The 116,012-nt window shown below is 34.4% G+C and overlaps 8 protein-coding genes, 2 long non-coding RNA genes and 1 other non-coding gene across 15 annotated transcripts; 6 read left to right on the forward strand and 5 right to left on the reverse strand.

Moving 5' to 3' along the window:
- Positions 1-10,506: 10,506 nt before the first annotated feature.
- On the forward strand, positions 10,507-15,425 carry LOC147402260 (type I inositol polyphosphate 5-phosphatase 4-like). Its single transcript, XM_086443868.1, has 13 exons — positions 10,507-11,321; positions 11,597-11,665; positions 11,808-11,895; positions 11,977-12,081; positions 12,179-12,797; positions 12,915-13,108; positions 13,221-13,329; positions 13,504-13,652; positions 13,730-13,995; positions 14,092-14,163; positions 14,276-14,343; positions 14,733-15,035; positions 15,117-15,425. The coding sequence occupies exons 1-9, from the start codon at positions 11,201-11,203 to the stop codon at positions 13,956-13,958; spliced, it is 1,683 nt and encodes a 560-aa protein (XP_086299994.1). The 5' UTR covers positions 10,507-11,200; the 3' UTR covers positions 13,959-13,995; positions 14,092-14,163; positions 14,276-14,343; positions 14,733-15,035; positions 15,117-15,425.
- A 15,589-nt stretch (positions 15,426-31,014) lies between these two features.
- On the reverse strand, positions 31,015-34,574 carry LOC147402261 (FCS-Like Zinc finger 16-like). 3 transcript variants are annotated; one of them, XR_015178859.1, is made up of 3 exons: positions 34,134-34,574; positions 31,697-32,587; positions 31,015-31,457 (listed from the first exon to the last, which is right to left on the reverse strand). XR_015178859.1 is itself a non-coding variant. In XM_086443869.1 (2 exons), exons 1-2 carry the CDS (start codon positions 34,442-34,444, stop codon positions 32,410-32,412), a joined length of 489 nt encoding a protein of 162 aa, XP_086299995.1. In that variant the 5' UTR covers positions 34,445-34,574; the 3' UTR covers positions 31,015-32,409. The 3 variants fall into 3 exon arrangements, 1 of the variants encoding a protein (XP_086299995.1); XR_015178858.1 differs by having other exon boundaries at positions 31,547-32,587; XM_086443869.1 differs by having other exon boundaries at positions 31,015-32,587.
- Positions 34,575-37,535: 2,961 nt separating this feature from the next.
- LOC147402262 (ARM repeat superfamily protein) lies at positions 37,536-56,799 on the forward strand. Its single transcript, XM_086443870.1, has 31 exons — positions 37,536-37,767; positions 37,858-37,980; positions 38,083-38,240; positions 39,183-39,227; positions 40,081-40,159; positions 40,268-40,341; positions 41,353-41,459; positions 42,451-42,633; positions 43,263-43,466; positions 43,927-44,155; positions 44,251-44,325; positions 44,417-44,763; positions 46,026-46,218; positions 46,528-46,771; positions 46,855-47,194; positions 47,842-48,022; positions 48,144-48,284; positions 48,567-48,828; positions 48,913-49,362; positions 49,707-50,173; positions 50,754-50,890; positions 50,978-51,159; positions 51,273-51,641; positions 51,728-51,853; positions 51,939-52,004; positions 52,090-53,918; positions 53,999-54,278; positions 54,486-54,716; positions 55,002-55,529; positions 55,636-55,768; positions 55,892-56,799. The coding sequence occupies exons 1-31, from the start codon at positions 37,699-37,701 to the stop codon at positions 56,176-56,178; spliced, it is 8,139 nt and encodes a 2,712-aa protein (XP_086299996.1). The 5' UTR covers positions 37,536-37,698; the 3' UTR covers positions 56,179-56,799.
- Positions 56,800-57,528: 729 nt separating this feature from the next.
- On the reverse strand, positions 57,529-60,920 carry PAP85 (cupin family protein). Its single transcript, XM_086443872.1, has 6 exons — positions 60,314-60,920; positions 60,043-60,215; positions 59,844-59,924; positions 59,469-59,744; positions 58,287-58,587; positions 57,529-57,884 (listed from the first exon to the last, which is right to left on the reverse strand). Exons 1-6 carry the CDS (start codon positions 60,870-60,872, stop codon positions 57,697-57,699), a joined length of 1,578 nt encoding a protein of 525 aa, XP_086299998.1. The 5' UTR covers positions 60,873-60,920; the 3' UTR covers positions 57,529-57,696.
- A 9,582-nt stretch (positions 60,921-70,502) lies between these two features.
- Positions 70,503-71,231, reverse strand: LOC147402264 (uncharacterized). Its single transcript, XR_015178247.1, has 2 exons — positions 70,994-71,231; positions 70,503-70,710 (listed from the first exon to the last, which is right to left on the reverse strand). It is a non-coding gene; the product is annotated as an uncharacterized LOC147402264 (long non-coding RNA).
- A 5,224-nt stretch (positions 71,232-76,455) lies between these two features.
- On the forward strand, positions 76,456-82,139 carry LOC147402265 (putative RNA helicase SDE3). The gene is made up of 5 exons (XM_086443873.1): positions 76,456-76,573; positions 77,156-77,983; positions 78,064-78,234; positions 78,641-80,101; positions 81,669-82,139. Exons 2-5 carry the CDS (start codon positions 77,195-77,197, stop codon positions 81,906-81,908), a joined length of 2,661 nt encoding a protein of 886 aa, XP_086299999.1. The 5' UTR covers positions 76,456-76,573; positions 77,156-77,194; the 3' UTR covers positions 81,909-82,139.
- A 3,866-nt stretch (positions 82,140-86,005) lies between these two features.
- Positions 86,006-86,087, reverse strand: TRNAS-GCU (transfer RNA serine (anticodon GCU)). Its single transcript has one exon. It is a non-coding gene; the product is annotated as a tRNA-Ser (tRNA).
- A 62-nt stretch (positions 86,088-86,149) lies between these two features.
- On the reverse strand, positions 86,150-87,561 carry LOC147402267 (non-specific lipid transfer protein GPI-anchored 16-like). 2 transcript variants are annotated; one of them, XM_086441622.1, is made up of 4 exons: positions 87,154-87,561; positions 87,002-87,028; positions 86,755-86,802; positions 86,150-86,450 (listed from the first exon to the last, which is right to left on the reverse strand). In XM_086441622.1, the coding sequence occupies exons 1-4, from the start codon at positions 87,494-87,496 to the stop codon at positions 86,227-86,229; spliced, it is 642 nt and encodes a 213-aa protein (XP_086297748.1). In that variant the 5' UTR covers positions 87,497-87,561; the 3' UTR covers positions 86,150-86,226. The 2 variants fall into 2 exon arrangements, with proteins under 2 accessions (XP_086297748.1, XP_086297747.1); XM_086441621.1 differs by having other exon boundaries at positions 86,150-86,453.
- Positions 87,562-95,455: 7,894 nt separating this feature from the next.
- On the forward strand, positions 95,456-95,913 carry LOC147402268 (uncharacterized). The gene is made up of 2 exons (XR_015178860.1): positions 95,456-95,596; positions 95,677-95,913. It is a non-coding gene; the product is annotated as an uncharacterized LOC147402268 (long non-coding RNA).
- A 1,834-nt stretch (positions 95,914-97,747) lies between these two features.
- Positions 97,748-103,353, forward strand: TRM82 (Transducin/WD40 repeat-like superfamily protein). Of its 2 annotated transcripts, XM_086443874.1 has the most exons (10): positions 97,754-98,011; positions 98,525-98,689; positions 99,607-99,775; positions 100,098-100,154; positions 100,274-100,344; positions 101,225-101,303; positions 101,411-101,470; positions 101,660-101,763; positions 101,872-101,932; positions 102,819-103,353. In XM_086443874.1, exons 1-10 carry the CDS (start codon positions 97,878-97,880, stop codon positions 103,209-103,211), a joined length of 1,293 nt encoding a protein of 430 aa, XP_086300000.1. In that variant the 5' UTR covers positions 97,754-97,877; the 3' UTR covers positions 103,212-103,353. The 2 variants fall into 2 exon arrangements, with proteins under 2 accessions (XP_086300001.1, XP_086300000.1); XM_086443875.1 differs by lacking the exon at positions 99,607-99,775 and having other exon boundaries at positions 97,748-98,011; positions 100,091-100,154.
- A 9,341-nt stretch (positions 103,354-112,694) lies between these two features.
- Positions 112,695-115,726, forward strand: LOC147402270 (NAD(P)H-quinone oxidoreductase subunit, putative (DUF581)). Its single transcript, XM_086443878.1, is given in 4 exon segments — positions 112,695-113,464; positions 113,553-114,405; positions 115,267-115,336; positions 115,338-115,726. Coding segments are annotated over 3 exon segments (942 nt in total). The 5' UTR covers positions 112,695-113,464; positions 113,553-113,569; the 3' UTR covers positions 115,374-115,726.
- The last annotated feature ends 286 nt before the right edge of the window (positions 115,727-116,012 follow it).

The raw sequence follows: 116,012 nt of genomic DNA on the forward strand, positions 1-116,012 counted from the left end.
TATTATATCGATTAAAGGATGTAGGACCTTTTTCATTATATTGGTGTCTTTTCCACTTATTCATATATCAACATTTCCAGTTAAATGTCCAAGCTGAATTGACTTGATCACTTGACTCGTCTTACGAAATTCAATTGACTCAAATCGATATTTTCATAACATTAGACCACGTTAACCTTGAATTGGTTCATTGGCAGTTTCAATTCAATAAGCGGTGAAAATCCATAGGTCATAAGTTTGATATCCCATATGAATATTAATTCCTCAGAGTCACTCGCAAGCACACACCCTCACTTACACGATACATGTGATGTGCAGGCATTACAGGTGCCAGGAGAAGTGAGCCACATGCCTTAGCCCAACTTATAGCTCTTTCGATCTCACTAGTCAGGTGTAATTTCAGTTACCTCCATCATCCAAACATGTATATTGGAACACGTTTTGATTAAAAACAACATGGAATACGATAATTCATGAATTTTTATTTTTATATGGTCAAAAATCAACCCAAACCCGATCTGAGCTCGTTTGGACGGACTTGGGCTTAATTGATTAGAATCCAATGGGGATCTGGGCTGCTCTAAGGTACAGCTGGCCTTTGCAGGCCTGCCAATTGGGTGACTTAATCCTAGCAGATACCCTAAGTGAAGTAGCCCATCTTTAGAAATTCAACCCTATCAGATCTCCGAGATTAGATTAGGTAGCCAATTAAAGTCGCACGTGTCTTGACATGATACGTAAAGTCTGCATGGCTACGTCAAGCTTATGTTATCAAGTACATTTTAGCTATTCCGTAGTCTTGTATCGGGCAGAGCCCAACAGAGGTTGATATTCTCTTCTATTTACTTAATCCTCACTGAAGTTAATACAACTCTCTTAAAACCTTACTTTTTCAACTTTCTTACAATTTCTCTCTTCCCAACACTGGTAACTTTTAAATGACAGGAATTCCCCTCACTTTCAATTAATTAAATTTAAACCACAATTCACAAAAGGGATGATAATATATTATAGTCTCCAATGGTTGAATTACAGTAAAATGTCATTTGGCTTTCAGAGAGAAAAATACCCTTCATTTTTCATTCGTTCATAGATAAAAATATATAAATCCCTTACAATACAATTTTTGAAAAAAAAAAAAAAGAATAATGATTTTTGGATGTACAATTGTGTGTCCCGATGAAAAAGTTCTATGGTTACATGTTCGTACCACGTCAACCGAATATTGATCGAGTGAAGACTTTCTAGTTAGAAAATCGACACTCAAAAAAAGAAAAAAAATCAAAACAGGATAAATGTAAAGAGAATTATCCCATAAACTCCTAAAAATTATTTTAAAATGCAAAATTAGTAACTTCAAGAACTACACTTGGAATGTGGCTAGAAAAATATTCTTGAGCTGTACCAAAGAAAAGAGAGAACTTGTTTTCTTTTTATAAATTTTGTATCAATTGGAGGTACTAGGTGGACCTTAACCTTCCCACAAATGTATGGACCTTAGGATGAACATGAAAACTTCTTCAAATGGACTCTTTATTATTGGCACGTATTTTGTTAACTTACAAGAGAAGTTTAAAATACTATTTATTTTATATTTTATAAAATAAATAATTTTAGATGCATTAATAAATCAAATGGTTTCTTTTGTAATCCAAGAAAGTATATCTTATGTGAATTACAATATTAATCAACTGTACCCAATGACCCTTTTCCCCTTATAATAGTATAGGATGATTAATGGGTGTTCCTATTGTTGGATGTCAGGTTAAACACTGAGCTCACATAGCAATGCATAGAGAACTGTCGATTTTCTAACTTATAACTCAAGGAAATAAATCTATGGTTATTTATGCATTGCCAGATCAGCTCGTTGTTGAACCCAATGTCAACGCAGGCAATGTAACATGACTCTTACTTTAAGGAAAATGTTTGATTGTTTACGTTGGACATTAACTTAACAGTGCATAGAAAACCATTGATATCCTAACTCGTATCCCAAGGATGGTTATCTATGCATTGACAGGTCAACTTAGTGTTGAACCCAGTGTCCAACATAGGCAATGTAGCACGACTCTTATTTTAAGAAAAATGCTTGACTACCTACGTTGGATATTGGATTTAACACTAAACTGGCCTGACAATGCATAGAGAATGATTAATTTTCTAACTTGTATCTCAAGAAAATAAATCTATAATTATTTGCGCAATCATCCTAGTGTTGAAACCAAATGTAGGCAACTCCTCCTTTAAAGGGGGAAATGTAAATAGCAATCCGGGCTCGGGATCTGCCCTTTAAAACTTTTAAAACTATAATTCCTTACGTGAGCCAAGAGAGTGAAAGAAAAAAAGCCCAACTGAACCCAAAACAAAGAAGACCCGAAATATGAGAGAGAGAGAGAGTAAAGCTAAGCAAGATAGCTTAAGAAATGTTTCAATCAAAGCTGAAAAGCAAAAGAAAGAAAACCTCCTCAAGAGAGACACGAGAGAGATACTTTGCCCAACATACAAATCAAGGTTCGTCCTTGACTGTTCCTCGTGACCTATGATTTTGAGTTTGATTGAAAGAAGGGCAGTATTGGAAAACCACTACAAAAGTAAAAGATACTCTTCTCCTTTGGAATATTTTTTATTTTTTAGTTTTTCTGTTAATCAGACCCAGAATTCAATGAGTCCCATCAACTAGAAATTCTCTTCAGTCAAAAGTCAACATGATCATTTGATCACGACCGTTAGATCCATATCTATCATTCAAGATTTCAGATACGCTTTTTGACCCATAGTGTATCTTTCTAGTGGGACCACTGTATATTGGGCTCCTTGGTCTTTCATGAGTATAATGTGTGGTTTAAGTATTTCTTACTATCAATCATGGCTGTCTACAATACTTGTGGTGGACTAAAGAATAGTTTCAAAACTCAAAACTTGAGTCAAGTGGTTCGACTCGATTGAATTTTATGGTGACTCGGCATCAAAACTAAGTGGAATCAACTCGCCAACTAGTCAGATCGAGAATGCATCGAGTCAAGTCAGAAACCAAATAGAGTTATTCAGTTTTGTATAATTGTTTTTTGGATAACAATGAATAATATTTTCATTATTTTTAAAATATTAAAAATTAATTTTAAAATATTTATAATTGTTGTTTTGATGATGGAGTGTTAGGACTCGAGACTCATAAATCTGACTAGCAGGGGCAAAGCAACTGGTCTCTTAAAAATCATATCTCACCCAAATCCCTTGCGTACACGCAATACTCCAAAGTTTTGAATTTTAAAACTATGGATTAAATCTATCCTAAGCATGTTTAGCAATTTGAGTATATAATTTTAAGAGTGATTTTTTAAAAAAATCGTGAAAAAAATAAATGTATTATTTGAAAGTGGAGTTAGCTTAGTTGATACCATATACCAGAGTTGAATTTCCATCACCAATGAGTTATTGATCTCATTAAAATGAAGTTTACCAATCAAAATTTTTCTGAATATTCATTATTTCTAAAATACAAAAACCTCCATTGAAAACTTGAAAAAAAAAAAAAAAGAAGGGGGGGGGGGGGGCAACTTACCAGAAACAAGAAATAAAGGCAATTAATATGTAGGAAATGATTCCAACTTAATTAGATTATATAAGTTATGAATCAAATCTTGAAGTCATGGGTTCAAGTCCAGTTTACCCATCAAAAATAAATAAATTATGACTTGAACTCTTGAGCTGATTTTTTCATGATAAATCTTATCTAAGTGCATGATAAGAAAGAATTCATGTAGATTCGTCAACGACAACAATGCAAGGAATATAGTTGGAAAGAGAAGGAGATTATTTACCAAAACAAGCAAATGAGCTAAAAAAATTATTAAAATTTATTTGTGTGCTAATTAGAATGAAATAAGGAGAGGGAAGTACCAGAATTTCTGATTAAAAACTAGGCGCAGTGGCTTCCTAGCAAATGTATAAATAAAGGGCAATCTCTATAAAGATTCGTGATAACCAAAAATTCACAGATGATTTGATCTTCGGTGAGATTCTTAATTAAATAGAGAAAGTGATTATATGTAGTTACATAACTACTCTAACTATAATATTAATATGATTCAGTACATCTTTATACACTCTAATACAATACAACATAATATAATAATTTAATAATCTTAATGCACGGTAAAGGGTGTAAAACAACTCCATTGAATTTATGAGACTTAATTCAATTGCAATTATTGTTTTTTGGCACGATGAATCTACTTTCTTCAAGCACATAGCATTGGAGACAAACCCCCATAGTTTGAAATATAGTTATCAAGTCGTACAAAAATCCCCTTTCCCACTTGTCATATTGCCTATTCTAAACCCGAATAAAAGAGGAGAATTACGTCAAGTTGGTAATTGGTGTAAAAACTTTTTTATTTCACGACATAAATCCTGATCATTGATTCTAAGGAGAATTGAATTGATGAACAAGATTCATTAAACCGATTCAACTTTGATGATTGATGGGGACTATTTGTTGATGATTTAATAGTGTAGGAGTGGAGAGAGAATTATTGGAAAACGATGGATTGCTTTGGAGGGTTGAAATAATTTTATTTTTTATTTTTTTATTTTTTAAATAATCTGATGGCCAAAACACTATATCCAAGGTGGTGTGTAAATAAGAGATAAGGGTAGACGTGGAATGAGAGAGATTAGAATCATAAATTCATGATGTGTTCATTGAAACCAAATTAATGGTGTCCCCTTAGATCCCATTTATTGAGAATGGTGGATCGATACTCTACCTCAAACAGAAATACATTACAAGTGGAGGACCTCTCTCCCTCTTTTGACACCCATTTAATTCTTATGGCCCATGTCTCTGTAGTTGACACTGACATTTTAAAATACCAAAAAATTGAGTCGGTATCGACCGAAGGAACACCCATCCATATGGACCGCATGTCCACATGGATGTAGTGTACAAAATTTTAGGAATCCAAATATAAATAATTAGAAACAGTCATTTTTTTTTTTCACTACTATTGAGTATTGACCATCCCATTTTTTAATTCGAAAATTGAGTGGTTGTCCATTTTCAAACCTTTCAACCAGGAAAAGGAAATCTCATTTTAAATGTAAAAAATACGAACCCTAATGACCTGAATGAGGATCTTGATTTGAGTTTTATATGATCCTTCAATAAATATAATTAATATATATATATACAACCAAACACACTTGAGAAAATGGAGTAATTTCAATAAGTGAAAAAATTAGAAAGAATAAATAATAATTGAGATGATTTTAGTACATTTAAGAAAAGAGTCGTACTAGAGTGATCTCAAGATTGGACTTCATGTCGCACATCTTGATGTGAAAGTGGAATATGAACCATAGATGTTTTTTCACTCGTATCTCAACGAAAAGCATTTATAATTCTCAAACAATTTCACATCAGGGTGTACGATGTGAGGTCTAATCTCAAGGTCAATTCAGCATTATTCTTAAGAAAAACTGATTATAACCCTAGTTAGAAGATTGAGATAAAAAGGAAAACCCAAAATTTCAAGAGATCAATTGTGATTTTCTAGGGATACATTTTCTTAGGAGTCCTTGGTATCTCAACCGTTTGTTTGAAAAAGAGCCTCAACCATGGATGGGTTGAGACTAGCTAGTATTTTCCTATATGCAATAAAGGTTCTAAAACATCGAGAGGAAGATCTAAGAAAACGTGAATTTAGATACTAAAAGCAGTTATGGAGACATATTTTATAACAAAAGATGTAATTCTAGATAGAATTAAAATATGGAATAGGATTTATTCAGCCGACCCCAAATCTATGGGATAAGACTTCAATGAATACGAGTTCTTATAAGCCTCCATTACATGCCTCTTGTGACTTGAAAACTAGACAATCTCTAATTTCATATAATAAAATTAATTGAGGTGACTCAATTGGTACATTAATTCCTTTTCTTTTTTTTTTTACATGCTTGTGTTCCCACGTTAGGGAAGCTATGGAGATTTATCATCGAAAACTCATACAAAAAGCTCATTATCAACCACTTTTTTTTGTTTTTTGTTTTGCTAGGCTCATCATCAACCACTTAATGATGCTTATGGTTTCATATCGATTTGATAAAGTTGATGGACATAACTCATGGAAGTCCAAGAGACTTGACATGAAAGGCATTTGTTCAAGAATAATAAAAGATAGTCGACTCCATGTCATCTGACACCTCAGCTTTTGATTAGACAACCAAGATAAATTATCAAGTATTTAAACTATGCTTTAAAAACTACAGTTGAGCCAACTCAAAGACTTGCATGTTGAGTTGGCCAACTCAAATGAATATATATTAAAAATGATTGAATATGTGTTCATTAAGAGTATTATTTATATTTGTGTTTTCTGAAGAAAAAAAAAAAGCCCATTAAATATGACCACATTACTCGTCCGAATTTCTAGTCAGATTCGATGCATATTTTGTTGATTTGGAGAGTTGATTCAAATAATTTTTAACACTAAATCAACTAAAAATTCAATTGGGTCACGTTAACGTGACAGAGTTAGAGTCAATTCGACTCGATGAGTTGTTAACTATAGGTCTTATGTCACTAAGCTAGTTGGGTTTAAGGGTATTTTAAACGTGTGGTTGTTGCATAAATGCGCTTTAATAGTAGTTGTCTGGTGGATGTATTTTTTGTGGAAGAATGGTTGCAAAATTATCAGTTGTCGGGAGGTAGATTTTTGGAAAAACAACTTCTTTGGATGTATTAGAAACCATATATTAAAGGTTCAAGTTCAAGGGCCATATACAAAACCAAACATTGTGCCAAACATGAAATTTCTAACCTCAATTTACAAGTTGAAGTATCTTGGACCATTCAATTTTTATAAATCACTTTTGATGAGATTGAAAATTTCAGAATGGGCTAATTTTTTGTCCAAAACATTTAACCCAAATAATCATAAATGTTTGGCACAATGTTTGCTTTTGTATATGACCCTTAAATGTCCTCTTTTATTTTTAATAATTATTTAATATTTAATAAAATAAGTATCATTTTTTGAGAGTAATGTAAGTTTTAAACTAAAAGCGGGTCTAAGCCACTTCTCGCTTTTGGGAAGTGCTTCTCAAGTTTTTACCAAATTATAATTTGAATCTACAAAGCATTTTTAAAAGCTAAAAGCATTCTTCAAACTCTATACCAAATAAATATTCATGGATTTTTATTTAGGAGATAATAATAGGGTGGGACTCATGGGGACCGACTCTTCCATTATTCCGCTCTTGGCCCCGTAGAGATTTTGACCCAATAAACAATAGGCACGCAAAGAATAAATTGAAAATAAATAAATAAATGGTCTTCCTTAATTAATAAAAACAAATTTAATAGTTCGACGTATAAACTAATACACTACTTGATTGCTAATGACCTTAGAAATATGAAAAATAAGATTAAAACCAAGGGAATAACAATGTACACAGTCTTCCATACAAAGCATGTGTTTTAAAGGTTGGTCAAGCAAGATTTGAAACCCCTAGAGAACTTAAACCAAGAACTCACTTTCCTCTAAATCACAATCCCCCATGTGGAAGCGTGGCCGCAGGAGCCGGTCCACAACTCGGGCTAACCCTACAAGATCCTACACATATGCTATGAGAATATGAGAATCTTTCCTTATTAGACCAACCCCTGAGTACAAAATCTACATTAACCAAACCTTTTAATACACATAAAGAACTAAAGAAATACTAGCTAGTGACCAAAGGTGTATTTTAAAATATGCCGAGTCGACTCGAGATACGATAAAGTTGACTTGAGTGAACTTTGAATTGACTAAACCTTAAAACTCATTTTGAACAACTTAATAAACTCAAATGAGTCACTCGGAAATGCATCGTGATATATAAAAGAGTCATGATAATCTGACTCCCCCATGGGGTGTACTCTAAAATACACTCCTGGCAGGCATGTGCTAGAATCATAGACTTTATGCCTCGAGATACACAACTACACATTCCCAGTGCAGTTGTAGATCTTAATGAAAGAAAAATCTATGGTTCTAGCACATCACACGTCAGGAGGGCATTTTGAGTGTGCCATGTGGAGGTGTTAGATTATCATTACTCTAGATAAAATGGTGAATGTATTACCACTGGTAGACTTCACCAACTTACCAAGTTTTGACACATGTTAAACAACAAATTTGACCCAATTTGATGATTATATGTAATAGTTTTTTTCGTGGACAAATATGGAAAAGTATAATTCATAATTATAATTTTTAAGTATTTAATAAATTTAATACACTTATTTGCATTGACTCGCAAGTAATCGAGTTCATTCGACTCGATTGATATTTGGATTAAGTCAAAACCCTAAATTGGGACAACTACCCTAGTTGCCCTAGACATTAGTCTAGGTTGAGCCAAAAGAACCTCAAAATTGCCTTGACAGTCCCTTAAATCCAAGCAATCCCAATTCCCAACTACAATCCAAGGAAACAAACTAACACATTGTCCCACAATAAAGTGACATTAGTATTTTGAGGAGATACATTACTAAAGTTAAGTCCAAGAAGCCCTAGAAATTCTCTATTCTTCCAAGCCCTAGAAACCCACATTGAAGAACCCTAAACTACTCCTTTCCCCATACCAAAATTCAGGTGATTTTGACATAACCCCCTACCTCTTGATGAATATTAGAGATATCCCCTCATATTTTCAAATTGATGACTTAGATCCTTTGACTATTGTCCTTAATGAGGGACCAACAACAAATCACGCTTTGAGATAATAACCACTTGTCAGAAGGCTGAAATACCCTTCCACTTAAGCCGTGCCCATGTTTGGGAAGATAAAGAAATGTCAAAAGACAAAAATACCCTAAAATTAAAATCGAATAAAACAGTCAAGATCTCTAATATCAAAATTAGTATTTAGGGTGTAAGACTGAAAGTCTTGAGTTTTCTATTTTAGAAAGCTTTTTATCATCTTCGACCTCTTATTTTGATAAATACTAAAATCCTAGAGAAAATCGATTATCATCCATTCATTATTTGCTAGAACCACATAATATAAAAGAGGTGGCAAAGGTGATATCAAAATCATGATCATGGTTGTAAATCTCAAGTTTTTGTATCTTTCTTGAAAAGAAAAAAAGAAGTTATTTTTCACCTGGGATTTTAATTTAAATTTTAAAAGTTCATTACCCATTCTTTTTAGGAATTTTTAAAATTATTTATTAAATATGATGCAAGCATAAAATTACAGTTTGCAAAGGACATTAACTAAAAAAAAGGTTGGAGAAGATGAAAGTGTTATGAAAACACTTTCCTTGCTAAGTTAGTAAGGAAATTTCCTAACCCATCATCTTGTGGTATATAAAAACATGATTCGATGCCACATGACTGCACATAAGAAAATTCTAAGAACTTTGAAAAGAAATTTTTCAACAAAAAAATTAAAAAATTCACCATAAATTTTAATTTTAAATTTGTAAGGTTGGTAGCAATCTATTTTCAACACCATTGATCAGCCCAAAAAGATCAATTTTTTAATTATATTTTTTTTTAATTAAAGTTTTCCCATGAACTCTAGAGTGTTGTGGTGTTGGAATGCCAATATGGTGATTCATGTGGGCCCAACAACCATTGGTAAGATTTGAAATCTTACTAGGTAGTCACATTAACTTACACTACCGTTTTTGTGTGTTTAATTGTATTTTTGTTCAAACATAAACTTAGTTTATGTTATAAAAAAAGTGTTAGTGAGGTTGTTTGGCATATGATGGTTGTATGCCAACTAGTTTAATTGAAAGAGAAATTATAAAAACACCCCACAAATCAATAAGGGCAACCTACACCATAGCCGAATTGTTTTGTCTTATATGGGTTAAAAGTTTCAGAATAAACTGATTTTTGATGAGGATGATCTTTAGGTGATTATGATGTGGGTTGCCATTATTAATTCGTAAGGTACTTTTATAATTGCCCTAATTGAAAAGGATCATTATTTCATTTTATGTTTTAGATTCTTTTAGATACACTAGGTGATATTTCAATTATTCAATTTCTTTTAGATGTTTTATTTACTATAATTGACATTTTCTCAATGAGGGTATTTCAATAAATTTAAAAGACATCATTCATGTGAGGTATTTCAAAGTATGAGGGTATTTAAGTCTTTTGACGAGTACTTATTCACCTAAAAGTCATCTTTTGTTGATCTCTCGTTAATGACAACGGTCAAGGGATCTATATCATCAATTTGAAAATGTGAGGGGAGGGGTATCTCTAGTATTCATCAACATGTAGTGGGGTATGTCAAAATCACCCAAAAAATTCCTATAATTCCCTACAAAGTACAAACGATTATCAAAATTAATAGACCCTAATCCTTAGAATACACGTAAGTTAGTCTCCCTAACCTAGAAGATCAAAGAAGGGAGAATAGTAGTTGGCTTGGGTCTAAGATGAGTAGTGGACCCTGACTTTGCTGACTGTCTGCAGGTGTGGTGCAGAGAGGGAAGTATGGATGGGCAGGTGTTTGGGCAGTTTTTTATGTAGAGACATAGAGGGAGAAGCGGGTGTTTGTGTGTGAGAGAGACCAATATATACATTGTCACATGTTGGAATGGTCTTGGATTTGGGTAAAAAGCCTTGAGAGGGAGCTCCCCTGCACTTTATTCTCTTCAAATTATACGCTTTGAAGTACTGTGAACGAGGTTTTTAGGAGAGAAACCTCTCTCTCTCTTTCTCTCTCTCTGCTACATTGTCTTGTTCTACCTTCAGAATCTCACCTTCTCTCTTCCACGTTATAGTCTCTCTCTCTCCCTCTGCTGTTTCTGTTTCTAATTTCTGACCATTTCTTCTCTTTAGTACTCTGGAGACTGGAGAGGAAGAGAAGAAAATTACTTCTCTGCTAAAGATTCTAACTGGGTTTCTTTGGTTTTTTGGATCTTAATATGAGGAACCCAGAAACAAGAAGATAGAGCAGTTAAAATTTCTCACTTTCTTTGTTGTTCTCTGGTGAAAAACAGAAAATAGCAGGATACCCATTTCTGACTTTCCTCTCTTTGATCCTCTACTCCTACCCTGAAAAAATTGGGTTTTTTCTTCTTTTTAATTGAAGTTAAATTCAGAAATCCATAGCAACAAAAACAGGGGGGGAAATCATTTTTTTTTTTATGTGGAAAGCTGTATGAAGAAGTACTGAAACAATGAGAGATGGGAACTCAAAGAAAAACAAGTTCTCATGGCCTAAAAGCCTTGTTAGAAAATGGTTCAATCTCAAGAGCAAAGCTGAAGACTTTCATGCAGATGATGTTGTTGTTTATGGAGGTGGGTATCCTTTTCTATTTTTTTATTTTCTAATTTTTGGGTTCTCTTCTTTGTTTCTATATGATTGTCTTTTGTGTCCCTATATCAGAATAGGGTTCTTAGGATGAAATCTCAGACTTAATAGAGAAAACCTGAATTTTGGTTTCCAACAAAGTTCCTAAATTTTTCATTTGATGAGTTCTGCAATTTCTCCTTTTTTCTGCTTTGATGACATCAACAACGGTGATTTCAAGCACAGCTTTAATAACAACTTTAATGGTTCCATTTTTTTTCAGGTTGTGATGGAGAATGGAGGACCAATTTCTCAGACATGGAGGCGTGCACAATAAAGAAAAGCAAAACAGGTTCAGTATCAGATGTTGGTTGCTTTGGACCACACCTCCTCTCATCCTCACCCAAAAAAAAAAAATGCTTCAAAAACTCATGATTATTGTTCCCTTTCTATATTTTAATTTTCTAATCTGTTTTCCCCACTTGGGTGTTCAGAGAGATTAAACAAGAAGAACTCTGATCGGGTTCGACGAGGAAAGATCGATCTTGACCCTCCTATAGTTACAGACGTGCAGAATTATAGGTATCTTACCATGTTATGTTCACATATCTGATTTGATTAAATTTGGGGAGATTTTATTAACCTTTTTCTTTGATGGGGCAGTATCTTTGTGGCTACATGGAATGTGGGTGGAAAATCTCCACCAAGTTATTTGAATCTTGAAGATTGGCTCCATACTTCACCTCCTGCAGATATTTACGTTCTTGGGTATGTTCACTTGTTAGTCAATTTTTATTTTATTTTTTAAAATTTTCTTACTCTTGCCAAGATTGAAAGAAGACCCATTGATCCATTTTTCATTCAGGTTTCAAGAAATAGTTCCTTTAAACGCCGGAAATGTATTGGGGGCAGAAGACAACGGTCCTGCCCGAAAATGGCTAGCTTTAATCCGAAAGACTCTAAACAACCTCCCCGGCACGAGTGGAGCCACAGGCTACTACACGCCTTCCCCCACTCCTGATCCAATTGTTGAATTAGATGCCGATTTCGAGGGATCAACGAGGCAGAAAGCCTCATCTTTGTTCCATCGTCGATCATTCCAATCCTTGAGTCGAAGCTTGAGAATGGACAACGACATGTCTATCCCAAACTCCAGACTTGATCGGCGATTCAGTGTTTGTGATCGGGTTATGTTTGGTCACAGACCGAGTGATTATGACTCCAATTATAGATGGGGTTCATCCGATGATGAGATTGGGCCCGGGGATTCTCCGAGTACTGTAGTCTTCTCACCAATGTCTTCGGGTCGGTGCACGTCCATGGAGGATAGGGAGAGAGGACACTCTAGGTACTGTTTGGTTGCAAGTAAGCAGATGGTGGGGATATTTCTCACAGTGTGGGTTAGGAACGATTTAACTGATTCTGTTCGGAATATGAAAGTATCTTGTGTTGGCCGAGGACTAATGGGATATCTCGGAAATAAGGTACACTATTTAGATGAATTTGGGTAATTTTAATTTTAATACATGGGTTGTCGCAAAAAAATTGGATTATCTTGAATCTCAACAAATAATTGTGGTGATTTTACGTTTGCTTTCTAGGGATCGATCTCAATCAGCATGTCTTTGCATCAAACAAGCTTTTGCTTCATTTGTAGTCATTTAACATCGGGGCAGAAAGAGGGCGACGAGCTAAGAAGGAACTCTGATGTCATGGAGATCTTGAGAAAGACAAGGTTTCCTCGGGTCCATGGGTTAGGGGATGAGAAATCCCCCGAAACAATCCTTGAGCATGAGTAAGGCCATTGTTGACTTCGATTTTCTTTTAATTCTAGTGTACAAAATAATTTATTTTTGTTTAAAATTGAAATTGTTCTCATAAGAAATTAAATGTTTTTCTTGGTCTAGTCGAGTAATATGGCTCGGAGATTTGAATTATCGGATTGCTCTCACTTATCGATCTGCAAAGGCACTTGTCGAGATGCACAACTGGAGGGCATTACTTGAAAATGACCAGGCAAGATATCTATGCTCATTTACATCACCCCTAGTTTTATGTGTCTAAGTGCATTGGTGTGCTTATGTTTTTCATAAGGTTTAGAGAATTCGACATTCCATATGTATTATTGTTCTTCGGCTCTTCCAATTGAGAAAACTTGTAAATCTGAATATTCGGTTTATTTTGTAGCAGCTTAGGATAGAACAAAAGCGTGGTCGTGTCTTTCAAGGATGGAATGAAGGGAAGATATATTTTCCACCGACATATAAATATTCAAATAATTCAGATAGATATGCAGGGGACGCGATGCACCCTAAGGAGAAACGAAGGACCCCTGCATGGTAAAAATTTCTCCACTCATCAAAAATGAATTTTTTTTTGAAAATTTGGTAAAAATGATATTTGTTTGTGCATGAAGGTGTGATCGTATATTGTGGCACGGAAGAGGCCTCCATCAATTATCTTATGTTCGTGGTGAGTCTAGATTCTCGGATCATAGACCTGTCTATAGCCTTCTCTCAGTAGAAGTTGAGTCAATCCGTCGCAACCGAAATAAGAAAAACACAAGTTGCTGCTCTAGTTCTCGGATTGAGGTCGAAGAACTTTTGCCGCACTCCCATGGATACACCGATCTTAATTTCTTTTAAATGGTGTCAAAATAGCTGTTAATACACACTAATTCAAGTACGTTTCTCGTCTACCTCTCTTCCTCCCATTTCTATCTCTGATTCCTTAATTCTTGATTTTTAATATATTTTTCCTTACTGCTGTTGGGTTCAGGAGAACTTTGGTTTTCAACTTCAGATGATACTCTGTGAATTAAAGTTATTAATTCTTTTAGTACCCCAAAAGGTATTGTTGTAAAACTTAAACAGATTCAAATGGTTTATCTTTTTCTTGTTATTGTTGCATTTTCTTGGGCTTTTTCTCTCTAATTAAAGTTGTTTTTATTGATTATAACCAGGAATTCCTCCAACTCTCAAATCCCTTATCGGTTTTTAAATTCCAAGGACGGGTTATCTCCTTAACCAGGTAAATATCATACCAATCTTCCATAATTTCTCCATATATCTCCAATGGGTTTGATTATGTAGGTTGGTATGGCTAACAAGCTACCAAATGAAGGTAGCTTTCTAGCTCAAACATCACAGTTCCCGCAACCCCCGATGTTTAAATCCATAACTAGCTACAAAATTGGGTCGTTAAGCGATTTAGGAATGCTGGTCTTCTGAATCTATCCTTCCAACATTTCTGTTCTTGAAAAGAATTTATATGAAAGTGATATTTTAAATGGCATTTTCTTTCTATATATTTTGTCGTGAAGCACATTCCTTGTTTATCTCTATTGTATCTGTTAATGGTCCCTGGTTTTTCGCTTGTCTCTATATTCTTATCTGTTAATGGTCCCATGGTCGTTGCAGGTGAGATTGACATGAAGAAGACCTCTGCCTCAAAGTATGATGGAGACATCCCAATCCCCCAAACCAACAAAAAAAAAAACTGTTCTTTTTCCCCCTTTTTTTCTGGTTTTTACTCCAATTTCTGCAATTGTACTTCTCGAATGCCATCTCTCTTATAATCTCTGATCACAACAAACTGAGTTTTGTAGATAGCCCAACCAAACCCAAATCTCCAATTTCGTTCCTAGTTAACAAATAATTAGCGAGTTCGATTATCCACTTAACAAACCTCACATTCTTGGAGCCTCGGAGCCTTTCGATAAGGTAGGAGAAGTTGGTGTATTATTTGTTGCTATTTTATATGACCTCTTCTTGAACTAAAACATCTCATTTTTGCCCATGCAGGACTGAATCTCTCAACCCAAAATTGCCAAGAGGGTCTCGACGGATTATTGTATTTAATTTAATTTTTTTAAACTTGAGATCATTCTTTTTTTTTGGTAAGAAAATGTTTGTTTCAGATTGAGAGGAAATTAAAGATGGTCGAAAATAAATTTTGTTGTAATTATCAAAAAGAGAAGGTGGAGATGTAATAGACACTAATTACTAAAGTGATCAAAAAAAGAAATGGAAGTTATCATAAATCTGTTCTGATACATCTTATGATTCTACTGAAAAAAAGGTAGTTTTGATTGATTAGCTACCCACCTCTCTCTCTCTCTCTCTCTCTCTCTCTCTCTCTCTCATGTAAGAAGCACAAAAGCTAAGGGAAAGAAAAGCATAAAACATGTTACAGGTATGACAGGTATATTGAGAAGTAATTTTGAAAAGTTAGAATTTCCTTCATTAATTAGTTTTTCCTCCCTATGTTCTTTTGCTAACGCCACCCCAATTCATATGTAAATCATCAAAGAATTAGCACACATCTTAGGGTGGGGTTGGCAAAAATTGGTGTGGCAATAGAAGTTATTTTTTAATCTTTTCTTAGAACTGCTATTGACACCCCAACTTTTACTTATTATATCCCAAGTAAGAGATTAAAACATACTTTTTAAACATTACAATGGTTTGGTTCGGATTATGATCTCAACATTACAAAATATTATAATACTAGTTTAAATAATTTCATTAATTATTTATAATTATGATTAGGCTCATGAAATTGTTTGAAGGAGTGTGTTATAACGTTGGCACCCCAACTTTTACCTGTTCCCAAGCCACTCACTTATTTTCTTTATTTTTAATTCGGGGTGTGATAAGTAAAAGTTGATGAGCTGATAGCAGTTCTTCTTTTTTTTCAATATCTACGATTCTAACTTTAGTTCTTAATTTACCATAAAAATAAAAATAAAACAAACGGTAGACAATTTTAATATTGCTTAGTGTAGGGAGGTATTTATAATATACTATATAACAAGAGTGGCTATTTAAATTAAAAAGAAACAATTAGGAAACACAAGAGAAGCTGAGAAGTGAAGTACAAAAGTGTGAGATTCAATATTTTCTTTTACTTTTTTTTTTCTCAGCTGTTATTTGCAGTGAAGCTTGTTTCGATCAAAATCACGTGCCACGTGTCAATAGTTGCATGGTTGTTATTTATATGATTAGTCGCTTTCTTCTCTGTTAAATGACCAAATTACCCATGTTAGTTTTTCGTTTTTTGTTTTTCTCTCAAAGCATATATGACCAGTGGAATTTACAAAAGTTAGGAAAGTGACGTATAATGGTTCTTATTTTTTTCAAAATCATTCCCTCTTGACCAAAACCTAACTGGAAGTAAGTTTTCTTATTTCCCATAATACCCCTCCCCAACACTTCTGAAGTCTAAAAATTAGAAATCAGACTTTCAATGTTTCATCTATCATCCTTTATCGTTGGTTCAAAATTATGAATTTTGATTCTAAAATTTAAAATTTGAAACGTAATAAATGAAAATAAAATTTTTGAAATCTGAATTTTAATGGTGAACCACCTCCATTCAGACTTCGAAGTGTTGCCAAACACACACAAAGACCATTAAATAAAGAGATATTTATAGATAATTTCAATGATATATATTTTAAATTATATTTAATTAATGATTACAATTTATTTATTTTAATTCAAAATTCATATTTAAACAATTATTTGAGCATCACTTGCATTTCAAGTTATCTCGATGGTGTCAATCAATCACAACCATCCAATCAATGACCCATCTCTTGGATTGGCTATATTATAATTATATAAATTTTGATGAAAGATGTACAAAAAGGCACCCCCCCTAGATAAGAGCTCAAAAAAGTGGACCCCATGACCTTGTGCATCCAAATGACAAAAGTGCACTTTCTAATGGGAAAATTAGTTAAAGATCCTTGGCGGAGGAACTTTTTTTCTAAATAGTCCCTTACTTTTAAGATTTCTCTTAATAATTCATTTAGTAAAAAAAAAAAATTTATAATCCATCCCAGAACCTCATTCCTCAGATTTCTTGCAATTGAAACGTCAATGTGCCCTAATAATTTGAACTCACTATTTTTGTCCAAAAAAATTATATTTTAGGCATCTCAATTAAGTTTAAGAGACTTTATTCTGACGTTGAGGATTTAAAAAAGAAGAAGAAATCATTTTTAAAGATTTTTTCAAGTATTTTGAAGACATATGTAAAAAATAAAAATAAAAAAAATTCAATTTTTAATAAAAATTAATCAAAGTTGATTCTTTTGATTTGAAATCATCTGGATAAATCGTTATATCAAGTTTTTAGTCGTTTTATGTATTTAGTCAGAAAATCTCAAAAAAAATTTGAAAATAGGTGGATTTTACAATATTGAGTTAGATAACTCTAAAATTTGCCGAACTTAATAATAAAAAAGCAGTGAGCTAAACAATAAAAATGCTGATCTCGACAATAAATAAAAAATGGACAATAATGAACTATCATTAAGAAGAAGAAAAAATTACTAAATGAACTATCAAACTACCGTTAAGGATTTAAGGTATATTAAGAAAGAAAACCCTTCACCAGGGATTTTAAAGTAATTTTCCTATTTATTTTAATCGAGTGTTGTAAACCCACAAACTGTATTGGAAACACACGATTGCGTAAAAATCTAGATTGACTGCAAAAAAGGAAAAAAAAAACTGTGAAAGTAAGAACAGAGAGAGTTCGTACCAAAGACATGTCTCCATCTCTATTTTTTCCGTGCCCTTACTATCCGTTTTCCGCAATCGAGAAATTAACCCCAGTAAAAGACATAATTAGTTTTACCTACCCCTTAGAGATTAAATGGTGACACGTGGGAAGAGATTAAGCAACAAATTATTGATCCCTTTTTGTTTTGAGAACTTTTCATAATTTCTCTCTTGAAACATTCTTCAAGGAAGTAGAAGAAGAGAGATGCCATGTAGATGAAATTTTTGGAAAAAAAACAAGAATTTAGAGAGGGGAGAGAGAATAATAAAGAGACAGAAGGGAGCTCAAAAGAATATGACTATGACTTGGACTTTCTAAATTTGAATCTATTGGGTTGAACCTGACCTTCGATTAGATTTGAGCACAATCTACTTAAGTTTGAGCAAAAATATGATCAAATCAAATATAGACATTAAGCTGTTCAATTTGCCTGTACCCGAACTTAATATGATTTTTACCTGAGGATGACTTATTTTAATTTGTAACATTCTCTTTTCATTTTTTATTCTTCTACTTTGTTCCTTTTAAGTTTCTACCCAAGTACAACAAAGATCTTCGGGCCTAAAAGAATTGGTTATGAGATTAAGAATATGGTGAGGAAGATATTGGAAGTTGACTACTATGGGTTGCCAAGACACCTACTTAATCTTTTTTTTTTTTTTTAAATCTATTGCGACACCTACATTTTTTTTTTTAATTACAACACCCCAATCATAAAATTAAATATATTTAAAAATAAGGGAATAGCTATTTAATTTTTTTTTTGTCACAATTATCCCATTCTTTCTCTCTTCAATTGAAATCAAATGAATCTAAATTTTAGAGTCACGATAAACTAATGTGCTAAAATTGACACGGTTGACATGCCAATGCAGAGAACCATAGATCTTTTTATTCGAGAGACAATTGAAATCCAAATCCTATAAATTAGAATAATTCTTCCAGTCTTTATCCTAAGCATCTCATTCAACAGCCTTTAATTCCCAAACCACCAACTTATAATCAATAGCAACCAACCCCAAAATTAATTAGGAGAAGTACTTGATTTAAGGACGTGGATATTTGAGAGAAATTTGAATAAAAATGGTCTTTAATGAATTTGGAAAATATGCTAGGGAAGGAAAGATTAGGATTTCCTTAATTTAATATTTTGGAAAAGATGGTGAAGAGAATTTTTTTTATTTGAGAGATAAGAAATGGGCATGACAACATAAAGTATAATCTCTCTCAAATAGTAGAAATTTGGTTTTAAACTATCTCAAAGTGTAGGCTTTCATGTATATCTTTGAAAGTAGAGGGAGAATTTTGATATTTATCCTTTTCTTCACTTTAGGGGGTTTCTGAAAGATTCTTCTTTAACTTTCTAAATTTTATTTTTCTTTTTCATAGGTTATGGTCACAGTAGTAAACATAGGCAGACAAAGAATCTAATGGGGAGGATGGCGGCACCTTGGTTTCCGTTTGTTCAAGCAAGCAATCCTCTTTTAAGTAGCACAGACAGGCTCGTATTTCAAAACAAGAAAGAAACTGTTTTATGAGTCATCTCCAAACTCGGTTGACTCAAATCAATTTTGTGGAAATCGAAAAGTCACTTAGTAAATAAATTCGAAACATGATTTTGTAGAACGCAAGGGTCTATGAGATGGCCAAGATCACGTCTCAAGAAGTGGAGGTTTTGAGTTTGAATTCCCCCTTAAGAGCCACCCTCAGGGATTTTTCCTAGAAACCATCAGGAATATGCGGGTAAGACGATTGCTCGTGTCCTGAAGATTAATTAGGTGCTTGAAGAGGCTCGGATAGTTTGATTTAAAAAAAAATGACTTAGCAAAGTTGAATGTTATTTGAGTCGACTAGAAAACTTTTCAAGTTATGTAACATTCGATCAAGATTTCAATATTATATTTAGGTGGATATTTGAGATATCTTACACATTTTCACATTACCCCTTGACCTGAGTCTTGAATCTAAAAGAAAATAACCTAAATATTCTCATTTTCAAATTTAGTTGAAACCCCTTAATATTCTCCCTCAAATCTGTCATCTTCTATTAATGGCAATGATAATGACATCGACATCAACAACAACAAAGCTTTATATTCAACTGAATAAATCTCTATCCTCTTTTCCCCTTTGTCCAAACTCAACTCGTATGTGTGAAAAAAATCAAAATAATAAAGAAAACACAAAACACAAGGATTTACATAGTTTGATAATGTGCTTACGTCAATAAAACTGAATAAAAACAATCACTATTTTCTCATAAATTTTACAATCTCAGAGATCTCTATTTATATATTTGAGAGTAATCAAAATATGTAAAATTCTCCAAAATAGAAAATATTACACGATTGTCTTTTCTATACCCCTTAAAAAATCTAGGTCGGGAGTTCCGCCCCTGCACTACCACAATTCTGCATAGCACAACAAAATACAAGACATTTAGGCAACAACATTATGTTATTGAAAAGTGAGGTTGTTTTAGTCAAATGTGTTAGTCTCTAACTTTATATTTTTTAAGTCTCTTCACACATCAATATCTACTTCTTAATCTCTACAATATTCAATTTAGTAGATGTCCAACATTATTATAGAACATAACTAGTCTCACTATCAATTAACAAGAATTTCCTTTTAATATGATTAGGATGAGTCTCTCACAAGGTCCTCCAGAAAGTAGACCCTACTACAGCCAATTGGCTTTGATTTTATTAGCCACATCTTTCTCAGTCCATCCTCATGCATGATACATAGATTAGAGGTCACCAATTTTATCTTCATCTTCAACATTTGAATTCTACCTCATTCAACCTTGAAACCTTAAAGAACAATGTTTGGGATGACTGATGGAATCACTCCTTGTTGTACACATAGTCCAAAATTCGTCATTTTTTCAATTAAATACGGATACATCCATAAATTTAAGGGTTTGTCGATAAATCGATGATCAATTGTATATAAGATTGAATCGCCAATTAAACCTTTAATTTGTCGATTGATAGATAAAAATTTGTCAATTTGACTTCACATTCGCTTGTATGCACTACCGTGTGTAGGGCTGCAACTTGGGTGAGCTAACCCGAATTCAACCCGGGCTCAACCTGATTGATGGACGAACTTGGGTTGGGTTATATGGAAAATGAGTTGAGTTTGGATTAGGAAATCTCAACCTGAATTGAATTTGGGTTAAGGCTCCGGGCAACCTGACTAAACCCGAACCCGATGCTATATATTTACAAATAAATATTTTTATTTATTTAAAATATATATATTAGATATCTCTTCCTAAATATATTTTTAAAATTAAGGAAAAATAAATTAAAATATAAAAATTAATAGATTTGGACGTTGTGTGTAAATTAATATACAAGTTATTTTATTTTATTTTTTTATATTGTATTTATTTGTCAAGACATAAAATAAAAATAAAAAAATTGTGTTGATCAAAATGAAATTTGACTTGCTCAATGAGTCCGACCCATCCAACCAGCCCAAAATTACCTAACTTGGGCTAACGCAAGCTCAACCCAATTTTAAAAGCTCAATCTCAGGCTAGAACTCATTGAGCTTGGGTTAATGAGCTCTAACCCGATGGTCGGATTGAGTTGAGCTCAGATTGAGGATTCTAACACTTGGGTTGACCCTCCAACCTGTCCAAGTTGCTACCTTAACCGTGTGTAAGTAACTAAGGTAAAATACTTAATACACCATATAGTAGGACTTTTTAATTATTTTAAAGACCCTGCACTAGGGACTTTCTTCTAAATTCACCTTGACTTGTCAATGGTACGTGTGTTAACAACTTACAAAAATTTCTTTCCTAAAGCTCCTCACCTATAAAAAAATCTTTAATTTTCTTTAATAGCCCTTCCCCTATAGAAACTCAAATCATCTTAATGTCGCTTAGCCCCATAAATTTTTTCTTGATATTTAAATCGTTGAGACAGATCACTCAAATCCCTTTTTATTTATATCATGGGTATCCCCACCCTTCGGGTGGGACTAATCTCGTGGTCACACATACTGTTCTCTCGAAAAGTCCTATGTGCAACAAATTGAGTTGAGGGTCAATTAGACCCTAGAGGGTGGTCCCAGGAAATTCATAGCTTCGTGAGGTTTCAAACACTTGACCTACTCTTTCTGAGGAGTTTATCAAGACTTGGATTGCCCTTGGGGTTACTCAAATCCATATTTAAACTTCTAACTCTTAATACCTTACATTTTATCAAGAGAAAAAAATAATTGTACTAATAGGATGAATAAAATTAGTTTTAGTATTATGATAATTTCTTTAACCTACATTTAATTATATATATACTTGATTTTTTTTCTCAAATTTATCTGAATTAACAGAATTGATCTTAGTCGACTTTGAATTTTGTTGCTATGATTTATACAAGTCATTATGCGAATATAACCGTACTAACAAGTCGACAAGAGATAAGGCAAAAATATAATAATAATAATCATAATAATAATAATTATTATTATTATTATTTTATTTTAATAATAGGGCTTGTCGGACTTTGGACTTACATCCGACCAGGAGGACCAGATGAGTCAGGATCAGAACCAAGGCATATGGGACCCTCCCTAGGGCACTTGCATCGCCCGCAAATTACACGCATCAGGAAAGTGAGGGGATGCTCTCGATGGTACTCCCTAGGAAATATTGCTCATGCTGGATAACAAACGCAATAATAATTAATCTTACATCATCACAGTGAAAGGTTTCCACAAAATTAAAGTAAGCTTTTCAACCTTAAAAGGGGATTTTATCACCATTCCACTCTAGTCAACTTTTTAAAAGTAGCAATTTCCATCCACTTATGAAACCGAAATCCAAATCTTATACCAACATACAAGACTAATTTCTAGTATTAATTCATTTTAGAACCACTTTTTGTCACTAAAGGAGGTAGGGGGTCTCATTAGTGCTACAAACTTTCAAATCATTCAATCTTAAATCTCAAATGAAGTAATGATACATATCACATCAACTTAGAGATAATGACACGTGGAAAGATAAATATCGGTTACCTTGGCCACTGGTTTCCCCTTTCTTAATTTTCATTATTCTTTTTAAAAAAAGAAATGGATTCCTTATGTAGAATGTTTGTCTTTTTTGCCTCGAACAATATTTTTATTTATCTCGAAAATTCGGGTCTCTTAGAGCACTCAACTTAATCAATGGGATACACTTGTCACACTTTCGACATGTATCGAAATAAATCCCAAGCGGTGACCACCAAAAGAGAGAATCAAACTCTGGACCTTCACTTTCCTGAGGTGTAATTGTGGCCATCTCACCAAATCTTTGTTGGTTATACGTACTATCTCATATGCGATTTAGAAAAAATTAGATCAATCAAGTCTAGAAGAAAAAATATTTATAATTTATTTCAAACAAATTGATGGGTGAAGGTATTTTGAACCCAAGATGTTTATGCCAAAGATTTAGGATCACCTAAACAAATTATCATATTCTATTACTCTAGTGAATCTTATCCCTAGTACTCTTATCTTTTGTAATTAAAAGTGATATTGATTTTTGCCTTCAGCATCTCATTCTATGTTCTTTTGAACGCTCTTTAAATTTTTTTTATTTTTTCATTTATAATTTTCTTCTTACTTTTAATCTATTCATATTAAATTTTCTTTATAATATATTATTGATCCTAAATCTTATTGAGGAAGGGTTAGATCAAGTTGGTAGTTTGTGTAAAATTCGATGATCTCTTAACATGTGATTAGAAAAACATCTTTATTATATTTTCGTATCATCTTTTTTCTCTTAAAAAAAAAAATCTTTCTTAATTTAAGAGAGAGAGAGAGAGAGAGAAAGATATTCTACTACCACACTAACTTTTGCTAACAGCACTCCAATTGATATCTAAATCACTAAAGATTTAACACACATCTTGGAGTGTTGTTTGTAAAAGTTAATGAGGCAAAAGAAGCTTTCTAAAAAATAAAAATAAAAAAGGACATAATATTATAGAGTTGTTATTATCATACCAACTTTTACTAATGCCACACCAACTATATGCAATTCCTTGGGAATTTACATAGGAATTGGTGTGTCATTAGTAACAGTTGGTGTGCCAATAATAATTTTCTAATATTAATTTTAAAAGTACATTGGATGGCAAAAGACCATGCGTTTGGACAAATTATATATATATATATATATATTATAATTTAAAAGCCAGCTTTAAGCAATAATGTTTAGAAACATCTTAAAATTGGATGTACATGGGAAATCTGTTTGCATATGAGAAGCTGACACCCACGTGGTCCCACGTGTCATCATCATCTGATTGCGTGCACCCCGATGCCAACACACCGCCTGCATTTACGGTACGGTCCGCTTACGCATCCATGCGGTGGATGTTACTGTATTGGCACGTGACAGGCCATATGATCATGCGACGAATATCTCCTCCTCCTCCTCCTCCTCTTTATGACTTGTATGAGCTGAGCTTTGGTTCTGTGGCTTCGTACGTGTAAGGGATTTTTTTTGTTTTTAAATCTGAATTTTGCTATTTTTAGCAAAAATCTAGAGACCTTTTATGGTTGGTTGTTTCAGCCTTCAGATGGTGTGGGATTTTGGAAGATTTATGACGAAAAGAAATCAATCTAGCCATTATTATTCCATGAGAACAAGGCTTAGTTAAGACTTAAGAGTATGATTAGGTCACCCTCCAAAATGCCACGTGTTACATTTATGGGTCCTACTCATGTGTGGCTGTGGCCCTCATAAAATAGTCTGATTGGTCATTAGATTTGAGTTTCTCTCACAATAGGCTTCAAAAGGATGCCTATGTCTACAGATTCAAAGCCCAATATCAAGATTAGGGTTGTCCATGGATGGGTTCAAGCCAGGCTTGGACACACAAATCCAACCTTAAAGATGTGGGTTGGACCTTAGATCAATATTAAAAGACTATTGATAATTGACGCCCCCTAACATGGTAGTTATAGAATCATAAATCTTTTTTCGTGTGTATCTCAAAGTAAAGGATTTACGATTCTATGATGGGAACGTATGTGGAACGTCGGGAAAAAAAAAAAGAACTTGACCCCTTAATTATTTTGCCAAGTGGAAATTTTGGAGGACTTCACATCAAATTCTTAATGAGGTCCATCCTCGTCAAAGTTCCTTAATAATTTTTTTTTACTTTTGAAAATCAGAAAGGTAACAAATTTGTTTAGATTCATTTTAGAAAACTATTTTTAAAAGTAAAAATCATAATTAAATAAAAAATTTATTTTCTAAAAATTACTTTATCTCAAAAGTACTTTCTACTTTCAATCCAAACAAACTCTCAATACCCATGGAACTTTGTAGGGTGTATAAAGAAAATAGATAATTCATATTAGGGTATTATTGTAATTAATATTGAAATTAGTCCAAGTATCTAAAATTTTTGTACGTAATTGTCCTAAAAAAAATCTTTGACACAGAGAAAAACACCAACTGTGTCATCGAATTAAAGGATCCATTGGTCTTGATCGTAATTATGAAGTAAACAAAGGCTCTTTCACTATCAGTGACTGAGGAAACTTATTTTCCCAATGGACGATTATATCATACATCACCAATCACCTCCAAGTTGGAGAACTGTGCGTAAGCTTCCGTTCCTTTTTCTGGAAAAAAAAACTGCTGACGTGTTACGAATATGTCAGCAATCAAGCCATCAGTTCAAACACGTGTCAGTAGTTCTAGACATTGATCTGCTACTGCTCTCGCTGACACGCTTGAAGATAACGGAACAGCAGTGTCGTTGGGGTGCGTCAAAGATCTGACACACAAACCAAGTGATGCTTTTTTTTATAAAGAAAAATAAAGCTTTGGAGGAAGAAACTGAGACTGCTCAGTAGTCAGGTGTCATCATGATGTTAGAGATTATGACGTCTGATTGGAGTGTAAATAACATTAATTTCCAAAAGTATTCTCACAAAATAAATCTTGGAATATGGATGGCCCCCATTTGATTCGTTATCTCGGCCCAGCCCGATCCCTATTTTTAAAAAAATTGATCACGACCTCATAGCCCCATATTTGAGCCCATTACATATGATTAAAACTATGGTTGCAATGACAACTAAGAGATATATATGGGTAGCGTTATTTGGCCAACAGTTTGGCAAACATTTTTTTCAAAACATGGGTTAGAGGTCTTGGAATGGGCTGATTTTTGGTGAGGATGATCTCTACGGTGAGGAGATCATCATCACCAAAAATCAGCTCATTCCAAAACTTATAACCCCATAAAAAATGGTTTACAAAAAATGGACGGTTCACGATTTTTCAACTTGTAAATTGGGGCTAGAAGTTTTGGAATGAGCTGATTTTTGGTGAGGATGATCTCCTCACCGTAGAGATCATCCTCACCAAAAATCAGCCCATTCCAAGACCTCTAACCCATGTTTTGAAAAAGTGTTTGCCAAAATGTTTGCCAAACTGTTGGCAAAATAACGGGACCCGATATATATATATATATATATATATATATAAGGGACGGTTCAGCAACCGTAAAGTTTGCCAAGTTTGATGCCAAACATTTTTCAAAATATGGGTTAGAAGCTTTGGAATGAGCTGATTTTTTATGAGGATGATCTCTATGATGAGGAGACCATCCTCACCAAAAATCAGCCTATCCCAAAACTTTTAACCCCATCAAAAGTGATTTACAAAAATTGGACGGTCCATGATTCTTCAACTTATAAACTAGGGTTATAAATTTCAAAATGAGCTGATTTTTTGCGATGATGATCTCTTCACCGTAATATATATATAGGGAGTGGTTCGGCAGCCCTAAAGTTTGCCAAGTTTGGTGCCAAACATTTTTTGTAAATCACTTTTGATGGGGTTAGAAGTTTTGAAATAGGCTGATTTTTTTGTGAGGATGATCTCTACGGTGAATAGATCATCCTCACAAAAAATCAGCCTATTTCAAAACTTTTAACCCCATCAAAAGTGATTTACAAAAAATGTTTGGCACCAAACTTGGCAAACTTTAGGGCTGCTGAACCGCTTCCATATATATATATATATATATATATATATATATATATATATATACAATTAAGATAGGGATTGGAGCTTATAAACGTTCGATAAATAGATTAACCTAGATACATTGATCTTTGGTGAAGATTCTATTTAATAGAATCTCCATTGGAGATTTGTGCAAGAACGAAATAGCAAAGAAAATATACATTTTACAAATACAAGGATTTATGTGGTCTGACAGTGTGTATATGTCCATGGATCATAATAAGAACAATTATTATCTTTTCTCAAGTTTTATGGGCTTAGAGATCTTTATTTATAAAGTCGGGAGTTGTTAAAACGCGTTTATCTTCCAAAAATTAAAAAAAAAAAAATCGTTAAGAAAATATTAAACGATTATCATTTTCATGGTGCAACATAATATAAGACATCTCACACACAACAAGGTCAATGCATCTGGGTTAATCCATTTATCTTATTTTCAAACTGATAGTGCTCTTTTAGCCCATGATGTCTAACGAGTATTTGATCGATAAAATGCATCAATGTACACTATAATACAATACATCATGTCCTAATGCTCTAATAAAGTCCTCTTTTATGAAAAAATAAGGAATAGTTCTAAATGAATTTGACAAATGTAATATTTAATAAAGTCAAGAAATCTAATTGGAGTTTAATCTAAACCTATCGTTTGGGTCTGCATTAGACTTAATCACGTGGAATCCAATAGGGATTGGATCGGGTTTTTAATTGGAACTCAATGTTAAGATCCAGATCCGATCCATTAATAATTGGATCAAACAAAACCTGATTTTATATACAAAATCTAAATAAACTTCTTACATCTCAACAAAAAGACAATACAATTTATATATTTTTTAACATATAATTGGATTTGGTCCTTATCGAATAGGGACATGATTGATCCAAATCCAATCTGATAAAATATCAGATTAGATCGTTATTGAAATCTAAGCCATTGATCCAGACTCGAAAGTTATTGGATCAGAACATATTAGATTTCAGATCTGATCCGATGCGTTGACAATCCTAATTGCACATAACCAAGGACTAGTTCTTGGACAAGACCATAGTCTATGGACTGAGCAAAGCCTAGATACGGGTCCAATCCCCGTTTACAGGCATTCCTAGTTATCTAAAAAATATAATAAGATTGAAAGATATAAATAAATTAAATTATCGATTTTTTTTATTTATTTAAGAAAAATACAGACTGCATGGAAGAACAATGAAATGGAGTAATAAGTAAGGACGACTGTCGACCCGGGATGACACCAATACTGCACTTTCATCTAGGATATTTAAGGGTCTGGTCACTGGTGACGACATTCTTTAGAAACAAAAGAGTTGACTTATAGAAACTTAAATGCGGGTCAGAATTTGAGATCCGATTTCATAGTAACTTCGACTCATTTTACACGTCAACCGTAAAATCACAGGTTTAATTGCATGCATGTAGGACACAAATGGGTCGGATTCTTTATAAACTTACCGTGTTGACTCGTTTACCACCTCGTATTGCTTGCTTAACAAGCAATACCACCCCCACTGAACCAAGCACAGAAGCACTCCACCCCATCTATCCATTAATCGAGCATGCTCAAATTACTATAATACCCTCGGGATCCATTATTAATCAACGTTTACCCTTTTAAATGCCAAACTTTTATGGAAAAGAAAATAAGAGAAAGCCTTTGACTAGATGTTGAAGAGTGAAGACGGGGGCATTGGGATCATTATCAATTAATCTACATCTCGATCCATTGACAGCCCTACATACAACACCCACACATCACACGTACCAAATAAGTAAGGGTGGACTTTGGTGGGTGGGAGGAATTAATGCTCATACTGAGTATCGAACTCAGTACCGAAGGGCATTAACCACTTATCCATCCGAGATTGCCATGGAGCCAACCCCTCCGGTTATTTATATCTTTCATTTGCACAACGATACTTTTATTTATAATACACCACCATTGTGTAAATCAACAACTAGAGGTACCAACTCGGCCAATTGGCACGTTAATTGGGCTTAACTTGCCCGGTCCAATCCATTATTATATCACTTCATATATAGTCGGATTTATAATTTCATAATGAAAAATTATTTAAAACATATCATAAAACAGCAAATTTATTTTTATCCCCAACTATTTTTTAATTAGGATAAAGGTTGGATTCATATTTTGATAAAAAGTAACATTATATAACTCTAAAAATAACTAGAAAAGATGTATGAATTTAATATATATATATATTATAAAACCCCAAAATCAGCCCAAACACAAGCCAAGCCCATTAAGGTCAAGCTTGGGCTTAGCTAATCGAGGGCTGATCTAGGGTACAGTATGCTTCCAGCCAACTTAAGGGCTCATCCTAGACTAGCCTGAACCCACCCCTTGATGGCCTTACCAAACAACCCATGGTTAGTTTTCTATGTGAGAGTGGATTTCTTCTTAGCTGAAGTAAATAAATGTCGAGTACGAATGGGTACAGAGGTAAAAGTATGAGAATTATCTTTGTATGAAAATTTAATTTTTTAACTGCTGGGTTAAACAAATGTGGTGTGGCAATTAAGTTTTAGAAAAGCTCGGTTACAGTTAACGCCAGCTAACTTCAGACTTACCATCTGCCATTTTTTTTATGGAAAATAACATGATTGATAATTGGTAGCCATTGGATTTGAGGATGTGTTACTCTTTGTGGATTGCCGATCCATGGATTTTTGGTCCAGCTATTGCAGATTCCATACACCACGAATTAACCTGATTGATGATTTTTCTCTGTTGGATTCAATTGATGACATGAAATCTAACTAGTCCGTGTCAAACATTCAGGGGTCAGTGGTTCCGAAAAGTAAACCAGTTGGCATTTTTTCATTTAACATTTATAGTCTAATAATAGAAATCTAAACTTGACCTCTGAAACTTCTTTTATTCTCCAAACAACAAATTGAGAAATCACACTAGTGACTCGTGGATAAACAGAATTCATAGAGAATGAGAGATAAGGCTTCTCCCATGAGCCCTGAAAGAGAAACATGGGCCTTGGGCTATGGTACATAACCAGCCACTTATGGGCCCGGACCCATAAACCCATTTAACATAACAACCATAGCCTTAGTATAGAGTAGAGACTAATTCTTACAAGATAAATTATATTTATATAATAACTTCAATACTTTTGTTAACAAACATAGCCTTAGTATAGAGTATAGACTAATTCTTACAAGACAAATTATATTTATGTAAGACCTTCAATACTTTTGTTCCCACCGTAACTACTAGGTTTATTTGCTAAGTATTTTACCCATCCAGTCTAACCCGACCAAACCAATTAGGCTTGGGAATTGTGATTGGCAGCTTGGACAATGCCGATTGGGACCAAAAACCTCACCCCAGCCCAACCTGCCCGCCTGCCTTGCAAGTTCTTCATTGTCGTCTGTAAAATCAATAGTGTTGGAATAGACTTCTATCCTATACAAGAAGAGATCATAAGCATAGATTTCTGGATCATTGAATCTCATTTTAGCCAATGATCCACTATTGTTGATGGCTTGAATTTGCTTGGGGCTTAAACCAATTTGTATGCCATCCTTGCAGATTAGAGCTTAGCAACAAGAGTAGGGTTTGAACTTTAAAGAATTGTAAGTAGGGCAAATAAAGCATTCATCTCATGTTAAACAACCAGACAAAAGGCTAAAAACCTTAAACAATCTGAATACTTGGTTGTCAATAAATTTTGAAAACTTCTATTGCCACCAAGATTTGTTTATGTACCACACCTATCTTTCAAATCAAATATACACAGAATGCAAGGTAATATTCAATCTTTTTTTTAGATGATCTCAAACCTATTTCCTCTTTCAAAAGATAAATATTGAATCATCATTCCTTCTTCTCAAAAGTTCTTTCTTTCCCAAAGAGCTTGTCAGAAGGGAAATCCCCATCATTATTTAATATTAATTAGGTTATTTGGGATTAATTGGTTAATTTTTATTTTTGTAGGTGTGGGAGGCTTGAAGTGTAAGAAACTGTTGCAAACCAATTTAACATTATTAGGAAACAAAAGCAGCGAGAAGCACCTAAAGTAAAAGGTTCTTGCAACTAAATTAAGGAGCTTATACAGGATTATAGCTAGTGATTCTATGTGATAATAATGTAACATAGAAATAGTGCTTCCAAAGAAAACATGAACCTTTTAAAAAATTTGTGTGCCAATACTGACCTGGAAAGCATCAAGAAATGAATTTCTGATTTAGGAGATGAAGTTACATTCTTTAATTCCAGACCAAGAAGCCATTCATTCTACTTTTTAAAGCGACATCAATATATGTATGCCCACTGAATGTAATGAAGCAAGTGGTCTGAACGTTGAAGATCAACTCCATTATGTTCATGAGAGAGATGGGGACTTCGACATATATAAATCGGCTTTTTGATGCACTGTTGAGAAGGAACTGCTTTCTGACCTCTTCCAAGTTTATATCCAGTTCTCTGAGGGTTCATATCTGCCATTTGCAACAAATCTGTAGATAATATAGCAAAGTTCCTTAAGTTTCAGTAGTTTATTACAACTAGACTAAGTTTCAAAGCTAATATGAAGTTTTATAATTACAGGTTAGTGTCGTCTCCGTCGTGCCAAGTTGTCAATAATCTGGGGTGATGGGAGGGGACACTTTGACATGAAGGAAAACTTCCCCCTCTATTGGCTGGGCGTTGTCAATCGGTAATAAAATGAAGGAAACAATTAGGACGGTTGGATTACCTCCATTTGATATTTTCGAAAGCCATGTCTTCTATTATTGGAAGTGTATACCTATCTGCTTTCACGATCTCAACCCATGTTCTTTTGGGTCTCCCTTTCATTCTAACTATGGCTGTAATCGGCTTCATTTTGAGGGTAAACAGTATGAATCAAGAACGGTTAGCAAATGTTTTATAAAATATCCTCAAGAGGACAAAGCATCAATGTCTTGGGCATGCCTACACCCATCTTCCATGCTTAAATTAAGCTACAAATAAATCTATCCAACCAGGGTGACAGTCAGGAAAGTAAAGTAGTCCCACAAGTGTTCTGTAAACGTAGCCACAAATGCAAAAGGTTTTAATAGTTTCAGAACAAAGAGACGGCAAGTGTATACCAGTAACTGTGACAAAACATAATAATAATAATCAACAGGATTGAGACTATTTAAGAACTTCTATGAGCATGCTACGTAATTCTAAAATCTTAATATTTTGGCATCCACTTGTATAGTTTTGTTGAAAGCTGAATAAAAACATAGAATCAAATCCAACCATTCAAAAACATCCTTGGTACTTCAGATCCTAAAACAAGAAGTGGAACTGTACAAGACCTATCATCTCGACAGCAGTAAGAAACTAATGGTTCTATTGTAACTCTACGTATACCAAAGTGCAAGCTAACCGCAAAAACCCACAGCTATGCACCTCTACATTTACTAAACTGTCTTGCCATTAAATATGAAATTTTGAAGTTGCAACATTTCTAGGCTGAGCACCAATCTGGCCATTCGTGTTATTGTGATTCCGCTCGCTCTTAGTTGCATTCGATTTTTTATAAGTTGCCTCGACTTCCGCGTCCAAAGCAATCTGCTTATCTCGGCATTTAGGGGTGCAAAATGCACACAAGTAACTGTAACATCAAGTCTAAGTTTCAGCAGCGTCTCTAGAAAAAAGCCAACATGACAAACTTGAGTACCAATAAAAAAACAAAAAGGAAAAACTGAAAAAATGCGATATAAAAAAGGAAGTTACTTTATCAGAAAGTACCAACAAATATATCAACCCATCAAAATTTGACATTGAGTTACTTCTTTTCCATCAAAAAATAACATGAAAAAGAAATACTGGAAACACTTTCTTCAAATTTATACCACGAAAATTCAAGACAGAGATGATGAATCACAGTGAAGGAAGGAAGTATAATGGGGTTTACTTTGAATGTGCAAACTGGACCAGCTGTAATCAGCTGAGATTCTATGGTATTACTCTCTCTCGAGCGCACACGGCTGAGTGTTCACAATTTTGCCGGATTGATTTCGGATCACTAAAGTTGGATGAGCTTCTTTTGTCATTTTGATTTTGAGTTGTTGCCGTTGGTCCAGATTTTCATAATCCACAAAAATTATCTCATCTTGTCAATGAAGAGTTTCTATTTTTATTTGTTAAGTCGATGTTTAATAGGGATAAGGTGTATGCATTATAATAATGTGCACGAGATACACTATATCAATGCTATGGTGTATCTCATCACATATCTTGAAGATATTAGATTTGCATCAATTAAGTTCAGTTAGTATCAATTAGGTATATTAGAATATCGGATTGATTGATTTTCTTTCTATATTGGTGGATGCTTCAATCTATATAAACCCAATGACCAAATGTAATCATCGTCCAAGAATTCTCAAGAAAATCAGTTCTTCTAAAATGTTACCATCAACAACTTGTTATTTTTATTATTGGGAGTATTCTATATAAATCATTGTGCTCTATTGCTTTTGGTTTCTTGGTAGCTAATCTCTACTATAACTGACTTTGAACTGATGTTTCATTAAACAAACTAAATTTAATTGTTTCTCATACATTAAACTTGGTGACATTTAGATCTCAATAATTAAATTGTTGCAGTGAGTGTTATTGTTCCCTATCACATTGAGGAAAAATAAATTAGGAATTAAATAGCTAATTTTAGATCATGCTTCAACCATGGTATTAACTATTGTCATTGCAGGGCATATTGGTAACCCTAGAAATGATAATTAAATGATTTAATTGCATATAAAGAGTAGACAGCAATCCTAATTGGAAATAAACCCTAATTAATCCTAATCTAATACAATATAATATTTGTATTGATTTTTTGTGAAGATGATCTTGCATATCGTTGTAGACCTTATTACATTGCATCATATCCAATAATTTATTATTCTACAATAAATCATATTAAGTATAAAATTTAACCTTTTAGTTAAAGAACCCATAATTGAGATTCTTCGGCAGATAGGCAATAAAGTCTACAATGAAAATATAATTCAAGAACAGATATTTGAAAATTAAACATAAATTAAATAAAAAATTGAAAAAACAAGAAATTGAATCCAGAACATCGAATAATTGTCAGAAAAAAAAAAAAAAAAACAAGAGCTCGCACATTATTTATTTAAGCTAACAGTCACCTGTACATAAAGATATCATCTTTCTCGCCGATTTTCTTCTTGCAATAATAACAAGCCTTAAGAAACCCACCGATTTGCTCATCAAATCGAATCTCTGATCTCTCGTTGCTCGTATCTCGAAGCGGTGATCCAAGCTTCAATAAACCTCGGATAGATTGATCTGGTTTCATAAATGATGGCTTCGCAGTATGCTGAAGTGCTTTGCGTTTCTCGCTCTTAACTGTTGGAGAATCGATTGGTTTCGCCTGATCGAGCACACATATCTCTCCGATGCTAGGAGATCTAGCGGTCCAATTGCGTTTCACCGACATTGTTGTTAGGGTTTCGAGAACAATGGATGAAGTTGAAGTTCGAGTTAGGGTTAGGGTTTTGCGCTGAATGTGAGTTTTTGCAGAGAAGAGACCTTTCGAGACTGAGAAGCTTCCGCACGATGCGAGTGTGAAGGAGAGAAAACGGTTGGGATTTAATTTTCCCTCCTATGAAGTCATAAAAATAGGTGATTTAGAGATAGGTCCCCACATTTTGATAAATATTTTAAATACATCCCCCTTCGTTTTCAAAACATGGATTCCTTGATCTTAGTCTTTTCATATTGACTAAAAAAAAATTATCTCAATACCACCAACTTCGACCTGTAACTAAAAACCTGATTTTTCTTTTGAAAAATAATCATCTTCAACCTCCTCCATAAATTACTTTTTATCTATTCATCCTCAGTTTCAATCCAACATTTTCTATATAACCTTGATCCATAATCTCTGTTTACATGGATTGCAGAAGCCCATGGGCCTAACTCATCCTCACAAAACAGCTTTGTAAGGAGAGGATTGCCCCAGGTTTATATACAGCTAAAGGTCTTGATACCTAAGCGATGTGGGACTATAGCTCATACTCCCCCTCATGTGTAACGTGTCTCTTACATCCATGTGGTTAACCGCTTTGATACCATGTAGAAGCCCATGGGCCTAACCTATCCTCACAAAACCGACTTGTAAAGTGAGGATTGCCCTAGGTTTATATATAGCCCAAGGTTTTGCTAACTAGGTGATGTGGGACTATCGCTCACATGGATAAGGTCCCCTTCCCAAGAAGAGAAACTCTCCATTTATGGCCTTTTCTACTAGGGTACTTGCCAAGTGGCGTCCTTTAGTTGGTGCATTGGTTCCATCTATGCTAGATGATAGATTCTCAGTAGTGGTGTCACGCCACCTCCTTTATCGTGGATGTGGGGGTGCCATGTTACACTCTTCAATTGGCGTGATCACCATGTTATGCCCCTCCACGCACAACATAGTGGAATCAATGAGATCCATTAAAGTACTTCAATCTTGAGGAAAGCATGTAAGATCTATGTGTTTTCTGTGCAATTTGTGTTAGCTTTGTTTCAATTCATTTATTGGTTTTATTACCCCTGTTTTTTTAACAATAGAACCTCGAGACCGAGGAAGAAAGTAAAAAAAATATTTCCATCTTCAAAATGTTGAATAGAGCAACCATATCTTACCAACTCAATTCCTTCTTCAATGTCATTACAAACCCAAGATTTTTCAACCCAAATTTTAATCTGTCTTAACAATATCATATCCTATTCTTATAGCTTGAAATTTGAGAAACATGAGGGTAAAAAAACTTTACTTATTGAAGATGATATGTTTTGGAGAGAAAATATAGATGGTAGATGACTAGTTTTTTTTAGAGAAAATCATATATCATCATAAGCAAAAAATACTAAATCTGAAACTTCATAACCAATGAATTGGATTACCCATTGAAGCATGTTTTGCACCTTATATTTCAACATCGTAGACCACGTACGTACTTAAGTTCTTCTTCTAATAGTTAAAACGAGAATGTTTAGGTCATTGTTGGTTACTCTTTCATTCAAGACCTAGGGCAAAGGGCCTGTCATCAGTTTCAGAGTGCATGGGTATCTCTAATATTGACCAAAATGTGGGGTCATGTCTAAATCACCATTTTTAGAGAGTTATTATTGGCACTCCTAACTTTTACTTTCTACACCCCAACTTTATTAAATAATTATCACTTCCTAATTAGAGACTAAGACACACTATTCCAACCTTACGAAAAATTGGTTTAAGTTATTACCTTAACATTACAAATCCTAAATCTAGTAAATGCAAATCAAAACTAGAAAAGGAGAAATAATTTTCGTTGGCAGTGCAACATTTACTTGTTCTCAACCATTTGATTATTTTTTGGGGAAATTACTTAAAGGATCATGGTCGATGGATTTTTTTTTTCTTTTTAATTAGTCTCTAAGTTTTAGGCATTCTTTTGATAGTCCATTTAGTAAATTTTTTATTTATAATCAGTCTTTGAACCCCACTTCACAACATCTTTTATTGCTAAAATGTTAAAATTGCCTTTATCATTCAAAACTCGCAATTTTTGTCCAAAATTTTGGATTTCTGGCATCCTAATTGAGTTTTGGAGATTCCATTTTGATGGAAAGGAATTGAGAAGGATGAATAAATCATTTTTAAGCATTTTGAATATGTATGTAGAAAGTTAGTTTTTATTTTTTGTTACTTCATTTTTTGATGAAAATAGACCAAGGGTGGTTCTTTTGATTTGAAATCATCTACACAAGGTGTTATGTTAAGTTTTCAGTTGATCGTTCCATGTATTTTAGTTCGAAAAATGAGTGGATTTTACCAACGTCAAGATCACCACATTTTTTATTTTTGCGCTCGACATTTTTATTGTTGAGTTTAATATTTTTATTTAAAAATTGTCAAACTTAACAATAAATAAAATTGGTGAGTTCGGCAATAAAAAAGTGGTGAGCTTGACAATAAATAAAAACCGATGAACTTGACAATAAAAAGCGATGAGCTCGACATTGTATTTTTATTTTATTTTTGAATATAGACTTCATTCTTTATTTTTTGTTTAAATTGTTGAAATAGATAAAAAAAAATACATTTAAATATTCAAAATTAAAAGTACATCATTTTCATTCGTCATTCACAATTAAAAATTATTGAAAATGATTGGAATCACGATTGAAAAAATCTAAGTATGTGAAGAAGAAGATGAAAAAATTGTAGTTTAAACATTTCAAAAACATTTTAACCTAGATGAGGTTGGGGGACTATTAAGAAAAGAAAGTTTTACTAAATAGACTATCAAGCAACCCCCAAAACTCAGGGACTAATTAGAAAGAAATCCCTCCGTCAGGTCCTTTAAGTAATTTTCTCTTATTTATTTTTTCTAATTAGGGTGTAACAAGTAAAAGTTGGAGTGTCTGCAGTAGCACTCTTTCTTTAGGGGGTGGGGAAATTACCGAAATATCCCAGCCCCAGCCCCAGCCCCAGCCTGACCTAAACTAAACTCTAGTTCGCTTCGTTCTCTATTTCTCTCTCTATTATAATACGCCAAAACGCGGCAAAACCAAAAAACCAGCAGAAGAGTCTCTCTGTCTCTCTTATACTCGCAAAGCCAAAAACAAGCAGAAGTGGACTTTCCACTCCAACGATCTCTCTCACCATCTCTGCAGAATTTCCCTTGAAGTTTCATCTTTGAAGTTCGAAGTCGTTCTTCAATGGTGAAGCCTTCCAAGTCTAAGGCACTCAAGCCTCTTAACAAAGCTCCCCGCATTAAACGCTTTGCTGTAAGTTCTAAAACCCTAACTTTCTGTTTTGTTCATCTCAGGGTTTTATTATATTTGCTGATGTGTTATTTTTATGATTTATTGTTCCAGTTCAAGAATTTCTCTCAGAGAATAGAAGAAATCGATATCGATGTCTTTCGAAGTCTAGACCAGATTAAAGCTGAGCCGTCCAATGACTCTTCTTTTCTTCGAGATTGTCTCGTAGAATGGCGGGTACGAGTTAGATAAACACATTAAATTGTTTTTTTATTTTTTCAATGAAAATTTGGTTAGGTCAATTTGTTAAAGGTTTTGTTTTTATGTGTTATAATATAGGAATTAAATACTTCAGAGGATTTTATTTCTTTCTACCAAGAAATGATGCCGTGGGTACAAACATTACCACAAGTTTTGCTGCACAAGGAAACAATTATGTCTAAGCTTCTATCTAGATTGGACATGAAAGCAAAATTGTCGCTCGAACCGATACTTAGGTATGTTGTCCATGTTTTTTTTTTTTTTTTTTGATGTTTATGATGATGGGTTTATCAAAGTTATAGTTTTTTTTCATGGTTCAAATTATCGGAATGCATAGGCCCAATTTATATAGGTATCGGTCGAAACATCGACCCAGAAATATTGAATTATTGGCTGATATGCTATCATTTTTTTCCTTGACCATAAAATTCGTCTGAAACAACATTTTAAACTTTGGTTCTAACTGTCCTTATATTATGGTTTTATGGATTCTTGAATTTGCATGGACTACTGATGTTGGGAATCACACAGGCAACAAACTTGGCACTTCTATTATTTAAAATTTGAATTAAAACAGTTCAAATTGTTGTCATACTTGGGACACAATACCCTCTTTGTTGGTCCCCAGTTTGTAATTGTATACTTATTAACCAACCTACCCATGAATAGTGAAAAAAAATCTGTGATTTTAATTTTTTGAAAAGATCACTTATTATTCATATTCTTAGTATTTTTAAGCGTTATTTTATTATTTAATATTGAAATGCATTTTTTATATTTTTTACTTTTCCGACTTTTTCCCGACTTTATCAACTTTTGCTGACTTTTTCCGAAGTTTTCCCTTGACAAATTATTCCCGAGCCCCGACTTTGTCATCATGGCCATGACCATCTATCAACGGAGTGAAACACACCCCTGCCAAACTTGATTAGTGTTTAATCTTTTTTTTTTGATAGGTAAATGCTATTTATATTCAGATTGGTTGAGGTGACCAACAATAATATACAAGGACCACCAAACTAGAAACCCGGTCCATACTCACGAGTCACGACAATCTACAAACCCATTTCCACCTCCCCATGAAGTTCTCAACCTAATTAATCTATTTCCCAACTAATAATCAAGAAGGTTTTCAATAGCTCATGTTTTCAACTGAAATTAAGTTTTTGTTTCTACAGGTTGATTGCAGCTCTTTCCAGAGATCTCTTAGAAGATTTTTTGCCGTAAGTTCCTTTTCTTCCTCTGTATTCTATCTAACATTAGGTAAATCAGAGGCCTGCATCTGATACATCGTCATTTATTCATCCCTAACCCTGCTCTTGAAAAGTGTTATTTGTTTCTTTTCTTGGGCATGTGAAGTTTATGTATAACTAGAGTTTGCTTGTGCCTATGGCACCGACATCCTCTCTGGGGTAGGCATAGACATCCTCTCTGGGGTTTAGGGGGTAAAAGAGGAAAAATAATAAAGTTGGAGGGGGATTATTAAAAAAATATTTGGGGTTAAGGGGTACAAAGGAAAAAACAATGAAGTTGGAGAGGTATTATGAAGAGGAAAGACAATAAAGTTGTAGGGTAATATTGAAAAGAGTTGTGATAAAAGTACGAGCTAAAACTTATCAAAAAAAAAAAAAAAAGTATGAGCTAAAGCGTACGTGGTCTGTACGCGGCTGACGTGGCAAAGGCATAGAACTGTAGATCTTTTTCTTCGGGATACACAAGGAAAAAGATCTATGGTTATGTGCCCTTGCCATGCCAGGCACGTGCATACTGCCTATGTGTTAGCGCATCGTTTTATCATTAGTCTATTGAAAAAAAAGTTAGAGGTATTTTGGAAAGAGGAAGAAGAGAGAAGGTAAATCCTGTCATCGAGATACATTATTTATGGGGTATAAATCTCAAGACAAAGAGAGTGGGATCCACAGTTGTGTTTTATTATATAGACTAGCTACTATATACTTTGACAAATATCACTCTTGCAGTTTGTTTATTCTCCCTGTATTCTTGTACTTGTATAAATGTTCATCCCGATTCTATATCTTTTTTAGATCCAATACTCGTGACATATATCTCTTGCAGCTATCTACAGAGGATTATTAATTCATTAGTCGGTCTCCTTAAAAAAGGTGCTGACAGGGAACCTGAAGTCATCGAACAGGTTTGAGCAATGTCAATGTTCTATATTTGTATTATTATTTTTAGCTGCTTAATACAAGTACTCGGCTAGAAATCGATGCTGATTGTGATCTGGTTACCTGATTTACAGATATTTACGTCATGGTCGTCTATTATGATGTACCTGCAGAAGTATCTTATACGAGACATTGTTCATGTTCTAAAGTAAGGATATGTCAATTTACTTACCGAACTACGTCTAGCATCTCTGAAACAAATATTGTATTGTATTGTATTGTTGTAGATGTGCATGTGGTTGCATATAATAAGTATTTTTTCCACAATAACAATTTCTCCGCTTGGATTTAGTTAAATGGTAGAAAGTTGTTATTGGGATATAATTATTTTCCCCTTCTAGGACCCTTCTCTGTTGTAGATAGGATGGTTCAAAGTCTAGTTTCAGTCTGGGATATCTCAACAAGACATCTTGGTCTCATTGGCTGCCAGAATGGGATATTGGGGATTTGTCTCATATAATCTTGGTGGAGACATTACTGTTTTTTCAACTGACTTGGGAGTTCCTTGAGGCCAAGGTTTTAAACCAGGGATAAGTCTCTCCATGGCCTTTAAAAAAAAAAATCCTTGAAAGAGTGTTCTTTGAGGATTTTCTCTCTCTCTCTCTCTCTCTCTCTCTTGTAAGGGGGCCTTATCATCCTCCTTTATATATATATATATATATATATATATATATATATAATTGTCTCTTCATGGCCCTTTTTTTTTCTGGTTATTTCTGGCTCTTTAGGAGGTTTTAAGGTGAGTCTTTGTAGGAGAAGAATAAGCTGCTTTAGTGTAGTTCAAAGTCCTCGAACAGTGTTGGGACTTTTATACAGGTCCTCGACCTCGTCCTGCTTCACCAGCGTTATTTTCATACGCCCATCAAAATTTAATTTCATTCGGCCCCAAAGGAGGCACCCATAATATATTGTAATTGATTCAAATTGATGGGGGCCAATGATTGATGTGATGGTGAATGTTGGCTTCAATACTCTGGTGTGAGTTTTAGTTCTCTGAGATTACCACAAAGAATCAGCATATATTTTATCTACATGTGAACGTACACATGTAAATGCTCCTGTATATACATACATGCATATAAAATAATGTTTTGAATTTGTTATAGACTAGTTATCCACTAATATTTCTAACCTCTCTCTCTCTCTCTCTCTCTCTCAGGATTACAGTTCGTTTAAGATATTACCCGAAGGACTATGTCCAGGAATTCATGGCCGAGTCTATTTCATTTTTGCTAAGGAATGCACATGTTGAGCAACTTATAAAAGGTATTACTGCACTGGTTATTTTTATATTCAGTATCAGTGTATCACTGATTTATCAGGCTTGGCAAAAAAAAAATATAAAAAAAAATCATCATCTTGAAAGTGCTAGAACCTTAGTTTCGTTAATCTTTGACATCCATGAGACCCAAGGACACCCATTTAGCTCCCCAATTTACAATCAACACTTTTTCCCTGGAAGGATGCCACTTCACACCAATTAAAGTCTACATGTGTAGATCATTGAAATGTGTTCAAGGTAGATGGTTCACTATACACTTCATAAAAACTTGGTTCCATTGAAGATCTCTGTTGGAATGCCATACTTCTCTAGGAAAATATGATTGTTTTGTACTTTTCGAGTACTCAAAGGAAGGTTGAAGGACTGGAAGGGGGTTGTTCTTCCAAAGGACCACACACACCTACGAACCAAGTGCTTCCTCTGCACAGCCAACCAAGTTGATCATAATTTCCAATTGTTTATGCTGATGTGAGCACGGTTTAAATTTTTGTACCGTCTCAAAATGTTTCGGCTGTGAATGAAATATTGAATGTTTCGTTGCATCTCTGTCGAGATGTTGCAGATTTTCTCTTGACCTAGACATTAACTCAACATGTGATTTTAAACCTTGGATGTGAGAACTTGGTACTAAATGCTTTGGGAACCTAACACACTGAAAAAAATGTGTTCAACCAGTTCTCTTGGCCTCTTTTCACTGCTCATTCAGTACTTAGTTCTATCTCTTGTGCATGTATGCCATGGTTTCAATTCTCAAGTGATCTCATCTGGGCCAGGATATAACACTCGTGTGACCCAATGCCTTTGCTTACATTGTCTCGGGCCTGGATTATCCATGCCAACAGCTGGATGATCTGAATCCCAAGTCTTAGTCTTAAAACCGTGGTATATGACACATAATGAGTCTGTTATATTTTACTATTTCCCTATGTTTTTGAGCTGCTATTTGGGATTTGTTGGAACGTTAAAATGTTACAGGTGTTAAGAAGACCATATTTGAAGTTGCAAAGAAACCGTCAGACGTGAGAAAATATGGGGCCAGTGCTTTGCTATGGCATGTTATGAGAGGAACTTCATCAAGGTTTCACTCAAGAGCTGAGCAAGTGCTGCGGTTATTGATGGACAATTCCATTTTGGGCATTGGTGATAGATTCACTAAAGGCAAGCTCTCATTCTTCTTTAAGGCTTCAATTAGTTGTCAGGTCTATTTCTGAAAATGGATATGTTCATATTGATTATTAAGATTTCATTTAATTTATGAACCCACTTTCCATGTCTGGAAAGATTTTAAACCTATAAAATGTAGGAGTAACACCAATTAATTGATAAATTTAGGCAAAACAATTGAAATGGTTTGGTCATGTGCAATGGAGACTGATAATAGCTCTGTTAGAATGAACGTGCAAGTTTAAGGATCTAAAAGAAAGGGAGGATACCAGAAAGGACGTGGATTGTGGTAATGAGAATGGATATGACATATTTGGACTAATTAAAGACGTTGCTTTGAGGAGAATTTTATGAACATTACTCGTTCAGCAGAACCAGGTTTTTGTGACGGGGCTTTATTGATATACATATTTTTAACCTCATCTAGTATGTAAATAACACATGACATTGTTTTTACAAGTCTAGCATGGGTGAATTCTTAGAAACCTAGAGCCTATTTTTCGAGAAAAAAAATGGTTGATCTCCAAGTATCACATGGTCAATTGACTCTTGCAATCCACGAATTCTGTTGTATCAGTAACCTCTTTTTCTATTATGGCTCTGAGTGCTTAGCTCTTTTGCAGGTTCAGACACCGTTGTTGAAGTTGTAACCGTAACCTTTCAAATATTATGCAAGGAACGCGAGCCCAAGGAGTTGAATTTGATGTGGGATAGCTTATTCGGTGAAATATTTGGCTGTTTAGATAATGGGAGCTTGTTACACTTGAATCATCTCTTGTCTATTCTTATTTCTACCATTCAGTTCAGTAATGGGAGCAAACTTTCTGGTGAGCTATAAACCTTCTTTCACTACTTGATTCCATTTTTTCAATGTTATCCTAGGATTTGTATATTTCTTCTTCATCCAAACTTCATTTTATCGTACTCCTTTAAATGAGCCTGATCATAATTGTAAACAACTACCGAAATTGTTTGAATGATTGTTATAATGTTTTGTAACGTTGAGATTATAGTTTGAGCCAAACCTTGTTAATGTTTAAAGAGTTTGTTTTAATCTTTAATTGGGGGGTGAGGAATAATTTAAGAAATTGAGGTATCATAAGTAAAAGTTGGGGTGCCAATAGCTGATCGCTTTATTTTTTTAAACCTTCTTTTACTAGTTTGACTCCGTTTTTTCAGTGTTATCCTAGGATCAGTATATTTCTTCTTCATCCAAACTGATCATTTTATTCGTTCTCCTTTCTCCATTGGTTCTTGTATTGATTATTTATTTATTTATTTGAACAGATTACCAACCAATGCTTGGCCTGGCGAGGTCACTCATTCAGAAATTCATCACACCTGGTAGCATGAAGCCAGATGATCATACTTATGAACTTGTTGACAAAGTTTTACAGTTAATGCTCTGCCTTATTGATGTTCTCCTCTGTTCTGGTGATGCATTGGCCATTGAAAGCATTTCTTCGCAATGGGGTCCTGTATTTGAGGCTACTATATTTGAGCTGAGAAACACGAGGTAAGGCTTTTGAAGAACTCTCTCGGCATCATTACATATTCAATTTCGGTAGTTTTTTTCCTGACATTTTTTATTTCAATGGCTGGGATTTTCAGTTTGCTGACTTTTATTAAAGAGCTTCTTCTAAAGGATCCTTGTGTAACATATGCCTTTCGAAGCCATATGTTAAGGTACCATTTACATCCCTGTTACTGATAGCTTTGTGTTGTCCCTTGTCTGTTTTTATTTTATTTTAATGTTTCTTTTTTAATTGGATTTCAGTGCGTTAAATTATTTGCTTGACACTTCACCATCATCCGAGGAAGTCATTTATTTGATGCTGACTTTCTATGAGAAACTGCAAGGGAAAATGCCATCTTCTTACTGCCTTGATGGAATGTCTGAAGAGAAGGTTTCAAAGATACGTAGTTTCTTTCAGGAATCTATTGCTGCAGCAATAAATGATATTGCATATGACGATCCATCAAGTATGTGCTTCAGTGAATCCAAGTTGGCTGTACTTTGGGGGGTTATCTGCTGTTACCCTCATGTTTTGGATGTCCAGGCAAATCCATCTTCAATTATGGATTTAGTAGATGCACTTGATCTGCTTCCGATCATTGAAGCTGGTAAGATATATATCTTTTCTCTTTTCTGATTATTCTATTATGGTTTATCACAAAATATGCTTTGGAGGAAATCAGAAGTACCTGGTGTAGAGTGTGAGTTGAGAAACTATATAATATAGACAAAGGAACCTTGTGTCTATCTGTCAGATAGATTGACCTGTGTTTTTGTAACGACCATTCGACATAAGAAAATCAAAGATCAATAACATGCAAATGCAGGTGGACATGTATCTAGAGTTAGATATTGTACATAAAAGCAAGAAAACCAGTATAAAAGCAAGAAATCAGCTGTCTATGACATGACGTGGTTGTGAGTTGTGACTACATGGATGTATTACGTAAAATGTTTTTTACTTCATTATTATTATTATTTTAAATCTTGTCTCTTTAGCTAAAATAATTATTTAAGTTTTTAAATTTATGAAAATTTGATATACATGTAATTAAGCCAGGGAGATTTATTAATATTAATCATTTATTAATATTAATCTTTACAGATAATGCCGTAATGGATTCCTCACTACACTTTGTATCTAATGCTACATTTTATTTTTCATGCATTGTTTATAAGAGCTTCTATTAACACACCGACTCTTACTTATAACGCACCAATGTATATGTAGACAACTGTTTAATTTTTGAAAAGGATTGGTGTGTTATTAGTAAAAGTTGTCGTGCCAATAGAATCTCTCTTAGTTATTATATCAAATTTGAATAAATTAATATATGTATAATATATATTTATATATATGTATGTAGATTTATTCTTTTGTAAAAGTAATATTTTGTTTTGGTCCCCATGGGAATGGAAATATTTCAGTTTATTATGTGAAAAACATGAGACTCAGTACTGTGTAAACAGGGGACAAAATATTTGAAATTGAGAGCTACTTGGAAAAGTGTGCAAGCATTTATCCGGGCTTTGCAACATAGTTGAACATAATCTATACCATTTTATACATGCTTGTTGGTGGGACCCATCTATCGGATGGTTCCCAGGTTAGGAGGTCTTTTGCACAAAAAATCTAAATGTGGATGATAATAATGTCTGTCAGAGTGGCTTTTTCTTAAAAAGTATCTTCTGGATTTTACCAAATATTTTGACTGTTCAATGAATGAGATTGATTAAATTGGATTTTCTGATTGAGTTGACTTTGCTCAAGATCTCCTGTGTGAGGTCCATTAGATTGTAGGTTCTACCCCTTCCTGTAGACCAGACTTTCTTCGCATTATGGCTGGTAACTTATATCACATTCTTTCAGAGAAAGTTGCAGGTGTTCATAAAGGCATATGGCAAAGTCTAGTTGGTGCAACACTTGATTCCTATACTAAATTACATTCAGATGAAAAGTCTGGACTCGCTATGACAAAAAGATTCTTGGATCTTGCACAAAAGTACAAATCATCTTCACAAGTTTTGTTTGCTGTGGCTGAATTTTTGGATTCTGTGCACGGGTAGGTTGATACCACAAAAGCTGATATATTTTAGACAATGCATTTCTTATTTTATTCACACATCTATTATTTGTTTTATGTATAAAGTGGCAAATATTGATTCATGCTGACTGCATGGTTCAAAGTTTTGTACCATTTCTAAATTTTCCCATTGAGACATCTTGGTTAAGACTCTATTGACCCTGAAATATTGAATGTCTTGGCTATCTTGATCGAATCAGTCTCTAATTTTCTCTTGTTTGAGACATTGTCTTGAGACGAGTTTTCAAATTAATGACTCGTACCATCTTACCATGATGCAAATGATAGGTCTACATGCGAAGCAGATACTAGAAATAAAACATTTCATCCAGAGCTGGAGGCAGAGAAAGCTATCAAGGCAATACATGTCTTTGCTGACAATTTGCACCTTCCTGATAAAATGATTCGTGTTTCAACGCTGAGGATATTGTGCCACTATGAACCTCTAGATCAACTTTTGTCTGCAAGTGATCAACCCAGTGAAAAGACAGAAGCTTGTCAGCCCTCCAAAATGGATACCGATTGCAATAATGTATGCATTTTAAATCTCTGCTTTTTTTGTTTGTTTGTTTCTTGCTGTTGATAGTTCTTTGGGCTGAGCATCTCTGAAACCAGGTTATTCAGCTGCTCCTTTCAATTGAGGTGACTCCACTGTCAGTTTCTACAAGCAGGACAGTTAATTTGTTAATCTCTAGAATAAAGATGGGCCTTTCTGCTTCAAGGATCTCTGAAGTTTATGTGCCCCTTCTGTTGAATGGGATCATTGGCATCTTTCATAGGCGGTTTAGCGACATATGGGAGCCTGCATTAGAGTGCCTTGCAATTCTTATTGACAAATATGTTGACCTTGTGTGGGACAGATTTGTTCAATATTTTGAACATTTTCAATCGGAATTTCTCACCTCTGGCAAGCAACTTGAGAGAGTGGAAGCTGAATCCTCAAGCATTTCAAGTGGTATCATGTCAACTCATCTCCTAGTATATCTAGTTTCGTAGCATGCTTTTTTCCTTTGTTTTATGGATTTCAGTGTATTGTTGAATGCTGGTCTCGGGAGATTTTCAAGTTGGGAAACAGTAATTTTTTTATTTTTTGTTTTTATAGTTATGGGTTTCTTCATCTTATTTGTTCATATAGAGAAGTAATTATATGATTGACACACAGCTAGAGTTGTACATACTTTTTTTACTTCGTGGCCTCTTTACCACCCTAATTGTTTCTCACGTTCTTTTCCTTTGATGTCTATGTCAGAACCTGAAAATAAGGTGGGAGTCAGCTATGTTTAGTATCCAAACAACCAAATCAAAATTCATTAGGAATTTCCTTCAAATTTCACATATAGCCAGACATGAAAATTTCCAATTTCAGGAATTAGAATTTTCTCAAGTCAAAGTTCTAGAATATTTATTTGATTAAGTAATTTATGTTCTAGAATTCAATATTCAATTCCAATTCCAATTCCATGCCTGCTTTCAAGAGGACCCTTATTGGCATCTTATTTTGTAAGGGAAGAAAATACATAATTTGATTTATAGTTAGTAGCTATCCAATCATTTGATTTATACAATAGAAGGTTCCAACTTTTCCCATGAATTTGGTTTCAGATTTGGTTGAGTGCTTCAATGCATTTGTAAGTCCCGACTCTGATTGCACACCATCCACAATTGCATTGTCTTTGCTGCTGCAATGTCTACAAAAAGTTCTAACCATTTCAGAGTCTCGGAATCGGCAACTTATACGTTTGTTCTTAAATTTTTTGGGCTACGCTAATGACGATTTTGTAAGGTACAAGTTACTGGTTCTATGGCTTGGATTGTTCCTTTCTTTTTTATCGTGCATGAATCTTATTTAATTTCTTGAGATCTCACTCTCGTTTGTTGATCTTCCTTTAATCTCGAGAATGCAGTGTGGGATCATTTAATTCACATTCTTGTAATGGCAAAAAATGGAGAGTGGTTCTTAAGGAGTGGTTAAACTTGTTGAAACTGATGCGAAATCCCAAGTCTTTATATCGAAGCCAAATTTTACATGAGGTTCTAACAATTAGGTTGGTGTTATTTTGGTATTACTGCTATAATGATTCTTGTAAAGCTTCTCCATGACGTTCATTATTTTCAGTTTAAAGCTGGAAAAAGAATAATGCTGAAGTGACCTCAGGCTGGAAGCTCATATCACACTTCTTATGTGAAAGTTGATTCCTATCCATTTTCATGTCAAGAAGTGCAATATGAGGTTCCAGCTTGAGGTCACTCCAGCACGACTCCTGGAAAAATCAGCTGACTCGTGCTTCTAGAATTAATTGGTAAATTCCATCTGATGGTTTTGCCAGGCTTCTTGATGAAAATGATGCCGACATACAGCTTAAGGTTCTCGATTGCCTATTGAATTGGAAAGATGATTTCTTGCTCCCATATGGCCAGCAACTGAAAAATTTGATCACTTCAAAGAAATTAAGAGAAGAGCTTGCGACGTGGACGTTGTCCAAGGAATCTCATCATATTCAAGAGCAACACAGAGAGCAGCTAATTCCCATAGTTGTCCGATTGTTAATACCAAAAGTCAGAAAATTGAAGACACTTGCTTCACGGAAAGTAAGTTTTGTTTGTTGAACTTGCTCTATTTCTTTTAGGTCATTGGACTTTTAAATTTCAATGTCATTTATTTTTCTTTGTCAGCATGCGAGTGTACAACATCGAAGGGCAATACTTTGTTTTTTGGCTCAACTTGATGTCAATGAGCTTCCTCTCTTTTTCTCATTATTAATAAAGCCTTTACAACCTGTATCGAATGGTAGTGAGGATTTCAATAAGTGTTGGAACTCATTTGAAGATTCGACGGAAGGATTTCAAGCATCCGGTGTTGCAAAAATTTTCACCGTTGATCATATGACTGAGATTTCATGGAAGAAGAGATACGGGTTCTTGCATGTAATTGAAGATATTTTCAAATCTTTTGATGAATTTCATGTTAGACCTTTTCTCAATCTATTAATGGGATTTGTTGTCCGAATATTGGCAAGCTGCACTCTGAGCCTTGAGAGCACCAGGTCCAATGGAACTTCTCAACTTGATAATCTGTCTAGTGGAGACCTGACCATACACGAGGCGATTGGTGCAAATCCAATGGTAAGGTTTGATTATTCTGAATGTCTCGTGCTTGTATACATCATTAATGCTGGTGTTTTAGAACTTATTGGTTGCTGCTTTACTTGTCCAACCCTTTTATATTGCAGTTGTCCAACCCTTCTGTACTGTCTTGAGTTTCAAGGACATCTTGTCCTCCTTATCATTAAAAGTTTATTTATCCAAAAAAAGAAGAAGAGTATATAGAAGGGCATAATTGCTCAAGAAAACATAGTTTATGGCGTAGAACATTTATTATTCTTTTGGAACATGTTCTTTTTTCTCTACTAGTATTGAGTGGTAGAAAAGCGAACAATAATTTTCTTACAAGATGCGGTTTGGTGCAGACAAGTACAGCTGTAAAGCAGTTCAAGGATCAGAGATCTTTATGCTTAAATATCATTTCTTTGGTTCTCAATAAGTACGAGGATCATGATTTTGGCTGCGCGTTCTGGGATTTATTCTTTACATCTGTGAAGCCTTTGATTGATGGATTCAAGCAGGAAGGTTCTAGTAGTGAGAAACCAAGTTCGTTGTTCTCATGCTTTCTTGTGATGAGTAGAAGCCAGAAACTTGTCTCACTGTTGAATAGGGAGGAAAGTCTTGTCCCTACTATATTTTCAATTCTGACTGTAAAGAAAGTATCCAATGCTATTACAGTTTCTGTTCTTAGCTTCATTGAGAACCTCTTGAATCTTGATAATGATTTGGATAATCATGACGACCTTGGAATAAAAAGAGTTGTATTGTCTAACCTTGGGGCACTCATCAACAGTTTGCACAGTTTCTATCATTGCGACAATGTGACCCAGAGGTACGCTTTCTTTCAATGTCTTATGCTATTTGCATACAAGTATATGACTTATGTGATGATTATCTAATTTGGCCATGTGTTTGCTTTTCTAGTTTTCTGAGATTTGTTTCTCTTTCAAAATTTGTTATGGATTTTTGTATCTATTCATTCAAATGTGATTCCTTGTTTTTTCCAAGGATGCATGATGTTTCCTAATTAATCTTAAGGGCTGCAGCCTTATTTGCTTCATTTAATAGCTTTCATTTATATATTTTTGTACTTAGCTTCATAAAGAGTTTTTTTTTTTTTTTGCTTTCGGTTGCAACTTGCTATCTGTATTTTTCTGCCGGTGTATATGTTTGGATGCTGGAAGTTCACCAGTCTCGTGAAAGATCTTAGTATGATACTGTTAATAGGACTGATCTCTGAATTTCAGTTTAGTTTGCCAAGATAGACTCTCTTGTTATTGGGTGGTGAAACTTGATTATATTGTTAATGTGGCTACTTTATTTTTCATGTGTATGGTTGTTAATTTGGTGATGAATGTGTTGGAGCATCTTTCACGTTATCCTCTTTTGACTAACCTTAATTGCTATAATAGGAAATCACACGTAAGGCCTGGAAAGATGGAGCTTAGAATTTTTAAACTATTATCAAAGCATATAAGTGACCATCTGGCTGCAAGACAGTTCCTTGATATTGTACTTCCGTTGTTAGGAAAGAAAACTCAGAACTCTGGTGAGAACATTTCAGCAAATATCACTTATAGTTCCCGTGGAATTATTTTCATGAATCTGTCTAACTCATTTTAGTTGTTCATTGCAGATGAGTGTTTGGAAGTTTTGCATGTCATTCAAGGGATCTTACCAGAATTGGGTAGTGAAATTACTGGAAAAATTCTAAATGCACTAGGCCCACTTCTTATTAGTGCTGGACTTGATGTGCGATTGTCTGTTTGTAACCTTTTGGACACTCTTACTGTAAACGATCCCTCTGTAGCCTCACTGGTAACATTCGTCCCTTTAGGTGTTCTCCTTTTTCTTAATGTGCTCCTGACAAACATCTTTGATATTTTAACTGATACATTGTTACGATCTTCATGTTTCATGATTGAATGCAGGCAAAACTTGTCCGTGAATTGAATGCAATCTGTGTCTCAGAAATCGATGAACTTGATTATGACACTATTGTTGATGCTTATGCAAAATTTGACAAAGAATTCTTTTCTATAGTCAGAGAAGATCATGCCTTGGTCATCTTGTCACAATCTGTCTATAATATGTCATCTGAAGAGCTGATTTTAAGGCAAAGTGCATATAGTTTATTTGTCTCATTTCTTCAATTCTCTGCCCTAATTTTGGACTCTGAAGCCGGGATTACGTTGGAGGTTGGTCCTTGGTGGACAAAATCATGCATTCAAGGCATTATTAAGAAATTATTTCTGAAGCATATGGGAGAAGCAATGAAAAAGGAAATTTCCATTCAGAGGGTATCTATCTTGAGACTTAGCAATTTAATTCTCTGAAGCACCTACTATATTTTCTTGGCTAATTATCGATGGGTTATAAATTACAGGAATGGATTTCTTTGCTACGAGAAATGGTGTGGACGCTACCTAAAATACCAGCCTTAAATTCTTTGAGGGGTCTTTGCAGTGAAGATGCAGAAGTAGACTTCTTCAACAATATTCTTCACTTGCAGGTGGGTTTCTTGTGCGTGCCTCCTTTGAAATGTAATTTTTTTTCCCTTTTTCTTTTTCACAGTTCAATTTTTTTCTTTGTTACAGAAACATAGGAGAGCAAGGGCATTAGCACGTTTCAGGAGTGTCATTGGTGCTGGGAACTTCTCAGAGGTTCAATTTTCTTTTCCTTAGGACTTCTTAACTTTTTGTTGTGAGTATTCTGTACAATTTACTGAAGTCTCGCTATAACCTGCAGTTCCTCACAAAGAAAGTATTTGTCCCGCTCTTCTTCAAGATGATGTTGGATGTACAAGAGGGAAAGGGAGAACATATTAGAGATGCGTGCGTGGAGTCCCTTGCTACTATTACTGGTCACATGCAGTGGGAGTCATACTATGCATTTTTAATGAGATGCTTTCGTGTGATGACCTTGAAACGGGACAAACAAAAGGTTCTATTGCGGTTAATTTGCTCTGTTCTGGACCAATTTCATTTTATAGGAGTTTCTATGAACCAAGAGCCACATGATACTATTTGCGAGGTTTCAAATTCTGATGCTATTGGAATGAGTACCTCGACCACATTGCGTAGATGCACTAATTCCGCTTACTCCATCGAGATACAAACCTGCCTTAAAAAATCAGTACTTCCAAAGATACAAAAGTTGCTGGATGCAGACTCTGAGAAGGTCAATGTTACCATCAATCTTGCTGCACTGAAATTGCTGAAGTTACTACCAATGGACACCTTGGAATCACAACTTCCAAGCATCATTCATCGCATTTCTAACTTCCTAAAAAATCGTATGGAAAGTATACGTGACGAAGCCAGATCTGCTTTGGCCGCATGTTCCAAGGTGCTTGGCTTGGAGTACTTGCAGTTCATACTAAAAGTCTTGCGAGCCACCTTGAAGCGAGGATATGAACTGCATGTATTGGGATATACTCTTAATTTCATATTGTCAAAGGCTCTTCCCAGTCCTGCCACCACAGGTAAGCTGGATTACTGTTTGGAAGAGCTCCTTTCAGTTGCTGAGAATGATATTCTTGGAGATGTCTCTGAGGAAAAAGACGTTGAGAAGATTGCTTCAAAAATGAAAGAAACGAGGAAGAGTAAATCTTTTGAAACACTGAAGCTGATTGCCCAGAGTATTACGTTTAAAACCCATGCTTTGAAGCTGCTTTCGCCCGTAAAAACACATCTGCAGAAGCATCTCACACCAAAGATAAAAGCCAAACTCAATAAAATGTTGACCCACATAGCTACAGGTATTGAGTGCAACCCGTCTGTTGATCAAACTGACCTACTTATCTTTGTTTATGGCCTCATTGAAGATGGGATCGCTGAAGAAACCCTGCAAAATAAGGACTCCATAATTGCTAAGCCAAACAAAAAATTCAGTAATGGAGCGACTGTCAAGAGAAATTCTTTGAGCCAAGTTATTAGCTATCAATCACAAAGTTCTCATCTTATTACGGTCTTTGCTCTTGGGATACTTCAAAATCGTCTGAAGAATATGAAGTTGAACAAGAAAGATGAGCAATTGTTATCAATGTTAGACCCCTTTGTCAAACTTCTTGGAAACTGTCTGAGTTCCAAGTATGAAGATATCTTATCTGCATCTCTGAGATGCCTCGCTCCCTTGTTAAGACTGCCTTTGCCATCCCTCGAGTCTTTGGCTGATAAGATCAAGACTTTACTATTGGATATTACCCAAAAATCGGGAAATAACAGCAGTCCTCTTGTGCAATCCTGTCTAAAATTGCTCACAGTGCTCCTGCGAAGCACTGAAATTACACTTGTCAAAGATGAACTACAAATGTTGATCCAGTTTCCTTTTTTTGTTGATCTTGAAAGGAATCCCTCCTTTATCGCCCTTTTACTTCTAAAGGCCTTTGTTGTCAAAAAGGTGGTAGCCCTTGAGATCTATGATCTTGTCACTCGAGTTGCAGAATTGATGGTAACAAGTCAAATGGAACATATTCGGAAGGAGTGTAGCAAAATTTTGTTGCAATTCTTGCTTGGCTATCAACTCTCTGGAGAGCGATTGCAACAACATCTGGATTTCTTGCTCGCAAATCTGAGGTAAGGATCTGACACTAATCTAGAATGTATTTTTTAGACAAGTTTCAATCAGTCTTATAGCGATTTTTCACAAATTGCAGCTATGAGCATTCAACTGGAAGAGAAGCTGTGCTTGAAATGTTACATGCCATTATAATCAAATTTCCGAAAAGCATTGTGGATCAGCAGGCCCAGACATTATTCCTCCACTTGGTGGTTTGTTTGGCTAATGATAAGGATAATAAAGTTCGTTCCATGGTTGGTGCAGCAATTAAGCTTTTGATTCGACGTACTAGCCAACATTCACTTCTTCCCATTTTGGAATATAGTCTGTCTTGGTACATGGGCAAAAAACAAAACTTGTGGTGTGCTGCAGCACAGGTAAAATCACAAAGATGGTTTCATAAAATATGTTTGCATAAATCCATATTTTGAATTAGTAGAATTAAGTTTGGTTTTAATATATGCATCATCATTCAAAGAGATGTGAGGTGGTGATATTTTTTCATGGGTCAGGTAAGTCGAATATGTTTGAATATCTTTCTTGTTGTGTTTTATGTATGACACCTTTGAAATATGTTTCTCCAGGTCTTAGGGCTATTGGTTGAAGTTTTGAAGAAAGACTTTCAGAAACATAACAATAATGTGTTGCTGGTGGCCAAAAACATTTTGACGTCTTCTCTTGATGTTATAAATGAACGACCAGATTATTCTAATGAAGCTATGATTCCATTCTGGAAAGAGGCTTATTACTCTCTTGTTATGTTGGAGAAGATTTTTCTTCAGTTCCCAGAATTGTACCTTGAAAAAGATCATGAGGTATGACTCAATTGCTTCAACCCCTTATAAATTGTCTGCAATTGGTCTCACTCGTGCAAGGAATTTTGGTTCAAAGTTTTATCTCTGTGTGTCCATGTTATTTTGTTGTGGTGTTTTAATATTAAAAATGGTACTGTAGCTAGAACATTAGTTTCTAACCTAGTTTTGAAAATGATTCTTTTTCTTTACCTGAGAAGGTATGATAAAGAAGGTGAACTACACAGAAACATTGCTGAAAATTTAAGATAACGAGTTCCTATATCCTCATTTTTTTTTTCAATCCAGGATATTTGGGAAGCAATATGTGAGCTCCTGTTGCATCCACACATGTGGCTACGTACTATATCTAGCCGTCTTGTGGAGTCATATTTTGCAGAAATATCGAAGCCTAGGAAAGAAAATAGTGAAAAGTTGAAGTCCGAGACTTCGCTGCTCATGAAGCCTAGTAAACTTTTCGCAATAGCTGTCTCCTTCTGTTGCCAACTTAGAGTACAACTAACTGATGACGCAACACGCAACCTCATCACAAAGAATCTTAGCTTCACAATATGTAATTTGCATTCATTTGCGGGACAAAGAGAAGGCATGGATCCACGAGAATTCTGGTCCTCGCTTGAATTGCAAGAACAAGACCATTTTGTCAAGGCTTTTCAATTGCTTGGTTCGAGTAAAGGAAGAAGCATCTTAGCATATCTTACTGGTGGTGTAAATGGTCAAAATGATCAAGAGATTGTCGAGGATCTTCAATCGTTGCTTGTCTCACCTTTGCTTAAGAGAATGGGAAAGGTGGCTCTTCAAATGGAGGATAATCAGGTAGAGAATTAATCTCCTCTAATACTGATTTCTATGCCTTTGTAAGAAATATATATTTTTTTTACCCATTTTAAATGTCTGATGATATTGCATCTCATGAATGCAGATGAAGATTGTTTTCAACTGCTTTGATGAGATTTCATCTAAAATCAGTAAAGAGGGTTGTGAGTACTATGCGATTCACATGCTTCTACCCTTATATAAAGTATGTGAAGGATTTGCTGGGAAAATTGTTGCAGGTCAGTTTGCTTTCCACATAAAGTTGTATGAGCATGCTTTCGTCTTATTAGATGCCTATTATTGTAATATATATATGAATATTTGTCAAATGTGACATTCTTTGATGTTATCTTATTCTTCAGATGATGTTAAGCAATTAGCAGAAGAGGTGCGTGCACACATTCAAAAAATATTGGGTACTGAGAAATTCGTGAAGATGTATACTGAAATCAGGAAGAATCTCAAGGCGAAGAGAGACAAGAGAAAGCAAGAAGAGAAGGTCATGGCCGTTGTCAATCCAATGCGAAATGCAAAGAGAAAGCTAAGGGTCTCACAGAAAAATCGGGCGAACAAGAAGAGGAAGATAATGACATTGAAGATGGGGAGGTGGAATGGTTCTAGAAGTTACCCTAGTAAGAAGCATCTCTAAGATTTTAAAAGAAGAGTGTATAGTCCGGCTTATTTTTTTTTTTATTTTTTTCCATATTGGCTGCTTTGGGTTTTATATTTATGGCCCAGTTTTGATTACATTTAGCATTTCTTTTTTTTATTGGATCTCTTTATGGACTGATGGTGGGCCTGTTTTGGCACTATAGGTAGTGGGCCCATATGGTGCCACATATATTTGTTAAAAAGCTAAGATTATCAGCCTTTTTGTTTAGAAAAGTTAGAATATGCTTTAGGGTTTTAATATTGGTATATAATAATTGTCAAAATTTTGGTGAATATTTGACATATCCCCCGATTGTGTATTCAAACTGATGACATATCCCTTCACCTTAGTCTATTCTTAGAGAAATGTTAATGTTCTCATATTTAACCTCTTAACTAAGGTACTAAAATTTGATTCGATATCTATTTCGATCATCTTGGGAATGTGGAAATCAATACAATTTTAAGGAAATTATAAAAGTGTTGGAAGTTATCATTGAAAATGTAAAAAATGATAAAACATACATGAAAAAATACTCACAGGTCATCAAATTATAAACATTCTTGAACTCATCTTTTAGAGAGTCGTTTACGGAATGTTGATTGAACGTAGTAACTATACTACCACGTTTGTTTTTTCAGTGGTCGTCCAAACCGGAGCCCTCCTCCTTTCTTTTATTTATGTTGGAACTGTTGAATTCATTAGACATTAGATACGGATTCTTATATCAAAAAAGTGTGTCTCCTATTTGATTTCTTGTCTATCTTTTCTCTATCGAAGTACCTGTATTTGGGCAAATCAGAGATGATTCTATCATTGATGTATCCGCAATTCAATATGGATGTATTTATACCACATATATATATATATGCCTCTCTTCCTCTCATTTTTCCGCTCGATTTGGAATACTCGAACCGTTGATGAGAATGATTATTAGTAATGTATTGACATTGGCATGAGTCTAAGAGTCCTAACACCTAAAACAATTATTTGCTTCTTGTAAATAAAAAGAACGATATCACAATCGCATTATTATAATTCATAAAATATACTTTCTCACACTTATCATATATGATAATTTAAAAAAAAAAAATCTTTTATACATATATGTATAAGTTACTAATATAACTAACTAATTAGATCCTTCAATGATTGTATTTATATACTTATATGAATAATTTAATTAAAATTTACTATTCATTAAAATCTTACATTTTTTATACTTATCATTTGATTATTTCCATCGAAATTCACTATTCATTAATGAATAAAGATTTTCATCAAAATATATATATATATATATATATATAAACCTTCAGTTAAATTTCGAAATTTAATACTATGCTCTTAACTAGAAAGCCTTGATTTTTCTTCCGAATATTCTTATTTATTTTTCATGATAAAAGCTAAGGCTCTTATTCCTTATTTAAGTACAAAACGCTCTCTCTTCCATTACAACATCACTCCTTAGTCCTTACTAACTACTACTCGTACCGTAGTATTTCACTTGTTTAATTAGAAACCATTAAAGCCCAAAATAGAGGCAAGGCGGGCTTGGCGTCCTCCTTGCTGGCGTAGGGAAGGCCCAGGAAGGAAGTGGGCCAAGTCTTGCTTCTCCAAAAGCTGGTCTACCTCTTTAGCTGGGGTGCTAAATGACAGTTGTTTTGCCGCACGATCTAAATTCTTCATCCAGTTCTGTTTCCCTGGAGAGAAACAATTTCCAAAAATCAAACCACCCCATTACCCCACCACAATTAATTAATTAATTAATTAATTTAGTATATTTTTAATTTAGAAAACTGATATTGCCACACCAACTTTGTCTAACGCCACACCAATTCTGCAATTCTTTGGTGATTAATTATTTTACTCAGTCGTGATAATCTGACTTACCCATGTGGTATACGACACCCCTGAACATCTCACGTCAGGGGTGTCCATTGCGTATGTCACGTGGGTAAGTCAGATTATCACAATTCTTATTTTACATAAGAATTTGTGTGGCATTAACAAAAGTTGGTGTGGCAATAGTAATTTTTTTTTTAAATTTTAAAAAAAGTTAATTAATTAATTAATTAAGATGAGATTTTGTTTATTAATTATACCTGCAAGGAAGACTCTCTGGTTATTCTTGGCGTTGATACCAAATATAACGAGATGCAAATTTTGTTTCTCAGAAGCAACAATAGAGAAGGGATGACCAGCAAGTACCACATTCGCTGTTCCTCGTCTTAGATTCGCACTCACCCTCTTATAACGTTCTTCTTCACCTCGTTCTTCATGGCTTTGGCTCTCATGACTTTGTCTTGCGAGGTGTGGGCATATCAACTCATAACGTCCTTTCCCTTTCGCCACAAATATAATCCTTGTCGAATCTGTATTGTATACTGGTGCAAACATCCCTCCCTGTTTAATTTGTTACATTTATAGATTAAAAATTTCATTAGTAATTAATAATGTTAAAAGAGTATGTTTTTAACTTTGATTTCTTTATATAGTCTTGATGAATGCAAGTGGTAGTGGTCTTGGTACGCGGTTGGGTATGCGGCTAACGTGGAGGGCACAAAATCATAGATCGTTTTCATCGGGATACACTAGAAAAGATAAAGATGTGCGATTCTGTGCCCTTACCACGTCAGCCATGTACTCAACCTTGTGCATTCATCATTATATGCTATATTTTATCCATATAATCAGATACCCATAATGGTTTTAAAACTTGCTTTTGCATCTCATCTTGACCATGCTAGATACTGAGTCGTCTCGGGTGAGCTTTCTGATACATTTAAGATGACTCGTTAAAAAATGAAAAAAAAAAAAAATGAATGTGGGGTTTTAAACCTCGTCCAAAAAATCGACTTGTCCGTCTGTCTCGTCCATACCTGATACTAAGATGACTTGGATGATGCATCTCAGTCTCGGATGAATTTTGACACCATAACCCATTATCTTAAAAAAAAAAAAAAAAAAAAAAAATCATGCAAAATCACCAACTAATTAATTAATATACCAAAGTCTAAGAAAGCAAATGGTTAGGATTATAGGCACCCCAATTATTATTAAGGATGTCCCACACCATAGTCAAAGTTTTTATCTTATATGGGTTAAATTTTTTAGAATAGGCTGATTTTTGGTGAAGATGATCAAAATTTTAACCCATGTAAGGCAAAAAAAAATTGGTATATGATGTTGACGTCCTTACTACTAATTGGGGTGCTTTCAAAACTGTCCAAAACAAATATAAAGATAAAGAAGTAATTAAAAGGAAATTAAGGCAAACTATATACCTTGCTAATGTTGGCGTAGGACACAGAGATATCAGAATATTGGAGTTGCTTGAAATCATTTCCATCAACATCATATAATTGCCCATATTCGTTGGAGTATGTGGGCTCTTTGTTAAAGAGGTTATATGGCTTCCTTGACTCACCTTGACCTTGACCTTGACCATGAGAGGATGATGAAGCCTGGTCTCTCAGGGCCTTGATCTGCTCTTCGTTGGCCTTTACAACTTCTCCTTCACTATGCTTTTTAAACAACCTCTCTGCATCCTTCATTTCTGTCTGAAGTATTTCACATTAAAAACATGTAATAAGCCATCGAGATTATAACTTCAACACTAAACACAATATAGAGAAGTTAAAGAGATATATGGAAGATACATTGAAGGAAGCCTGGATGATATCTTCACTGAAACTCCTATAGAACGACCTTGGATCTTTACCACCAGTACCAAAGAAGTCCTTTTAACACACAACAATTATTAATTTAGTCTAAGGAGGTACATATAATAACATAAATAAACGAGGGTGGCAATGTAGAAAAATCAACAATGAAAATTAATCTTTAATATTTAATCACCTCGACTTCTGATTGCACAGAGATGGGCTTGAAAAGGGTTACAACTTTGAGTTTCTCCTTATTATCATTGCTATAGTAAACCACTGCTCCTGCAGGAACCCTAATGACGTATCCGCGTTCAATAACATACGACTCCCTTTTATTCTGATACACTAAATTGATTGTTCCACTTCCTGCACTCATCAAACCCAAGAGTCAAACATTTCAACGGTTGTGATTTCTTTTACAACTTAATATAATATATAGAATTATTAACTAACAAATAACATACCCTTGCGAACCAACATAAATGCTTCAGCATCACTATGTTTTGGGAGAATGAAAGTGTTAGGGTTTGCTTCCAAGTAAGCCAAGCGATAGTCATCGACCAAACGAAGAAGATCTGATTTCTCTGAAAACTTCTGCAAAACCCTAGCAAACCCTTCATTGGTCTTGAATTGATCTCTAAAGCAATCTTCGTCGAAGAAGAAAGGATTGTTCTCTTCTTCTTGTTGTTGCTCCTCGCTTTCTTCATGATGTGGGTTATTTCCACTTTGTTTCTCACACTGTTCTTGACATTGTTGTTGCTCCTCTCCTTGCTCTTTCTGCTGGCATTCTTGTCTGCATTGTTCGTACTGTTGTTGCTCTTTACAGCTTTGCACGCATTGTTTCTGTTCTTTCTGACTCAACTCTTGTTGTTGACAGCTTTGCTTGCATTGTTGGTACTTTTGTTGTGGATCTTGTGAGTTTACATATTTTGCTCTAAAGTTAGAGCGAGAAAATGAGGTTACACACAAGACAGAGATGCATACGAAGATCAGCAACAAAGAGAGCTTTGTTTTGGACGCCATTGTTGTTGTTGGATAGAAAGCTTTGGATTAGGGTTTGTTGATGGAGATGAGAGTGAAGAGAAGCCTTGAATTTATAGAGTGGAAGGTTGGTACGAATGTTAACATCTGGTGAGTAAGCTCTCATGCAGGTTGACACGAATGTATCTTACGTGTGGGATCTATTCGGACGCGTCGCCGCATCACGACGTACGGTTCACGTGTTACGTATAGGAGCGGTTGGAATTGGAACTACTACAGGACAAAAATAAAAGCGAGGGGCGACAGCACTTTAACATTTAATAAAACCTAAAAGTATGATTCCACCGAGTGATTTAAACTCGAATCGAGACGATTTAACTCGATGAGTCAATACAAATATTAAACTCACAATTACGATCAAATGGAGAAAGAATTTCTACTACCCACAATTATGATCATTGGGTCATTTAAAAATCAATTACCACTCAAATCCTCTAGTTTTCGGAGTATACACTACATTAAAATTGGAAAATTTGATGTCGAAAATTTAAATGTTCCCTGATTCAACGGCTTAGAACTGTCGAATTTCTCCGATCCTCCATTAATTTGATAGTTTTGGTCCTTTGAAATTTTTTTTTTTTGACACCGTGACCCATCAAAATTATCTTTTTTCATGCTGTGAAATATCATATTAACAATTCAAAATCACGTTTAAAGGTTTTGAAAACGAACAATCATTAAACTCTTAAATTTAAATGATGTGGATTTAGTATTTTTTAGACTTGGTGATCTTGTAACAATCCAAAACTGTCTGGGAAACAACAAGTAAAACAAAAAAGTAACACAGACGATTGGCTCCGATTCTAACTACAAACACGCCTTATTTATTTTAAATTTGAAAAATATCATCCTCAAACTAGGTTTAAGACTCCATCAAACAAATGATTTAGATGAAAGAAGAGTGGATTTAGAAGAAAATGGATCTCTAATAAACTAGTACTAATCCCTTGGAAAATTAAATTGTTTTCCCTCCTTGCTAGAGTCTATTAAAGCTATTGTGAGTCGTAAGTCATTGGACTTATTATGCATCATAAGAAATTATAAAGAATACATCAAACAAATGGATGAGATGAAAAGGTGAGTAGAATGTGAAATATCTACTCTGAGTTGTTCATTTAAATCATTATTTTTTCATAGTTATCAATATTGTTGAGCATGACTCAATTTATGAAGAATAACAATGAATGCATGCAGTCTTGGTATGAGGATGACATGGGAAGGGCATAGAGCCACACATCTTTTTCCCGTGTATCTTGATGAAGACGACCTATGTTCTGTGCCCTTGCCATGTCAGCTGCGTTGCCAATTGTGTACCAAGGTCCCGTGCATTCATCACGACTCATTTATGATTGGATTGTGTAAAATGTTGTCCACAAGTCACCCATAAAGAGATTACAAATAGACGGTAAATATAGTTTGGTTCAGTACTAAATGAAATACATATAGTCAAAAGTCTTAAAGAGACTTTAATGGGATGGGGATCCCTTAAACGGGGTAACAGATAGATGAATTAGGCCAATCCATCCCAAAACTTGAGAGATAATTCATTTATACATTAATCTATTCTTATATAAGAATTAAATAATTGAATAATAATAATAATATGTAAGAAAACTATGAAAAATATATAACAAAATAAAAAATCCCATTAAAGGATTATTCATTATAACCGATAAAAAACAAAGAAAAAAAAGATGATAAGTTATATAAAGAGAGCTGCTATTGTCACACAAAATGTTACTAATGCCACACCAATTCCTATGTATATCACCGAAAGAATTGCACACAGTTGGCGTGGCGTTAGTAAAAGTTGGTGTGGCAATAGTAACTCTATATATAAATTGATCATCAGTACCCATGCACTTTTATTTATTTATTACCCTATTAAAAAACAAAAGAGGTGGGTGGGTGAGTGATAATCTGACTTCCCCACCTAACAAACTCAATCGACTACTTGACGTGACAAGTTTGGGAACCGTAGATCTGCGCTCCTTGGGATACACGGTTCCCTCAAGATACACTTTTTATGGGAAAGTGCAGCCATGTATCCCGAGGAGTGTAGATCTACAGTTCCCTAACTTGGCACATCAGGGTAATCAATTGAGTTTGCCACGTGGTATAGTCAGATTATCACGATTCAATAGTAATTATTCCTGTGTTTGCACAAACAACCCCTATTCCTGTAAACATAAGAGAAATGTTTGTATTTATTGCATATCCATCATCTCTTAAATATAAAAGAAGGTTATCACACTTATTTTCCCACAATTTGATAGCTACTTCTCCAAAATGTGAATGTATCAACATTTTAATGCCCAGCGCTTTAGTTCCTAAGAGAGCTTACGCAGTTGTGCCAGGCTTGTGATGCCCAGGCCATTACATACCAATAAAATTTATATGGTGCATCTCACTCGAAGTGACCTTTGCCACGTACTACAAACGCAATCTTAATTGCTCTCGCATTGTAGTACGGACCAATCATCGCACCCTGTATCAACCAACACCACACTGCCCATAATGCCCTTGGTATGTTTGATTGCACATGGAAAATAGGGTGTAAAATCAATTTCCATGGAAAATGACATTTTTCAAGTGTTTGATTGCACATGGAAATGGAAATTCATTTTCCACCCCATTCAAAAAGTCCACTAAATCATGGATTTCACTTTCCCACCCATATGGGTGGGAAAATGAAATCCACCAATATTTTCCATCCTCAATTCTTCACCACCACCACCATTACACTAACCTCGCCGTCGTTACCATCGCTGTCGTTGTCGGCTCCGTCTCCGACCACCTTCTCTCTCTCTCTTCTTCTTTTTCTTCTTCTCTTTCTTCATCCCTCACCTCTTCCGCTACCACCACCACCACGTTCTCCACCCATCTTCCTCACTTACCTCCGTCGCCATCGCCATCGTCGCCGCCGTCATCTTCGTCGCCACCATCACCACATCCTCCCCCCTCCCTCTTCCTCGTCATCTTCTTCTTCCTCTCCCCCTCCTCTCATCTTCTTCCTCCTTCTCCTCTTCTTTTTTCTCATAATTTTTCATGATTTTATTCAAGTGAAATCAAACAATGGAATTTGATTTTCCAACCCTACCTATTTTCCACAACTAATTTTTCATGGATTTCAAATTCCATAGAAAGTGACTTTCCATGCAATCAAACATACCCTTATGTTTTGTGAACTATAGAACAAGTGAAGGGGAGGGGAGGGGACCAAGTGTTAGGATCTTCTCAATAATTTTCAACCCATCAAATTTGGGTTGGGCTAGGGCCTAATAGAGCCTGTCCAGCCCAGTCCGCTTCTATATCATACAAAAATATTGAATTGCATTAATATTATTTTAATAAAAGTAAAATAAATTATATATATTATAATTTAACACTCATTATAATAATTATGGGTTAGTAATACATTAATTTCTAATTCAATTGGATAATCTTTAAATACACAAAATTTATTTCAAAAGTACATTTTTTTCCTTAAAAGTATTAAATTTTATTCATTTTAGTTGACCTAAACCCGGCCCAAGTCAAGCCTGAGCCTCTTAGGGCCAGACTTGGTCTTAGTAGACTTTGACCCGATAAGGGTATTGGTAGAGCCCTTTTCTCTGCAACAACAATGGCGTCGAAAACAAAGCTCTCTTTGTTGCTGATACTCCTATGCATCTCCGTCTTGTCTACAACCTTAACTCTCTCTGAAGAGAGTGGAAAAGGTGAATGCTCACAAGATCCACAACAAAAGTATCAACAATGCAAGCTTAGTTGTCAACAGTTGGGCAAGAAAGAGAAGAGAAAGTGCGAGCATATCTGTAAAGAAAAACTCAAAGAACAACAACAAAAACAGCTCAAACAATGCAAACAAGCGTGCCAACAAAAAGAGGTAGACGAGAAGAAGCAACAACAGTGTGGAAAAAACACGATGAAGAAAGCGAGGAGCAGAAAAGGCAACAAGAAGAAGAAGAGAACAATCCTTTCTTCTTCAACGAAGAAAGTTTTAGAGATCAATTCAAGACCAATGAAGGGTTTGCTAGGATTTTGCAGACGTTTATGGATCAAAAATTAGATCTTCTTCGTGGGGTTGACAACTATTGCTTGGCTTACCTGGAAGCAAACCCTAACACCTTCATTCTCCCCAAACATTGGGACGCTGAAGCTGTTATCTTGGTTCTTAAGGGTATGTTGGCTAATTTATCAAACTTGGACCAAAAATTAAATTGTTTTTTACTAAAACAGTGCACTGTTCAAATTAATTTTGAAAACGGTAATTTACTGTTTTTGAAAACAATTTTTTTTTTGGTAAAACAATAAAATGAACATTATTTATTAATTTTTTCTTTATAATTTTCGTATCCACAATATTTTTTTAAATTACTTAATTACTAAATTACAGTTATACTCTCCTATCCTTATCCTATAAAAGAGTTGGGTTTTGATAAAGAGTAAAATAGTGATAAAGTAGAAGAAAGAGGAAAAGGGCATTTTGGCATATATCAAAATGTAGAAATTACCGTTCTTTTTATTTTTTTATCATTTTGATAAAGAAAAATTTATTTTCAAAAATGATAAATTATCATTTTCGAAATTAATTTGAATAATGCACGGTTTGGGGACTTTTTAATTTTCGTGCTCCATATTGACATTTTCTCTTATTGTGACTAGATTCCAAATCACGCACGAAAATCGATTATTGAAATTAATCTCTTCTAACACTAAAGTAATTAATTCCAACAACTAACAACCCCAAGAAATGTGTTGTAAAACAAATACAAGTAACAACAAAGAGAATAGAGAAATTAACACAACCACAACATAAGATATATGTAGTTCACCCACAATGGGGTTACATCTATGGGCAACTCGATAAGTAGAAATTTACTACTTAAAGAAGAAATTACAAGTATGGATATTTATGTTTACCTCCAAATCTCCGGTAAAATCCACCAAATCTCTACACTCAACTCTAATAAGAATCTAAACAAAAAATTGATCTCACTCCTATTGTCATAAACTTGACTGCAATGTGAAGATCACCTTTGAGAACCTTGAGCATTTATATTTTATAAGAGAAGAAAAATACATACATAACGACTCAATGTTTCCTCACACTTTTTAACAAAGAGAAAACTTTTTTTTATACATAACAACTATCATTTAGGAATCCCTTTTGTTTCTCATAAACTAATGAAATGACATTATCCAAAATATCATTGGACAAAATCCATTAATCTTAAGAAACAAAAGAATTGTGATTTTATATCTCCTAACTCAATAGTTCCTTACTACATGTATTCTTCTTGTTATAAAAAAAATCACAACTATTGAAATATTTGACATTTTGGTTTAATGTTTGAAGGAATTAGAACAATCACATTAGTGGATCAAAATAACAAGGAGTCGTGCATTATTAAAGGTGGACAAGTCATTAGGGTTCCTGCAGGAACTGTGGTTTACCATAGCAATGATAATAAGGAGAAGCTCGAAGTTGTAACCCCTTTTCAAGCCCATCTCTGTGCCATCAGAATTCGAGGTGATTAAATATAAAAGATTAATTCATTGTTGATTTTTTTTACTTTACCCCTTCATTTATTTATGTTAGTATATGTACCTCCTTAAACTAAATTAATAACTGTTGTGTGTTAAAAGGAGTTCTTTGGTGCCGGTGGTCCAAGGTTGTTTTATGGGAGTTTCGGCGAAGATATCATCCAGGCTGCCTTCAATGTATTTTCATCTATTTAACTTCTTTACAATCTTATTTCTGTTTGTTATAATTTCGATCCCTATTGTATTTGGTGTTGAATCAATAATTTTGATATCTTATTACCTTTTTTTTTTTTTGGTTATTAATTTTAATGTGAATATTTCAGATTGATATGAAGGATGCAGAGAGGTTGTTTAAACAACATGGCGAGGGAGAAATCGTAAAGGCCAAAGAACCCCATGCACCTAACTCATCCTCACAAAATCGGCTTGTAAGGTAAAGATTGCCCTAGGTTTATATATAACCCAAGGTCATGATACGCAGGTGATGTGAGACTATCACTCATACTCCCCCTCACAGGTAATGTGTCTCCTACATCCCTGTGGCTACCTGCTCTCATTCCAAGTAGAAGCCCATGGGCCTAACTCATCGTCATAAAACCAACTTGTAAAGTGAGGATTGCTGCAAGTTTATATATAACCCAAGACTAGGATACCGCGATGTAGGACTATCGCTCACATATATAAACTCATAAGACTATTGTAATTAAAATTCGACACACTACATTCGTTGGACATTGTGCTCAACACTGTGTTGATGTGGCAATGCATAGTGAACCATAGATTTCTTTCCTCGAGATACAAGTTAATAAATCAACGGTTCTCTATACACTGCCATTTTAACAGAGTCTACCTAAGACAGTCCCATCATTTTCCAATTCCATAAGAAAGCTACTATTGTTATACCAATTCCTATAGAAACGACCAAAGAATTGCACAAGTTGGTGTGGCAATAGCAACCCTCTTCAATAATCGGATACCCATTAGCCTTAAATATATATATATCATGGAAAATCACCAATTAATTAATACCTAGTGTAATTAAAAAGAAACTAAGGCTTACTATATACCTTGCTGATGTTGACGTGGGATAGAGAAATATCAAGATCTTGGAGTTGCTTGTAATCATTTTCATCAACATCAAATAGTTGCCCATATTCGTTGGAGTATGTGGCATATAACATAAAGAAATCAAAGTTAAATTCAAAACATTATTAACTAATGTAATTTTTAACCAAATAACATGATCTCACAAAGTATGGTAAATTAATTAATCTAAATGTAACTAATTAATTAACAGGCACCTGTATACAATACAGAATCGATAAAGATTATATTTGTGGCAAATGGAAGTGAACGTTATGAGATGATATGCCCACACCTCTCAAGACAAAGTCAGACCAGCCCGAGACATGGAAAAAAAAGGGGAAGAAGAAGAAGAAAAACGCTATAAGAGGGTGAGTGTGAATCTAAGATGAAGAACAGCGTATGTAGTACTAGCAGATTATGCATTCACTGTCCTTGCCTTTGAGAAGGAGAATTTGCATTTAGTTGTATTTGGTATCAATGCCAAGTAGAACCAAAGAGTCTTCCTAGCAGGTAATTAATTAAGAATCTCCTCTTAATTAATTCTTTTAAAATAAATTAACAAACAAGATTGATTAATTAATTAATTGTGGTGGTGTTTGAGTTTGAAGTTGTGTTTTGAAGGGAAAAAGAACTAGATGAAGAATCTAGATGGAGAAGCAAAAAAACTGTCATTTAGCATCCCAGCTGAAGAGGTGGATCAGCTCTTGGAGAAGCAAGACTTGGCTCACTTCCTCCCTGAGCCTTCCCTACGCCAGCAAGGGCTAAGGGCAGGGGCGGAGCTAGTAAGGAGCTGGTGGGGGCAATTGCCCCCACAGAACTTTGAGACACCCCTATGTTTTTAACTAATTACATGCCCCCTTTGTCTCCACTCCCTCACCTCTCTCCCCATTTGCCCCCACACCCTCATCTCCCTCCATTCAAGTTCTTCAACTATACAACTAATCATAGCTTGCCCCCACTAAAAGAAAATCCTGGCTCCGCCCCTGGCCAAGGGCGATGCCAACTTCTAGATGCTCTCTTTTTTACCATCTTCTCCATATCTAATTCCTACCTTACAAGGCTTCATGCATAAGTAGACATTAATAATAATTCATTTGAAACAGAACAAAAGCAAGTCAAAGATGAGTTGAAAGTCAGATTATTTGAACACAAATGCTGGGTAATATAAATATAAATATAAAAAAAAAAAAAAAAATCTATGTAACTCTAACTGGGTCAATAAGATTTGAACATTTGAGGCATGGAGAGGGCCTCTATTGTAAAAATTCGACTTTCATGGCCTTGCCATTGCTTGATGTGTTTTTTTTTTTGTTGAAACAGGGTTATAGCAGACCTAGACCAGCTACAATCAAAGAATTGGGACACTATAGGCTTCCTGAAAAATAACAGAGACAAGGTCACTAGAGAGCAATTCACAATCTAATTTTGTACAACCTATACTATTCTGGTACGAAGCAAGCATGTGGGCAGTCCTGTTGGTCTGTCTAAAGACGTGAGAGGACACTTCACTGAATCTATCTTAAGCTATAAACGAATAATTTTATTTTTCAGTAACCATTCATTTAAATTACGGACAATCAATAGCAACATGATTCTTGCATTAAATCTATGGCAGTTATTATGAGGTCAAAACAAAAAATGAGTTGTGAGCTTATGCAGTTTAATGAAACAAATGCTGAGAATATCATCTAATATGACAAATACATGATGGCATTTAAGTACCAATAAAATGCTTAGGTTGAAAGACAAATGTTTTTTTATTTTTATTTTTGGATATGCAAAGACAAATGCTTTTGAGAGAAGTAAAAGATAAACAGTGATGCAAATATCAATGTGATCAATGAAACATATAATATTCAGATATTTATAAAAATGTGATCAACTTCTGATGAATTTACGATTCCGATTCACTGTTCATTTTAATTACCAAAGCATGAATGGGCAACAAATTCAACAGTTTTAAAGTGACAATTTCTCTTTTAACCTGCGAAATTATCACTTTAAGCCTGCTAAATAGTCACTTTAAAACCTTCAAATTCGTTGCCCATTCACGTTTCGGTAATTAAAATGAATAGTAGTCAGAATAAAAAATTCAAGAAAAGTTGATCACGAAATTATAATTTACCCTATAACATTTAACCAATCTGGGCTCAGTGGATGAACTTTAAGCATCAATAAATATCAAGTTTGGACCGGTCCAAGTGTGTTTATCTTTGGACCAGTCCAAGGTAATTTGAATTGGACTTGTAACTCATGTGTATCGCGACTTTGTGGTACTTTGAAAAGGGGTTTGTTTTTCTTTTTGTAACAAGGTTTTTTCAAGAAGAGACTAGAGAAATCATATATGAGAAGTTGAAAGGTTTGGGAAAATTTAACGTTTGATGACAATTTGATGGAAGGGGGGTAAGTGAACGGTCAACCCGTTAGGTAACTATAAGGGAGGTAAGTATAATTATCAAAACATTAAGGCTTTACACCAAATTACAGGGGGGTCAAAGTGTAATTTACCCTTTAAAATATTAATTAGAATAATAATTTTTTTTGACTCTATCCTCTATTCCCCTCTACTCTCCCAACGTGGCATGTAATAGAATCATAGATTTTCTTCTTTGAGATACACAACTACACATGTTTACGGGGATGTGCAAATCTGCATCCCAAGAAAAGTAAACCTACGGTTCAAGCACATGCCACATTGGGAGAGTATGTCAGAAGTAGGGAGTCAGAAAATCACGACTCTATTAAATAAAGGGTGATTTTAAAAACTACATAGTAAAAATGATATATTATAATTTTGAAAAATAATCGATAAGATTAGGGATGTGAGATTGCAATTTTCTTTATTTTTTATAAAAATAATTCTAATTATATTAAATTTTAAATATAAAAGTGGGGGCAATTATGATCACTCAAATTTGGTGCCGAGTACTCAAAAAAAAAAAAAAAAATAGGACATAGGCCCTCAAAAAAAAAAAAAAATTATATAGGCAACAGATAATTAGAATTATTATTAATTTGTGCCTATTAATAAGATCTTACATGGTTAAACCAAAATTGGCATTTCTAAATTACAACATTTTGAAAGACATAAAATAGGTCTGTCGCGGTACACTTTATTCCATCTTCTTAGTGTCGATATTGCAACGATGAGTCTTTTTTTCCTAATGCGTCGCAGCTTCCAGCTTAGCTGCACACACAAAATAGAGATCAATAATTTAAAATAATCCCGTTAAGTAATTCTCAAATTCAAAAATGCAAATTCTTTACTCTATATAAATTTTTAATGAGATTAAAAAATATATGAACTGAGGAGATTTTTTTCAAAAGATCCAATAGGTCCAACAACGGATATTTCATTGAATATGAACCGTTTGATCGTAAGACATGATCATTTATAAGACTGATCATGATATTATACAATGGACCACCAAATCGAATGATTGACAAAATCACCCTAAATAAGTACTTACCAGCGGCCTCTTTGGCCGCACATTCGCCATCACACTTGACTTCACAGAAGGTATTGCCGTTACCATCGGTTTTACATTCATCGTTGCAATTATTGAAACAAGACTTGAAATGTTCAGCGAAGTCGTCTGCCTCCGACTGCACCACGGTTGCCAGGACCACAATGCAGATCACAAACAATGCAACAATCTTCTTTGCCATCTCTCTCTCTCTCTTCTCCTCTCTTTGATGGAGAGAAAAGGGAATTAAGAGGGTATTTATAGGCCATGGATGGCTAATATTGGGTAACTAACATGTAAAAATAAGGTTAGATTGATAATTGGGTTAAACCAAATAACCAACTTGGTCTAAGTGGGTATGAGAGAAACAAGGAAGAAACGGTCTTACTTCAAATTTGCCTAACACTTGGAAGTTGGAACCAATGTCCTAATTTCCTCAAGGGACTGTGGTCCACAATGGTTGTCAAATGCGGCAGCTGAGATGGCAGGATCAGATGGATCCACTAGTTGAATGATTTCGACTTTGATTTGATTACACAGGTGTCTCAAATTAGGATTGTCAACTTAATGACCTTTTTTTTCTTTTTTTTTTTGAGTATTAAAATTTTGCATCATTTCTTTTATAATAAAAATGTCTGAGGCCAACCCAGTACTAGACAAAATTATTTAATAGGAAGACTTCTTTATAAATGGACTCTAAACTGTCTTCAATGGGAAATGTTCAACACCAAATATTTTGGCAAAACATTTTTCAAAATATGGGTTAGAAGTTTTGGAATGGGCTAATTTTTTGTGAGGATGATCTCTACGGTGAGAAGATCATCATCACCAAAAATCAGCCTATTCCAAAACTTATAACCCCATCAAAAATGGTTTACAAAAAATGGACGGTCCACGATTTTTCAACTTGTAAACATGGGGCTAGAAATTTTGGAATGGGCTGATTTTTGGTGAGGATGATCTCCTCACCGTAGAGATCATCCTCACCAAAAATCTGCCTATTCCAAAACTTCTAACCCATGTAGGACAAAAATGGTTGGCTAAAATGTTGGCCAAAATGTTTGGTGTTGAATGGGACTCGTGTTCAACATTGAGATGATGTAGTGGTGCATAGAGAATAGTAGAATTTTTTATTTGTATCTTAAGGAAAGAAATTTATGATCATCTGTGCACTATGGTTTTTAAATTCGGTATTACATCTCGTCTCGTTCAGCTCTGATACTGAGTTGACTCGGATGATACGTCTCGTCTCGTTCGACATTGAGACAATGATTTTTAATCATTTAAAAAGTCTGAAAAAATTCAGAAATAATTTTTATAAAAAAATGAATCCAAAAATATATTTAAAAAAAAAAATCGATTTGGGAGTGAAAGAATTGAGGGTTGAGGCTTTAACTTGTTTGTATCAATTAACTCAGACGAGATTTTCAAAATTTCGTCCAATATGTCTCTTTTAACTCGCGAGTTAAACTATTACTGCGCTGTCTCGTTTGTATCACCCGAGATAATTGAAAATATCGTCCTAGACGACTCGCTTATCTCACGATATGTGGTCATCTCATAACACTTTGTGAGTTGGTTTCGTTGGACTCCGATATTGAGTTAACCTGAACGATACGTCTCGGTCTCGGACGAGTTTAAAAACCATGCTATGCACTGCCATGCCAGTTCAGTGTTGAGCATAGTGTCAAACGAAGGCAGTGTAGGATGGGACCGACTCTTTCTTTGGGGATACACAAGAGAAAAGATCTATATATGTGTCAATTTATCATTTGTCTTTCTTTATAAACATCCCTGATTTTATCGTAGTACTTTAATAGCCTAGTTAGTAAAAAAAAATTCTTAATTCCCCTTCGACCCCTTTCAATTGGTGAGATTAATGATTCAAATCATTGAGATCCAAGTTTGTTCAAATTGTTGGGATTGAACTTTCACAACTATCGAGATCATTGATGATTTAATTTCAACACGAATCATTTAAATCAAAGATTCAAATTGTCAAATTGACCTTGTTACAATCGTTGATTTCAACATTTCAATTAAAACAAGAAAGTGAGAATTACAAGGTGTTTCACTATTATCTTTTATTTCAAGTTTCCTACATGAGCATTATACATTTGCCTGACACTTGGAACTTTGAGTTAGACCCCAAATTTATCATAATATCAAAGTGGGTCTTTCTCCCCTCCAAATCACTTAATATGTATCTTCACATGCTTTGGCCTAGTCCGGCCCACATGTGCAAGGTGTATTGATTTTAGCCCCGCATCAGATACTCATTGCTTTGTCTCTCTCCTTATAAGCTCTTGAGACTCTCCACTCATTACCAATTGATTTTGAGTTGAACCCCCAAATTTATCATACTGTAATCTAGTTATTATTATAAATCAAACTGTCTAATGATCTTACAACGACCATTAACTAAATTTGATAACTAATTAAGAGTGTAGATTCATACAGATAAATAAATGTAAGACAATAATTAGAAGTGTTTGATTTTCGTTATATTCAACTGGTGGTTTTCGATTCAAAATTAAAAACAAAGTTAAATTAAATGATTTCTATTAAGGTCTGTGGACATAACTCAACCTTACAAAACTGACTTTTAAGGTTAGGATTGTCATTACCTTAAATATTATACAAATCAAACATCCAAGACTGACATGAGACAATTGTTATAACACCCTCCCTCACGTCGACCACCAGCTTGAAAAATGCTTTCGCACGTCCATAAACAATGATCCAGCTCTGATACCATATAAAGGTCCAAGCTTAATTCAATTTTACAAAATCATTTTATTAAGGTGCAGGTTCCCATCACCTCAGATAATGTGCAAATTGAGCGTTCGAGATAGATGTGGGACTATTGTTCTAACAATTTCTAACCTCTGATGAGATGTAATACACGATCAAATGTATGAAAAAGAAGGAAGAGAAAAACACAATTTTTTTTTTTTTTTAATTTGTCAATATAGATTTTTTAGATCAAGACTCCCTTATTTCAACTTATGTTTAATGATCGGCACTTAAAAGGTTAAAAGTTAATCTTGTAATGGATTGAAAATGTCATGTGTAAAGCGGAAAAATATACCTTTTTATGTCATTCAAACAAAAAAAATATATATAATTTTGAATTTTAGAATTTTTAAAGTAATTGGGATATTTAATAATTTGACTCGATGGAGAAACCGAGTCAATCGAGTTCATATTTGGAAACACGTGCTATAAATGTGATCGTCCTTCTTCCATTAATTTTACATGATTTTCAATGTACTTCTCAAGTATGTCGGGTGGCCCCACACCTTCATTCCTTCGCATCATTCCGGATACAGGTCAAAAACTTTGAAGCAGACCAGCTGCTTCAAAATTTGAAGAAACCATCTCCATTAGATTACACGTTGCATTGCAAAATGGTATTTCAAAGGGTTAAAATAAATTAAAAATCCACGTGTCGTATAACGAGAAGGGTTTCTTCAAAATTTTAAAGAGACTGGTGGCTTCAAAGTCGGGCTCCAATTAAGCATACGCCTCCGGAACGGTTTCGGTGGATATTGGAGATACTCTTTGTTTCCACATATTCCTTGACCATGGTCAAGTGACTATGGGTTTTGAACTAAATATTTTAAAAATCAAATGGTCATTTGTTAAATTGGTAGGGTGATGTAGGGGTGTCAATAGATTGTCCAAAATTCGAATCTGATTCGAATTCGAAATCGAAATTCGGATATTATCCAAAAATTTTGGATATTGGATTCGAATTCGGATAGTTTTATATACTTGAATCCTTATCGGATATAGATTCGAATATTAACATTTCGAATTTAATAAAATTCGATTCGAAATAATATATAATATATATTATTTTATTTGATTTATTTTTTTATATAAATAATATATATTATATTATTTTTATTTATTTGTTATATACATAGTATAATATATAATAGATTTTTTAAATAATAAAAAATCAATTGGATAAAGAAAATTTTTGTTTTTTTGTTTAATATGCAAATTATTTGAATTCCAATTAGATATTATCTGATATAAGATATGATAACTGGATTCGAATTTGGATATTAGATAAAAATTTTGGATTCGAATTCGGATATTGCTGTATCCGAATCGATAAACATCGTTGATAGCCCTAAGGTGATGGTCAAAATATGATTTAATTTGGTTGGACTAACTTATATTTATAAAAAATACTCGTAAATATATACATTTTCCTAAATTATCTTCATCAATATTAATAAATAAAAAATCACAAAAATCAGGGATTCACTAACAAAATCAATTTATTATCAAATCTGATTAGTCTTGGTTGAATCATAACTATGGTCCAATTTTCAAAGAGTCGATCTAGAGTGACCTCAAGTTTGTACCTCATATCACACATTTTGAAGTGAAAGTGTGTAGGAACCATAGATGCTTTTTGAATTGAATCTTGATGAAAAGTATCTATGGTTCCTACACGCTTTCACGTCAAGATATGCAATATGAGGTACAACCTAGTGTTAAATGCCTTGATTTTTCTTTTAAAAAAATTGTTATCTTAAACTTCCAAATAAATTTTATCTTATTCTTGAGATTTGAAAGTTAAAATAGATAAAATCTTGAAATTGAAAACGATGATAACATTTTTTTACATATCGAAAATAATGGATTTTTGAAAAAAAAAAAAAATTGTTTTCAAGAAAAGATTGGACTAGGGTGGGGCATATTTACAATAAGGGTACTGGGAGCTAGATCCCACAAGAATTTTTCGAGTTATGTAAGAATTTTTTAACTATTACGACATATAACTATCGTGGATAAAAAAATATGTCGCCACTGCCCCCACAATTTTTTTCCAGATTCAGTTGCCCACACATGAACAAAATCCACCTATGCCCTAAGTTTAGGGCATTTGTATTATTTTACTTAATCTCTCTAAGAAATCATCCACCAAAAAGGGTGTCATCATTTTGAATTTAAAACACGAGAGCATCTGAAATATTCTCTAAACTCTAAGGAGAATTGTCTAAATCATCTAATTTTCATTTTAAGAAATAAATTAAATATGACAACTAGGTTTAAGGCAAATTAGTCATTTTTCTTACATCTTCCCAGAAAAGTCCAGGCGTTACGTATATCTAAAATAAAGAGCTTTGAATGAGCCAATAATCCAATTTTTCTATCTTGAAATTTATGAGTTGTACATGAATATTCACCTGTTGTTCATTATTACTGTGTCTTGCGACTAATCGTAAACCCTGTGAATTTTGATCAAATTATTTGGTTCCACTAGTCAGATGCAACGTGTCTCTTCCAAATTAAGCTTAAGAGCTAAACAGCTAAAAATTATGACAGCAAAATTATTACCCTTCTTGGCCTTGTGGGGTCGCACTCATTGTCACGTGTCACTTTCCAAGAACAAAAATCTGAACCCCTGAGGAGTGTAATAGAAATAGAAAAAAAAAAACTGCAAAGACAAGTGTACCCGGTACACACTACCCTTCTCCACTCTCTTCTATATTCCATTTATACTTACAGAAGAATCTCAATTTCTCTCTCAGCAAAACCAGCAAGGGGTTTCGATCAAAGGTGGGTTCTGGTTTGTTTTTCTTATCTTTTGTTTTGCATTTGAAACTCTTCCGTTCTGTAACCATTCTCTGATGAAATTCTGCTTCATTTCAACCTCTTTTGTAGTCAATCTTTAATTGGTCTCTTTTTATTTTAGATTTTTTGAATCCATTGTTTGATGCTAATCTCTTTATTTCAGTCTTTTTGTAACCAATATTTTTATTTTGGTTTTTGCTGATTTTTTTATTCCTTTTGTCACCTTTTCTTCATGGGTTGTTGGTGATTTTACTCTCTATGTGTGTGTGTTAGAGAGTTTTGTTTGATTGGTCTCTGTCATTGTTTCTTTTGATTTTCTGTTTTAGAATTTTGATTCAATCATTTAGCTTAACGTAGTGTGTGTTGTTTACTTTAAGTGTTTGGCAAGTCTGAAGTTCTATTATCTAGGCTGGCTTTTAGTGGTTGATTGTGTTGTCTGTAACTGTAGCTTCAATGGGCTTTCTTAGTTGATGGGTTTGGTTACAGTTTCAGTGTTCATGGTGGTAATGCCTATATCATGAGCTTAAATGATGAAATTGGTTTGTGATTGTTGTTGGGTTTATTCAGGATTTGAAGTTCTTACTTGATATCAATATCAATCTAGTGATGGGTACCATTTGGAAAGGAAATTCGGACGATGAGTGCTCCGTTATCGGAGACAAAGGAGAAATTGGTTTTATAGATTATGAGGACAATAAATCGGTATGTAGCTACAACCAAATCGATGAGGGACCTGTTGTTGTATCGGTTCCGTTTCAGTTTATTCGAGGGAAACCTCGATCTATACTTATAGGAGAAACTGCAGCAGATTCGATAACAATCACAAACACTACTTCCCAGCCAGTTGAACTATGGGCGGTTAGGATTTTCTGTTCAAACCCGGTGGACTCGTATACCCTTTCTTTGATGGAACCTCCTTCGGCTAATTCAGATGTCGAAGCCATCCAAGGATTCTTGGAGGCATTTTCTTTGGAAGACAGAGTGCTTCAACCTTATAGAACTTTAACAATTTGGTTATCATGTAAACCAAAGGACATCGGATTGCACACAACTGTCGTGCATTTCGATGTGGGGGACGAAAAAATTGAACGGTTGGTTTTTCTCTTAGTTGAAGATAAGATATCCCAATCTCTTGCTTCGAAAAAACCATACTCAAGAACGCAAAGAAGGAAACAATTCAATGTGACCGAATATGTGGCAGGCTCTCGTCCTGCAAAGGTGGAGGCGCCCCCCAAAACGTTCAATTATAGGCTTCCCCAATATGCCATTCCAAAGGATATTAGGGAGTTGTTGGAGAGTAAGCAAGTACCTGAGGTTATCAGTGAAGGGTTAACGGCGGAGAATTATAGCACTTTTTTCAGCACTTTACTAATCATGGAAGAATTACATTTGGAGGTAATTCTTAGTATATATTAAATACATAAAATCCTACCTTCCCTTTATTTTGAACTAAAATTGATGATTTGTTGCTTCAGGAAGAAATGAAAAGCCATGACATGGAGTTTGCTAATATGCGGCGGAAGGGATCTCAATTTTTGGCTCTTGAGGTCCTTGGACTAGCTGAGAGAAGGCCTTCTCTTGTCCATGGGGACTATGTTTTTGCCAAACTTGCGACTGAGAATCATGATGAGGGTACTCCATATCAGGTTTGTGCTTCCTTTTGGGTAATATTAACACATCTTAGTTCATATCTAGCACTAATAATTTAAGGTTGGTTGGATACATTGAAATGATATTGTACACACGACAGGCACTCTACATGTTTTTAAGTGAAAATGTTGTGTCCTCCACATGTCCCGAAACATAAAGAAAAACCTTAACAATTTGATAATTTTAGAGAAAATAGAAGGCATCAAAAGGGATAGAACAAAATATGACATCAATACGTTTGTTATGACTTGCTTGTTACATGGTCCATTTGGTAAACAATTTAGTTTCATGTTAATCATTGGGAATTATTAGTTTTGTGATTGTACGTTTTTTTAGTGGAGAAAATTTATAAACTACCAATATTTCCTCTAAAGCTTACATTCAGGATTGTGGTTTGTGCAGGGATTCGTACACCGAGTAGAAGCCGATGAAGTGTTCTTGAAGTTTGCTAAAGACTTGCATTTGCATCATCGTGATGGGGACCTCTATGACATTAGGTTCACCTATAATAGGGTGAACATGAGGCGTTTATATCATGCTGTCCATGCTGCAGAGAAATTAGAAACTGAGTTCCTCTTTCCATCTCAATCTTCTATAAGGAGATCGATCAAAGCAACCCCGGTGGTTCCTTTGACTCTGTGTCTCAACGAGGAACAGATGGTTTCTGTTGAGATGATCCTCGCCTGCAATGGGGCCCCACCTTATGTGATCCATGGACCCCCAGGTACCGGTAAAACAATGACACTCGTAGAAGCGATCTTACAGTTGTACACAACAAGAAAGAACACTCTTATTCTTGTGTGTGCATCTTCAAATAGTTCAGCGGATCACATATTAGAGAAACTCATCAGCAAGGAGATTGTTGACATTCAAGATAGTGAGATATTCAGACTAAATGCGCCTAGCCGTCCTTATGAAGATGTTCATTCTGATAATATTCGTTTTTGCTACTCTGAGGAATACGTATTCAAGTGCCCTCCAATCATGGCCTTGATGCGTTATAGGATCATAATATCCACCTATATGAGTGCCTCTCTCCTTTATGCAGAAGGCATCAAGCGCGGTCACTTCTCACATATTTTCTTGGATGAAGCTGGTCAAGCCTCAGAGCCAGAAACCATGATCCCCATATCCCATTTATGCCTAAAGGAAACCGTTGTTGTTTTGGCTGGAGACCAAATGCAATTAGGTCCCGTCATTTACTCCAGAGGTGCGGAGACATATGGATTGGGGAAATCATACTTGGAGAGGCTGTTTGATTGTGAGTTTTACCGTAGCGAGGATGAAAATTTTGTGACAAAGTTGATAAGGAACTATCGGTGTCACCCATCCATATTGGAGCTACCCTCGAAACTTTTCTACAATGGGGATTTGATTGCTTCTAAAGAAGAGACATGTTCGTCAATGGATGCTTTGGAGAAGCTCCTTCCGAACAAAGAATTTCCGATTCTTTTCATTGGCATTCAAGGATGTGATGAGAGGGAGGGTAATAATCCATCATGGTTTAATCGATTTGAGGTTAGTAAGGTAATTGAGATCATCAAGAAGTTGAGAGCAAGTAACAATCTTAATGAGGCAGATATTGGGGTAATAACACCTTATCGTCAACAAGTACTCAAAATAAAGAATGCTCTCGAAGAGACACTCGATATGCCTTATGTGAAGGTGGGGAGTGTAGAACAATTTCAAGGGCAGGAGAGACAAGTGATAATTATATCTACCGTCAGGTCGACTATCAGACATAATGAGTTTGACAAAGTACACTATTTGGGATTTCTTAGCAATCCAAGGAGGTTTAACGTTGCTGTTACCCGGGCTAGATCTTTGCTTGTTATCATTGGAAACCCACACATTATTAGTAAGGTACTAGTCCTTCTGGCACTTGGCATTTGAAATTTATACTGTTATTTTTCTTTACTCTTCTAAATAATTCAGTCACATAGGCATATTTATATGACGTTTGGATACAATTTTCAGTCTTTTGAGCTTTTTGAAATGAAATTTATCATCCTTATGATCAAATGTGCTTCATTTTGTTGGAATTGATTTTGAGTTGTAGATCATTGTTTTATTTCCATAGATATGAAAGCTCTGCCTTTTATTGATCTTAAAATACTTCCTTTTTTTTTTTTTCATATATCAATTTATGTTTTATGTGTTACGATTTCTATGAAATTGTGGGGAGGGATATTTCTATTTTCTAGTCTTTACCTTTTTTTTTTCTTCTTCTTCTTCTATGGATACATGGGCAGATTTGGAAGAACCTGTTTTATCTTCAATACCCAAAAATAATCATAATGCATAGACCATTTTCTTTCTCCAAAGGCCGGGTTCATAGAGCTATAAATTATTACTTATAATTTGGTCATTGTGCTTGAAAATCATGATTAGAGAATTTAAAAAGCCCTAGGAAAAGGCAAGATGACCATCTAATTAATGAGAAGATAGGAAAAAAGTGAGGCAAACGGTTGTGTCAGACATCAATGTCTAAGCTTTGTTGGACACTTATCGACATCGACATGTCTATAAAGACAAAACTGTTAAAACTTGTGACATTAGATTATAGACAATAAACAAAAAAATGATGTGAAATAAAGTAATAAAGTATATTCTAAATATACTATCTTAATGTTGAAATGAATGAGGCTTGTATTAGACACAATAGCCTTAAGACAGATTTCTCCCCTGTGATGTGTCAATAATCTCTGGACGTTTATCTCCCAAGATGTAACGCTCTACACGTGTACAAGGCAGCACTCCAAGTATACAAAAATAATTGAACTTGTACTGTAATTAGCATTCTCAAGGACAAACAAAGAAATCTCTTGAAAACAAGAAGAGCACTATGCAAATAAAAAGTTCGAAAATTGAATGAATTCGAATGAGGAAAGTAATGTGAATTTATAGAAATAGAAGTGCCTCTCTAAATAGTCATCAAAACTGTTCACAAGAGTTGTGACTTTTCGAACGGACACACCTGTCAGTAGAGTTTGGGATACATGTCTGTAAAGTTGAGTTGTGACTGTTCGAACAGACACACATGTCTGTAGAGTTGGGACACCAATTGTGTCTCTTAGAATAGTCATGAGTTGACTCTACTTGAGTCTCATAGAGGTCAGACTAGAGATGCACGAGCCATGCCATGTTTTGTGCATTGTTTCTTATGAAACCCTTTACCCAATTTGATCTCTGGATCTTCATTTCTCCCTGAATGGCTGTTCTTCAGATATGTATTTTTGTTATTGTTTACTAGAAGAAAGATGTATATGCAAGAAAAAAAATATGAAGAAGAATAAGAAAGAAGAGTTCTAGAAGATCTAAATTAACAATATTCAAAGATATTTTTTTTCCCTACAACCTGCCAAAGCACTGAAAGCAGATTGTTTGAAGTGCAATCTATAAGTTCTCTAATCTTACTTCTGTTTGGCAGGATCCACACTGGGATAAGCTTTTATGGCATTGCTCAGACAATAATTCTTATCAAGGTTGTTCTCTCCCTGAAAGGCAACATCTCAGTGAAGAAGACTACATGGGGGACAGCAACTTGAACCATGAAGAAGAGAATGCCCAAGTCATTGATGAAGTGGGATGGGGTGACGAGTCTTTCGGAGCAAAAGAGTTTCCTAAGCCGACTACTGACGAAGCTGAATGGTTGGACGGTTGGAAATAACTTCGCTCAATCTTATCATCTGGGGAGACAGAGTCAATAGGCAATTTTTATGGAGTTTCCTTTACTTTTGATTGAACAATGCTTGAGAAAAAAAAAAAACTCAGAACATATTAAATGCCGGGGTGAAGAGGTATAGATGGGATTTAATCAAATGAAAATCACTGAATCATTACTGATCATTGACTGAGCCTCATATGCATTCTTAATAAAATCCAAACTATGGTTTCTCCATCCATGATATATTGGGTGTTATGATATCTTAGCATTGTAGCTTGTAATGCGTAGGCAACGTCATAGGCATGGCCTTTCCACTTAAAAGGTTGCACTTAAAAGGTTGCAACATGGTTTTAAATCTCGGTCTGAGACCGAGATGACTCGCTCGAGTCATCTTGTTATCGTCCATGGATGAGACAGATTGACAAGGCAACTCACATGTGCAAAATCTTGCAAAAGAAACGAGATGACTCCTACAATATTTTGAAAATCTCGGCCGAGTTTTGAAACCATGGGTTGTATTATCCGAAATGGGTACGACATCCATTTGATGTGTTCAGTTAAAATATAGTTGTGCCCAGTGAAGTTGAAGAATAAAAAGTAAAATTTCCCACACAAAACTCCTTTGCAAACTGTGCTACGTATTCTTTTGAATTCTTCATTTAAACCAGACCCTGTACGAAAGTATTGTGAGATGAATTGGGTTCGAGTATTGAAACAATGGGTGGTGTAGTACTACAGATAAGCGAAGATAGGAACAATAATAGAGAGCATGGTTCGAGGTCGAAACTGGCAACCCTTGTTAATGGTCAGTGTAGATGAATTTGTGCCGAGTTCCGGTGTAGATGAGCATGCTGTAGATTCTGGTTGCAGGATTGGAGAGGGAGACTCTGAATTTTCAGACCCTGCAAACAAGTTTTGAAAATTATTGGTGATGAGCATTTTCTACCTTACATTATTGAGATTATGCACAAATTACTCATTTTTTATTATTATTATAGAAATACAAGTGTTATTGGTATTTATGTGTATCACGGTAATATATATCGGGATACGCATTTTGTAAATAAATCTTAACCATTGGATTTCGTGATTACATGATTGGGATCATGTGTTATGGAGATACGTAAAAAATAATCTTGGTGTACCTGATGGACTTGAGAGAGGAGGCAAAGTTGGCGATCCTGTTGAGAATTGTAGGTAATAAAAATGATTAATTCCTCATCTAACTCTTTCACAAATTAATTAAAATACATATAACATGAAAATCGATTTTGGACAGAATCGAATGGAGGGTCCGATGCATGGATTTTAACCTTGGTATTTTGTCTCGTCTCGTTCAGCTCCGATACCAAGTCGTCTCGGACGAGTTTTCCGATACGTTTGAGATGTCTCGTGAGACAAATCAATAAATTGAATTGTGACTCGTAAATCTCGGTCAAAAAATGATTTTGTGAGTTGGTCTCATTCAATTATGATACTGAGTTAACTCGGGCGATATGTCTCGGTCTCAGACGAGTTTAAAAACCATGGTCTGATGTGAGAAACTAACTCTTTGAAAAGAAGAGTCCTGCTATTGTCACACCAACTTTTTATATTGCCACCCCAATTCATATGTGAATCACCAAAAGTTGGTGTGCCAATAGAATCTTTCAAAAGGAAATACGTCCAATGGACGGATGAGATGTAAAAGAAATCCCATGGAAAACTGATCCTAGAAAGTTTGTGTTTATCTTCCCATCTCAGCCGTTGGAAACTCCAATATTAATATTAAAATATTGCCAATGGAAAAAAGAGAGAGAGAGAGAGATATATTCTATACACCAACTTTTACTAAGAGCACCCCAACATCTGTGCGAATTCTTTGGTGATTTCATATGAATTGGGGTGCTTTTAACAAAAGTTAGTGTGACAATAGAAACACCTAGGCGCCAAACAGAAACACCTGAGATTTAATTGTAGAGAAAACTCTCAAATTCAATCTATCATTCAAAATCAAAACTACTTTTACAAGAACAATGAGTTGAGATTTTAAATCCAAAATTCGTTCTATCAAGAAAGTTAAAAAAAAAAAAAAAAAACGAACCTTCGCAGAGAGAATCCAGAGAGTTTCTCAACGTTGAAGTCTCGTTCTTGGGAGAACAAAGAGACGACAGAGATAGGGTTCGCGAGGTGTTAACAGGGAAGCCGAGAAGCAATGGTTGGCGGAGGAGGTAACAGAAACAGGCGGCGCCGCCTCTATCGAAAGCCGAGGAGAAGATATCGCAGCATTGAGAAGACGCGGAGGAGGAAAGATTATTGGGTGGAGATGAGATGTAAGGAAGGCATGGAGACATCTCCGTCAGAGTCTTGGGGCAGTCTTCGGGTGGCGCCTCCGCAGCCGAGGTGGTCAACGCCATGAGAAACAATGCGACGAGAGCAGAAGAGGAAGATTTCGTGGGAAATTGAATTGGATTGCTGGGTTTCATGGTTGGGTTCGATTTTACTGATCTCTGTGTGTGTTTGTGTTTCTTGGAAAGCTTTGGGAATATAGATGGGTTTTCTTTCTTGTAATATAATAGAAGATTGTTGGGCAAATCAGTAAAATGGTTACGATTGTACGAAGAGTATATGAAGTGAACTAACTCCATTGGGTACCAATGGAAGGCTGAGATGGGAAGATATCACAAAGAGTTCCAAATACGTACTCATCTCTAGGAAACCTGTTAAGTATGTTTTGATGGGACATGAAAAATGGGTAGGAAAATAAAGAGAGCTACTATTGCCACACCAATGGCGTTAGTAAAAGTTGGTGCGGCAATAGCATCTCTCAAAATAAATGACTCGTACCATGGTGAGGAAAAAAAGGCTTACCAGCCTTATTTACCGACCTCGAGGTCTTATTTACACATCTGGAGGTCTTTAATGGTGGATGAGACTCAATTTTCCTCACTATGATAGTCAAGAAAATGTTTGTGAAAATAAAATTCTTTTGGAAAATATGATTTTTTACCGTTTAATTAATTAATTTATTTTCTTAAGTGAGTTTCCAGTTTTTCATCTCATCTATTGAGATAGGGTCGTCAATGATACTCGAAATCCAATACTTTGGGTCTGGATCGGGGAATTGATTTTCATAAGGTTTTGATCGTATATTTTATTCAACCAATTCTAGATCAACCATGTCACAAACTCACAATTGTATAAATGTGCAAAAATATATAAATTATATTACGGGTCGAGATCCGTGGACTCTTGAAAAGTGAACTCATATGTTCACATGCAATCCTGATAGTGTATATGTGAAATCCAACGGTTCAATAAAAGATGTATCCCAAAAATATATTACAGATCTCTAAGATAAATCTCAAATATTGGTTATCACATATACACGGTCGAGATTGTGATGAGATCCTGGATCACCTTGTACCCTTATATTATATATTTTGTTTAAATATATGATATTTATTTTATTTTTGTATATCAATTTGGGTTTAACCCATCTACTTGTTATGGGATCTGATACTTAGCGGATCAATTCAGAGTCCAATCCGTTCCTTATTGGATTGGTACCAAATTGACCTCGATTCAATCTATACCCAATCCAATGACGACGCTATTCTAAGAAAATGATTTTTCCACCCCTAAAACTAAAAACCATTCTTTTAAACAATCAAGTCAAGTTCACTTCTCATGAGTTGACTCATATCGATTAAATAAAAATGTATCAAATTTATAAATATTTAAAATTGATTTTTAATAATCTAAGATAAATATAACATTTAATTTCATATATAGTTCAATATCTTGGTCGAATTTCTTACCAAAAGCATTTTCAAGTAGACGATGATTCACCACGTTGACTTGGCAAGTTGGTTCCATCGAATTTTGGGACTAAATCACCTCTAAACCTAATCGAGAGCTCTAAACTAAAACAATGTTAAAAGTGAACTCTTTTTATATTTTCTTAGGTGCAATCGAATGGTGGAATTCTATTTACAATTTTCCATCCTAGCCGTCTGTTTTTCACTTATGTTATAGCTAGGCTCACTGAGTTCACTCATAACGGTTCGTTGTGGGCCCGAAAAAATTGCTAAGTAATAAAAAAAAAATTTAAAAAGAAACGTCGCCTGAGAGATTCGAACTCTCGCGGGGAAACCCCATGTACTTAGCAGGCACACGCCTTAACCACTCGGCCAAAGCGACTTGAGCGTGATAAAAGATTTTTATTAAATTATACACTAATAACTCTTGTACCCAAAAAGCAAAAAGCCCATCCTCAAATAAATAAATTAAAAAACATACATAACCAATAAAATGATACATTAGAGACGTATTTATCAACTTAATAATACTTTATAACCATAATTCCTAAAACAAATAGGTATAGTGCAGGTATGTGAGAGAGATTTGTAGCTGAACTTGGTGTCAAAACTGGCCGCCTCCCTGGGTTTGCAGTCGGAGATTCTGAACTCAATGGAGGAGATGTCGGTGATGATCCCAAAGGTTTTGTGTCTAATTCTGGTGCCGGAGCTAGAGTTGGTGATATCGACTCAGGGACAGAAGAAGCTGCTAAAAAAAAAACACAATAATAATAAAATACGATTGCTTGTAATCTACAACCTCAACAATGAAATCTAAGTCTTAGAGATTAAAATCAACTATAAAATTCATGTTCCTCCATTCCACTATGTCCACGAATTATTTCAAATTTTTAGTTAGAAAACAATATTATACATTTATTAGAAATTCAAAATTAGAAATCAATAATGAATAATTGCAAACTTATAAAAAAAAAATCTAAACTAAAACTCCTTTAATTCCACTATAATTAGTCCTTAATTTTTATGATTTCATGGCAAAAGTAGAATACCTTTTGGACTCATAGCACCAGGTGAAGAAGCTGGCCCTAAGATAGGACCTGCAAATGACCAAAAATGGTTAGAAAACATATGAGTCCGGCTTAGAATAACCTTTAATTAATTGCCCAAACAAAAATAATTGCAAATCGCAGTAAATTTCCGCACACCATTTGCCAACACGAATGATTCCACCCATACCCCCCTAATTTAATTTTTAGTGTTCACTTGAGATAATTTTTGTTGGAACTCAAATTTTACCTGGAGCCGGAAGCGGAGTACCAGAAGCTGCAAATGTATACAATTTTCAATTAGTAAATTTTTTACACTAATTTATAAGATAACAATGTTGAATCTTAGTTGATTGAAACTTAATTACACAATAATCCTGCAAATTGTTGCAAACAACTCACCTTTGCATTGGAGTGGCACGCCACCCATGTTACATGCACGCGGTAGGGAGAGCGCTAGGGTTCGATTGATGGGTAATTGGATTGGAACATTCGCATTAATTACAAGACAAGTACAATCCATGCTAGTACTTGCGAGCGATCTAAGCGTGTTGCAACAGTCTGAGGTGGGTGAAGATCCATTGCCAGTACTTCCAGTGATGAAATTAATGCATGGTGTGAAGCTACTAATCATTGAGGTTGTGCAAGGCGTCGAGATTTGCCCATAAATTGGCATAATTGAAATAGCCATGATCATCATTGTCGATAAAATAATTTCGAGACGAAAACACTTGAATCCCTCCATTGGTGTTTATCTTTAGTTATTATGGTTAAAGGTTTATAGAGAGGGAGAAGAAGAGAAATATTCGGTTTGAGATATGAGATGTTTGGAGAGAATTTTATAGATGGATGTTCAAATAGAGCTGTGGAGGGAAATTTGGTGGTTTGAAGTTGGGTTCACCAAATTTTTAACTAATTTTAACCAACTTTTATTCCTTGTTGGAAACGTAAAAAGGCCGTTGGTTGAGTTGGAATGAATTTCGATACTCTTTGTCTTGCACGTGTCATTGGATTCTGTCCAATGGGAATAATTTATCTTCACTCAGTGAGTCTACTTGAATAACACGGTTACTGAGTCGTATGGATGGTTGTGATGGTAAAAGACATTGTTATTGGGTAAATTAAACCAGGCAATGATATTATCACACCAATATATTATAAATATACACCATAAATGAATAGATGTTAGTCGCATAACATCATTGCATATGTTGTGATTTTATAATAAAATCACTTATCATATTTATATGAATAATGATTTTCTGACTCCCCCCATACTCTCCTGACGTGGCATTTGTTAAAATCATAGATTTTTTTTAATTGGGATATACAACTGCACATATTTATCGGAATGTGAAATTGTATATCCCAAGGAAAATTATATGGTTCTGTCAGACACGATGTGGTGGGAGAGTATGTTAGAGGGGAGAGTAAGAAAATCACGACTTTTATTATAATGGTGAGGTAATAGTTTTGAAAAGTAATCAAGAAATTTGGTAAGAGGCTGAAGATGGGTATGTATGTCACGTGTAAAAAAATTGTTGTGGTAAAAGAAGTTATAAAAACAGAATATTTATTTATTTTACCGAAGTGGACTCAAAAGTCCTCCATTTGACTAGATTTGGTGGACAACCGAGTCAACTCAGTTATTTAAAGTATAGATTATTAGGAGTCTTATGACTAAGTAAATCTACTTAATATTCTAAGGAAAACTAGTCGACTAGTTTTGAGAGATTTTTCCAAGTTTCAGGTTTGAACATCTAAGCTTTTATTAGTTAACCAAGAAACCCGTTGGAAGGTTGGTGTCCAACCCATTTAACCAGTCGAACAGTGCATCCCACCTCATAGACATGGTGTTTGGTCAATAAATATTCGGGATTGACTAGTTGCGCACCACTTGGTGGTTGGTTGCACACGAATCTTTAAAAAAATAGTTTTTTTTTTTAATTTTTTTTTATAACTTTTATTTTAATTCATGAGACCTAGGGTTTAGGGCTTATTCACCTTCGCATGACTTCATCTTTTCGACTCTATAAATTGTAAACATGCTTAGTATACAATTTAGAATTTCTTATAAAAATTATTGAACCAACGATAATTTTTGTAAGCATGATTGAAGAAGAAGAAAAAAAAATAGAGTACATTATTTTCCTTATTATTTTTGAAGTGCTGCCATCCAAATGAAGTGCAAAAGGGAATTTTTAAGTGATGGAGTGTAATTGGTAGTGGGTAGTGAGCAACTAGTAATTAGAACCAAATGGAAACTGAAATTGGATCGGACCTCATATCACACATCTTGACATGAAAGTGGATATGAATCATAGATGCTTTTTCACTTGTATCTCGAGAAAATCATTTATGGGCCCCATACACTTTCATGTCAGGGTGTGCTATGAAGGTCCAATCTTGAGGTCACTTTAGCTTTATTCAATTGAAAACCCTGATTTTAGATTTTTTTGTTTTTTTGTTTTTTTTGCTTTTCTGTTTCTATACCTCATTATAATTGGGTCTCAAAGGTTTTGAATGGATAGGGATTGAAAGCATTTTGTTCTATAAAAATGTGGCAACTTGGAATCAATTTTTATTTATTTATTTATTTATTTATATCATAGATGGTTTTATGATTTCTTTTATAATAAAATTAATAGATATTAGAAAAAGTTCTTTTAAGTTTTCAAACAAATTATGAATTGGAGTTTGAAATGGACCTTTACTTCTAGAAGTTTATTACTAGTAAAGGATGTGAATTTTAATTTTGATAAAATTAATGCTATTGATGCTTGTATAGATAATCTTTTATTTTTCGAAAGGTAAATTTTTTTTACAATGATTCATAAAAAGCATTTTCTCATAATTTGTGATGAAAAAAGACTTTTATGTAAAATAGAAGATGAAATTCTATTACCATTTGAACTAATTTTTGTCAAATTTAATTCATTTTTGACGATTTTGATTTCACTTATTAGAATTAAAATAGTGTATTTGTATGCCATATTTGTGGTCTGAGAGAGAAGGAGAATTCAATCAATTTGCATTTTGGGTTTTAAGTTGTAAGGGAGGTAGAACTAAATAATTAAGTATTAAAGGAGAGAGGAGTAATAAAATGAAACCAATTCACTTAAACGGACTTTTAGATCGCGATCTAACGGTCAAGATGAATAAGGCGGTTTTTTATATAAATGCGAGTGTGATTCTCTTTTTTCTTTTTCTTTTTCAGTGATTGGTAATCTGTAAAGAAGATATTAAAAAATCCTTTGAGAAAGACATCTCTGAATCCCAAGCAATCGAAAGTCGCTGTTGTGACATATTGTGTCGATCGTAAGCCCCAATGTATATCATTAATATTTTGATAATTAAACAAGATATTCTAACGCCACCCAGATTCATGTGCAAATCACCAAAAATAATGATTTTCTACCAAGAAAGTCTTCACTGGTTAAATACTCAGGATGATGTGGCATGAACATGGAATCATAAATCCTCGGGATACATATTGCATATCACTAATATAAGTACACATATGGCAATAGCAAAGGTTGGGCTAAACATTTCGGAATGGGTTGATTTTTTGTGAGGATATTTTCTATGATGAGAAAATCATCATCACAAAAAATTTGTCAATTCTGAAATTTTTAATCTTAATTTATAAGTTGAAGAATTGTGAATTGTCAATATTTTACTTTTAGTTTGTAATCACTTTTCATTGGGTTAAAAGTTTTAGAATTGAGTGATTTTTTGTGAGGATGATTTACTCACTGTAAAGATCATCTTCACAAAAAATCAGTCCATTCTGAAACTTTTTTGTCATATAAAACAAAACTTTATCTAGAATGCTATTAAGGATTTTGTCAAAATAACATAGGATCAGGATCCGTAGATACCATTCTAGACAACATGTTTTGTCTTATATGGGTAAAAAACTTTGGAATGAGATGATTTTTTGTATGGATGATTTCTATAGTAAGGGGATCATCATTGCAAAAAATTAGTCCATTCTAAAATTGCTAGTCCCAATTTACAAGTTAAAGAATCATGGACCGTTAGTTTGTAACCACTTTTCATAAGGTTGGAAGTTTAAGAATCAACTGATTTTTTGTGAGGATGATTTACTTACCATAGAGATCATCCTCACAAAAAATCAGCTCAATTCGAAGCTATTTTGCCATATAGGACAAAACGTTGTGTACGGATCCTGACCCATATATATATATTATGTCAAACATTTTTTCAAAATAGGGGTTAGAAACTTCAGAATGGACTAATTTTTTGTGATGATGATATCTATGTTGAAGGGATCATCCTCACCAAAAATCAACTCATTCCGAAAATTCTAACCTTAATTTACAAGTTGAAGAATTGTGGATCGTCCAATTTTTATAAATCACTTATGATGGGGTTAGAAGTTTCGGAATTGACTGATTTTTGACGATGATGATTTTTTCGTCATAGAGATCATTCTAAAAAAATCAGTAAATTTTGAAACTGCTAACCCATACATTAAAAAAGTGTTTGGCTCACTTTAGGGCCTTCGAACACCACCCATATATATATTAGTACCTCAGACACGCTATTGAAGTTATCATTCTTGTACCACCACAACAATTAAAAGGGAGCGGTTCAACAGCCCCATTATGGTGCCACACATTTTTCAAAACATGGGTTACAAGCTTTGAAATGAGCTGATTTTTTGTGAGGATGATTTCTATGATGAGGAGATCATCCTCACCAAAAATCAGCCTATTCCAAAACTTCTAACCCCATCAAAAGTGATTTACAAAAATTGGATGGTCCACGATTCTTCAACTTGTGAACTTGGGTTAGAAGTTTCAAAATGAACTAATTTTTGGTGAAGATGATCTATTCACCATAGAGATCATCCTTACAAAAAATCAGCCTATTTCAAAACTTGTAACCCCATCAAAAGTAATTTACAAAAAGTGTGTGGCACCAAATAGGGGCTGCTGAACCGTTCCCCAATTAAAATAAATAAATTAGTAATTAGTACTCAGTCACGCTATTGAATACCACCACAACAATTAAAATAAATAGTCTTTTATGTGGTACACCTCAAACCCAATTAATATTTACACATGGAAAATGTTGAAGTGACCTTTAAATACATTGTGTTTCACACTTTGATGACATGGATGTATATGGAGCCATATATGATTTTCATTGAGATACGAGTGAAAAGCATTTATGATTCTATGCGCATCTCTATGTCAACATGGTGTGAAACACAGTGAATTTGAAAGTTCACTCCAACACGACTCTTTACATATGCTCCCCTAAATGTGAAATAACACTCCATAAACTTTACTTAAAAAAAAAAAAAAAAAAAATCATAAAACTAGTTATTTTTAAAAGAAAAAAGAGTTATTCTTCTTTTTACAAGGTTGAATATAAAAAGAGTACCACTATAAGGGGAAAAAAAGCCTTACTAAGACTTATCCATTGTCAAAACAAAATCTCGAGATTTGTATCAAAACATGAAGATTTGTTTTGATGGCATATGAACGTTAGTATGGCCTTTTTTCCTTACTAAGTCAGTCAAGACAGTGTTTTTATACAAAAATATATGGTGCCTCGAAGGAAACTTACATCATTTAAATTACTTTAAGGAGTTTAGATCATGTTACGACCCATATTTATTAGTTGACCAAAATTAGGGATTTAGTAAACAATATCTTATTAAATAGGGATTTTATGTTTGATTAAGATACTTAAAGATTTGATTAGTTACGTTAGATTTATCTGCCCATTATGTTTTGGGGGAATAAGACATAAATAAGGATTAAGGAATTTAGGTTAGGGGAAGTGAAGAAATATTTGGAAGAAATCTTATAAGGAGTTTTAATCTTTCGAAGAGGCAAGATGTAAGGAGGTTCGACCCCCAAAGTGGCCATATTAATAAAATGATAATTATTTTTCTATTTTTATCTATTTTAATTTTTTGATTCGTAACAAATGGTTTCATAACACTTCCTATGACTAAAGGCTGTGTTATCTATGGAGAACGAGAATGTTTTGAAAGAAAATGATGGAGGAAAACCTCTCAAAGTGTCACCATTCGAGAATTACATTGCATCACACATGATTATCTAGATGACAAGACTTGGAGAATTAATTGTGATCAATGTTAGATTTAAAGACCCTACAATGAATTTTCAAGTAAGCCTTGGGGACAAGGTTTCTCAAATGATGGTGTGATCCCTATTTATTAGTTGAATAAAATTAGGGATTTAGTAAACAGTATCCTATTTAATAGGATTTTGTGTTTGATTAAGATATTGAAAGATTTGATAAGTTAAGATAGATTTATCTTCCAAGACTAATGATAAAATGAATCGTTAAAACATACACGGTTAACATAATACGTTTTTTTCGATTCAGATTATCAAGATTCATCTTCCAATCTTATCTTTTCAGGAAGTAGGATATAAATAAGGTATATGGATTTATGATAGGGGATGAGAAGAAATATTTGGAAGAAACCCTATAAAAGATTTTGTCCAGGGCAAGATGTAAGGAGATTTGATCCCCTCAAATTGATTATATCAATAAAATAATTATTAATTTTTATTTTCAGATTCTTAATAAGTCATGTACACATAGGAGGATTGAAACCCAAAGTGGTCATATCAAATTTTAAATTGTAATTTATGTGGCATCTATTCAGGTGTATAGGATGTGGGAGGAGAGTTTCACTCTTCTACCGTGAATGTATAGGATTCAATCGCTATTATATCCTGTAATATTTTTATGAGTCCCTCTTGATAAGTTTGGGGGTTCAAGTTAAAACCAATTGGCAATAAGTGGAAAGGCCCAAGAGTTTATAAAGAGAGAGAGAGACAAGGCAATGAGTGTCTAATGTGGGATTAAACTCAACATGCTCTTATATGTGTGGGCCGGATTGGGCCAAAGCATGTGAATATATGAACTGGGTGACGTGGTAGACGAAAGACCCGCTCTGATACTTTGATACATTTGGGGGTCCAACTCAAACCAATTGACAATGAGTGGAGAGGCCAAGGAGTTTATAAGGTGAGAGGCAAGGCAATGAATTATGTTAGTAAGGAAAGTGTTTCACAATTTGTAATGAATTTTCAAAGCATAATATTGAAGTGACCTCAAGATTGGACTTTACATCGCACACCCTGAGTGAAAGCCTATGGGAATCACATATGCATTTCCTTGAGATATAAATGAAAAAGCATTTATTGTTCCTGTCCACTTTTATGTCAAGATGTGCAATATGAGGTCCAATCTTGAGGTCACCCTAGCAGGACTCATTCAAAGTATCTATGGTCCTATATGCTTTCATTGTGCGATGTGAGATCCAATCTTGATGTCACTTCAGCATTATTCTTTAAAAATTGTTAGGTTTGTGGAAAGTTATTTTGTGCTTTATGTCGGAGTGCCCCCTTGTTAGTAATCTCCCGTTTAATTCTTGAAAAATTCACGAATTTTTCGTTTTTTCAATGAAAGTATTATTCTATGGATTATTGAACTATTCTAAATAATTCACGAATTTCAAGTTTGTAAATAATAAAACGCATTTTTATAAAACTCAGTGAAAAAAAATACTACTATAATTTGTTGTATCTTGCAAAGTGTAAACTTGTAAGCTGTGACATGTAAAACAAGTCGACTTTGAAGTAGCTATGTTTCAAAATTTTGAAAGAATCAATATTTTACGTGACAAATGTCCTTTTTATATTTAAAAAAATAATGACATGACCCTCTACATTTATTTGAGATTACATCTTAATTTTTTAAATTAATGATTTGTCCCTTGACCTTAGTATTCTTTTAAAAATTAATGGAACAATAATCTTAATGTCCTCATCATCACCACCATCATTATTACCATCACCAGTTTCATCATCACTATCACTATCATATGATCGAAATTTTGGTATTTAAATTTTTGAAATAAAATAGATGATACATGTATGAAACATATGCCGTATATTTTTCATTTATCAAACTTTTTGTTGAAATTTAGATTGGACTTTTGAAATTCAAAATTGAATAAAACTTGAATTTTTGCCATATTCTGAATTGCTAACAAGGCAGTGACCTTCAGATTTACCTCAATTTACACTTTGTTGACGTTTTGGTTCCATCCACATTTCCACGCAAGTCAGTATTGAGGTTACTTGAGCATTATTTTTATGAGTTACGATCCAGTACGGAATCCCATTCCTATACATAGGGAAGATGTCTACATGGGACTGTTTGGTTGGGGGATGAATGCATTGGGATGCGTAATCATTTAGTTAGAATCTTGAGATATCTAAAATCCCAACTAATGCGTGCCACGTAGACACTGTTCCTATTTTATAGGAACGCTACAGCGTATTGGATCCCGACTCTATCTTTATCTTTTATATATAATAACTTCTAAGGGAAGATGAACACGGTGCTTAGGTTTGGGTCGGGTCAACAAAAGACTTTGAAAGCCAAAGTTGTCGTGTTTAAGTTTTCCATCTACCATAAGAACAAGATCACCTCACCATAAACCATAAGACAGACCCAAGGCTTCAATCTTCCTCTACAACCCTCTCCTTCTAGTTTCTACTATGGAAGAATCAGAGAACAACATCTCTCTTCGACGATTCAATCTATCTGATCTCGACGACTTCATGGTATGGAGGAGTGATAATCAAGTTAGCCAATTTTGTGGTTGGGACGCCACAGATGATAAAGAAAAATGCAGGAAATATCTGGAGCACTACTGCAATGATCAATATTGCAGAGCAATTTGCCTTAAAGACCGTCCGATCGGATGCATATTTGTGAAGCAAGGTCAACATGATGAGAAATGTAGAGGAGAAATTGGGTACGGTCTTGCATCCAAGTATTGGGGACAAGGGATTGCAACCTTAGCTGTGAAGATGATGGTTTCCTCTGTTTTTGCAGATTTGACTGATTTAGAGAGGATTGAAGCTCAGATTGATGTGGCGAATGTGAGATCACAGAGGGTGGTTGAGAAAGCTGGCTTTTTAAGAGAGGGTGTTTTGAGGAAACATTGGATTCTTAAGGGGCGAACTAGGGATATGGTCATGTATAGCTTTCTTAGATCTGATGATGTTGTTCATGGTGTTGGTATGTTGGATGTACATTGAGAATAACGCTAATGAAGTTTGTATTTATATATTTAAGTATTTTTCAACCTTATTTTAATCCAAGATGTACTTTGATTATTTTTAGAGAGGTACCATGTAGTTTGTGGTTTTAAAACCAAACCCATAAGATCCATGGTTTCAAAACTCATCGATATCGAGACACATTGCACAAATCGTCTCAATATCGCCCAACAACAAGACAATGGATGTTTTTTTTGGGTTTTGTGGAATTTTGCGAGATGAACGAGACGTCTCAGACGAGATAGTGAAAATCTCATCTTAGATATCTGAGACGAACAAGAAATATCAATTTTCATCTTCAAATCTTATCATTTTCATCCTTAAATTGATTTTTTCACATCTTTTCAACCAAGTGAATCAGATAATTAAGGGATTTGGTAACAAACTTCATCTTCCTACTCTATATCAAATACTAAATCGGAGAGGGTTTTTAGAATTTTTCTAGATTTTTTTAAATGGTCTAAAATCTTTGTCTCATTGTCGAATGAGACAAGATGACTCGGTCAAAATAACTTGACATCAAGATGAGACGTGAAGCCAAGTTTTAGAATCATGATAAGATCATGGTTTTAAATCTCGACTAAGTTGTCTCGGTATCATCCACCAACGGGACGAGTTGACAAGTCGTCTCAAAGACATGATTTATTCTAATTCTAAGGTTTTTTTTTATTCTCGTCCAAGACAATTCAAATAAATCAGATATCTCGTCCAAGATGACTCTATGTTGTTCATGGATGAGACGGTAAAACGAATTTTAAAACCATGCATAAGATTGGTTTGACTCGATGAGGTTGTTTTGTTATAATCATTTTAAAATATTGTGGAGGTCTTGATTTTAAAATCAGGATATTGACTCCCAGCGACTTCAAATGGGTCTCCTAGTCTGAGTATTTCCATAATATCCTAATTTTTTATTTGGTACCTATTAACTAAAATTATATCTAAATCATTGTGCTTTCGTTAAATCCGTATAGAATTTCAATCGAATTATTTGATTCAGGTCGGTCGGATTGGATAATTTTAGATCGTTCAACATTCTTTTTGCTATATTTCTTTTTTAATCACTATACAATTATATCTTATCATTATAATTATTTTATTTTATAAACATCATGTAATATTAAATTAGTAGAAAAAGATAATTTGAAAAACATAAGGGGAGTGTACAAAGGCCTTAAAGAGAGCCAATCAGTTTTTCAAAATATGGGTAAGAAGTTTCACTCAAGATCATCCTTACAAAAAATCTGCCCTCTTTGAAATTTAAATCCCCATCAAAAGTGATTTATAAATAAATGACGGTCTACGTTTCTTCAACTTGTAAATTAGGGTTAGAAGTTTCAAAATAGGCTTTTTTTTAATGATGATCTCATCACCATAGAGACTATCCTCACAAAAAATCAGTTCATTCTGGAACTTTTAACTCATATTTTCAAAAATGTTTGGCATAATGTTTGAGTCTCTTTGAAGTCTTTGAACAATTCCCTAATTAATATAATTTTCAAAGTAATATGTCATTCGAATCTCATTTGATTTGCCTTGAATCAATGAACATAAACCCATATTTGACCCATTTTTTAGATTTGGATCACTCGGATTCTGAGTAGAATCCGACCCATTTTATGCCCTAATTAACAAAGGAAATTTCGTTTGTTAGATTGTTTTTCTTAATTGAAATTTTCTATAATAAATTGTTCAATTATTTGAAGATAGTTACTTAACTTAGCTTATGTTGGAAACTCAAAAAGTTGAGTCAAGCAACACAATGATTCACGTGTCGATTCAAGCCACTCAGTTGAGTCAAAGGTGTATCGAAATTTGTACTGGTAATCTCGCTCGATCTCATTAAGGCTGGGCGAGTCAAACCTGGAAAGTCCGAGTTATTAAAACTTGCGATTGAGCCCCAAGGGTTTTAGCAGAAAGGAGAGGGAAGAAATCCGTACGACGAAACCCTAGAAATTACCTTCTGTAAAAGAAATGGAGGAAATTTTGATCGAAGAAGGAGAAAGCAGCAGAGAAATGGAGGTCGCTCCAGCGCTAATCTCAGTTCATCCTTTCGCGGAATCCGTTGCAGTTGCCACCGGTTCTGAACTTCGCGTTTTTGATTTAAAGTTAGCTCTCTCTTTCTCTTTCTCTGTATTACGATTCGGTTTGATTTTCATTGATGAATCTCTATAACTTTCAACCTGATTGAATGATGAGCTTCTTTTGCTGTTTTTGTGGTGAATTTTTATTCTTTTAATTATTATTGTGTTTAATTTTTGATTTGAATTACTTCTTCCCGCTGTTTTAAGCAAAATCTTCAACATTAGTGGAAAAAGATTGGATTTTTCGAAGTTAGGATTTATATTAGGTTAGGGAGATACTAAGTCGTAACGGATTAATGGGATTTTAATTAAAATCTTCAACATTAGTAGAAAAGATTGAATTTTTTGGTAGTTGGGATTTACATTTGGTTAGGGTTGTCGTAATGGATTAGTGGGAATGTTTTAAAAATTCATAAAGCAAGCTCAAACACTCGCTGTTTCCTTGAGGAGTGTAACTTTTACTGATCTTCATTTGGAAACTTAAAAATTTAATAATTAAAAAAAATTTATTTCAATTTGATTTCTTTGCCTTTGTAGGGGCGATTGCCCAGTTTCTCTAGTGGATGATTCCAGTGGACCTCTACATTCTGATTCGATAAGAGCAATTCGCTTTGGTGCAAATGGGGGGCTTTTTGCATCTGCCGGTGATGACAAGCTTGTGAAGATCTGGAGGACCGATTCATGGCACTGCATACATACGGTGTAAGTTTGTCTTGGTCTTGAGGTTCTATCATCTATGGAAATTTTTGCTAATGTTATGAGAAACCATAATGATGGCCTTCCAGTAGTATCGTTACATACATCAATTGCAGATGCAGAGTGGGTCCCCATAATTAGGGCTGCGAGTTGCGACTTGGGTGAGTTGGGCCGGATTGGGGATCAACCCGCGCCCAACCTACCCTTGACACACCAACATTTGCCTGTGCCCAACCCGACCTTGAGCATGAAATGCTCAACCCAAGCCCAACCTAAGTCGGGTTGGCTCATTCCTCGTTAATATTAGATAATTTAGTAATGATAATGGCTTATATAAAGATAAGTGGTACGTAAAAAAATATACAATTTACAATTATTTGTTCTAAAAATATATTTCAAAGTTCATCTACATTAAATTATAAGAAAATGTTGAGAAAAGGATGATAATGATTGACTAAAGTTTGAAATGTGAATTGTGAATGAGAAGAAAACAAAGGTATTTAAAAATATTGAATGAGAAAGAAACAAAGGTTTTTAAAAATATATTTAAATTAGAACAATTTTAAGTTTAGGTTCGGGCAAATTGGGCACTCCGATGTCTATGTCCGAATCCATCCCAATTTGATTTGGTCAAAATTATTTTTGCTCAAACACGAGCTTGAACCCTAGCTAACTCTGCCCAACCTTGGGTTGAATCCATGATGCTTGGGTTTGGCTCGCCCAAGTTACAATCCTACCAATAATGAGTCTAACCTTCAGGTACATTAGCAATCAACCAATATGATAATTGTAACTGTTCATTCAATCAGGTTCATCTATAATTTTTTAGATTTTTAATTCATCTGTTATTTTTTCTTTCTTTTTTCATTTTTTAACAAGATTTAGACGGGATCTGTCTGATGTTGTTTGATGCTATGATACAGGTGCTCTGAGAAGCGAGTGAGTGCAGTAGCTATAAGTCATGATGGTCTGTTTGTCAGTTTTGCTGATAAGTTTGGAGTTGTTTGGGTAGTGAGTTTGAGCAAGGAAAATGAAGAAAGTAACAAAGCAGCACCAATACTTGCTCACTATTGTAGTATCATTACTAGCCTGGTGTGTTATCCGTTATCTTCTTTATCTTTTCTTCTCCTGCTTGAGAGTAAAATAATTGCTTGAAAAGTTTTAGCTTGCAATTCATATTCAAAATTAAAATTTTCTTGTATAGTTCCGATGGATTGATATCATGGCTATTATGACATCTAATCTAATCCACATTATTTAATTTCAATGAGATTGTTGTTCTTATGAACATTATTAGTTTGAATTCAGCTGCCACTGTTCGTACTTCGTAGTTTTGTCATTATCATCATCATCAAAATAGGGTGTAGCTTTGCACGTTTTTATTGCCATTATTCATTTACTATTCAGTTTGCAGGAATTCTCTCCAGATGGACGGTTCATTGTTAGTGCTGACCGAGATTTTAAAATTCGTGTAATGTCTTCCCACCCATTAAATTGATTTATTTACTCTGTGTGGTTCCAATAGGAATATAGAATTCCTCAGTTTAATTAGGACTTTTATTTTGGCATTCATTTTGCTTGTCTTGGCAGGTTACTGTGTTTCCTAAGAGACCTTTAAATGGAGCTCATGAGATACAAAGCTTTTGCCTTGGTCATACAGAGTGAGTGAGGTTTCCCTCTTTTCTGATTGGCATAGCTTGCAAAATAGGATGCTATGATACATCATGTTTTTATGTATTTCAGTTGGAGTCCTTATTATGAATAGGGTTGTAGTAGTAATTAAATTTAAGCTATCTGTAGCATATTAAAAGCTCGTCACTCGTGAAACACTATGATTAGTATTGACGAATATTTTAAAATATGCTTTGCGGTCTTCGCCAACATGTTAATACCATACTCACGAAATTCACCAACTTATTGAAACAGTTTCGATTAAATCGTGAATTTTTCCCTCACCAATTTAATCACTATATTTTCAATAAATCATGACTATTACGAACTTCATGATTAAATCGCAACCTTTGAGATTAAATCGGAATGCAATGAGAGATAAAATTAAAGCACTAGTAAGAGAAGATAACATTGATGAAGATGATGATGATCATTTTATTGATGAAGCATTAGATAACGAGGATGCAAATAAGGATGATGTTGAATATTTTTATAGTTTGAAAAATATTAACCTTGAATGTGTTGTGGACTTGTGGTTACTTGTTGTGGATGCAAGGATGATATCTATAGGGGGTTTGATGATTTATTATCGACCGTACTATCAATAAAGATCTTTGACTTATTAAAAAAAATTACACTGATTAAGCCTAGCTCAATTTCTTTCTGATTTTTCCTGAAATTTTCCTGATTTTATCGAATTTTCTGAAAATTTCCCTTGCCAACTCATTCCTGAGCCCTGAATTGGTGACTGTGGTTGATGCTAGTCATATTATTCCCTTTTCCTTATTTTTGGGTGTTAAAGTCATTAACTGGAGTTCAGAAAACTATATCTGGTAATTAGCTGTGGAGACTGATTAGCCGTATTTACAGGTTTATCTCTTGTCTTGCCTTCATTTGCGCTCCAGAATACCCACAGGGGTTTCTTCTCTCTGGAAGTGGTGATTCAACAGTAAGTACTTCATAAAGCCTAGGACTATGCATCACTCACATTTGATGTTTGTATTTGGTTTGGAATTCATAGCCTGGTGGTATAATTGGTCCTATTTGGTTTTGCAGGTTCGTTTGTGGGATTTTGCTTCTGGATCCCTTCTTTATACTTGTGATGTTGGAGTGGAGGTAACTCATTTCTTCCACTAGTGCAATACATTTCATTAAAAACTATTAAAACCCAACACTTTGTAGACAACAATAAGGGATAATGATTTTTTTCATTTTGATTTCTGGTGGTCAGTTTGTAATTTCTTTAGCCTTCACTGATGGCCTGATAGATGTTTACTTGGCTTTGTTTGTACTTGCTTTCCGAAGGCAGGACTTGTAGAGTCTAATGGAAAAGAAGAGGGGTGCTCTCCTGCAGTTACTGATATTTGTGCCTCTCCTGATGGTTCATTAGTTGCAGTGGCCATTCAAAGGCAGGTCCCTGATCTTTCCCACATACCTTCTTCCTGTCAGAAAAAAAGTTTTTGGATGAATTGATTTCTGTACTTCTAACAAGATATCCATTTTTTTCCTTGTTGTAGCTTGCATGGAGTGCTGCTTTTAAGTTGTGATCTTTCTGCTAAAACTATTTCTGTTTCCAAGGTAAGAATCTCTGGTAAGAAAAACATTGCTGGCATAGATGTCTGAAAGATCAAAAATCACTTAGGACTGTTGGTTTGGCTGAACCCATAAATTAAAGTTGGTGGTTAGATATGCTCAATGATATTGCTTGTGATTTGAACCCATAGAAACAGCCCTGTTTTAGTGGCCTAACATTCTGCCCTTGATATGTACATAGAGTTTTCCCTGACCAAATGCAGCATGGTTTAAAATTTCATACCTCTTGGAATGTTTCAACCAAGATTGGAACAAAACATTAACTCCTATAGCATTGAATGTTTCAGTCATGACAACTTGATTTTTTTATTCAAGAAGAGATTTTAAACCTTCTGGCACAGGTCATTAACCAATACTCCATAAAAGCCGCAACTGATGAGGAACGTGAGATTAATTCATTTATCTTATATCCCAGAGTACCCAGTCAAACCCTCCCCTTAGTAGACTCCATTTCATTGTCCACCCCCATCACAAGGCCCTGCCCAGTGCGGAGATGCTCCTACGTCACCTTGGTGGAAAGAATGTTGTTCTAGGCTCTACAAGCATGATTGCCTTGATGGACTTAGTTCTATAGAAATCAATATTTTGGCTGTTTATATAATGGGTTGCCTATTGATTGCCAAAGAATGAAAGTATACCATAAATCCCAACAAATTCTAATTTTTTAAGTGTTAATGGTGTCATTCATCATATTTAACGAGGTTGTGCAACTAATTAGCGATGAATACTGCTACCATGAGACTACTATTTAGTGATGATGAGATTTAACCTTGAAACCAAGCTTATGATAGTGGGATGTTTTATGCGGAGCTTGAGAGTGTTGTGCTTTTGTCGTTTTCTTTTTATTTCTCAGTTCCATCCATTCTTGCAGGTAATTTCCATGGGTGAGATTTTCATACCAACAAGCTTGACTATGAGCTCCTCGGCAAAGCACCTGTGGATGGTCACAGGTGCTTCAAATCTACCTGGATTGGGTTCCCCATCTTTGGCCCGTGTAAGGGTCATCACTGGGCTGCAGAAAGACAGCTCAGGTTCCAGTGAGCAGGAGCCAGTAGTTTTGGAAGACGACGACATTCCTGGGTCAGAGAAACTTCTTGAAAAGTTGCAGGGAAATTTATCAATCGCAAAAGATGAAAAGGCATTAGCAGCGGCCGCTGAAGCGGTGAAGACTGCAATGCATAATTTGTTCATTAAAAGGCAGTATTCCACAGAGAAGCGTGAGTTTAGAAAGAGGAGCAGAAATGACAAAAAACTCAAACAGTAATCGGTTTTCTGATGAGGAGATTGTGGCATAAGATTCCTTTTTGGAGGTAAGATTTGAATTTTTGTAGCATTCGAATGGTATTTGTAACTCTAGTATTTATAAATTAAAAAAAGCAAATTTTGGCACGGATTTTAATTGGAAACATTGGTGATTTCTTTTGAAAATAGTTGTATGGTCCTATCTATGGTCAATTAAATCAACATATTTGACTATTTCTCTTAATTTAGGAAGCCTAATGATTCTGACCATCCAAATATATAGACTTCTTTGTGGACCATTGATCAGCTGAAGGAATTTAATGCAAATGATGAATAAAATTTGCAAGTTCAAATGTCCTTGTTACATGAAACCACATGGAGAATATATCATATAATACCTATTTTTGACTATTATGATTAGAGAAGGCTCAGTATTTTTTATTGGAAATCTAGTTTAATTAATTTTTTAGAATTACGAAGTTACCATTACATTTTATCTTTCGTATCAAGATAACATATATTTATTGTAATTAAAATGATCCTATCCTAATATAATATGTTTTTTTTTTTTATATAAAAAAGTTCCATCATTTTCTCACTTTTCTTTTATTAGATTTTTTAGTCTCCCTTTTCTTTCCCATTCTTTGCCTCTTTTCACTCCTTTGTGGTTCCTCTCTCATTTCTTTGAAAAGGGGTGTATTCGACACCAAGTTAAAAAGTGAACTCGACGTTTTAATGTGAATCAGATTTTTCATTTTTCCCACTTCAATACTTGATAAATCTCCTCGAAATATCCTAAAATGCATAAATTATTTTTAATTTCATCTTTCATTTTTTATTTATTTAGAGATTACGTCTAAATGTTCAAAATGAAAAGAATATAATTCTTTATTCGTCACTCATGATTAAAGATCATCGGAAATGATTGCAATCGCTGTCGAAAAACTTAACTATGCGAAAAAGATGAGAAAATGGTAGTTTGAGTGTTTCAAGTAAAGAAAAATGGAGGGAATAAGATCAAGGGACTATTTATAAAAGAAAATTTTACTAAATACCCCGCTAAGCTACCCTAAAAATTTTAGGGACTATTTAGAGAGAAGTCCCTCCATGAGGGTCCTTTAAGGTTTTTTTTTTGTTGTTAAATTACAAATTTATCATTGCATCTCATCTTTGTATACCCCAAGATAACATTTACTTATTTTTATTAAAATGATCTCATGTCGAGAATATATATATATATTTTTTTTAAATAAGAGAGAAGTTCTATCATTTTCTCACTTTCTTTTGCCTCGATTTTATAAAATCTCACTTTTCTCTCCCATTCTTTGCCTCTTTTACTCACTCATTTCTCTCATATTAATTATTGAATCCGTATTTCCTGTTTCATTTCCCTCACTTACAAATTCATTAAACTCTTTCAACTCTCTGCTTTTCCTGCTTTGAATTTATCAAGCTATTGATCATTCTCGTTTTTCTTAATCAGTAAAGAGTACTATTGTAATTTTGGCTCAAACTACGCCATCAAACTACAATGTTCAATGTTGGGTTGATGACATAATAAACTTGTAAATGTTTTGTTGCATGTCGTTTACATTTTCATTGCTCGTGCATTTAATTATATAAGTTGGTGATAAAAATGTGATTATTTAATTTGTAAATAACATTTATCACATTACATAAGAGATAGAAATCATGTCTTTTAATCCCATTGTTTTATAGCCTGACCCACTCATAATCCTACTAACACCATAAAACTCGCATATACTATTAGAGCAAAGATTTGTTAGGGTTCATTAGTTTGCAAATTTTGTAGAACCGTTGAATTGGTCGATCAAATCAACTTTTCTTGATTTGTTAGTTTGATATATAAATTGTTCGATAATCTACTATTAATAGTAGGTCAAAGAGTTGGTGTGTTATTTTATAGCTAATCAAAGGTTAAGACTCTCCATTTAAAAAAAAAAAAAAAAAGTAGTTTCAGACAATTTGATTTAGATCTTGTTACACACACAATGTATCACTGAATGCTTGTGCCCCACTCACCCCAAATGATTTCATGATGACTTCCAACTTGTAGATAGAATAGAGATATAGATATTTAAAGAAGAAATAGTGTAGTTATGGGACAATGTCCTTACAAACTATTAATGTACTTAGGTAACTTTTGATCAAGACAAATGCATCTAGTCCTTTTCTTATTTAATAGGTTTACCATCTCTATCCTCCTCTTTTTCTTAGATGATTTGGATACTAAATTATTATGAGAGATTAATATATAATACCCACTTTTCAAAGGTGCCATTGGACCCATTTCTGTTTTATATGGCTTGTGTCACTATCCCCGTTTTTTTGACAAGCTCTCTCTCTCTCTCCCTCTCTCTCCTTTTGTTAAACCATGGGCATCTTTAAATCAATGGTTTTAAACTCGAAATTTAACTCAACTCGGATACCCATTCAATTTTGATACATCTGAATCGACTCAGAAAACTCAATGAAACGTATCGAAATTCAACTCAACTAAGATACCCATTCAATTTTGATAACATCTTAATCAACTTAGGAAACTCTATGAAACATATCAAAATTCAACTCGACTCAGATATCCATTCAATTTTGATAACATCTTGATTAAAGTTTAGAAGAATTGTCTTTACAATTGTCACTAATAAGAAAGTAAAGCGAATCTTTGACTTTCAACTTGTACATGATAGGAAAAAAAAATTCTTTAACTTTGTGTTTTACTAAAATGGGAAATCTCTACACAACTGAAAATTTAAGAGATCTTAAGTTCAAGTTTTGTCTCAAATAAAATACAACAATAAAAATAATGAATTTACCGATAAAAAAAAAACAATGAATTTTACAATGGTCTTGAGGATATTTCATATTTTTATGAGTTCATGGATCTCAACTCATTTAAAAATTATAACTTTATAATGACAAAATACCTTTATTATTTACAACTAAGAAAATAAAATAGTAAATGTCTCTATGAAAATTTATTAAAAAACACGTTGTTAACGTTCTCATGAAATGTTGTACCTAACATATACTATATGAAAATTATTAAAATATAGATTTTCTTAATATTTAAAATATATTTATTTATGCTTTCCTAAAGAAAAATATTACACCTAAGACTTGGTCGAATTACTAAGTCGATTCAACCAGTTTAGATTAGACTTAAAGTTTAACTTTTTTTCAAGTTTGTGCATTAAGAACCCCAAAGGAGTGGCTCAATAGCAATTTCAGGTCCAATAAGTAGTGAGAGTCCGTAGGTTGTGTGTTTGATACCCAATATAAGTAATATTTCCTCAGGACTACCTCTAAGGGAGTTCCCTCACTTACTTGGTGCATGTGATGTGCAGGTGTTGCACGTCCCCATAGTTGGACGTAAGTTCGGACACCCTGTTATCCAAAAAAAAAAGAGATTTGTACATTAAGTCACCTTGAAATTCCATCTAGTCGAGTTGACTCAAAGGTATTAAATTATGCTCTAAAGTTCAAAACTACTGCCTTCACCCTCTCTTTGTCTCTGTCTTTTTTCTTTTTCTTTTTTTTCCTTTAAGGCCTCAAGATCAATCTAGAAGTAACATTGCACATCCTTTTAATGGTCAAAACCATTGTTAGAGATGGTTTTGGAATCTTTGAAAGCATAAACCTACCCATTTATATTGTTTATTCGATGGTTATTAAAGTAAACATCTGATAAGTAGGAAAAATCGTGGCCGTTGATCAAGCCACATGGCGCATTCATAACGCAATGAAAGTGACATTGGATTTGCCTTGTTTAAGACGTTTAGTACACTGTAAGGGGTCTATTTAATCCTACGTGGTCCCAAATATATAAATGGACACCATCATTTCTTATCTTAGTGAATCAAAAGCTCAATTGACCACTTGTGTCTGACACCTGGCCCTATCATTAGTGTATGATGTAACGTCAACGAACCAATCACAACTGGACACTTGGGAAAATCTGAAGAGTCCTCCATTTAAACACCTTGAGGATAATAAGGACCAAGAAACTTAAGGTTTAACCTTAAAGGCAATTTCAGATCCAATAAGTGGTGAGAGTCCATAGGTAGTGCGTTCAATACCCAATATAAGCAATATTTCCTCGGGCCACCCGTGAGGGCAATCCCTAGCTTACCTGGTGCGTGTGATGTGCGAACATTGCACGTGCCAGGGGAAATGACTCATACGCCTTAGTTCCAACCTTGACTCAACTGGTCCCCCTAGTTTGATGTAAGTCCGGACACCCCATTATCAAAAAAAAAAAAATCTTAAGGTTTGTTTGATTGTTGAGAAAATCTTTTTTTTTTTTTTGTTTTTTTACATTTGATTCGTCATTTATTGAGAAATTGGCTTTTGATAGTTTAATGCGGTCATTTTCTTACTCTCCTTAGGTAAATTATTTTCATTGTTTTAATGAGAAATTTGAGGTAATCTCTTTCATATTAAGCATATCCCACTGTTAATCAGCCATCTATTCGTATGTAAGTAAACACCGACAAACTGATAATTAAAGTTTGTTCTGCAGGATTAACCTTAACCTTAACCCTAACCTCGAAAAGATCACCAGTCAAAGGGGGAAGAACTAAAACTGCAATGTGTAAGGAGGAAACCATAATATACAAGATTTTATAGGGGTAATGCTAAAAAAATATAACTTTTGAAGTCCCTTGGGGATAGGGTACCCATGCCTTTGGTGCTTTTTGGGCTAAACCGATTCCCATGATAAAGACAAGATTGTGGTATTTATTCACTTACAAGAATAACATATTTGAAAGAATTAGGAATATAAATTGATGTTTTAAATAAATAAAGAGTAAGGATAGGGTTTTATTTTACAAAGTTTGGTAGGAACTAGGGTTAGGGTTTGATGGCCCATTTACCTTTATTAAACATCACGCGAGGATAAGAGTACCATTAGGGTATGGAATGTAGAGTGCCATTAGGGTCAAATCGAGATATAATGCCTCGTAGACCTCTGCTTTGTGGGGTTGGATCCTTAAGATGCAAACAAATGGAGTCAAGTAATTTTTTTTTTCCAATTATGGGGTTCCAGACACGTAGGCCCGACTAGCAGGAGTGAGGCATCTGACCTCTTAGAACATCATATCTCGTCCAAATTCCTTCGATACATGCACTACCCCATAAGCTACAAATACGAGATAAACAGAGATAAATCCTTATGGGTGACCCACGAGAGGGTTTGAACTCAAGACGTCTCCTTTTTTGGAGGGATGTCTTGGCCTCACGCCCAAATGGAGTTAGGTATGGATATAAAGAATCGGGTCTTGAGCACTCATCTATGAATCCAGGTTACACAATATGGTTCACAGGTTGGGTTGGATATTCTACCATGACCCAAATGATTCAAGACATTGAAAATCAGATCCGAATCCAGATCTACTTGTATCCAATTAGACCCGACCCAACCCATTTCATGCCCTTTGAGACCTACCTTTCTAAAGGAGCTCTTAGATTTGAGGGCCCTAAAGTAGGCAATAAAGATTCTCTTATCAAACCTTTTCGTGGACCTTAGTCAAAGGGTCCCACAGCCAGTTATGATCATGGATGATGACGACGGAACAAGAGTATCAACCAAGTATGGGGCCCAATTGTAGGACCCACCTTTGAATGTGGAGCAGATTAAAAACTCTCTCTCTCTCATTTTTTCCACTTTTAAGTCCTCATGAGATGACAAGTATAGCCCCATCAATGCATGAAAAATGAGAAAATGAGCCCAAAAAGGATGGCCCACTTATCATGAACACAACAAAAGATAGAGTCTCCTTCTCCACCTTAATTTATTTACTTTCATGATGTAGTGTATCTAGATGTTTCCCACCCATTTTCCTCTAAACAGGCTTTCAATTACATCATCATGGAAATTTAAAGCAACCCCACTTACTTCAACCAGGGTTAGGGTTAGGGTTAGGGTTTCAGTAACCATCATTACATGTATATTTGACATAATGTCGACATTATGATCTTTTTCCCATTAAATTCTTGATTAACCAGAGTTAATTTGTGTGCTTAAAATGTTGTCATGGCTCATGGGTACAGAAATGAACCCCAATGGTTTGTGTCTTCAGCTTCAACCTAACTATTTTTCTCCTTCCTACTCACATTTGTGTGTGTGGAAAGCAAATGATTTTTTTTTTTTAATTTCCTATTATATAGATAAATCGACATTTTAAGAACTAAGCCGATTGGGATCCTAATTCAGTTTGGTCATACTAATTTTAAAAATATTGTTCAATCAATTTTATTTGTAATTTAATTAAGGGTTTGATTTTATTAACAAATTACTTTTAATCTAAATATAACTAGTGGTCGATACCCAATTCGTGGTATCATGACTCCAAGACTTTAACCAACTTAGCAAGTGGACATCTTCTAATTAATGGTTAAATAAAAGAGACATGATAATATGATGCCCCCCCCCCCCCCCCCCCCCCCCGCGCCCTCTGACACACACTTCCATCACAGAATCGTAGATCATTTTCCTTGGGATACACAAGAAAATATTTATAACTATACGCATCTTGATGCAGATGATCTACAATTCTGTGATGAGGGCATGTGTCAGAGGGGGCGTTAGAAAATCATCACACTAAATAAAATTCAATCCTAATTTAGTTATGTTGAGAACATTTTTGCTTAACTAGGATTAATTCACCTACAATTTTGTATCTTATTAAGGGTTTTATTAAAAAAATATATCAAATCCTGGATGATTTTCATCTCTCTCTCTCTCTCTATATATATATATATGGAATGCTAATGTCCAAGACCACATTAAAGACGTTAGTATTGTCCAATATTTTTTTTCTTCAATAATACCCCTTATTTTGTCTTTTAGTGAAAAAGAGAATGACATATTAATCTTTTATACAATAAATATATTTATCATGCCATTAATAAATGTATTTATTATGTTGTCATTGATTGTCAAAGTATTTATTCAAAAAAAGATATTTAATTACATTTATTATGTAAAAGACTAATATACCCTTGTCTTTTTTTATTAAAAGATAAAACGATGAAGGGTATTATTGAAAAAAAAATTATTGGACAATACTAACACTTCCATGAAACATTGGACGTTATATATATACTGAAGTGACCTCCAGATTGTATCTCATTTCTCTCTTTCTTGATGTGGGAGTATGTAAAAACCTTAGATGCTTTTCATCGAAATACGAGTAAAAAACATATATGGTATTTACACACTTCCATGTCAAGAAAGTGAGATATGACATATAATCTTGAGGTCACTTTAGCACGACTTATATATATATATATATATATGGTACAAAGTCGTGTTGGAGTAACATTGAAATTGACATCTTCCTAATTTACCTCTTACTATATAGTACATTAGAATTGTCTCAATGGATTCAAAGAATTTTGAGTTGCCTCCATGACCTTTTTATTTGACCAAATTTAGTAAAATTCATTAGCTAGGTCCTTCGTCTTTGGCAACAGATTAAGCATTCAAAGTTAAAGTTGATACTATGAGCATTTTAAAGGTAATTTCTTGAAAACCTAAAAGCAAAAGAGAAAATGTAATTATGCGCGGTGGCTATTGGGCAGAGCCAATGGTGGTTGTCTGGTGGACCAGTGGCGGGCGCAATTGTGCATATGGTGGTGGACCTAGCATTGCAAAAGATTAAAACTATTTGGAGTTTGACATTGTCAAGTCAAAAGTTAAGGGAGGAATTCTAAATTTTGTTAAATGGAAGAGATTTCACATCCTTGAGGCATGAACTAGGTCCCTTAAAAACCCTAAAAGCAATGTTAAGAACCCAAAATGAAAACATATTGATAGCTTTAATAAAAAATATATTGACACTTAATACCAAGCATATAACATAGGCAAACCACCAATTCATCTATTTGAACTATACGAGAACTCAGGCAAGGATGGTAAGACTACAAATTATATTTTTATTATTTTGATCACAAATTTTAGCTATAAACAAGAATATTGATGAGTTCACGGGTGTTGGAAGTGTAAATCATTGAAGAGAATGAACCTCTATTATTCCTCAAAAAATAAGTATTAATCCTTAGAAGAATTTTTCGGTTGCATTTGATAATCTATTGTATTAAATATTATGTATAAGAAGTATTAAGGGTATTATTATAATTAGATTAATTTCTCTAATAAGGTGTATTTTAATTAAAGGATTGTATTAGAGATTATTTAGTAAAAAAAAAAAGCATATTTTTGTAATTTTAAAAACTAATAATCCTAATTTTAAGGAAGTGCAAATACAATTTTCTTGATTTTTGACCAAAATGACATGATTATATTAAGTTCAAATGTGAAGTTGGGGTTATGCATAATCATATGTCTTTTTCTTTTGTATCACGAGGCAATGTAGATTATATGTTTGTATTAATGACACCTAGCCTTATAAAATTTATTTAAAAGGAAAGATTAAAAAAAAAAATCAAAATAATTGAAAATGGATGATTAATAGATTACTTTATGTTGTAATCCATATAAAAGTCCATACCTATAATATAAATTTTGATAAAATATTTCATTATCAATTTTGATGGTATCATTTAAGTAAATTGAGTCGTGCTAGAGTGACCTCAAAGATTAACCTCATTTCACACTTTCTTGATGTGGAGGTGTATATGTTTTTCATTGATAGTCAATGGAAAATATTTATGATTTGTACGCACCTCAACATCAACAAAGTGAGAAATGAGGTCAATCTTTGCGGTTATTGCAACATTATTCTAGTAAATGCTGAAGTGACTTCAAGATTATACCTCATATCTCACTTTCCTATCATGGAAGGGTGTAGGACCCATAAATGCTTTTTATCAAGGGCAATTATGATTCTTACAGACTTCCAGGTATAAGGTACAATCGTAAGGTCACTCCAGCACGACTCTAGATTATATTCAATTTAAAATATATTTTCAGAGAGTTGTTATTGGCACACCAATTTTTTTCTAATGCCACATCAACTTTTGTAATCTTTTGACGATTTACATAAAAATTGGTGCGGCAATAGCAACTCTCAATCTTTATTAGCACTATTTTTTTTAAAATATATTTTTGAGTAATTTTCACTGTGAGAAAGTCTACCAACTTAGTCTCATTTTCACTTCTGTAAATTCTCACCGATGACTCAATGACTGGACCACACGTCTCACGAGAAAGTTTTTTAAAAAATATCCTTAAAAAAATACTTTGTTTATTCTTTTACCTCTTTTTATATTTTATATTTAAGAAATTTAGAATGATTAATACTAGAGTGACTACAGTGGGGACACACGGGCGACATCTTGACGTGGTGGCGCGTATGCTCGTAGATGCATTTTATGCGAGATGCGAGTAATTCAGGTTAACTTTACCCAATTTCAGTCTTTAGTTAACTAGAATTTAACCCAGGTTAAGTTTAACTCACATCAGTTAAAACTGTACGGATGGCGAAATTTTCGTAGCTCGTAGTCATGCTTGGAGGAGTGTCTAGTGAGAGGTGCGTGTATGTATATTCGTGCTCAGTGTTAAATAAGACGAAAACTTGAAAGAATTAGAAAAACCAGTAGGGAGAGAAAGCAAAAAAATACTCAAAGAGTAACAGAGAGAAAGCTTTCTATAAGATTCAACTTCAAGTCTCTTTGTCAAATACCGCCATGAAAATCTACCATTTCTGGGAGTGATGGTTTTACCAAAACCACTGATTCCTATGCACACGGGTCTTTAAAGCAACCTAACGACCCTTTTTTAGGGCCCAAACTCTTTTTCTCTCTTTGTGTACAAATCCAAAACCATGAAGGACTAAAACTGGAAAAGAGAGAGAGAGAGAGAGAGAAGAAAACCCATTAAGAAAAAAGATTCACTGTGACCTACAAGTTTGTTTTTTTTGGATATTTGATTTTCCTTGTTTGGTTTCTTTGTTAATGGGCGTTTTCTCCATCTGGATTTTGGGTTCTTTTGATGGGTAGTGAGTGTAGATGAATGGGTGTTTCTTAAGTTGTGGTTTTCATCTTTTGGCCATTTTGATTGGGAGAGATTCTTGTTGTTGTTGAAAAGGAGAAAATTTTATGCCCATTAAGAAATAAGCAAGAAAAGAGGCAGAAAAAACTGATATTTTCTTGTGTTGGATCAAAGTGGTATAGAGGTTTTGGAGAGATTTAAGGGAGTCTGTTAATGATATTGGTGGTGTGGTGGTTCTGGCTTGTTTGAAAATGGGTTTCTTAAAAATCCCATTTTTCTTCTAACATTCATTCCAGGTGACTCTCTCTCTCTCACACATACATACAGAGTAAAAGGGAGGAAATAATCTGTTTTTTTCTTTAATGGGTTATTCTTGTTTTGCAGGGAGAATATAAATTTGTATGAATCTAGGATTTGAAATGCTGAGGAAGAGATCCAGAACAATGGCCAGTAAACAATCTTTAATGGCTGGCAATGGGTCTATACCATCTCCCACCTCCAAATACACAAAACCCACTTTCTTCAATTCTCCTAGGTTGTTTACTGGTTTCTCTTCAAAGATTTTCTCAGAAACTGAAGCAATGATGAGCCCTACTTCAATCCTAGATATTAAACCCTTCTCTGGTTTTAAAAACCCATTTGCCTCAGATAGAAAAACTACTACTAAATCATCCCCTGAACCTTGTTTAGTGAAGAAACTTGATTCAAGAGGTATTGGTCTTGGTATTGTTGATGTTCTAATCGATGAAGAATCCAATCAGAAATTATCCAAATCTGATAGTAGAATGGTTCTGTTTGGATCACAGCTTAAGATTCAAATCCCTCCCCTCTCACCCTCTCTGAATTCTCCTACTGAATCCCCAAAATCTCCATCCAATTTTGGTCACAAAACCCATAATTCTCCGTCTTCAGCGAAAAAATCTCCATTTGGGTCTGTGAATTCTGGCCTTGAAACACCAGGCTCACCTCGGGTTTTTACGGGGTGTCTCTCCGCTAGTGAGATGGAATCCTCTGAGGATTATACTTGTGTGATAACCCATGGGCCGAACCCGAGAACTACTCATATTTTCGATGACTGCATAGTGAAGAATTGTTGTGGTGTTGTCGGGTTTTCTGTGCCGAGGAAGGAGAGCTGTTTTTTCTCTGATCGATCAAGGTATAAGTCCGAGAATTTCCTCAGCTTCTGTTATACTTGCAAGAAGAATCTCGGGCAGGGGAAGGACATATACATTTACAGGTAAAATTCCAATTTCTTTGTATAAGTTTTTTTCAATCTGTAGAATGTGAAAACTTGTTTCAATCTGATATCAAATTCTCTAGAAACACAATTGGTTTTTTTTTTTTTTGATGCAACACTTGATGGTCCTCTAATGAGATCTTGGAGAAATCCTTTTGAGGAGATAAATAATTCTCCAAGCCCAAAAAACCTTTGTCGAACTGACTTGGATTCTTGTTTCAAACTGATGTCACATGGTCTTGACACACAATTGGTTTTGTTTTGATTTATTATAGATGAAACACCTGATGGTTCTCTTACTAGATCTTAGAGAAATCCTTTTGAGGAGACGACCAATTCTTGAATTGGTCCCCAAAAATCTTCGTGGAAGTAATTTAGATTCTTGTTTCAATCTGATATCAAATGATCTCGAAACACAGTTTGTTTTGTTTTGATTTGTTACAATGAAACACTTTATTGTTCTCTTACGAGATCTTAGAGAAATCCTTTTGAGGAGATGATGAATTTTTGAATTGGCCCACAAAAATATTCGTCGAACTAATTTGGATTCTTGTTTCAATTTAATATCAATGGTCTCGCAACTCTTATGAGATCTTAGAGTAATCCTTTTGAGGAGGCGACGAATTCTTGAATTTGCCCACAAAAATCTTTGTCAAACTAATTTGAATACTTGTTACTTTCAATTATCATCTTTGGTGTGTAATGGGTTGTAGCTTTAGTTATAAGTTACAACCTCTTATTAGACTGCTTGATGGTCCTCTCACCTTTGTTTCAATTATCAGCATTATTAGTATAGTTCTGATCTTCTTTAGTTTTCAAAAGAAAAACACAATATTGATTGGTTCTCTACTCTTGTTTCAGAGGCGAGAAAGCTTTCTGCAGCTGCGAATGTCGCTCCCAAGAGATTATGTTCGATGAGAGAATGGAGAAACCCGAACTTCGATAGTTCTCTTAGGGCTTGTGCTTGATAGCGGGTAATCTGTAAATTCCCAATTTTTCCATATATGGGTATTGTTCAATTGCAAAGTCTGAGTTACGTGACGTAGATTTGAAGATAAATCATCAAAATATAAAACATGGATATACTGGTTGTTTACATCTATGTTTGTGTCTCTCCTGTCTTCCCTTTTTGTTCTCTCTCTCTCTCTCTTTATGAAGAGAAACTGAGAGATTGAAATATTTGAGAGTTGATTTTGGTTAGATTGCTGTTGGGTTTTTCCATAAGTTTTTGGTTTGAAGGTTGATGATGTAAGATTTGAACATTTGCATTAGCTGTGTTCATCTTATATAATAATAATAATAATAATCATATATAAATATATTTGAGCAAATGTGGGATCAATTTCTTATTTAAGATACACAGTTTATTTGTTGATCAAAATGAATTTAGATTTGTTCAATGAGCCCAACCCTGCCTAGCCCATCCAATTCGCCCAACATTACATAACTTGGGCCAACCCCAGCTCAACCCGATTTTAGAAACTCAAGCTCGGGTTGAGCTTGGGTTAATGAACTCAAACCTGATGATCGGGTTGAGGGTTTTGCAACTTAGGTTGAGCCTGGGTTTACCTTTGAACTCGCTAGTTTTGACTTAACCCAAATGATAC

Source organism: Akebia trifoliata, chromosome 5 (genome assembly GCF_017979445.1).
Source record: "Akebia trifoliata isolate Shusen 1 chromosome 5, ASM1797944v1, whole genome shotgun sequence".
Classification (NCBI taxonomy): Eukaryota; Viridiplantae; Streptophyta; class Magnoliopsida; order Ranunculales; family Lardizabalaceae; genus Akebia; species Akebia trifoliata.

Coding starts and splice junctions, on each gene's coding strand:
- LOC147402260 (XM_086443868.1), top strand. CDS start 11,201: ATGAGAGATGGGAACTCAAAGAAAAACAAGTTCTCATGGCCTAAAAGC. Junction 11,322..11,596: donor TGATGTTGTTGTTTATGGAG/GTGGGTATCCTT, acceptor ATTTTTTTTCAG/GTTGTGATGGAGAATGGAGG. Junction 13,330..13,503: donor CATTACTTGAAAATGACCAG/GCAAGATATCTA, acceptor ATTTTGTAGCAG/CTTAGGATAGAACAAAAGCG.
- LOC147402261 (XM_086443869.1), bottom strand. CDS start 34,444: ATGTCGGTGAAACGCAATTGGACCGCTAGATCTCCTAGCATCGGAGAG. Junction 32,588..34,133: donor GATGATATCTTTATGTACAG/GTGACTGTTAGC, acceptor TTGATGTTACAG/TTACTTGTGTGCATTTTGCA.
- LOC147402262 (XM_086443870.1), top strand. CDS start 37,699: ATGGTGAAGCCTTCCAAGTCTAAGGCACTCAAGCCTCTTAACAAAGCT. Junction 48,023..48,143: donor GCTAATGACGATTTTGTAAG/GTACAAGTTACT, acceptor TCGAGAATGCAG/TGTGGGATCATTTAATTCAC. Junction 48,829..48,912: donor AGACACTTGCTTCACGGAAA/GTAAGTTTTGTT, acceptor TTTCTTTGTCAG/CATGCGAGTGTACAACATCG.
- PAP85 (XM_086443872.1), bottom strand. CDS start 60,872: ATGGCGTCCAAAACAAAGCTCTCTTTGTTGCTGATCTTCGTATGCATC. Junction 59,745..59,843: donor TCATCCAGGCTTCCTTCAAT/GTATCTTCCATA, acceptor GAAATACTTCAG/ACAGAAATGAAGGATGCAGA. Junction 57,885..58,286: donor CCAGAGAGTCTTCCTTGCAG/GTATAATTAATA, acceptor GTTTCTCTCCAG/GGAAACAGAACTGGATGAAG.
- LOC147402265 (XM_086443873.1), top strand. CDS start 77,195: ATGGGTACCATTTGGAAAGGAAATTCGGACGATGAGTGCTCCGTTATC. Junction 78,235..78,640: donor ATGAGGGTACTCCATATCAG/GTTTGTGCTTCC, acceptor TGGTTTGTGCAG/GGATTCGTACACCGAGTAGA. Junction 80,102..81,668: donor ACCCACACATTATTAGTAAG/GTACTAGTCCTT, acceptor TCTGTTTGGCAG/GATCCACACTGGGATAAGCT.
- LOC147402267 (XM_086441621.1), bottom strand. CDS start 87,496: ATGGAGGGATTCAAGTGTTTTCGTCTCGAAATTATTTTATCGACAATG. Junction 86,803..87,001: donor TACTCCGCTTCCGGCTCCAG/GTAAAATTTGAG, acceptor GGTCATTTGCAG/GTCCTATCTTAGGGCCAGCT. Junction 86,454..86,754: donor TGGTGCTATGAGTCCAAAAG/GTATTCTACTTT, acceptor TTTTTTTTTTAG/CAGCTTCTTCTGTCCCTGAG.
- TRM82 (XM_086443874.1), top strand. CDS start 97,878: ATGGAGGAAATTTTGATCGAAGAAGGAGAAAGCAGCAGAGAAATGGAG. Junction 99,776..100,097: donor GTAGTATCATTACTAGCCTG/GTGTGTTATCCG, acceptor TTCAGTTTGCAG/GAATTCTCTCCAGATGGACG. Junction 100,155..100,273: donor ACCGAGATTTTAAAATTCGT/GTAATGTCTTCC, acceptor TTGTCTTGGCAG/GTTACTGTGTTTCCTAAGAG.